The sequence below is a fragment of the Gymnodraco acuticeps genome, unplaced genomic scaffold, assembly GCF_902827175.1.
Source record: "Gymnodraco acuticeps unplaced genomic scaffold, fGymAcu1.1, whole genome shotgun sequence".
Taxonomy (NCBI): Eukaryota; Metazoa; Chordata; class Actinopteri; order Perciformes; family Bathydraconidae; genus Gymnodraco; species Gymnodraco acuticeps.
The window spans coordinates 1-129,058 of record NW_022991471.1 but is presented as its reverse complement, the minus strand read 5'-3'; the positions used below and the strand labels follow the sequence as shown (position 1 = coordinate 129,058).

The 129,058-nt window shown below is 42.8% G+C and overlaps 6 protein-coding genes across 9 annotated transcripts in view; 3 read left to right on the top strand and 3 right to left on the bottom strand.

Moving 5' to 3' along the window:
* Positions 1-19,612, bottom strand: part of g2e3 (G2/M-phase specific E3 ubiquitin protein ligase) — a 23,322-nt gene extending 3,710 nt beyond the window's left edge. Inside the window, exons 1-8 of the mRNA XM_034196675.1 lie at positions 19,477-19,612; positions 16,892-16,963; positions 15,918-16,015; positions 13,542-13,643; positions 5,249-5,373; positions 4,032-4,200; positions 295-401; positions 99-215 (exon numbers count right to left, since the gene is read on the bottom strand). Coding sequence (XP_034052566.1) covers positions 99-215; positions 295-401; positions 4,032-4,200; positions 5,249-5,373; positions 13,542-13,643; positions 15,918-16,015; positions 16,892-16,943 — 770 coding nt within the window. The 5' untranslated portion in view covers positions 16,944-16,963; positions 19,477-19,612. The remainder of the gene's footprint in view (positions 1-98; positions 216-294; positions 402-4,031; positions 4,201-5,248; positions 5,374-13,541; positions 13,644-15,917; positions 16,016-16,891; positions 16,964-19,476) is intronic.
* Positions 19,613-26,151: 6,539 nt separating this feature from the next.
* LOC117533053 (E3 ubiquitin-protein ligase TRIM39-like) lies at positions 26,152-28,617 on the top strand. Its single transcript, XM_034196671.1, has 2 exons — positions 26,152-26,291; positions 26,392-28,617. The coding sequence occupies exon 2, from the start codon at positions 26,409-26,411 to the stop codon at positions 27,789-27,791; it is 1,383 nt and encodes a 460-aa protein (XP_034052562.1). The 5' UTR covers positions 26,152-26,291; positions 26,392-26,408; the 3' UTR covers positions 27,792-28,617.
* A 4,147-nt stretch (positions 28,618-32,764) lies between these two features.
* ccdc65 (coiled-coil domain containing 65) lies at positions 32,765-46,160 on the top strand. Of its 3 annotated transcripts, none has more exons than XM_034196670.1 (10): positions 32,765-32,789; positions 33,310-33,393; positions 33,983-34,157; positions 34,952-35,119; positions 39,392-39,561; positions 40,507-40,657; positions 43,764-43,922; positions 44,827-45,045; positions 45,283-45,399; positions 45,825-46,160. In XM_034196670.1, the coding sequence occupies exons 3-10, from the start codon at positions 34,014-34,016 to the stop codon at positions 46,122-46,124; spliced, it is 1,428 nt and encodes a 475-aa protein (XP_034052561.1). In that variant the 5' UTR covers positions 32,765-32,789; positions 33,310-33,393; positions 33,983-34,013; the 3' UTR covers positions 46,125-46,160. The 3 variants fall into 3 exon arrangements, with proteins under 3 accessions (XP_034052561.1, XP_034052559.1, XP_034052560.1); XM_034196668.1 differs by having other exon boundaries at positions 32,770-32,789; positions 45,244-45,399; XM_034196669.1 differs by lacking the exon at positions 32,765-32,789 and having other exon boundaries at positions 33,332-33,393; positions 33,985-34,157; positions 45,244-45,399.
* A 12,141-nt stretch (positions 46,161-58,301) lies between these two features.
* On the bottom strand, positions 58,302-102,869 carry strn3 (striatin, calmodulin binding protein 3). Of its 2 annotated transcripts, none has more exons than XM_034196674.1 (16): positions 102,374-102,869; positions 78,544-78,647; positions 78,261-78,334; positions 78,076-78,154; positions 77,526-77,687; positions 76,070-76,208; positions 72,444-72,579; positions 71,512-71,648; positions 71,074-71,237; positions 66,448-66,495; positions 65,394-65,515; positions 64,848-65,015; positions 62,310-62,450; positions 62,018-62,125; positions 60,815-60,901; positions 58,302-60,626 (listed from the first exon to the last, which is right to left on the bottom strand). In XM_034196674.1, exons 1-16 carry the CDS (start codon positions 102,596-102,598, stop codon positions 60,457-60,459), a joined length of 2,064 nt encoding a protein of 687 aa, XP_034052565.1. In that variant the 5' UTR covers positions 102,599-102,869; the 3' UTR covers positions 58,302-60,456. The 2 variants fall into 2 exon arrangements, with proteins under 2 accessions (XP_034052565.1, XP_034052564.1); XM_034196673.1 differs by having other exon boundaries at positions 71,074-71,252; positions 102,374-102,868.
* Positions 102,870-105,652: 2,783 nt separating this feature from the next.
* On the top strand, positions 105,653-113,699 carry ap4s1 (adaptor related protein complex 4 subunit sigma 1). Its single transcript, XM_034196672.1, has 6 exons — positions 105,653-105,916; positions 107,520-107,673; positions 108,345-108,431; positions 112,200-112,268; positions 112,360-112,371; positions 113,294-113,699. Exons 2-6 carry the CDS (start codon positions 107,536-107,538, stop codon positions 113,417-113,419), a joined length of 432 nt encoding a protein of 143 aa, XP_034052563.1. The 5' UTR covers positions 105,653-105,916; positions 107,520-107,535; the 3' UTR covers positions 113,420-113,699.
* Positions 113,700-115,842: 2,143 nt separating this feature from the next.
* Positions 115,843-123,156, bottom strand: hectd1 (HECT domain containing 1). Its single transcript, XM_034196677.1, has 7 exons — positions 122,758-123,156; positions 121,875-122,033; positions 120,394-120,472; positions 118,500-118,593; positions 118,202-118,352; positions 116,986-117,130; positions 115,843-116,664 (listed from the first exon to the last, which is right to left on the bottom strand). Exons 1-7 carry the CDS (start codon positions 122,865-122,867, stop codon positions 116,527-116,529), a joined length of 876 nt encoding a protein of 291 aa, XP_034052568.1. The 5' UTR covers positions 122,868-123,156; the 3' UTR covers positions 115,843-116,526.
* Between the last annotated feature and the right edge of the window lie 5,902 nt (positions 123,157-129,058).

The window sequence follows — 129,058 nt, the reverse complement described above, 5'->3', positions numbered from 1 at the left end:
GATAGGTTTAATATTGTAAGAAATCACTAATGGTAACAGTTAAACCTTGTGTTTGTCTAAAATAACATCCTGAATGAAACACATTAGAATATAAATACCCGCTCTTATAGGAGTGCGTCCGCCCGTCGTTGCAGAGGCAGGTTGAAGCGTCACAGTGCTCGTAAACCACCAGCAGGTCTGAGTATGCGTTTGTCTCCAACTCCCATGATGCATCTCTGCAGAAGAGAATATGGTGGGTAAGAAAAGAGACTTGTGTTCTGTGGTTGTTTCTTGTTGTTGTAGGGATCGTGTTACCTCTCTGGGATGTATATTCCCATCCTCAGCATCTCCTGCTGGAAGTCCTCCTTGTTGCTACACAGAGTGCATTTGAAGAAGAATAGGCCGGCACTGTGCGCCTGACGCTGGAACACAAACACACAGTCAATAAATAAATATTGTTTGGTACACATCCTCTAAAGCAGGGGTGTCAAACTCAAGGCCCGGGGGCCAAATCTGGCCCGCGACTTCATTTAATGCGGCCCCACAAGAGCTCTGAAAGAATATAATACGTTTATTATACGGTTACATGCCGATTTACAGAAGCACGTTGCCCATAAACTACATGTCCCACAATGCATCTCAAATATGATTTCTCCAGAATTTGACTTTTTTTTTTCAGAATTTGACTTTTTTTCAGAATGTTACTTTTTTTTCTTCAGAATTTCCCTTTTTTTACATTTTCAATTTTTCCCCAGAATTTGGCTTAAAAATAATCATTTTGTGACATTCTCACTGAAGAGACTTCCAATGAGTTCCCCTAGACTTCTGCTTTCAGACGTAGTTAATTATGAAGTGATTACCCTATCCGATAATGATCCAATGCAGAGGCAATAATGTCATATAATACATTATATTAAAATATTTACATATGTATATATATATAGTCTTAAAGTTACAACCGGCCCTTTGAGCGCAACCAAAATGTTGATGTGGCCCGAGATGAAATTGAGTTTGACTCCCCTGCTCTAAAGAATAAATAATAAAGAACATTATAGAAAATGTCCCTGTGTAACCGATCCTGCTCTGCTAAAGATGTCACTCATTGTGTAAAATGCTTTTATTTATTTGTATTTGCTTTACTATTATTAATGTATTTGTTATAATTATCTTATTTATTTCCTTGTTTTAAAAGGTACAGGATGTGATTACAAAGATGACTGCATCATCGTCATACATTTGTACATTCAAATCAGGACATACATTAGGCAAGTCATTAATGTACAGAGAAAACAGTAATGGTCCAAGAATGGAACCTTGTGGAACCCCAGGGTTCACAAGGTAGGGGGATTTGGGGGGATTACCTATTTCTAATCTTTTGGGGGGATTACCTATTTCTAATCTTCCGTTCCTCTCAAAAATTATTGAGAAAGCAGTGGCAAAACAGTTGTGTGATTACTTAAAAAACAATGATTTATTTGAAGATGTTCACATCATAGCACAGAGACAGCTCTGGTTAAAGTCACAAATGACATTCTAATAGCCTCTGACAAGGGACTTGTCTCTATTCTTGTTTTGCTCGATCTCAGTGCTGCATTTGATACTATCGACCATGATATCTTATTGCAAAGACTAGAGCACTTAGTTGGCATACAGGGAACTGCTTTAGACTGGTTTAGGTCCTATCTATCTGAACGCTCTCAGTTTGTACGTGTCAATGATGAATCTTCCACGCAAACCAAAGTTAGCCATGGAGTGCCACAGGGCTCAGTGCTCGGACCTATTTTGTTCACATTATATATGCTTCCGTTAGGCAATATTATAAGGAATCATTCTGTAAACTTTCATTGTTATGCGGATGATACTCAACTATATTTATCAATCAAGCCTGATGAAATTAATCATCTAAATAAAATTCAAGACTGCCTCAAGGACTTAAAAACGTGGATGACCTTAAACTTTTTGATGTTAAACACGACCAAAACTGAAGTTATTGTACTTGGCCCGAATAATCTACGAAACAAATTATCTAAAGATATACTAACTATGGATGGCATTAATTTGGCCTCCAGTGAGACTGTAAGGAATCTTGGTGTTATATTTGATCAGGATTTATCCTTTAACGCCCACATAAAATCAATTTCAAGGACCGCCTACTTCCATCTACGTAACATTGCAAAAATCAGGCATATCTTGCCTCAAAACGATGCAGAGAAACTAGTCCATGCATTTGTTACTTCAAGGCTGGATTATTGTAACTCTTTATTATCAGGGTGTACCAAGAAGTCAGTCAAGTCGCTTCAGCTGATTCAAAATGCTGCAGGCTCGTTGTACTAACCAGAGTTAGGAAAAGGGACCACATTACTCCTGTTCTGGCTGCCTTACACTGGCTCCCTATAGAACACAGGATAGAATTTTAAATTCTTCTTCTCACCTACAAAGCCCTTAATGGGCAGGCGCCATCTTACCTTAAATAACTCATTATACCCTACTGTCCTACTAGGGCATTGCGTTCCAAGAATGCAGGGTTGTTGGTTGTTCCTAGAGTCTCTAAAAGTACAATGGGAGCCAGAGCCTTTTCTTATCAAGCTCCACATTTGTGGAATCAGCTTCCAGTTTGTGTTCGGGCGGCAGACACCCTATCCGTTTTTAAGAGTGCGCATAAGACCTTCCTTTTTGATAAAGCTTATAGTTAGGGCTGATTAGATTCAGCCCCTAGTTTTGCTGATATAGGCTTAGTTTGTCGGGGGACATCTTACTTCTTCCTTCTCTCTGTCTGTACCTGTGTACTCTCATGTTCCGATTAACCCAGCTTCCCCAAATGTCTTTCTTTTTGGTGTCTATATACGCCGGGATCCGGAGTCATGGATGATCCTGCAGTCCTGTGTCCTGCATCGCAAGCCCTGGATCTTGAGTCGTGGCTGTGGTCCTGGATCATAGGTCCTGGATGGATATCCTCGTGGATTCATCTTCCTATTATACACACATGCATTTCCAAACATTTGGACTACCTATGTTGCAAATGTATTATCTTTTCAATTTACACACGGCATCTATTGCACGTCTGTCTGTCCTGGGAGAGGGATCCCTCCTCTGTTGCTCTCCCTGAGGTTTCTCCCATGTTCCCTTTAAACTGTGGGTTTTCTTCGGAAGTTTTTCCTTGTACGATGTGAGGGTCTAAGGACAGAGGGTCTAAGGACAGAGGGTGTCGTATTGTCATACTGATATTTTTGTACAAATTGTGAAGTCCACTGAGACAAATGTAACATTTGTGATATTGGGCTATATAAATAAACATTGATTGATTTGGCATCGTTGACCAAAACACACTGTTTTCTGTTTGATAAGTAAGACCTAACCCACTGTATTGAATCTGCAGAGAAATGTAAATGAGTGAGCTTTGTAAGGAGCACTTGGTGGTCAACGGTGTCAAAAGCCTTCCTGAGATCAAGGAAGACAGCACCTACACCTGGGCTCGTGTCCAACATACATTTAACCTTTTCCACAAAGACACAGTTAGCTGTCTCAGTGGAGTGGTGAGCACGAAAACCAAACTGCATAGGGTGGAGTGGAGCGAAACCTTTATCTAAATGTTTGGTGATTAGTTTTGACACTCATTTCTCAGCTATCTTAGAGACACAGGTGAGGATGCTGATTGGTCAGTAATTGGACATTATAAGGGTCATAATTCTGTTTAACTTTGAAATGTTTGACAGGAAGTGCTTTTCATTTGAAGTGCAAGGAAGTCTCCTGCTCTGTGTTTTTCCAGGTGTCCGGTGCCTTGCTCAAGGGCACCACAGCAGGGCAGGAGGTGAACTGGGACCTCTCCAAGTAGCAGTCCATATTTAGGTCTGGTCGGGGACTTGAACCGGCGATCCTACGGCTCACAGTTCAAGCCCCTACTGACTGAGCCACACACGACATAATATTGCCAATCATATTGCATTTGCAGAAAAATACCAGTCAAAGTATTCACATTTAGTTTGTTTTTCTTCAAATCATGCAGCCCTATAATTGGGGTAAATAGATTTATGAAAGTAAAGCAGTGTCACTACCTGCACACAGTCCCGGTGGAACCAGCTGTGGTGGCAGGACGGACACTTGAGGACAGAGTATCCGAGGACCGGCTCGATGGAGTCCAGACAGACGGAGCAGGACTGAGGCAGGCTGAGGTCTGCACTCACACACGCCGTCTGAGAGGGGCTGTGGTCCGGGCAGTACGACCTGCACACACACAGGGAGAACTTCAGGAGTAAATATTAAAAGGTCACCTATTATGCAAAATCCACTCCAAAAACCTGTCTGAAAATGAGCTGATCAGATTTTGGCCACTTTATGATGTCATAACGATGTTTTTGTCTTGTGTTACTAGCAGGATTACAATGTTACAATACATTTTAAACCATTACATGATCATGAGTATACATGTCTGACGTTGTTCTCATTTCTGCTCACCATTAAACCACCGAGTGTTGATTGTGTAGGGAATAGTAAGTAAGATTAAGATAACTTACACATGTCTGAAATTTCCTGATTTTAAATTGTCTGATATTAATCTTAGTGTCTGTAATAAATTAAAAATATCTTGGACACTTTATTACAGAACAAATGACAGATGATGAAGATATTTATAGGCAATGCCGCATGATGTATGTATGCACAAGCAAACATTCTCCTACGTAGGTTTGGTGCGTGTACAGATGGAGTGAAGATGTCTCTGTTCAGAGCATATTGCACACTGCTCTAAACGGCACGTCTGTGGTCAAACTACAGAAAAGCAAGTTTACGGAAACTTCAAGTACTATAATGATGCCATGAGAATATTGCTGAAGAGACCTCGATGGTCTGGTGCAAGTGAAATGTTTTTGGCTGCAGGAGTCAATACTCTACAAGCTGTTTTAAGAAATCTTATGTATAAATGTATTTGTCGGCTTAATGACTCTGATAATGAAATCCTCTTGGCCTTATCGAACATAAGGTATAGTACTACACGCTACCAATCGCAGCTGTGGAGACATTGGTATAGTTGTCTCTTTGTAGGACACTGATTTAAATTATTCTTAAACTATGAATTCTTTTTATGCTGTGTATGTAATTTATTATATGTAATGTCTTGTCTTTTATCTGGACCCTGAGTCTGTAATAAAGTTTTAATAATAATTACCCTCACCCTTTTAAACACACTCTGAACGGGACTTCTATATGAGACACAATGACTCTCACCTTTATCCATTTCACTAATAAAATAAGAATGTTTATTGTGTTGACTCACGGGAAGTTTTTAGTGAACTGAGAGATGAAGTTGAGTTTCCTCCCGCAGGGGTAATGCGCCTTCTTCCTGCAGCTCCTGACGTTACAGCCCACACACGCTCCCTTCTTCTTACACAGGTTGCATGCCTGTAACACACACATGGTACACACGCGTTATACACACACCCTTCTTCTTACTCACGCCTGAGACAGACAGACAGACAGACAGACAGACAGACAGACAGACAGACAGACACACAGACAGACAGACAGACAGACACACAGACAGACAGACAGACAGACAGACACACAGACACACAGACAGACACCACAGACAGACAGACACACAGACAGTAAACACACACACACACACTGTAAAACACACACACAGTAAACACACTGTAAAACACACACACAGTAAACACACTGTAACACACACAGTAAACACACTGTAACACACACACACACAGTAAACACACTATAACACACACACACACACACAGTAAACACACTGTAAACACACACACACACACAGTAAACACACTATAACACACACACACACACAGTAAACACACTGTAACACACACACACACAGTAAACACACTGTAAAACACACACACAGTAAACACCCTGTAAAACACTATGGCGTTATATTTGTGCCTCTATCCTGAGCGCGCACTTGAAAAATGTTGAGCACAGAGAAATATATTTTCTCTCGTAAAACTCCTGCTCCGTGCGCAAGCAGACCGCTGTTGACGTTCTTATTACACATCTATCGTTGACATTTACAGGACATGACAGACTCGGATGAAGAGAATAGCACGCCACAGTGTCAGGTGAGTTATACCTTTCTAGTTTTCTGATATCACGTTATTGTTTGCAATGCCTGAGTTTGCTAGCCGGCAACATAGCTATAGGGGTAGTTTAAGCAAACCGCTAACAAACCGTAGCATACATGTAGCTGAACCCTTCTGAGGTATTGATTACTTGCTGTAAGCATTAGAGGTGGCAGAATGACAAAACATGTTTCTCTCTCTATCACAATGTTGGGTTGACCAGAACCTGGACCAACTTCTGTTTCCTGTTCTACAATGGGCATATGCTTGCGTTAATTTTCAACCGGACAAATGAGGCTAGGATACCGGCTAAAGTTAGCAACACACGTTAACCATGAACAGCCTATTAATCCGTTCTCCTCGTGTTATTTCTTCCAACGTTGTGGAATTAGAGAAAAGGGGCTTCTTAACGTGCTTTTATCCGGGGTGGAGGGAGTTACATATTAGTTAAATATAACATTGGGGCGTGTGATTGTAGTGGGTGGTGAAATGAGGATATCCATTTTGGAGTTCCAAGGCAAGGCAAGGCAAGTTTATTTATATAGCACTTTTCAACACAAGGCAATTCAAAGTGCTTTACAAAAAATGAAAGAGATTAAGAAAATGGCATTTAAAATCAGTCATTAAAAAGAAAAGCTAATAAAATAAACATTAAAAGAAAATACATGGATAAAAGTTACAGTGCAGTCAATTAAACATTAAAAGAAAAAAGTACATGGATAAAAGTTACAGTGCAGTCTAAGATATGAATAGTTCAATTAAAAGCAGCGACAAAAAGAAAAGTCTTCAGCCTGGATTTAAAAGTAGTCAGAGTTGCAGCGGACCTGCAGGTTTCTGGGAGTTTGTTCCAGATATTTGGAGCATAATAACTGAACGCTGCTTCTCCATGTTTAGTTCTGACTCTGGGGACAGAAAGCTGACCAGTCCCTGAAGACCTGAGAGATCTGGATGGTTCATCATTTAGCAGGAGGTCAGAAATGTATTTTGGGCCTAAACCATTCAGTGCTTTATAAACCAGCAGCAGTATTTTGAAATCTATTCTGTGACACACAGGAAGCCAGTGTAAAGACTTCAGAACAGGAGTGATGTGATCCACTTTCTTAGTGTTAGTGAGGACTCGAGCAGCGGCGTTCTGAATCAGCTGCAGCTTCCTAATAGATGTTTTAGTGAGACCTGTGAAGACACCATTGCAGTAGTCGAGTCTACTGAAGATAAAAGCATGGACAAGTTTTTCCAAATCCTGCTGTGACATTAGTCTTTTAATCCTAGATATATTCTTTAGGTGACAGTAGGCTGATTTAGTAACTGTTTTAATGTGACTGTTGAAACTCAGGCCAGAGTCCATGACTACACCTAGATTTCTGGCTTTATCTGTTGTTTTGAACATTGCACACTGAAGCTCAGCGCTAACTTTTATACGTTCTGCCTTGGCTCCAAAAACCATTCCAGCTAGAATAATATAGTTAACGTTACACAATAATAAGGAAGAGAGCTATTGGTGTGATACATCGCCATTGATATGGATTTAGAGTGGATATTTGAGACTTCCAAACAGTAAACAAAAACGTAACTTATGGGTGAGTGTTTTTAGCAGAGCCATATTATGTCCTTGTGATTCTGTTGATTATTACCTGTCTGTATTATATTGCAGCTCAGCTGATTTTGGATTGATGGCAAAGGGAGAGCGACTTAAAGAGCCTGTGACAGCCTCCCAACAACTGTTGTGCAATTAAATATTGGGCTACTAGTAATCTCGAACCGTCAGTTTAAAAAAGAAGGTGCGATACCGTTCCGTTAAATATCAATAATTTCGAACATCGCGGGGAAATTCCTTCGACTCATTTTGAAGTTTTGGGGAAGCCGGATGTGACGTCAATGCGGGAACGCTTCACTGTGCGGCGAGAGAGCCAAACACGGACAAAGTGTGTTGTCATGCGTAGAAATGGTGAATTACTGAGTTTAGGCACGTTAATAACGTTTTAATGAAGTTGACTACAGTATATTCATATTTGTCAGTGCTTTCATGTCAATTCGGCGAACATAAACATAAATGATCGTGGTGAAGATGATGATTACATTAGGATTACAAATCGGTAGTGAGAGCTGCTGAATTTCCTCCCGTCGGATGTGATATAAAAACAAATCGATTATTTTTGTAGTTGTAAACTCAAGTGGATGAAACTACATTTATTAGTGCTTTCATGTCAATTCGGCGAACATATGATACATTAAATGATCGTGAGGATGATGATTAAAAATCGTTTGTTTGTGCCGGTCTGCATTTCCTGATGAGAAAACCACCCGATGCTTTTTGTAGTTGTACACCAACATGGATTAAACGTGTGGTTTTTTCACCACAATGTTGGGGAAATTAATGGATAAAATGCACGGATTATTATTATTATTATTCCCACTCCGATCGGGACACTAGGTCCACCGTTTCCCCGCAGCGAGGCTCCGCCCGTTGACAGTTTACCTGGGCTGGGTGCAGTGGCGGACTGGCCATCGGGACGAATCCCGATGGGCCGGTACCGAAGTGGGCCGGTCGGATAAGTCACTAGCACATCCCCCATAGGCGGCGCGTGAGGCTCAGGTTTGGGAAGGCTAAATAACTTTTTTTTACCTGACGCTGCCCGCCTCCTGCATCTATAGAAAAGAGATCAACTCAGTGTGCGGAGTTTAAATCTCTCAAGTCATATTACAGGATAAAGGAAATACAGTTTAAACTGCCGTATGCAGAGAAGACGCCGACGTGTCGCACTTATCATTCATATTACATCATCAATCAGATCATCGATCATATAATGTATCATATATTTCCTTATCTGAGTCAGCTTCTCCAGCCGTATCTGGCCGTGCAACACTTACAGTGTCACATACTGTATGCAGAAGAGAAGTATTATTTTAAGCAACACATTATGTTGACGAAACACTCGAGTCAAATGTAATTAAAGTGAGATCCACTCGTGTCTTAGACGTGAACGCGCTCTCAGCTTGAGAGAGAAACCCTGGCTTGATTTACCGAGTTGATAACCAGCGTCGTAGGACCGTTTAGCGAGATCTCGTTTGTTAGTTTGTTGTTGTTAGTTTGTTTGTTACTCAAACATATCCAGGGTCTGTTGAACTGGCTTCGTAGTACAGGGCACAGGTGGCTGGCAGCGCTAATGTCAAAGACACAGACATTGCATTATATTTGTATTTTACCAAGATGCAGTGACACAAATATTTACATATTTACATTTACTATCTACAGCACCTGCCGCCCCTGACATCCCCCACTCCCCCCGTTGACAATTTACTAGCGGTACCGAAGTGGGCCGGTCGAGAGTCCCGGGATGATTTTTAGTCCCACTGGCTACATGACCGTATGATCGCCCATATTGACGCACCTAATTCCTAAACTTCTAACAGATACAACATAAACCGATCCTTCAGCCTCATATGAGCTCTCAGACACGTTCAAAATTAAACGGTCATCGCTGTCTGAGCTTGCTGCTGTGTGCGCCATCGTGCGTTTACATGCAGATGCTGGGATCCTGAACCGTGCAGCTGGAGCGCTGTGCCCGCAATGACGTCACACATCATTTGGCGGGACTTGAAGAATCCCCGAGCAGATCCAGGAAATGGTCAACATTGAAGGGCAGATTAATGGTTATCAAAGTACAAATATCCAAAATCAGTTCAGTAACGGTTTTCAAGGGGACAATATTTACTCAAATTGATGGGTTTGGATGATGGGGGAAACTCGTGTCACAGGCTCTTTAAGTGAGAGTGAAAACACAAGGTAAGTTTAAAATAGGTCAGCAATTTCCCATCCTATAGGTTGCTAGATGTATCTAACCCTTTCTCCTGTCTCCCTCTCTCAGCACAAGAACCCCAGGGGGATTCAATGGAGCCTGAAGACCTGCACTGAGACCCTGCACCTGAGTCTCAGCTCTCAGAGCTTTGCAAGCCTCTCCCTGTTCCTTATTTTGATTAAACAGACATTAAGCTTCCCAATGGTGTGGTCTTCGTTTTGTGAAAAATATGATTACCTCACATATGTTGTTGCTGTCTTTTGTGATAGTTAAATTGCTCTTGTTGACTTGAGCCAGCCATTCTTTCCTCCTCTCTGTGTCAGTGGGGAAACCTTACATTCATACTCCTTTCTCTGAGCGCTTGGAGCATCCCCAGGCAGCACAGCAAACCATGGGGGAGACTATATGCCGGACAACACGGAGGAAAAGGCACAGACAAACTGCATGATATGCTATTCAATGTTTATTGAATTCCATTTATTTACAATGGATGTTCCAAAAACAACACATTTAACATCATCATCATCATCATCATGCTGCTGCTAGTCCTTTGACTCATTGTGCTGTCAGTTGACAATCATTGATAGGCACCTGTGGGTCTCCTGTCCTTTCTGAAAGTCATAAAGATTACATTAGTACTTTAGATTACTTAGGTCCTCTATTACCAGGGGATTACTGAAACCACCATGAAATGGTAGAAATGTATCTAATCAGAATTTTTAAACCTTTCTTCCCTCCCTCTAAATATATCAATAAACATTAGGATGTGATGCTCCTGACTACCATACAGGTTTAAGAAGATAATATTTGTTTTAAAGAATTCAAAGCAATAAACAACAGGCTCTTAAACCAAGGCAACGTTAGCCTAACATGTATGTTAACAGGTAAGATAGCTGTTCACACTATGTATATTTTCTACGTTGTAATGCTATGTTATTTCTATTTAAGATGTTTACATTTTCGATTGTTTAATTCTAGTCTTTTAACTGTCTAATGTACAATGCCTCCTTGTCTTTTGCTGCTGCAGCGTAAACATTTCCCCAATTGGTATCAATAAAGTAGGCTACTTCTTATTTTATCTTAATCCTCAAATATTAGCACATTAAAAAAACAAAACACATTGATGTAACTACACACATATCGATATGTTGTATAAATATTGCAAATCAAAACCTTTATTGACCACTAATTACCAAAAATTGCATTTCTATCCTGTTATTAATGCATTCAAATCGTGATTCAAATGGCCCGCCACGAACTTTCTGAGTCTCTCTGAACCACGTGACGATCAAGCATTTTGGACTTCCGCTGTAGCAACTCTTCTCTCTACATGGCGCTGGACCAGCCAATCAGAATTGACCTTCTCGAGTTCTCCGCTTGGTTGGTTTTGTGGCACATTTGTAACGCTGTGACAACTTGAGCGAGCGCAGGCAAAGCTGAGGGCGCGCAGGCAAAGCTGAGCGAGCGCAGGCAAAGCTGAGCGAGCGCAGGCAAAGCTGAGCGAGCGCAGGCAAAGCTGAGCGAGCGCAGGCAAAGCTGATCGCGCACAGGCTGGAGAGGTCGAGCGAGCGGGGGAGAGAGAGCGCGTGCAGCGGTCTGCTTGCGCACGGAGCAGGAGTTTTATGAGAGAAAATATATTTCTCTGTGCTCAAAACTGTTCAAGTGCGCGCTCAATAGCATTTTCTATGCTCAACATGTTTCATTGCGCGCTCAGGATAGAGGCACAAATATAACGCCATAAAACACACACACAGTAAACACACAGTAAAACACACACACACAGTAAACACACACACACAGTAAAACACACAGTAAAACACACACACACAGTAAACACACAGTAAAACACACACACACAGTAAACACACACACACACAGTAAACACACAGTAAAACACACACACACAGTAAACACACTGTAAACACACTGTAAAACACACACACACACACACACACAGTAAACACACTGTAAAACACACACAGTAAACACACAGTAAAACACACACACACACACAGTAAACACACTGTAAAACACACACACAGTAAACACACAGTAACACACACAGTAAACACACACACAGTAAACACACTGTAAAACACACACACACACACACACACAGTAAACACACTGTAAAACACACACAGTAAACACAGTAAAACACACACACACACAGTAAACACACTGTAAAACACACACACAGTAAACACACAGTAACACACACAGTAAACACACACACTGTAAACACACTGTAAAACACACACACACACACACACACATACACACAGTAAACACACTGTAAAACACACACAGTAAACACACACACAGTAAACACACAGTAAAACACACACACACACAGTAAACACACAGTAACACACACAGTAAACACACACACAGTAAAACACACTGTAAAACACACACAGTAAACACACACACACAGTAAACACACTGTAAACACACACACAGTAAACACACACACAGTAAACACACAGTAAACACACATTAAACACACATTAAAACACACAGTAAACACACATTAAACACACAGTAAACACACAGTAAACACACATTAAACACACATTAAACACACAGTAAACACACATTAAACACACAGTAAACACACATTAAACACACACACAGTAACACACACACACAGTAAACACACACACAGTAAACACACTGTAAAACACACACACACAGTAAACACACACACAGTAAACACACTGTAAAACACACAAACAGTAAATACACAGTAACACACACAGTAAACACACTGTAAAACACACACAGTAAACACACAGTAAACACACACACACACACACACAGTAAAACACACTGTAAACACACACACAGCAAACACACAGTAAAACACACACAGTAAACACACAGTAAACACACACACAGTAAACACACAGTAAAACACACACACAGTAAACACACACACAGTAAACACACACACAGTAAACACACACACAGTAAACACACTGTAAACACACACACAGTAAACACACACACAGTAAACACACTGTAAAACACACACACACAGTAAACACACACACAGTAAACACACAGTAAACACACACACAGTAAACACACAGTTAAACACACACACAGTAAACACACAGAAACACACACACAGTAAACACACACACAGTAAAACACACACACAGTAAACACACACACAGTAAACACACACACAGTAAACACACACACAGTAAACACACTGTAAACACACACACACAGTAAACACACACACAGTAAACACACTGTAAAACACACACACACAGTAAACACACACACAGTAAACACACAGTAAACACACACACAGTAAACACACAGTAAAACACACACAGTAAACACACAGTAAACACACACACAGTAAACACACTGTAAACACACACACAGTAAACACACACACACAGTAAACACACTGTAAAACACACACACACAGTAAACACACACACAGTAAACACACAGTAAACACACACACAGTAAACACACACACAGTAAACACACAGTAAAACACACACACAGTAAACACACACACAGTAAACACACACACACAGTAAACACACACACAGTAAACACACAGTAAAACACACACACAGTAAACACACACACTGTAAAACACACACACACAGTAAACACACAGTAAAACAGATTGAAAGCTCTCTCAGTCGCTCACCAGTCGATTTGAGCGGCGGACTTCCTTATAGATGTCCTTCACCAGGAAACCAAAGACGCCCTCGTGCTCCTCTCCTCCCTGGTAAACTCCACAGGCCGTCAGCTGAGACACACAAAAAACGATAATCAGCGTCGGATCTAGACACATATTCATGGGGTGGCCAGAGGGTGGCAGGGGTGGCGTCCCCTGGCAGAAGTATATGCTGATTTAATCGCAGTCATATCAACAATGTTAACTTGGAAAGCCACAATATTGATATTTTAACTCAATAACATTAGGTGACATTATTGTGGCACATCAGTAAATCCTTACATATAAATATATAAGGTGGCAGACATCATTGAATGAATTTGAACTGAACAATAACTGAATGAGTTTGTCTCACTCTTAGACCAGCAGGGGAACCAAATCAATGCAGACATTAATTAACTGTCTCATCGATGTTTGTCTGAATGAATATGATAATATTAACAATCATATTATTCCTATCAGCTGTCAATCACTGTTATGATTCACATATTCAGTGTTATTATTAAATAAACTATATTTTTTGGAGGAGTTAATGATGAATGTTCCTCAAGATGCTTGCTTACCCTCCTTCAAATCTGAAAGACAAGTAATTACTATCATAAATCAAAAGAATCAAAAGAACAGTTCAGCGCCCCACGACTTCATTGCAAACAGTTACAACCTGGACTTCACATCAGAAAGAACAAACATTAAAGAAGTGACTAACTGCATCAGTTAGGGTTAAAAAACGTGTGTTCAGCTGAAACATCGCTGCAGTTATGATCCAGTGGAAAGTCCTTACCTGCTGGCCTAGTTAAATCAAAGTGGTTACTTTCTGTTGGCTGGGCAGTGTAGTTTTACACACCGTCTTATTTGACTTTCTCAGGACTTCAAACTCTTTTTTGGGGGCAGACCCCCTCAAAGAAAAAAAGATATTTACACACGTAAGGTCATCATCTTAACAGTTTATTATTCTCATCGATTCATCCGTGAGCAGAGCATCAAGTTGCCTATAACAGCTGAATGTGGCGATTACCATCTTGATCAGCAAAACGCCTCACAAACGATTTAAAGCTATGGTGCGTTTTGATTCAATGCTGAGTGCAGCCAAACTTGACCGGCTCTTCTCTGTCATCGTAGACCGCAAACAGTGGCGGAGTATTTCATTTGTGTTGGGTCATCTATGGTAGGGCTAACCCATACAGCGGTGGGGCTCAAGTCAGTATTTGCAATGTAATTACATACACGCTCCCCTTGACAGTGAAACGCCACGCGTGAGGGTTTGATTATTTCCCTGTCTCAATCCAAATTGAACTGTATGAAATAAAAAGGCACATTTGTCTTGTAGTAAATAAAAAGGGCGACCTGGAGCCAATCCTGCAACTTCCCCACAGGTGAAAGAGTTGACCTGCTGAAAACCCAACCCCTGCAGGGGGGTCTGGGAGATTTTTTGAAATACTAACATAAAATACACATTCTGGTACTCTCTTGAGAAGAAAATAAATACATCTATTACTACACGACATATTTAAAAAACATGAATGCCATTTTAGTTTTGTGTTACTTTGTTCTGAAAGCTGAACCTGCTGCTCCTCACAGAGAGAAGAGGAAGAGGCTGTGAATTACTTTACATTGTGGATAAGGGTGGATAGCCCCCATTGTTCTGTGTCAAAATGAAAGACAGCCCACACACCTATCAATCATCAAACCGTGGGGTCTTATTTCATTACGTGTTGATTTCTATCAACACGTAATATTGTATCGATGTATATAGAGATGTACTACAGCAAAAGTATTCTTCGTCGGGACTTCCTGCAACAACACCACGCCGTTATCTTGATTCTGATTGGCCAGAAGACATTATCAAAGATGTTCTATTGAGAAGACGATCACTACATGACAAAAGTTTTCACAACCGTTTCTAGTCTTCGGTATTTCCAGGCAAGTGGCTGAAATCAATCTGACTAACTGCTGTCTGTGCAGTTTACTCCGCGAGTTGGCAGAGTTTTTTTTGCTTACTTTAACATAATTTTCCATGGTGGGGCTAAGCCATTTCTACGCTCGCGCCAGGGCCGGGGGAGGGGTTACAAGGCTCGCGTCTTGTGCTGCATTCACTTGCACTCGGACATTAGAGATTTTCTCTCATAAATGTCCGATGAGCCACAACTTTTCTTTCAAAACAAAGCTGCCAAATGGGGTGGCAGCTGGGGTGGCAAGGCCTTTTTCTGAGGTGGCAGCTGCCACCCCGTGCCACCCCGTAGAACCGCCACTGACGATAATACAATATCATAACTTCAGACGTTACATCTGACAGGAAGTCCATCAAAACCTGTGAAGACACAAACACACTCTTTCAGAGAGACTTACCAAACAGAAGTAGTGAACAGAGAGCTTTGGTTCCTTCAGTGTGACTTTTTCCCCAAACAGTGCCGGGTCGTCATCGCTCTGTCTGCAGAGAACACAGCCTGCACAGACAGACAGCACAACCAGCTTCATCACACTGCCTATTGTACATCTCATATCCAATGAGAGCTCGATATGTCAGATAAAGAAAGGAACATGGATATTTCTAGGGATCATTTCTCTTCTGTGTGTGTGTGTGTGTGTGTGTGTGTGTGTGTGTGTGTGTGTGTGTGTGTGTGTGTGTGTCTGTGTGTATGTCTGTGTGTGTGTGTATGTCTGTGTGTGTGTGTATATATGTGTGTCTATGTGTGTCTATGTGTGTATGTATGTATGTGTATATATATGTGTGTGTATACATGTGTGTGTGTGTGTGTGTGTGTGTGTGTATGTATGTCTGTGTGTGTGTGTGTCTATGTGTGTCTATGTGTGTATATGTGTGTGTATATATGTGTGTGTGTATGTGTGTATGTGTATGTGTATGTGTATGTGTGTATGTATGTATGTATGTGTGTGTGTGTGTGTGTGTATGCGTGCGTGTGTGTGTGTGTTAGGGATAATCGATTATGGCAAAAATCATAATCTCGATTATTTGGGTCAATAATTGATATCACGATTATTAAAAACGATTTTCCATTTACTTTGAAAACATCAATTTATTGGAGAAAAAAAATGTAACAGTTGATTACCCTGAACTTTTAGTATAACTCAACTGAAAAAATAATAAAAAAATAATCGTTTTATTTTGATTACGTTGTTTTCGTAATCGTTGCAAGCCATAATCGTAATTGCGATTAAAATACGATTAATTGAGCAGCCCTAGTGTGTGTGTGTGTGTGTGTGTGTGTGTGTGTGTGTGTGTGTGTGTGTGTGTGTGTGTGTGTGTGTGTGTGTGTGTGTGTGTGTGTGTGTGTGTGTGTGTGTGTGTGTGCCTCACTTACACTCCTGGTCGATGCCCTCCACTTTGTGGTGCGACATCTTTGCTTTCTTCATGGCGTTGGTGGGAAGGATCTCTGCAGAGACACAGGCAGAGCACCAAGGGTCAGAGGTCAGAGGTCAAATATACTGAGCTTACCCAAACAGATTTATCATCACAAAAAAAAGAGTGAAGAAACCCAGAAGGCTCAATCTAAAAACGATTTTGTACGTCCATCTGTCTGTGTGGGGAAACAATCACAAACAGTGGGACAGTCAGAAAACATGGGGCGAAGCCTTCGATCTAGTTCAGGCAGTCAACTCGAGCACCAATCAGACATGAACACGTGACGCACCTCGTCCCTCTTACAACCTACCAAACACATTCTCCTAAACATGCCGCTCTATTTAAGCTGCCAGGTCTTCGTGCCTCTGCCTCGCTGCTGCGTTCATGTTCCTGCTGCTGTGTTTCATGTTGCTGCTGCTCCCCTGCCCCACCACCACCCCAGCTTCCACCTCAGCTTCCACCCCAGCTTCCATCCCAGCTTCCACCTCAGCTTCCACCTCAGCTTCCACCCCAGCTTCCACCCCAGCTTCCACCCCAGCTTCCACCCCAGCTTCCACCTCAGCTTCCACCCCAGCTTCCACCCCAGCTTCCATCCCAGCTTCCACCCCAGCTTCCACCCCAGCTTCCACCCCAGCTTCCACCCCAGCTTCCACCTCAGCTTCCACCCCAGCTTCCACCCCAGCTTCCACCCCAGCTTCCACCCCAGCTTCCACCTCAGCTTCCACCCCAGCTTCCACCCCAGCTTCCACCTCAGCTTCCAACCCAGCTTCCACCCCAGCTTCCACCTCAGCTTCCACCCCAGCTTCCACCTCAGCTTCCACCCCAGCTTCCACCTCAGCTTCCACCCCAGCTTCCACCCCAGCTTCCACCTCAGCTCCACCTCAGCTTCCACCCCAGCTTCCACCCCAGCTTCCACCCCAGCTTCCACCTCAGCTCCACCCCAGCTTCCACCCCAGCTTCCACCTCAGCTTCCACCCCAGCTTCCACCCCAGCTTCCACCCCAGCTTCCACCTCAGCTCCATCCCAGCTTCCATCCCAGCTTCCACCCCAGCTTCCACCCCAGCTTCCACCTCAGCTTCCACCTCAGCTCCACCCCAGCTTCCACCTCAGCTTCCACCTCACCTTCCACCCCAGCTTCCACCCCAGCTTCCACCTCAGCTTCCACCCCAGCTTCCACCCCAGCTCCCACCCCAGCTCCCACCCCAGCTTCCACCCCAGCTTCCACCCCAGCTTCCACCCCAGCTTCCACCTGTAGGCTCGGGGGATAGTTATCTAATCATCACTCAATGTTCTTTGTAAATCTGTGGAGCGATGAAGCCCGAGCCTAGACGCCAAACTCAAACTATGTGCTGCTTCTAATAAACATATTGAGAAACACGTGAGTTTTCTGACTGAACTATGTTTAAAAAGTGTGTATGTAACACATGTAATATTTGTATATGAATAACTGTTTTGGTGTTTATCAGTACTTAAATATAGCTCTTAGTTTAAGAGTCCTCCTTTCGTTATATTGTTTTGTGTGTTTGTTTAAACCAGCACCCATTTGGCCCTCTGCTTTTTGTTTATTAGACAACAGCTGTTTGTACACCTTCTAATTTGAGTCTCTCATTAAAACACTTTTCATTTTACATCAGGTTTTGTGTTGCTTCCCTTTTTCTCAACGAGCTGGGACGAAACACCTGCAGTGAATTATCGATTCATTTAATCGTTCACAAATAATCAACATTATGGAAATTAAATGTAAAATATGCTGTTGATAGAAAACATGGCACACACACACACACATTATCCCTGCAGGTCTCACACACACACACACACACACACACACACACACACACACACACACACACACACACACACACACACACACACACACACACACACACACACACACACACACACACACACACACACACACACACACACACACACACACACACACACACACACACACACACACACACACACACACACACACACACACACACACACACACACACACACACACACACACACACACACACACACACACACACACACACACACACACACACAAGAGAAAAGAATACTTGCATTAATGTCAATTCATGTTCTGTGGATTGAGTTTTTTTTTAATATATATTATTAACTAGTACTTATTACTACTATTATTTAGTCTTATACCCCGTTTATCTAGGCCCGGGGTATCTTGTTTTACTGTGGGACTGCGAGAAACGGTATTAAAGAGTTCTGTGTAACACATGGAGACATTTTGACAATAACTGACTTTGACTAAAAACAGAACTAAAAAGTTAAATATACAAATCTGTAGACTGTGTGACGAATAAACACTATGAAGGATATTATATATGCATGTACACGTAGACAATAAATATTGTTGAATATCAAAACCTGATGATATGTAATGAATAAAAGGCAATAAAGGAGAGCGTTTCGACAACAACACTAACCTTAGCTAACATACAACTGTCTGAAAGTCCTTCGTTAAATATCGGTCACCATATCACATATTCACGACAAAGTATTAAATGAATAAAAACATACTTCACATAGAATGTCAAATTGAGGCCATCTTCGTGCAGTTTAATGAGGATTTATTCCAGTTTTGTTTCTGATTATCCGTCCAATTTTTAAATTTCCCTCTTTCAAAACTAGTCACTTCCGCCTCCAGTGTTTCTTCTTCGGTGCTTTGAGTTGTTTTTGGTCAGCGCCCCCTGGTGGACGGTCGGTTAATAACAGGTGAATCATTTTGAGGTTTGGGGTTTTATGATATATTATGTGTTAATATTATGATTGTTGACACTTTAATTGAGTTTATCTTATCAGTAAGTATCAGTCCATAAATAATAACAAAGCATTTTATTGACAGACCTTTGAATGCTAGTTTGGTACGGCAGTGGCTCAGTCAGTAGGGGCTCGGACTGTGAGCCGTAGGGTCGCCGGTTCAAGTCCCCGAACAGACCTAAATATGGAGTATGGAGTGTGGACTGTTACTTGGAGAGGTCCCAGTTTACCTCCTGGGCCCTGTCGTGGTGCCCTTGAGCAAGGCACCGGACCCCCTTCTAATCAATTCAATCATTTAAATACTATATTATTTTATAATAATATAGTTGTAATATAGTCAAGACAAAACGTGCTTATGACATGCTCAAAAACTGATATTTCTTAAATCTGTATTGTATTGTATTGTACTACACACACATTTCTATCAGTATTTCTCTGTGTTGTGGTTGACATGATGATGACTGTTAGGAGTTAAGGGGAGAGGCTGAGCGTCACCATGAAATGTGCAAATTGACATAAAAATGAATAAAAGGGAAAAAATGCTCCATGTTTTTTAGGCTGTAAGCTTTAACTGTTATTTAAGCCAACTAGACAGACAGTTTATCACTCTTCCTCCTGTACATTAGCAGATAAAAGGCATCACATACTTGAATGAATGGTAAATAAAGAATGCTGGAAATAACTGCATCATTAGCCTGTATGCTCTGCAGAGACTGCCTTCTTCATGTCGTGAATTGCAGCTGATGTTTTAATATGGCAATTGGCAAAAGTTTGACATTTGACTTATACAACATTCGCAAGTTGTACATTTGACTCATACAATAACCCACCTTCGAGTGATGCTCAGTGCTTGAATTGGAATGAAAAAGGTGCCAGTACTCTAAAATCAGCAACTTTTTCAAGTAAATTTTATATATACAGCCCACAAACAAGAATTTGGCTACTATAATGCTGGTGGGTTAGTCTCTTTACTACTGTATATTTTAGAAAGGTTCACTGTACTTAACATTTGTTATGATAGGCAGCGGATATGGCTAAAGCTCAGTAAGGTCAATATTAACTGAAAATATAGCAATCAAAGTCTAGATCTTCTGCTGAAGACACATGAAGCAGAGACCTTTCAGGTGAGAGCCCCTCTGGTGGTGTTCAACATTAATGACAAGGAAACAAAGCTCTGGTCAGAAGCATTTTTTTATAAAAAGCTTTAACAAAATTAAGTATTTCTGTACATTTTGAATGCAATCTAACTTTCCAACTCAGAAAACGAAAAACGAAAAAGTGCCAAAAGTCTTCTCACATGGCTGAGCTGCTTTGCAATATACTTCACCACTGAAGAATACAAATATGTATAAAGTAAACTATGATGCAATCTAACTTTCCAACTCAGAAAAATGATAAAGAGCATGAACAAAGAACATGTAAAAAAACAAATGCAAAATTTGCACAATCTAAAATGAGAAACTGTAACTGCAAGTAACAAAGTCTGAGCCATGGTAAAGAGTTACATTGAACACCAAGCTGATCAGATAACTCCCTGGTTGGTCTGAAGTCCTTCTATCTCCAGGATCTGTACAAATCGGCACATTATGCCAAAAGTCTTCTCACTGGGTGAGCTGCTTTGCAATATACTTCACATTGTTAGAAAAGGCTCCAGAAGGCCTTGGGGACATCAGTATCAGGGGCTGGAGCTGGACAGGCTCTTTCATCAGCACTTCTCCTTCCCTTTGCCAGCCAGGACCTCACATACTGTTCCGGATTGAACTGTCCTAGTGATGGTCCATTACATTTAATGAAAACCAGGCTGGACAGTCGGCTGACAGAGAGAGCATTCCTTTTTGCAGTAAGGATATCGTTCATGCAGCTGAATGCCCGCTCACACTCACTAGTGGAGACAGCGATGGTTCGGACTGCTTTCAGTAGAGGCTCCATGGCAGCAGGTGTACGGGATGCCCTGGTTTCCTTGTATTCGCGAAAGCCCTGAACAGTCTCTCTTCTGTCCACTTTCAGCACTTCGCACAAACGTAGCACCTCTACGTCCCCATACTGTACGTCTAACTGCTCTTCAGGCCAACTTCCAGGATGGATAACTTTCATGTCCTGGATTAGCTGATTGTCCCGGGCCTCCCGGCCATGTAATGGGATTTCTCTTGTGCTGACATGAGAGGAGGTTGTGGAAGTCATTCTGTGTCTCAGATTCTCTACCATACTGCGGAAAAACTGACCTGCATGAATCTGTACAAGCCTGCCATTCTCACGCAGGGCAACACCCTTGAAGGACTTCTCAGCTAGAGCTGTATGAACTGTAGTCATGTGTGGGCCAGGCATGGTGACCATGGATTCAAAAACTCGTATTTCTCGAGTTAAGAGCCTATCTGCTGTAGGCAGTGTCATCTCTCTTTTTTGGAGTTGCCGAGAGAGGTCGCTGAGCTCTGTGAGCGCATCGTACATCAGTCCCAGATTGCTGACAAACGTTGCAGATGTGAGCACATCATCCAGGCCCTTGTACTTTGCTCTGTCTCTGGAATCCCTGCTCATGTCGTTTGCAGCATTTGTGAAGTGATCATGAAGCACTCGGTAGTTTTCCCAGACTGCTCTGACGCTCCTTTCACTTGAAGCCACCCAGCGGATGGACAAAACACGCCCTATCACCAGGAGACGCTGTCCGACTGCTTGCGCACACTGCGCTAACTGCCTCTGATTTTTGGGGGAGGCATGGAACAAGGAATAGAGTTTGTCAAAAAAGATCTGGAAATGATTGAGCCCTGAGACCTCCTTGACCACATCCCCAACTGCCAGCTCTAGACGATGATTGGAGCAGTGCCACACAAACAGGCTTGGGAATTTACTACACAACTGGGTAGCAACGCCTGTTCTCTTCCCTAGCATGACTGAAGCCCCATCACATGCAAAATAAACGAAACACTGACCTAAAAAGTCCTCGTTAAAATCTCTTCCAAGACACTCCATTAACGCCTTTGTGATGTCATCAGCCGTTGTTCCATCCAACTCGATCAGCTCCCAAAAAAACGTTTCGGGCTCAGCATCAGCTAATGCTGAGCGTAGACACACAACAAGCACCGTTTTACCACTAATAGTGGTAGATTCATCGACCAAAACACAGAGTTTTCTTTGGTTTTCTGTAATGTCTTTTGCCATTTTTTTCTTCAGCTCATGAGCTATGTGGTCGATGATTTCGCCACAGGTTTTATTGGAGTGCAAAACCCTGCCCACGTTCAGCCCATTCAGTTTCTGTACATTCAAATCAATTGGCATGTCTGTGAATGGCCGGCTATGTTTGCCAATTTTATATGCCGTTCGAAAAACTCTGATAGTGGTGTCTAATTCAGATTTATGCATAGACTGCACTTGATGTTGAATAGTTTCACGTGAAGCAGATGTAAGGATGTCAGCAGCTTTTACATGGGCTTGTGATTCTTTATGTTCTTTGATTTTTTTTTCTCAGGCTAGCTTGTTGTTTGCCCTTGTCAACACCGAAATGAGACACTGCACACTCACCCCATTCAGTTGACAGTTTCAGTCCTTGTCCAGTGTGTATTCCCAAAGATTTGACATCTCTGCATATCCGACATCCTAGCTTCTTATCTTTAAGAAGGAGCCATGCATTGGTCTTGCAAAAATATTGCACCTGGTCCGTTGTCCAGCAGTCAGGTGCATCGCTTTGCCCGGTGTTGGTGGTGGCAGTTGAGCCAGCAGCAGCTAACGTTAGAGGCTCTGGAGGAGGCGGCGGAGCTAGTGCTAATGCTAATGCACTAGAACTTGGAGCAGGAGGGTCAACCAAAGAAAGCTCCCCATCAGACACAATTTCCAACACAGGCACAGCATTCTCTGTATTTGAAGTTTCTTCCGGCGACAACCGCTGTCTTTTTGCACTTTTATTAATCCACGCTAACATTTTAGAAATGCTAATTTGTGACGTTACTTGCTTTCCTTCTTACGGGGGCGTGCCTGCTCTGTTCTATCACTCTACATAGCCACCCACTGGGTGGGAGTTGCACTGCATAAACACAACACACGTGCATCTAGGTATGTAAATTGTAAAGCATTAAAACATGGTTTTACTAACAGTTTTCAGTATGTTGTTACTTCGGCATTATTATTATTACTATTATTATTATTATTATTATTTTGAAACGTGTATTACTATTAAATCACGGTCAAATAGGTTAATTTTGACATAGTCGTTTCCACCACAGTATTTACATGGAGAAGATAAGCCCCGCCCCCTCTCCAGCACGTTCTGTTTGAATGACAGGAGTAAACAGCTGACAGCCGCTGTGAAACTCCAGCGGTTAGAGCGATGAGAATGTCCGTTCGGCACCTCATGACGCATCTACTGAGTACCGGGCGGCTGTATATATATATATGGATGTATAATAAGAACGGCGGGAGAGTGTTGAGTACTGGCACGGTGCATGAGTACCGGAGTACCGCCAGCATGCCGGTACTGAGCAAGAAGTGCCGGTACTCCATGAGTCAGAACCAGAAGTGCCGGTACTGCGTACCGGTGAGTACCGGCCCAATTCCAGCACTGGTGATGCTCTAGTTTCTTCATGTTTTGTTTTTTTCCCCTCTTGCTTGCGCCGGACTGAAAACTGTCTTTTCGCCGACATCTCTTCGCCTGCACTAGTGGCCGTATCAAAGCCGTGATTGGTCAGATATCGATTCATTGCAACGGTGTCGGGTTACAGACGTGCTCCCCTTAGCCGCGTTCACACCGGAGTACTTTCACCCGTACTTTTCCCCTTTAGTTCCGTTAGTGCCAGTGCCCGTTGCGTTCACACCAAAAGGTTCACTTGGTTCAGGGCACTTTCAGCCCCATGTTTAGTGCCTGCTAGAGAGGTGGTACTCTCCTGGGGGAAAAAAACAACGCCCCGTAAAACTCTGAAATGTTTTGTAGAGCCGCCATTTTATTATCCTCGCATTAGCATTAGCATTAGCCCAGCGCACAAACGCAGAGAGACTAACTTATGGCAGCACAAAAGAAAACATGGGAGTGGTGGAGTAACGGCCCGTCCACACAGCGGCGTGCGTTGAAGCTTGCCAGCGGACGTGTCTGAAACTCGACCAACAACCAATCACATGAATCTCCCGCCCCTGACACACAAGCAGCGGTTTGATTGGCTAGAGCTTGTACTGGCATATGATTGGATTGGCTGACGCATCTGCCGAGGCTTCAAAAGTTGAACATTGCTCAACTTTTGCAGCGAGCCACGCCAGCAAAGCTCCGCGTCGCTTCCCGCAATGCAGTTCGGCGAAAAGTGACGTCACCCCATTCAAAGTGAATGGTGAAGCGTCAACGCACGCCGCTGTGTGGACGGGCAATGAGGATGTGTCTGCGTTCTGGCGATTTACTCGGAAAGCCATTCTCCAACTCCGAGGACTTCCGGCCGGAGAAGAAGTGACGTCAGAGGCTTCATTTGCGTAATCTTCCCTCAGGGAAGTACTCCGGTGTGAACGCGATCTGTACTCAGTGCCCCATGGGCCTCAGGTTAGCTAACAGTTAAAGGCGAGTACGGCAAATAAAAGTTTTAACAAGCAGTAGTGCTGAGCAAAGTGGCTAGAAGGCAACCACACAAAAAAACACACTTTATAAAGTCAGGCACCACTAACCAGGCTTCGTGTGATTCTGTTTATTTGCACCTTACTTTGACCATCCGTTCGCTGTTATTGATCATTGTGGAGAGAGGCAGACGTGTTGTTTTGTATTAGAGCAGCTATCGGATGGAATCAATACATGGGCTGAACAGGTTGTCATGTCCAACTATCACAGAATCATAATGAAAAATACGCCGGTAAAATGTGCCTGTAGAAAACGGCTTATGCCACAATAGGATAGCAACAAGTAGTCAAGTTATAGTCAGTTTAGCTTCGGTTGCTATGCAAACATCACCCATTTCAAACCAGAGAAACCACTGAAACGGCAGCACCAGTCGGGCTCTGAGCGGTGTGAACAAAACGGGAGCTGCAAAGAAAAACCGGTTCTGAACCAGAAGAGCTCCAGCACGGAGCTAGAACGGGAAAAGCCTTGGTGTGAAAGGGGTAAGAGTGAAGAACTGAATCAACAAAGTGATCTGAATCTTAATCTTAAAGGAGTCTTGTATTTTATTGCACTGAACACATTTCTTTAAAAGAGTTAATGTTCCATAACGTCATGGTTTGATAAATGCCTGGAATATCATTCAGTTTTGGTGGGGACAGTTTCCTAGAGTTAAATGGGTTCACATTTTTAAACAGATGTGCCACATACTTATAACTCCTCCACTACAACCTTTATACCATGAATCCGCCCTTTGGACTGAGACACCCCCTGAGTTACATGAGAGGAAACAGAGTTCAGCAGAGGAAGTCAGACAGAGCTCCTCCCTCACTGAGAAGTGAAACCAGGAAACAGTTTGTTCTTCTTCCTCACTGCAAAGAGACAGACGGACTGAAAGACAGACGATCAGATTCACCTTCAGACCAAACTAACAACTTCCTCTGAGTTCAGCTACAGGAGAGAAAAGTGGAAACTACAACCCTGCTGCGTCAACCTGCGGACCCTCCACCCCCTGAAGGTGAGTCTCCAAACATCACTCAAAGTGAATTTCAGTGAAGTCAGTAGAGGAGGGGGAGGGGAGCCGTGACTGACTGAACTTCCTGTCTGCTGTGTTTCAGCTTCACTCAGAGACAACATGGCTTCCAGGTTAGAGGAAGATCTCTGCTGTCCGGTCTGTAAGGACGTCTTTAGAGATCCTGTCATCCTGTCCTGCTGCCACAGCTTCTGTAAAGCCTGTCTGCAGACCTGGTGGACGAGGAAAGAAGTAAAGGATTGTCCAGTTTGTAGGAGAACATCTTCAAGTATAAATCCCCCTCGTAATCTGTCTTTAAAGAACCTGTGTGAGGCCTTCTCACTGGAGAGAGGTCAGAGATCTCCAGAGGCTCTCTGCAGTCTGCACTCTGAGAAGCTCAGACTCTTCTGTCTGGACCATCAGCAGCCAGTGTGTCTCGTCTGCAGAGATTCAAGAACACACAAAAACCACAGATTCAGACCCATGGATGAAGCTGCTCAGGATCTCAGAGAGGAGCTCCAGAAAGCTCTGCATCCCTTAAAGAAGAAACTGAAGCTCTTTGAAGAAGTTAAAGTGAAGTTTGATCAAACAGCAGGACACATGAAGGTCCAGGCTCAACACACAGAGACGCAGATTAAGGAGCAGTTTAAGAAGCTTCACCAGTTTCTAGAAGAGGAAGAGGAGGCCAGGATGGCTGCACTGAGGAAGGAAGAGGGGCAGAAGAGGAGGATGATGGAGGAGAAGATGGTGGCTATGAGCAGAGAGATAGCAGCTATTTCACACACAGTCAGAGCCACAGAGGAGGAGCTGAGAGCTGAAGACGTCTCCTTCCTGCTCAACTGCAAGGCTGTAGTGGAGAGGCTGCAGCGCCCCCTGCTGGAGGACCCACAGCTGCCCTCAGGAGCTCTGATAGACCAGGCCAAACACCTGGGCAACCTCAGCTTCAACATCTGGAGCAAGATGAAGAACATGGTGTCCTACTCTCCTCTCATCCTGGACCCAAACACTGCTCATCCAAGACTCATCCTGTCTGAAGATCTGACCAGAGTGAGACAAGGAGGATGGAGACTTCCTAATAATCCAGAGAGGTTTGATAAATACCCCTCTGTCATGGGCTCTGAGGGCTTTAACTCAGGGACTCACAGCTGGGATGTCCAGGTTACAGGCAGTACATTCTGGTTTCTGGGTGTGTTAGCAGAGTCTGTCCAGAGGAAGGGAGTCATACTGTCTGGATTATGGAGAATATGTTTCTGTAAAGGTAAATACTCAGCATGGTCACCATCAGTTCCAGAAACTGCTCTCCGCCTGAAGAAGAAGCTCCAGAGGGTCAGAGTTAATCTGGACTGGAACAGAGGAAAGTTGTCGTTCTCTGATCCTGACACTAACACACACATACACACCTTCACACACACTTTCACTGAGAGGATGTTTCCATACATTGGCACTGTGGGTGTAGTGAACATATTACCACTGAAGGTGTGTGTGACAGTGGATCAGAGAAGGTAGAGATAAACAGGATCATTATACCTATGATGTTTATCTCTTAAAGCAGGCGTGTGTATCTTTCTGGGTCTGTATAAGGATCAGCTCCTTCTTACATCCAGGCCTCGGTTAAACCATATTCTCCATCACGTTCACTTCTCTCGACGTCAGCCAATCAGATTGCTGCTCCCTCACTGAGAGTGGGATCCAGGTACCCCCCCAAAACACACCTAGCGGTGGTGAGGTGAAATCAGGGTTAATGTTATAATTATTACATTTAATTCATACCCAGCTAGAAATGTTTGTTGTTAACATTCACTCTTCCAGGAATGTTTTCAGCGGGAAGTTTTCTTTTGGTTTCCAGAATGTTCTTCTGAAGGGTAGGATAGCGTTCTCTAACAACATTCTTAAAATATTTTGTGATGACCTTCTTCAGATGTTTTTGATAATATTGTTCGAACATTATGCCCTACTATTCTTAAAACGTTTTCAGCGTCTTGTGCTGCATTCACTTGCACTCGGACATTAGGGATTTTCTCTCATAAATGTCCGATGAGCCACAACTTTTATTGCAAAACAAAGCTACCTACTGGGATGGCAGCTGGGGTGGCAAGGCTATTTTTTAGGGTGGCAGTTGCCACCCCATGCCACCCCGGTAGATCCGCCCCTGACTCCCCCTGCTGGTTATACTACAATAATACATTTCTTTGAAGTTATGAAGAAAATGCTTTGGGTTTATAAAAAATAGCATTTATTCGTTTTTTTATGTTATTGTTATAATTAGTTTTGATGGTCTTTTCTTTTGTTAATTTTGAATAAAAAAAATTATTTAGTAATTACATTAATTTGTATCACCTTCTTGTGTTATATATATATATTTGTATGTGTTATTTCTTTTTAAAACATGTTGTATTTGTAATTATCTTTATTTTAAATTGCTATTATATATTCTTTTTCAAGTTTGTTTTTATTATGTTATTGTATTATAAAAAAATACATTAAAATGTATTAAAAAAAGTGTTTTTATTATTTTGGTTATTTAATTTTCTAGTATATTTTATAATTGTTTTAATGTACATTTAGATAGTTAATTTTGAAAATAAATATTAAATGATTAACATCTGTGTGTACGTTTTCTTTGTGTGCTTGCTTTATTGTTATGTGTGGCTGCCGTGTTTTAAAACTGATCTAAAAGAAGAAAATAATCACACAAAACCTTTGTTTAATTAATTTAAAACTTAACTGGTCTATTTCAATTTAAGTTAGAAAATACTTTACCATTATTACTCTGATTATTATTTGTAGGTCATGTAGAGCAGAGGGTCCTTTTTCTGTAGGTGAGTAAACCTGAGTGCATCAGAACAATCAGACTGTATGAACACAACACACACACACACACACACACACACACACACACACACACACACACACACACACATACTGTGTTATGATATTCTTTAATAGTTACTGGTGATATTATGCAGCATTCATACAAATCAGTACAACATATATATTGGAAAAAGAAAGTGTGGTTCAGAACAAGTATCCCAGCTAGCGGGGAACGTTCCTACAACTTTGGCTAACATTACCTACAGGTTCTAATAATGTTTTAAAGAAACGTTTTAAGGATGTTTATTATTTCAAATAAGGTTTAAGGTTAACTAAGACATAACGTTTTAACTGCAACATTCAGAGGATGTTTTCAGGATGTTATTGAGGTCTGAGATGACAGAAAGTGTTTTATAAAACGTTCCTTTCATGCAGTGTTTCTCAAACTTTTTCATACCAAGGACCACTTAACCAATAAAAAAACACTCGCGGACCACCTAACTCCACAAATATCCAAAAACACATCGTTTTTTACAAATCGCCTGAAAATGGTACAAACAAGTGGCAACATGTGTGATGAAGGTGTTTATCTGGGCTATATCATGCAATCGAAAGTGAAACTTAAGCTCGCTCCATTGCGGAGATATTCCCGCGAGAGTGCGGAAAACTTTAATTAATTAATTAATTAATTAAAAATGTGAAATTTTACCAATAAACTCACGGACCACTAGGGGGCGCTCACAGACCACCAGTGGTCCGCGGACCACACTTTGAGAAGCACTGCATAATGTGATATGTTAACAAAGGTGGAACGTTTTGCCTGCAACATTATAAGGATGTGTTTTGGACGTTGTTGGGTAACACATTAAAGATGTTCTTTATAAAACGTTCCCTCAATGTTACCTGATAACCAAAGAAGAACATTCTCCAAGAAACATTCTGAAAATGTTTTCAGGATGTTATTTTTTTTAATAAAACGTTCCTGTGATGGCAAATATTAACACGGTCATGGTCAACGTCAGATTTATTTCTAGAGCGCTTTAAAAAACAAACTTTTGTTTGAAAAGGATGTTTTAAAAAATCACACCACATTTTCCTTTTGAAAAAAATAAACACGCACGTAATTCATGATAAGCTGTAAGCAGATATTGCATGTTTGCGGTGGCATGTGTGAGTTCCCAGCTAGACATGTTTGGTTCTCAAACAATTCTGAGAATGTTACCTTTCATTGTTCTATGTTTTCAGCGGGACGTTTTATTTTGGTTCCCAGAATGTTCTTCTGAAAGGTAGGATAACGTTCTCTAAAAACATTCTTAACATGTTTGGTGATAACCTTCTTAAGATGTATGAGCGCATTGAGACAATGAATAGGACGTATACAAACGAATTTTAAGAACAGTAGGGCATAATGTTCTAACGATGTTATGAAAAACATCTTAAGGTTATCAAAAACATCTTAAGAAGGGAAACGTAAACAAGTAAGTAATTAAGTAAACAAAATAAATAATTTGATTCTAGTGGAAGCTACGTAATTCAAGTGTATCCATCCCAGGATCTAGTAACTAGCAACTAGCAACATTTAGTTATTTAGTATTTCATCGTTATCTACTCAACTCAACACTGTCTTGTTTTTTTCTCTCATCTTCATCTTTTTTCTTCTTCCTTTTTTCGCCTCCAGAAAGATAATTTATCTTCATTTTTCAGAGCCTTTCCTTGTCATCAGGATTATTTTGTAAACAATCATGCACGCGATTTACGATACTGACCGGAGTGAGCCTGGATAAGGTGGGGCCCCCATTAGGGAGGTCTCCTACTGTCTGTCATTGCAAACGTTGCGCACTGACTCACTCAAATTCAGTTCATCTACAATAATGGGGCCCCCACTATTGTAGATTAACTGAATTTGATGAAGGCTTATGGCAATGTATGATGTTTAATTGTATTTTTTGTATAATTTGTTGTTCTGAATTTTGCATTAAAAAAACAACAACAAAAAACGACACTGATGTCGTTTTAAAGATGTGTCCCCCCTCGGGGGACCCCTACTGGTCTGGGGCCCCAAGCAGTTGGCTGCCTTTCCTGTCCGCAAGCGGCAGCCCTCTGGGTGCTCATCCTAAATGTCGGCTCTGATGTAACGATATTCATAATTAAGTAAATGTAACACCCTTTTCACCCCGGTTACACGTTTCATTTGCCCTGTACGCTGTAAGTGATGAAAATGGGGAATGTTTGCTTATCTGGCGCCCGCAGCTCACAGCCAAAATGCGAGTGAGCGTGGGAGCGAGCGAGGGAGAGAGGCAGAGAGGCAGAGAGGCAGAGAGGCAGAGAGGCAGGTCCGGATCCGGTCAGAACTGCAAATCAATCCGGACCGAACCCTGTGTCCCATTATTAAAAAATAAGAATAATTATAAAAAATAATAATAATAATTTCTGATTCTGATGTAAATTAAAGTGGACCTATTATGCTATATTGGAAACATATATTGTAGGGCCATACCTATACAAAACATGTCTGTGAAGTTTTTTGCTTAAAATACCAAACAGTTCACCCATTTTGTAGCCATGCCTCATACTACTCACACCCCTCTTTTGCAGCCCTGTTAGAGAAACGCGGATTTTGGGTCCTTAGCTTGACAAAAAAGAGGAGGCGGAGCTAATGCCTGATCAGAATCCTACCGGAGATAAAGTTAAATTCTGCTGTGATAAAACGCCATCCTGTTTAAACCAGGTCAAGGATTATTTCTGAAACAGTATGGAGCTCAAATGCTTTTTCTCTTGCGGGTTTATCACAAGGTGAGTCCCTTTTTTTATTTCCTGCTTTTTAAACACATATGCTCTCCAGCACAGGTTAGCTCTGAGTGTTAGCAAGGCTTGCTAATGTAAACAAAGACGAGATTACGTCCAAAACACGTCAGGCATTTCTGATAGCAATTTTCTGTGGGTCCGCTGCCGATTTGACGTCAGATCCGCAGCAAATCTGTATCTGCTCGTTGTACCCCTATTTTTAAAAGATTTGGGTACAGAGGAAAAGAGAGAGGGTTTTATTTTCTGACGCTGCCTGAGTTCCCCGACACACCGGGGACACATATTTATGTATAAAAGACATCACAAAGTGCATTTTGATGACCTGGAAATTATTGAAGCAATATGCTCATTTTCCGATAAAGATCTGAATATAAAATATTTAGAGTATTAAAATACAATAAAAAGAGGTGTGTCCTAAGTGTAGTTATTTGACCCAGCACTGATTTTGAGTGATTAGGTCACATGACCTGGAAGGTATTGAAGCAATATGCTAATTTCCCCATACAAATATTAATATAAAAACTATTTAGAGTATTAAAATGCAATAAAAAGAGGTGTGTCCTATGCAGACAAATGTAGTTATTTGATCCAGCACTGATTTTGAGTTATGTCACATGACCAAGCAGTTATTGAAGAAATATGCAAATGTTTCCATCAAAATATTAATCAAACCTATTTAAAGTATTAAAATGCAATAAAAGAGGTGTGTTCAATAAATGTATGCTCTGAATTTGCTTCACATTCACACGATCGGGAAGCTGTCGATTTATTAAAAAGAACATTTTTCTTGTGTAATTGTAAAAGTCATTTTTTGATGGTCCCTAAGTGAAAGCCTCGTTTCCCGGAGAAGATCTCCCCGTCGAATATCCAACCTAAAACTTCACCGCGGTACTTATTATAGAATGACTGTAGTAAAGAAACTGAGTTTACACTTCCAAAACTCACAGGAAATTATCATATCTAAAATGTATAGGTAGGGTAGTGGTGGTCTAATATTGGATAGTGAGGTGGGCTGAAGATCGGAAGGTTGCGAGCTCAAATCCCGACTGGAACACCACCACTAATATGCCCTTGAGTAAGGCACTTAGCCCTCAGTTACTCCAGGGAGAATGTCCCTGTATGGTAATTGTAAATCACTTTGTATAAAGGCGTCAGCTAAATGCAATGTAATATTGTAATGTAGCCTATGCCTAAGCATCAACACAATCAAATTGATTCCAAAAATATCAAAAACTATGGTGTTGTCTATATATTTTGGATTTTCCTCCTTATTGTCTTAAACTGTTTTATATTCGCAGAATATGGGGCACTACACATTCCCTCGGGGCTAAACACATTTGTATTTTATTAATTTGATCTTAAAGTTGGTTTTAGACCAAAATGTCCACTCGTCTGTCTCTCTCTGTAGCTGTTGCCATGGAGACGGATCTCAAACACACACACACCACTGACGGTTGCAGCGTAAATAAAGTCCGACAACTTGATCCCTAAAGTAAGTTTACGTTATTAATTTAACCTATTTTATACAGGCTATGTGTTCTACACAAGGTGACGCTATTAAAGCCTGATCAACGTTTTGTCTTGGGTGTTACATTTACGTCAAAGGGAGACGATAAAGACTGTTTTTACTTTAGCTCACCTTGGCTAAATTAGCATTGTTTTTAAGGCTAGGCTAGCTAATGCTAATGGTAAGTACCAAAACAACAGTGGAGATTGTACATGTCCTACATTCAAAATATAAGTATATTACCTCCTTATGTCCCTTGACATGTTTTTATGCTCCATGTGTGAAAAAAGGTTTTAACATTTGACCTGAAGTGAATGTATTGTTCTCTGTTTTAATTTGTTCTATGTTGTTGTTGTTGTTATTATTAGGATCAAAATGTAGGCTACTTAAACTACCAAAACACCTTATGCAGAAGGCCCATTGCAGAATATCACAAGTCATGTTATTGTATTATAATTGTGTATACATTCATGTGTTCATCACTTCAAGGTTGAGTCTTATGTATTATTGTTTGAAGAATGAGTGACTCCCTCACTGCCCCTGTTTCACACATAATCCCTTACTGCTGAACCAGAGGAGGAAGAGGAGGAAGAAGAAGAGTAATCATGCCGAAGAAAGCCAAGAAAGGTGGAGCAGGAAAAGCTGTAGGAAAGACGGAGGAGGAGAGGCTGATGTTCCTGCAGCAGAGAGCTCAGGCTGAGGAGGAGATGAACCGGAAGAAGGAGGAGGTCCTCACCCTGTTCCTGAAGGTAACTCATTTATATTCCTATTTATTAATCACTCAATGTTCAGAGTTATTAGAATAATTAGAACTCACTTTAGTTCATAAACTCAAAAAGAAGGATTGGAAAATGTATGTAGTGTAACGCAAAATGTAACTTTTTTTGTTGAACATTTTATTTATTCCACAAATATATAACATACATGGAGATGTACATACAAATTCATCCACAAAAAACACACTGGACGCTGCACTAGGTCAGAAACCAGAGGAGACTGTGAAGTCCACTGCAGACGGACCACTTTTGGACAAAATGTCCTCTCCGTTAAAGGCAGCTCGTTGTGGAATAGCCTCCCAACTGAGATACGGGATCGTCCCACTCTCAATAGCTTCAAAGGTCAACTCAAAGAATGGATGAGAAACAACCAGACGTGCAATCACCGCTAAATGCACTTTAACACAGGGGTATCTCCTCTTGCACTTTATGTATCTCTTGTGTCTTCTCTGCACTTTACATGTCGTAGCTGCTATAGTGTATTACCATGTCATAAATACTTGTGTATGCTGCTCTTGCTCTTTTGCACTTTTTGCATATCATGTATTTATTTGTTGATATGTGTATAATTGTCATGTTCTTAAATGTTTTATGTGAGGGACTGCAGATGGAAATGAGCTCAAAGCTAAAATCCGGCAGTGCAGTGTGAGATGTGAATAGTTCAATTAAAAGCAGCGGCAAAAAGAAAAGTCTTCAGCCTGGATTTAAAAGTAGTCAGAGTCGCATCCTTAGATATCTAAACACCTTGTTTTCTGTCTGGTGATCAGGACAAGCTGCAGAAGGAGGAGAGGAACGCGGCGGTGAACCTCCTGAAGCTGAACGAGGGCTGGAGGTCCGTCCTGCGTCAGACTCGAGCCTCCGAGCTGCGGAAAGACCTGACGGTGCTCAGCCAAACGTTTGAGAGGCAGCTGGACGGCCTGGACAGCGTCGTCAAGGTGAGACGCCCTCCTCATGACCTCACTTCCTGTCAGAGATGGCAAAAGTACACACATCCTTTACTCAAGTAGAAGTTCAGATACTTGTGTTTAAAAATACTCTGGTAAAAGTAGAAGTACTGACTAAACTTCTTTACTCAAGTCAAAGTAAAGAGGCTTTGAAATGTACTTCAGTAAAAAGTACCCATAGCTAGCAGCTGCTTTAAAGAGTACCTGACCTCCCTTTATATTAATAGAACAATAATGTCATTGTTTGCTAATGAATGTTTCCATGCTGAACAACGGCAACATGACAACGTTTCCATTGGTCCCTCTTCTTTAGAGAAGACCAGGAAATGATGGATACACGGATCGTGTTCAAATCAATAGGCACGCAATGACTCTAAAGAATAATGATCACGCACCAAACACACATTCAGACTAAAGCAGGGGTACTCAAATACAAATCTTAAAGGTCCAAAATAAATGTTTCAATAAGACAAAGGTCCGTTTATTACGGTCATTCAAACTTTTAAACAATTGCAACAAGATTCTTAACACGAGGTTGCAAAAACAAAAATAATCTGTATGCAGCAGTTTTCATTGTTATTGTGTCTGTGCTTGACCCCTCAGAGTCGCAGTGTAAGAGCTGCACAGTTATGAATAAAGGCAGCTGCACCCTCTTTCATTCAGAATTCCCATTATTGCTTTATAAATGTATTCCCCCTTGTCTGTCCACTGAGGTTCGTCAGGCCCAACACATCTTCAACAAACTCCCCCTTTGCCTCATCATAACAACTCACAAACACCAGCAACTGAGCATTGTCAGTGGTGTCAGTGGACTCACCCACAGCTAAGGAAATGCACTGTGCATTTTTTATTCCATCACAAAGCTGATGAATCAAATCACCAGCCAGTATTTATGTTCTTCTGGTTGCTGTGGAATCTGAGGGGATTTGCTTGATTTGGCCTGTTATTTCCTCTTTTTGTTTGCCTTCAACATGGTCGCCATCACTTCAGTCATGCATTCTTTTATACTGCAGTTATTATCCAGTGGAAAGTCCTTACCTACTGGCCTAGTTCAATCAAAGTGGTTACTTTCTGTTGGCTGGGCAGTGTAGTTTTACACACCGTCTGATTTGACTTTCTCAGGACTTAAAACAGTTTTTTGGGGGCAGACCCCCTCAAAGAAAAAAATATATTTACACACGTAAGGTCATCATCTTAATAGTTGTGTATGCTCATCCGTGAGCAGAGCATCAAGTTGGCATGTATATTACAGCTGAATGCGGCGATTACCATTTTGTTCAGCAAAACGCCTCACAACGTATTAAGATCAACAGCTTTAGTGCGTTTTCATTCAATGCTGAGTACAGCCAAACTGACAGTCTCTTCTCTGTCAGTGTAGACCGCAAATACCTCATTCCTTCAGCGCTTGGGTCCGAATGCTTCTCGTTTTGCGCCGTCCAGTTCAAAATGAAATGGCCGCCAATCGTATGTCCACGCTCGCGCCAGGACCGGGGGAGGGGTTACATGACGTGCATCTTGTGCTGCATTCACTTGCACTCGGACATTAGAGACTTTCTCTCATAAATGTCCGATGAGCCACAACTTTTCTTTCAAAACAAAGCTGCCAACTGGGGTGGCAGCTGGGGTGGCAAGGCCTATTTTTAGGGTGTCAGTTGCCACCCCAGTAGGTGAAACTAGGCTACTAGCTACAGTACAGATGGAACTAGATGAGCTGTTAACTCTCGCTCTGAATTTTTTTTTTTTAATTCTCGCTCTGACTTAGACAGGTTGAAAGAGACACACACATTTTTCCCACCCGTAGTCCGCGAAGACCCGCCCTACTGTGCCTCTGATTCGCAGATTGTTTGGGGGGAAAAAACGCTGACTGGATGCTGAATGTGATTGGACCAAAGCGTTGACACACACAGGTGGAACACAGTGGAACAGTCAGACATGCAGAGCGCTGTTTGCAGTGGACATAGCGGAGAATTTTGACTCGTTGCGAATGCGTTGTGGCGATGTCTCACATATAATACAGAGAGATAATACATATGAAAAGTATAATTTGCTCAGAGTCCGGAGACAGTGGTGGTTCGGTCCGGATCCGGACCGGAGTCCGTAGTTTGAGGATGCCTGGACTAAAGGAACCAGCTGTTTGGGAAATGAGAGAAGTAGAAAGTACAGGTATTTGAGTTCAACATGTAAGAAGTAGAAAGTACAGGTATTTGAGTTCAACATGTAAGAAGTAGAAAGTACAGGTATTTGAGTTTAACATGTAAGAAGTAGAAAGTACAGGTATTTGTGTTCAACATGTAAGAAGTAGAAAGTACAGGTATTTGTGTTCAACATGTAAGAAGTAGAAAGTACAGGTATTTGAGTTCAACATGTGAGAAGTAGAAAGTACAGGTATTTGGGTTCAACATGTAAGAAGTAGAAAGTTCAGGTATTTGTGTTCAACATGTAAGAAGTAGAAAGTACAGGTATTTGAGTTCAACATGTAAGAAGTAGAAAGTACAGGTATTTGTGTTCAACATGTAAGAAGTAGAAAGTACAGGTATTTGAGTTCAACATGTAAGAAGTAGAAAGTACAGGTATTTGGGTTCAACATGTAAGAAGTAGAAAGTACAGGTATTTGAGTTCAACATGTAAGAAGTAGAAAGTACAGGTATTTGGGTTCAACATGTAAGAAGTAGAAAGTACAGGTATTTGTGTTCAACATGTAAGAAGTAGAAAGTTCAGGTATTTGTGTTCAACATGTAAGAAGTAGAAAGTACAGGTATTTGAGTTCAACATGTAAGAAGTAGAAAGTACAGGTATTTGTGTTCAACATGTAAGAAGTAGAAAGTACAGGTATTTGTGTTCAACATGTAAGAAGTAGAAAGTTCAGGTATTTGTGTTCAACATGTAAGAAGTAGAAAGTACAGGTATTTGAGTTCAACATGTAAGAAGTAGAAAGTACAGGTATTTGGGTTCAACATGTAAGAAGTAGAAAGTTCAGGTATTTGTGTTCAACATGTAAGAAGTAGAAAGTACAGGTATTTGAGTTCAACATGTAAGAAGTAGAAAGTACAGGTATTTGTGTTCAACATGTAAGAAGTAGAAAGTACAGGTATTTGAGTTCAACATGTAAGAAGTAGAAAGTACAGGTATTTGGGTTCAACATGTAAGAAGTAGAAAGTACAGGTATTTGAGTTCAACATGTAAGAAGTAGAAAGTACAGGTATTTGGGTTCAACATGTAAGAAGTAGAAAGTACAGGTATTTGTGTTCAACATGTAAGAAGTAGAAAGTACAGGTATTTGGGTTCAACATGTAAGAAGTAGAAAGTACAGGTATTTGTGTTCAACATGTGAGAAGTAGAAAGTACAGGTATTTGGGTTCAACATGTAAGAAGTAGAAAGTACAGGTATTTGAGTTCAACATGTAAGAAGTAGAAAGTACAGGTATTTGGGTTCAACATGTAAGAAGTAGAAAGTACAGGTATTTGGGTTCAACATGTAAGAAGTAGAAAGTACAGGTATTTGTGTTCAACATGTGAGAAGTAGAAAGTACAGGTATTTGTGTTCAACATGTAAGAAGTAGAAAGTACAGGTATTTGGGTTCAACATGTAAGAAGTAGAAAGTACAGGTATTTGAGTTCAACATGTAAGAAGTAGAAAGTACAGGTATTTGGGTTCAACATGTAAGAAGTAGAAAGTACAGGTATTTGGGTTCAACATGTAAGAAGTAGAAAGTACAGGTATTTGAGTTCAACATGTAAGAAGTAGAAAGTACAGGTATTTGGGTTCAACATGTAAGAAGTAGAAAGTTCAGGTATTTGGGTTCAACATGTAAGAAGTAGAAAGTACAGGTATTTGTGTTCAACATGTAAGAAGTAGAAAGTACAGGTATTTGGGTTCAACATGTAAGAAGTAGAAAGTTCAGGTATTTGGGTTCAACATGTAAGAAGTAGAAAGTACAGGTATTTGTGTTCAACATGTAAGAAGTAGAAAGTACAGGTATTTGTGTTCAACATGTAAGAAGTAGAAAGTACAGGTATTAGTGTTCAACATGTAAGAAGTAGAAAGTACAGGTATTTGAGTTCAACATGTAAGAAGTAGAAAGTACAGGTATTTGTGTATTATGTTGATGTAGAAGAGACATGAAGAAGAGGGGACACATGGTGATGTAGAAGAGACATGAAGAAGTGGATTTTGCATAATAGGTGACCTTTAAGTACAGTAACGAAGTATCTGTACTCCTCTCCTCCCCCCCCCCACTTCCTGTCTCTGTCTCTGTGCCTCAGACCCTGGAGCGCGACCTCCAGGCTGCGGAGCGTCAGTCGGCTCAGGTGCGGCGCGTCCACCTGCAGCACCTGGAGCAGCTGTGGGCGCAGCAGCACCAGCAGCTGGAGGTGGAGCAGCAGCAGTGGGAGAGCGTCCTGCAGCAGCTCACCTCCAGGTTCAGCTCCGACAGGTCAGTGTGCCCAGCCTGAGGTTAAAGGTCAACTCTGTGTCTAACGCTTACCCTCCCATTGGCCCTCAGCAGAGGCGTAAGAAGTAAAAAGTGGAGAAATTACATATCCCAAAGACGACCATCTCTTGTTTGGCTGTGCTTCTATACACCGTCTGAATGTATGTGTGTGTTTGTATGTGCATATATGTGTGTATGTATATGTATGTAGGTATGTGTGAATATGTATATATGTGTTTTTGTGTGTGTGTGTGTGTGTGTGTTTAAGTACATAGATACATAGATATTTGTCATTTCAAACAACCCCTATGTAATGGCAATTTCCTGTTCCTATGTCCTATATATTTTTGCCGTTACTTCACAGAAGGGCTGAAGAGTGATCCAGACGCAGACACAAACAGATGATTTCCGGTCCTTTGTTGAAGTTTATAATGTTGTTTATTCAGCTTTACATACCAGGGTTAATTGTACAGTTCTAGTTGTTGTGATGAGCATCTGCCGGGCTGCTGGAATCGGTATGCTCTCTCCTTCTGTGTCCCTCTCTCTCCTGTCACCTATGACCTCCTTATATACACCCGGTGCAGCTAAACCCCACCACCAAGTGTTCAAAATAATATTGCACTATACATATAACTCAAATAAACTGACACACCAACATCACCCACAAAATGGCTCCTACACCCTATGTACTTTTTCGTTTTTATTTTATTCGACTAATTTTGTTGTGTAAAGTGTTTATAAGTAGTGTGTTTCACTGCTGGTGGTAATGCTACTGCCTGAATAAGCTTAATAAAAGGCAGGTTTTCCTTTAAATAAATCAGATTACATTTTCTACAGGTAACTAGTAATCGTAAAGGATTACATTGACCCTCCCAACCCTGTGTACAGACACACATTCAGACAGACAGATTCCTTGCTTTAAAGTACGGTACTGTCTGTTTCTTCCAGGGAGCAGATGTTGTCAAACGCAAAGCAGAAGCAGGATGATCTGAAGGACACGTCGTTCGCTGTGGAGCAGAAACACAAAACAGTGATGTTGGAAATCCACAAACTGTACATCGACAGCATCGCAGCGTACCACAGCGCTCATCAAGAGAGGGTAAACACTGAAACACTCCTCTCTCACCTGCTTCAGTCAGAGAATACCTAGATTGTAATCTGCCACAAAACCTGGTCTGGGTTCAGTCAGATGTCTGAGAGGACCACTCTTAGTTTGTAGAAAGAATATAGATATGTGTGGCAGAGAAACTCAGGGATTTTAGCCTTTGCAGACCATTTACATGCACCTAAACCTAGGGACACACTACAGGAGGAGGAAAACCCAACATGCACACAGATCAAGGCTCACTTCTCTAAGGCTGGAAAACTAATTCAAAATCCAAGTTCTGACATTATGTTTCTCTGTCTTGACATGAGAAGTTTGAATAATCTAAATCTTCTTATTGTGGGGACAAAACTATTTAAAATGGAAATATTTGTCTGATTTATATTTGTTTTAAAGGTGGGGTAGGTAAGAATGCAGAAACCAGCTCGAGTGCGCTAGAATTTGAAAGTACACACCCGAAAAAAATCTGCCCCTTCCTTCAGACTTCCTTACAGAGCCCCTCCTCCAACACACACGAACGCACACATGATTACATTAGATTAGATTACATTGCATTTAGCTGACGCTTTTATCCAAAGCGACTTACAATAAGTACATTCGACCAGGAAGACACAACCTTGAAGAAAACAGAATCATATAAGTACATCAGGTTTCATAGAGCCAAACATTTCAAGTGCTACTCAACTGGCTTTAGGTAAGCCAGTCCTTTATTAGTATATAAGTGCTTTGTTAATAGTTCTAACGCTCGAAGTGGAGTCGAAAGAGATGATTTTCAGTCTGCGCCGGAAGATGTGTAAGCTATCTGCTGTCCTGATGTCAATGGGGAGCTCATTCCACCATCTTGGAGCCAGGACAGCAAACCCACGTGTTTTTACCGATGGGAACTTGGGTCCCCCTCGCAGCGAGGGCGCAGCGAGTCGTTTGGCTGATGCAGAGCGTAGTGCACGCGCTGGGGTGTACGGTTTAACCATGTCCTGGATGTATGAAGGGCCAGATCCATTCACAGCATGGTAAGCAAGTACCAGTGTCTTGAAGTGGATTCTAGCAGTTACTGGAAGCCAGTGAAGGGAGCGGAGGAGCGGAGTGGTGTGGGAGAATTTAGGAAGGTTGAAGACCAGATGATGACCAATGAGGGCACGAGATGAGTTTGTGCACAGATGGAAGGCTGACAGGCAGGTAGGCCATCCAGTTACTTTAGCCGGCTCAGATGATTGGTCGTGCTTTTTACAGCGCCACGGCTTCCACAGATGACATATTTGTATTTATTGTCAAAGCATTTAATATATTCATTGCTATCGGGATGTTAAGAGCATTCCATGGAATATAACAAAAAGTGTTTCTGAAGTGAATTACCTACCCCACCTTTAATTGTCCTGATCTTACCTCTGTTAATATAGTCATTATCAAAGACAGCTGCATTTCTGTAACACACTGCAGGTTGTCATTTATTCAGTGTATTAAGTGTTTTAGTTTTTGTTTGTATTGTCTTTTGTATATTTTTATTGTACTGTTTTTCATCAATATATCACAGGTCTCAGATATAAACAGAGCCTGTCTCTGATTGGCTGAACCACCAAACCGATCATTGCAGCATTACCCATAATCCCCTCTGTTTCAGCCCTGTTTCCAAAGTGCTGATTCTCTGTCTGTTACTTTAGATGAAAATAAGGAGCCCCTCCCCACGCCCCTCTGAGAGACATTTGGTTACAAAGAACTCAAAGGTGCTCTAGGAGGAGATTCAGGTGATAAGGGGGGGGGGGGGGGTTACCTTGGTTGCTGATTGGCTAATGGTTACACAAGACAACACATCGCTATGACATCATCAAGTGGCCAAAATCTGATCAGCTCATTTTCAGACAGGTTTTTATAGAAATGGATCAAAAAGAGAGAGAATCTTTGTTCCTGAAACTTTCAGAGTCTCTTTCCACAGAGGGGACACATGTTGATGTAGAAGAGACATGAAGAAGAGGGGACACATGTTGATGTAGAAGAGACATGAAGAAGAGGGGACACATGTTGATGTAGAAGAGACATGAAGAAGAGGGGACACATGTTGATGTAGAAGACACATGAAGAAGAGGGGACACATGTTGATGTAGAAGAGACATGAAGAAGAGGCGACACATGTTGATGTAGAAGAGACATGAAGAAGAGGGGACACATGTTGATGTAGAAGAGACATAAAGAAGAGGGGACACATGTTGATGTAGAAGAGACATGAAGAAGAGGGGACACATGTTGATGTAGAAGAGACATGAAGAAGAGGGGACACATGTTGATGTAGAAGAGACATGAAGAAGGGGGGACACATGTTGATGTAGAAGAGACATGGAGAAGAGGGGACACGTGTTGATGTAGAAGAGACATGAAGAAGAGGGGACACATGTTGATGTAGAAGAGACGTGAAGAAGAGGGGACACATGTTGATGTAGAAGAGACATGAAGAAGAGGGGACACATGTTGATGTAGAAGAGACATGAAGAAGAGGGGACACATGTTGATGTAGAAGAGACATGAAGAAGGGGGGACACATGTTGATGTAGAAGAGACATGGAGAAGAGGGGACACATGTTGATGTAGAAGAGACATGAAGAAGAGGGGACACATGTTGATGTAGAAGAGACATGAAGAAGAGAGGACACATGTTGATGTAGAAGAGACATGAAGAAGAGGGGACACATGTTGATGTAGAAGAGACATGAAGAAGAGGGGACACATGTTGATATAGAAGAGACATGAAGAAGAGGGGACACATGTTGATATAGAAGAGACATGAAGAAGAGGGGACACATGTTGATATAGAAGAGACATGAAGAAGAGGGGACACATGTTGATGTAGAAGAGACATGAAGAAGAGGGGACACATGTTGATGTAGAAGAGACATGAAGAAGAGGGTTTTGCACAACATTTGGTGAAAATAATTGTCTCTAATCTTTTTTAATGCTAAATATATTTTCAAATATATTAGTTACATTTTTCTTCTTCTCTTACGAGTTACTCTCTAATGTTGTTTATGTTTGCACGATCGTACACTAAAGCAACTTCCCCGCGTGTGTGAGCGCACCTGTCTCTGACTGTGACCCTCCTGTCTGTGCTCAGCTGCAGTCTCTGGGCCTGGAGGACGCGGAGCGGCTGGACCAGATGAAGAGGAAGAACCAGAAGGCGGTGGAGGTGGGCTCTGAGGAGGACAGCCTGCCCTTCCTGCACTGCATGAAGCAGGGCCTGAAGGACGACGTGAGGAACGTGAAGAGGCTGCAGGTGGAGGAACACACAGATATGATGTGGGGGGGGGGGTTACTCTGAGAGGGATTTCTGATTTCTACTTTAACCCTTGGGGTGGAGGAGAGGAGGAGAAGAGGGGTGGAGGAGAGGAGGGGTGGAGGAGAAGAGGGGTGGAGGGGTGGAGGGGAGGGGGGAGGGGGGAGGGGTGGAGGAGGTGAGGAGGGGTGGAGGGGAGGAGGAGAGGAGGGGTGGAGGGTGGAGGAGAGGAGGGGTGGAGGAGAGGAGAGGAGGTTGAGGAGGGGTGGAGAGGAGGGGTGGAGGAGAGGAGGAGAGGAGGGGTGGAGGAGAGGAGGAGAGGAGGTGAGGAGGGGTGGAGGGGTGGAGGAGAGGAGGAGAGGAGGGGTGGAGGGGTGGAGGAGAGGAGGAGGGGTGGAGAGGAGGAGAGGAGGTGAGGAGGGGAGGAGGGGTGGAGGGGTGGAGGAGAGGAGGGGTGGAGGAGAGGAGGAGAGGAGGGGTGGGAGAGGAGGGGTGGAGGGGTGGAGGAGAGGAGGAGGGGTGGAGAGGAGGAGAGGAGGTGAGGAGGGGAGGAGGAGAGGAGGGGTGGAGGAGAGGAGGAGAGGAGGGGTGGAGAGGAGGGGTGGAGGAGAGGAGGGGTGGAGGGGTGGAGGAGAGGAGGTGTGGAGGAGAGGAGGGGAGGTGCTGCCGTACTGACATTTGTTTATTATTGACATTTTAGTTTTAGCTGACTGGTTTTCTATTTATTTATTTGTTTACTTGTTGTCTGTTTGTCTTCTGTCTGTGAGGGATTTGCCCTGCTGCTAAGCAGTATTTCATTGTTACTATACCTATTTTTTTATAAAGTGAAGATTTGTTTAGCTACTTTTGAAGCTCTGATAGAATAACTGTATGCTGTAACACCTGTGGTCTCCTCCTCTCTCAGGAACTGGTCATCAACCTCCGGGTGCAGTTGACCTCGAGCCGGACGGAGAACGTCTCGGTGGAGAGAGAGCTGACGGAGGCCAGGGATCAGATGAGGAGCCAGACTCAGGTGCTGCGGGACTATCTGACAGCCAATCAGACGGTGGCGAGGAAACAGCTGACCGATGTCACCATGCAGAGCGACCAAGCCGTCAAGAAACTGCAGGCGGTCATCGCCAGGGTAACAGTCTCACTTCCTGTCGGTCCACAGCTGTCTATTCTTATCCCATAACTTGAAATATATGTTGTGCGATCAAGCTTCTCGTGTGCAAGACACTTTCAAAACATGTTTTTTTTTTATCTGCACTTTCTCCTTTGCATACATTTCCCCCTGTGAGACGATACGGTTTCCCGATTACTGATTTCTGTGCTGATCCAGGGTCAGAAGGTCTTACGAGTGGCTGAAATGTGTCGTAAGATGGAGAGCGAGCAGAGGACCATCTCTTCACTGATCCCTGCTGAGGAACAGAGGCAGGAGGAGACTGCAGCTGAGGCAGAGGAACCAGGGAAGGAACCAGGGAAGGAACCAGGAAAGGTAGGATGTGATTCAGAGCTAAGGATATCTTAACCTTTCCAACATTTCCCTTTATCCACTCAGTCATTAAATCGACATTACTGATGATTGTAGGTATCAATAGTAAAGCCTACCGTATTATCACAACACAATAAAGGTAATTAAGGTTATCTGGTCAACGGGAAATATTGGGATATCTGACTTTCTCCATATTGCCCAGCTCTACTTTGAATAATAATTAGGGTTCTGACTTTGTTATTGGTTCTCTGGATGTTTCTCTGGATGTTTCTCCATTAAACAAAAGTCTATAATCCATAAATACATTTCAAAAGTTCAACGACTGGAATAATCAAGAAAAAACACATTGAGTGGATTTACTTCCTCTGAAAAACAAAGTGATTAATCAAAAGGTGAAATGTTGCCTTCACTGTCCTCTGTGTCTGCAGGAGATGTCAGCGCTGTGTCACGTGACGCTGAGCATGAACACCTCGCTGCTGCAGAGAGAAGCTCTGAGGAGGAACAGAGACGCTCTGATGGGAGAGAACCAGCAGCTGAGGATCCTGCTGAGGCAGCACCTGGACGCCATGACACTCACTGACCACGACCTGGAGGAGGCCCACCCTCTGCTCAGCGTGTACCGCGCCCCCACCACCTCCACACACCCCGAGAACCAGAGGAAACACCCCGACAACGAGCGGAAACACACCGTCGTCGAGGCCGTCCACGCCGCCAAACACGCGCTGTGACAGAGACTGAGATTATATAAAAACTGTTTATCAAAACTGTGTTTTCTGAATATCATCACGTTCTAATAACTGTGTTCTCTTTCTTGAGATATTACGAATAGTTTCCCTGAATTTATTGTGGAAGTGATTTCTTAGAGCTGCGTTCAACCACATTTCTATTTCTATTAGGGCTTCTCAATTAATCGTATTTTAATCGCAATTACGATTTTGGCTTGCAACGATTACGAAAACAACGTAATTTAAATTATTTTTTTCAGTTGAATCAAGTTCAGGGTCAACTGTTAAAAACATACTGTTCAAATTTGTTTCAATAAATGGATGTTTTCAAAGTAAATGGATAATCGTTTTTAATAATCGTGATATCAATTATTGACCCAAATAATCGACCCTAATTTCTATCCAATTAATCTTACCGCGCCCCCACCACCTCGTCATCGAGGAAACACACCGTCACCTAGAGGAAACACACCGTCACCTAGAGGAAACACACCGTCATCTAGAGGAAACACACCGTCACCTAGAGGAAACACACGTCACCTAGAGGAAACACACCGTCACCTAGAGGAAACACACCGTCACCTAGAGGAAACACACCGTCACCTAGAGGAAACACACCGTCATCTAGAGGAAACACACCGTCACCTAGAGGAAACACACGTCATCTAGAGGAAACACACCGTCACCTAGAGGAAACACACCGTCATCTAGAGGAAACACACCGTCATCTAGAGGAAACACCGTCATCTAGAGGAAACACACCGTCACCTAGAGGAAACACACCGTCACCTAGAGGAAACACACGTCATCTAGAGGAAACACACCGTCACCTAGAGGAAACACACGTCATCTAGAGGGAACACACCGTCACCTAGAGGAAACACCGTCATCTAGAGGAAAACACCGTCACCTGGGAAACACACCGTCATCTAGAGGGAAACACCGTCACTCTAGAGGAAAACCCACCGTCACTAGAGGAAACACACCGTCACCTAGAAGAAACACACGTCATCTAGAGGAAAACACACGTCCCTAGAGGAAACACACCGTCACCTAGAGGAAACACACCGTCACCTAGAGGAAACACACCGTCACCTAGAGGAAACACACCGTCATCTAGAGGAAACACACCGTCACCTAGAGGAAACACACGTCATCTAGAGGAAACACCGTCATCTAGAGGGAAAAACACCGTCACCTAGAGGAAACACACCGTCATCTAGAGGAAACACCGTCATCTAGAGGAAACACACCGTCACCTAGAGGTAACACATCGTCACCTAGAGGAAACACACCGTCACCTAGAGGAAACACACCGTCACCTAGAGGAAACACACCGTCACCTAGAGGAAACACACCGTCACCTAGAGGAAACACACCGTCACCTAGAGGAAACACACGTCATCTAGAGGAAACACACCGTCACCTAGAGGAAACACACCGTCACCTAGAGGAAACACACCGTCACCTAGAGGAAACACACCGTCACCTAGAGGAAACACACCGTCACCTAGAGGAAAACACACGTCATCTAGAGGAAACACACCGTCACCTAGAGGAAACACACCGTCACCTAGAGGAAAACACACCGTCATCTGCGAGTAAAACTCTAACACAGAAAATACCTCCCCAAAACGCCTCGTTGGAGATACGTCATTGTCCATTTGATTCTTCCGGGTACGCATGATGTCAACCGTACCCGGAACGAAATGGACCAATCCGTGGAGCCGTTACGTTCGCGGAGCCGTTACGTTAAGCCCCCGCTGATTGGTCCAAATTGACCAATCCACGGACTTCCTCACACACTCAGTGCAGGCAGCTCTGCTGATTTCTCCTCCCTGGCTGCAGGCTAATAACAGACAGTTGGGATCGCGGTGACATTCTCTCCGCTGACCCATTCTCTCTGCAGACCCATTCTCTCTGCAGACCATCTCTCTGCAGACCCATTTCTCTCTTGCAGACCCGTTGTCTCTCTTTTTGCAGACCAGTTCTCTCTGCAGACCAGTTCTCTCTACAGACCCATTTCTCTCTGCAGACCCATTCTCTCTCAGACCCATTCTCTCTGCAGACCCGTTCTCTCTGCAGACCCATTCTCTCTGCAGACCCGTTCTCTCTGCAGACCCGTTCTCTCTGCAGACCCCGTTCTCTCTGCAGACCAGTTCTCTCTCCAGACCCGTTCTCTCTGCAGACCCATTCTCTCTGCAGTACCCATTCTCTCTGCAGACCCGTTCTCTCTGCAGACCCGTTCTCTATGCAGACCCGTCTCTCTGCAGACCCGTTCTCTCTGCAAGACCCGTTCTCTACGCAGACCCGTTCTCTCTGCAGACCCATTCTCTCCGCAGACCCGTTCTCTCCGCAGACCCGTTCTCTCCGCAGGACCCGTTCTTCTCGCAGACCCGTTCTCTCTCAGACCCCGTTCTCTCTTGCAGACCCGTTCTCTCTGCAGACCCGTTCTCTCTGCAGACCCGTTTCTCTGCAGACCCATTCTCTCTGCCAGACCCATTCTCCTCTCCAGACCCCATTCTCTCTGCAGACCCATTCTCTCTGCAGACCCATTCTCTCTACAGACCCATTCTCTCTACAGACCCATTCTCTCTGCAGGACCCATTCTCTCTGCAGACCCATTCTCTCTGCAGACCCCATTCTCTCTACAGACCCGTTCTCTCTGCAGACCCATTCTCTCTGCAGACCCATTCTCTCTGCAGACCCATTCTCTCTGCAGACCCATTCTCTCCGCAGACCCATTCTCTCTGCTGACCCATTCTCTCTGCAGACCCATTCTCTCCGCTGACCCATTCTCTCTGCTGACCCATTCTCTCTGCAGACCCATTCTCTCTGCAGACCCATTCTCTCTGCAGACCCATTCTCTCTGCATTTGCATCTCTCTGCAGACCATTCTCACAGCGTTTATCAACCTTTTTCTTTACTCAATATCAAGCCACACTTATTGTTTTTACTTCGGCTGTGACTTTGTGTGTGCTCAGGATGAGTTTGGCTGTGTATCGCTAAACAAGGAAACCACACCTCCACGGAGCTCAGCGCGATTCACAACGTCCCGACCAATCAGAGTGTGCTCACAGGGAGGGTGGGGGCTGGAGCTATTGGAGCTCCAACGAGCCGTTAAAGGCAGAGAGTGAAATTCAGTGAATACACGTAGTTTACAGAGATGCTGTTTGAGAAACCAATGTGAGTTTGGAAAATTGCACAATATAAATCTATTCTAGTCGACCTCAACAATGGAGTTATGATCAGTGGAAATGGCCGTGACATGGGACCTTTAAGGCATAATTGAAGTATTCCTATACTCCTAGCGTGTGAAAATGTTTGTGAAAAACATGTTAAAAAAACATGAAAATGGAGCACCAATGACTGTACGCCATTGGCTGTACGGCAACTCAAGAGGACCATCATACACGGTCAAATTCCGAACATTTAAACATAGCCTACACTTCATTCTTTACTTTGTCCGTTATTATATGTAGAAGATATTACTTTTTTCTCCGTGATGTTGTTTCCATAGAATCCTTTTCCGTTTCACAAAACACAAATTGGGTTATATACATAATTAACACATCTAACAGGTTCGTTTTCCACAGACCTTATTTCGAGCTATTTTCCAAAACCCTATGGAGAAATCCCATTGCTTTCTGTCGAGGGAATCCGAGCGCAGCTTACTTCCGGGTTTTAGGACGCGTCACTGCACCACTTGCATAGACCTCACAGCGGGCGGAACTTGTCATAAAGTCCGCGAAAATAAAGCCCGCCCATTTAGAGGGAAGATATGATTGGTCAATTGTACTGTCATTTGACATTACTCGTTGAGTTACTATAGCTGGCCCTCTGTGAATGTAGAGAGGGACCAACAAGCTCTCCCGTCTTCACATAACTCGCAGAGACGCATTTAACCCTTCACATTCCAACAGAAACTGAACAGGCAGATTCGAAGCATTTATTTCTTTGGAAATATTATTTTAAATACAATTAAATCAAGTTATTTTGGTAAAACTAATGAAAAATGTAACAACAACATATAAAAAATATATATTTGAAAAAAATGTTGTTTTTTTAATGTTTTCAAATATTATTTTTTAGAATATCTTAGGCCCTCACAGAGGACCTAGAGGGCCCTGACGGCTCGCCACTGACTCCCATACTCCTAGCGTGTGGCTGCGATGCTAGCTTTGCGGCTAGCGGTTAGCACTTTAAATGGAAATATACATCGAAACATCATGTTTCAGTAAAAAGAAGGCCCCACTGATCATCTACTCTCTAAGACGATTCCAGGGATGCCTGACTTGAGTTTCTAGCACCAGGGAAAGTGGACAAAAGTGCCCCAGATCAGCCTCTTAATTTACCCAGGGCCTAGTGCTTAGCTTTGGGCATGAAAAAAAGCGTTTTATTAACCCTTTCATGCCTGAATTATGAAAGCCTCAGTCAGGATTTTTTTACCAAGTGTTATTATTGCTCTTGGGGCATGAAAAACAAGATTTGAACTTTATTTTTATATGTCCACTCAGGTGGACACTATGCGTTCAGGGTTTGAACTGAAGAGATGTACATTTTGAAAAAATGATAAATAAAGATGTGCAAACTTAAAATTACATTATAATAACATAAGTATATTGATTTAAGGCCCAAAAAGATATTGCAGATTAAGTATTTTCAAGAATAACCAGGGCCAGGGGCCAATTTGAGGCCCCACGCACAGTTATTTGATGAGTGCTAGTGGAGCCTCGCAGCAGCGAAACCGTGCCGCGCCACCCTAATTGCGCCACATAAGCGCATAGGTGCGCCTCAGATGAGGCCCCCCTCCGCAAGGGGTCCTTTACTTCTAAACTTCTCTTTCTGTCCCTTGATGTATGCAAGATCTTTTAAAGGAATCCTTTTCCCTCCGCTGCAGGAAAAGTTAATGTGGGCTTGGATCACACAGCCATCACAGCCTCCCCCCTCACAACTGGTAATCCGACACTTGCAAGTGAAAATATCAAATAATTTGTCTAACTTGACACTGAACCTCTCCTTGGCATCAAGTTTGCCCTTCCCAAGGGAACACTTCACTGCCTGATTCCAGACCTCCTTCAGCTTGGACATGATGGTCACCTTTTCATTAATAATAGGTGGCTTGAAAAGAGCATTCGCTTTGACCAATCAGACCAGGGAAGATGTCACCCACCAGCTGGTCCAATGGGTAGTTCCTCCTGCCATCTTTAGTTCCCTCAAGTAGCTGCCATACCTCAGGATATCCCTCACAGTTGGCAGTTCAGACACCAACAGCTCTCGCCCAGGGTCAGGATTACCATGAGCTCAACATAATTATGTACAGTACAAGTCCACAGCCAAGAAAATGTTATTTGCATGTCATTTTATTTCTGAGTATGGAATTATGGAATTATAACACTGGAGCTTGTTATTATTTAACTTGATCATTCTGCTTCAGTTTGTGGGCTACAGCCAGTTTATGGTAGCAGCACGTTAACAGCTTCATCCTCTGAACGTGCGTCTGTTCAACTGCAGGAACCCAGAACACAGACAAAAAACATAACCCCCTTCACATCTCAACTATTGTAACAAAATCATGTACTTTCTGTTCTATGCATTTCAGTTCATTAACATTCTTTAATTAACACTTCACTTTCCTGACACAGTTCCACTAACATACATTCACTGTCAGTTACCCTTTTCTGTGATAAACACATATTTCACTTGAATTTCACATTCAGTAGACATTTATTGTACCTTAAATACATTTTAAGAATGAATTATCCAGTCTCCTTCATGAGAGAAACAAGGCCTGGACAAAGGCTAGGCAATCAGGCTCAGAGGTGGAATGGCTGCGTTTTAGGCAGCTAAGGAATAGCTTCACTTCACATGTCAAAAGTGCAAAATCTAAGTATTATCAGTCAGTTACCACAAACAACCTGAACAACCCTAGAACATTCTGGAAAGCCATTACATCGATATCCACCGGTGATACCTGTAATTCAGGGACGTGCACAGACATTTGGAGGGGCTATCGCTCTAAACTGCGCAGTGGCGCATTTCCATTACAGTTTAGGACCTGGGGTAGCAACGCAGTGTAGGCGGGGCGATCGGCTTTGTTGTTCCGTCGAGCTCCCGCTGGATTTTATCATCCCCAATGAGATTTAGGAACGTCGTCACCTCCTCGGTCGACCACGGTGTGCTTTTCTTTGACGTTGCCATTTTTGTAGCTCCTCCGTTTACAAAAATGCTGTGTATAAAAATGCTGCAAGCTTGCTTCTAGATATATATGCAACGCTAGGGATGATCTCACGCGCGATCTTCTCTCTCGATTCTCTCCGACCAATCAGCAGTCGAGAGTGTTGACGTCACTAGTTCAGCCCTGGCCCTGGTCTGATAGAACCACGATTTTATGGGGCCGGAAAAAGTACCCGCTAGCTGGTGCTACGCTATATGGAAAGGCCACCAAAAACTGGCCTGGCCGCTTGAGGACGATTAAGGAAGCTTAAACGGGGCTACCCGCTACAGTGGAAATGCGCCAAAAGTGTGTTTCCCGCAGCGAGACGCTACAATACTAATTGTGGGCTCACCATGTTGATTCGGCCACAACAGAAAAAAGAAAAACAAACTCGCTCTCTCCAGAGGGGCAGGTCAGCCAAGAAGGCCAAACGGGCCGTTGCCCGGGCAACAATAGCCCGTACCTGTGCACGTCCCTGCCTGTAATGAGCTACCTCCGTGCATTACCACAGCATCTGGCTCTATATCGGACAGGGCCACCATACTAAATTGTTTTAATGAGCATTTTGTGTCCTGTGGCTCTCTGTTTCATTCTGTTTCTAACTCTGCTTCTGTGAACACCACAGTCTGTGACTTTGAACAATGTGGTCTGGAAAACTCTTTCAGTTTTACTCCTTTTACTGTTGATGTTGTTCGTGAAGTCTTAACCAAGCTAGATCCTAAGAAACCGGCTGGTCCGGACAACGTAGAACCTTTCTTTTTAAAGATAGCTGCAGATGTTATTGCTCTTCCTCTCACTACTCTTTTTAACCTCTCCCTCAGCACGAACAAAATCCCAAAAGTATGGAAGTCAGTTTATGTCCTGTCACTACTAAAAGGAGCTTATTAAACAATAATAGACCCTTCTCTAAATTGTCAGTTCTGGCCAAGGTTCTTGAACGCCTAGTGAGTGAACAGGTAAAGGTGTTTTTATGTACAAATGACATCCTGTCTAAACATCAGTCAGGCTTCAGAAAGCAACACAGCACCATCACTGCCACAATGAAAGTGGTGAATGATGTGGCGAGTATAATAGATAATAAGTAGAGTTGTGCAGCTCTATTTGTTGACCTATCCAAAGCGTTTGATCCCGTCGATCATCGCATCTTAAAGCAGAGGCTACTCAGGCTGCAGCCACACAAGGACAAAAACGGCCGTTTGCGTTACTGTTTAGTGTCATATAGACCATTCGGCCACACGAGGACGACCGCATACGGCACTAAACGACTGAGGAAACGATAACGGGTCCCAAGGTGGATAGAACGGCATACGCAACGCTCTGGGGGGCCAAACAACTCCGTGTGTGCGCCCTATACGATCATTTTCTGATAATGATTGCGCAATAGCCCCGCCTCTCCCCACCTCTGCTGCTCACCTCCGCGTACCCCGCGCCATTGCTGATGTGTTTTGCCACCAACAACAACAACAACAATGGCGGATCGCAGAGTTGCTATCGTGCTCCGGACGCTACTGACCATGCTACAGTTCTTTGTGCAACATCTACAACAGACTTACACATCCGGGGGGGATCTTACTCGCTGCTTTTGTGGATATGTACTGCAGCTTCAGCGATCATTTTCTGATAATGATTGCGCAATAGCCCCGCCTCTCCCCACCTCTGCTGCTCACCCCCGCGTCAAAGTGAACTGCACACTGAATTCAGATTATTTATCTTTCTCTCGATATGGACATAAACGCGAGTGAAGTCTAATCTGACAGGACGGAGACACCTCTCAAACTACCTAGTTATACATATTGTAACGTTCCCAAGATGAGTCGGAGACAGGCTTGTAGTTATTAGGCTTTAATAACTAGTATTTGAAGACAGATGATAACAGGTCAAGTACACTTCGTGGGTTCTACCGCACACTAATTTATTTCCTAAACCAACCACAAAATATAGCACTGCCTACGTCACAACTCCCCGCCCTCCCCCGTCCGCTCCACCAACCACAGGCCCGCACCTCAGCCACCATCACGGTGCAGCTCTATGATTGGCAGAGAGACGGGGGATGCCTAAGTGACACCCTGAGTAGCCTATCAGGATCGCTACAATATGTTTATTTTTGCTGTCGGCCGGGTCACTCATTACTGGATCAGCTCTGCATGAGACAGACACTGACGCTGTCAGAAGAGAGGGAGGAAAAAGAGAGGCTCCGTGTATTTTTATTATTATATTATATAGAGTCATTATTCATTTGTTTTAAAGCTCAATAAATAACAAAGAAGACCTTTGACCGGCACTTTTATAATTTTGTCGGAAGATTTAAACTTTAATCCACGTTGACTGGCGAAAAACTCTGCCCGGTTCCCTCGGCCCCCACCGCGGAGAATAAACAGAAGGGCAACCATGACAACCATGCTTCTTCGCTGCTTTTGTGGAGGATGTTACAGCGCCACGTACAGGCTCCTGCATATGTACTGCAGCTTCTCCAGCGGTTGGAGCTAAACGGAGCGGTCTCGTGTGGGCAGACACTATCCAGATAACTATTGCGTGTGGACGGAAGCTTGTTTGCGATTGCGTTTGCGTTAATCCTATGCGTTTAGCCGTTTTCGTCAGTATTGGCTTATCCTGCCATGCAGTGGGTGGTTTGTGAACTACCTCTCTGAAAGGTCCCAATGTGTTCACTTTGATGGGCTGTCTTCTGAGTGGTTAAACATCACTAATGATTGTCTGACTTCTGAGGATATATAATTACACCATAATAAGGTTTTACCATCACAGTGCACTGAGATTTTTGACAAATTGTAAAGCACTTACGCATCACTGTGTAAACCAAGGCGGTTTTGCCATCACTAACTGTACGGAGGCTCAGTCACTGGTACATTTTCATTTACAAAGCCATGTTGGATAAAGTACCATCTTATATCTGCTCCATGATCTCTCGGCGAATTGAAAGTACTTATTGCCTGAGATCGCATGCTGTGGTTTTATTAAATGTGCCAAGTGCTAGGACTGTCTTAGGGTAGAAAGCTTTTAGATGTGCAGCTCCACTAACAAGGAACAGTCTGCAAAAATAATGGAAAATTACCAAGCTAGTACCACTACATGTTTTTAAAGCTCGGTTGGATGCTCCAAAATCAGATGCTGTTGGTACCTGTACTTGTGGTTAGATATGCAAATTGTAATCCCTGTACATTTTGCTGTATGATGTCCTTTTGTTGTTCTGTTGTTTATGTTTTTATGTCTTCTTGTGGAACCTACTGCTGCAGGTCTCCCTTGAAAAAGAGATCATTGATCTCAATGGGATTTTACCTGGATAAATAAAGGTTTTGAATTGAATGTCGAGCATTAACTGCAAATCACTCAAATGCATAAACTGGAGAATAATTATGTTACAAGTATTACAGAAAACATATCCAAGTGTAACACACATCCAGTATTAACCTTACCGTTTTTTACTAACAGTAACCAACTAATAATTTTCATAAAGTGCTTATTTATTCCAAACTCACAATATATATATATGTAATAAAACATAATGCACAATGGTACACATTACATTGCATTTAGCTGACGCTTTTATCCAAAGCGACTTACAATAAGTGCGTTCGACCAAGAAGACACAACCTTGAAGAAAACAGAATCATAAAGTACATCAGGTTTCATAGAGCCAAACATTTCAAGTGCTACTCAACTGGCTTTAGATAAGCCAGTCCTTTGTTAGTATATAAGTGCTCTGTTAGTATATAAGTGCTCTGTTAGTATATAAGTGCTATGTTAGTAATTCTATCGCTCGAAGTGGAGTCGAAAGAGATGAGTTTTCAGTCTGCGCCGGAAGATGTACAAGCTTTCTGCTGTCCTGATGTCAATGGGGAGCTCATTCCACCATCTTGGAACCAGGATAGCAAACCCACGTGTTTTTGCTGATGGGAACTTGGGTCCCCCTCGCAGCGAGGGTGCAGCGAGCCGTTTGGCTGATGCAGAGCAGAGTGCACGTGTTGGGGTGTACGGTTTAACCATGTCCTGGATGTAGGAAGGGCCAGATCCATTCACAGCATGGTACGCAAGTACCAGTGTCTTGAAGTGGATTCTAGCAGTTACTGGAAGCCAGTGAAGGGAGCGGAGGAGCGGAGTGGTGTGGGAACATTTAGGAAGGTTGAAGACCAGACGAGCCGCTGCATTCTGGATGAGCTGCAGAGGTCGGATGGCACATACAGGTAGACCAGCCAGGAGGGAGTTGCAGTAGTCTAGGCGTGAGATGACGAGAGCCTGGACACAGTATCCAAACTCTTTAGGCACTGGTCAGAGGCATTCATGTAAAGCAGTCAATTACGTAATGACCCCGAACACATCGTGTAATAATAATAATAATAATGCATTACATTTTTTATTAGAGCGCTTTTACAGGTGCTCAAAGCGCTTTACAAGTACACACTACACAAAGTAGACATGTAAGAGTCATTACTGCGGACATTACCCACAGGAGCAAATGCGGGTAGAGTGTCTTGCCCAAGGACACAACGGCCTGACGCAGTGGCGGCCGAGGCGGGATTCGAACTGGAGTTCACCAACGCCCCTTGATCTTGACCCCTTGTGTACCCCGAACACATCGTGTACCGACACCGGGAAGCCCAGAAGGAAGTGCCACAAACTGCAGTTCCTCTAGTGGCCGACAGGGGGTGGATGCAGAAAGGAACCATTTCCATAGACCCCCAACTTTACAGCAGAAATAAACATGTTTCTACCCCTGGATGCAATACAACGTATTCTGGATATAGTTAGATTCCACCTTCGTGTTAATGGAATAGGAAGTGCATGTTTTTACCGTGAGTACATTAGTAAGTAAAGTAAGTTTTGCCGTGAGTGAATGAAAGTATTATTTCTTCTTGAGGTCTGCAGTGAAGCGTGTACACATTTGCTGAATATGAAAACACTGTGTGCCCACTGTGCGACTGTCAAGGATAAACAACCTGTGGCCGCCGAGCCAGTCATGTGGAAGTCAGTTTTACACACATTCTGAGGCCGCCGTGCCTGTTTCTCTTTTCACTGCTAGTTTATACTTATGTTTAATTAGTGCATTAAAAAATAAAATCATTAATGAAGTTTCAGCTCAGACCCCACGCGTAAAGGTCCCATGTCATGCTTTTCCGGTTACTACCCGTCCCCTTGTGTTATGTAGCTTTTTCTGCACGTGAACGGTCTGCAGAGTCACAAACCCTCAAAGTGCACCCTGTAGGGAGTAAAACTCTAACACAGAGAAGACCTGTCTGTGCTGCCCCAGAACGCCTCGTTGGACATTTCTCTTTTTCCGTTGTTTACTTCTTGGGTATAGTGACGCAATGTAACGGCTCCGCGGATTAGTCCAAATGTACCAATCCGCGGAGCTGTTACGTTTGGATAAATCCGCGGAATTCCACACACACACACACACACACACACACACACACGGCGGGACGTTGCTCGCTGCTGCGAGGAGAGGGACAGTGTGAGCTGTCTCACTGGCGTGGGGTCGGTGAGACACCGCGGAACTCAGCCTGCAGCAACACACCCGCAGCCTGGCTGGGAGTTTGTGTGTGTGCTCAGGCTGAGTTCCACGGTGTCTCGCAGACGGTCACTGGGCTCAAAGGGAGGGGGGGGGGGGCAGGGGCTCCAACAAGCCGTTTAGGACAGAGAGCGAATACACATACTATACAGAGATGCTGGATGAGAAACCAATGTGAGTTTGGAACATTGAACAATGTAAATCTATTTTAGTAGACCTCAACAATGATCAGTAGAAATGGCCATGACACGGGACCTTTAATAAGTCTCCCCCTAGACCACCTACATTCCTCCAGGCCCACCCACACAATAGTTCCTGGCTAGGCCACCCTCCCAAGGACGTCAGAAAGGTCATTAAAAGATCAACGGAATATCTAACTGAAGTCTTGAGCTTTTATTTCGGCGCATATTGGACACAGAATGAAGAGCGGAGCAGCAGCCTCTGTACAGGTACACCATTTAATAGTTATTATAGACATTTTATATACATTTCAACAGTTGTATTCTGCTATGTGGTACAATCTTTCAAATCTGCTGTTTCATAGTTTGTAAATCAAAAAGAAAAATTACAAAACTCATCAAAACTCGCAAACCGATCTTTTTTTTTCCATTTTTCTGGAAGACTAGAAAAAATACTTTTATTGTATTAATCATGCATTACACAAACAAAACAAAAGTCTTTTAGTTACACAGTAAGTTGTAGCGTGGGTGAAAAGAAAAATAAAGATTTGTGATGGAGACGCTCGTGTTACAAATCCCTTCAGTTTAAAAAAAGTTAAATTAAAACCACAACGATGAAATAAAACTGGTCGGGATGTTTTCGGCCAATCAGGTGGCAGCTTTTTTGTTTGAAAACCGGCCCCAGGAGGCATCTGATTGGACCGTTACTCCTGGAGCTTAAACTGGTTCTTAATACCTCATGAGGACGAGACAAAAAAAAAAGATATAAATAACTTTCTTGTTGAAGCTGTGATGAAGAAAAGTCAACTAATCGACTTGAAGAGAGAACTCACACGTGATGTGAGGAAGAGGAGGAGGAGATGAGGAAGGTAAAGCCACAACATGAAGCTTCTCCTAACGTCAAGAAGAGTTACTGAGACCACCGAGATGTGGTGCGTTCAGGGACCAATTTGTACAAATGTGAGTGGTGCAGGAATAAAACGGCGGTAGCTAATAATAGTTTAGCGTTGAGCTGTTGACGTGACGTAGTTCCTGTAAGCACTTCACTTCTGGAGATTGCATTGACGCTTTAAAAAAAATCTTGAAGTGGTTTTAAAAGGTGGAGATTATCCTGCTGAACTAAGTGTGTGAGTATCTCAAATGTGTGTTTTCACCACAGATCTTATTTTCTGAAAAATCCTTTTTGTCGATGGAGCCCTTGTGATGCTTACTTCAGGGTCGGCCTACAAAAACACGTCATCCCTGCACCGCTCACTCCGCGTTAATAACCCGGTGTTTACAGGTTAGAAATTATGACGGAAATGTTTGGATGAATCTCCTTTCATAAATAAATTATAATCTTTGTGCGTGTGAACGAGACAAACACACAGAGCTCCTCTTCCTCCTCCTCACTTTCTAACACGACCTCCACGGAGAGGTGAGTGATGGCAGGACTGGACGGGAGAGAGGACCCAGAATCCTCCTTGGTGCCGTTAACGAGACGTTTATAAAAACGATTATAAAAACTAGATTTATTTTACACAAACAGAGAACGTAACTACAGTAACGCCAACTTTTGAATCCTGAAGTCATAGCTCCTTATGTGTCGGTGGTTCTTAACCGCAGGGCTCTGATTGGCTGAGGTGGAGGGGGCGTTTTAACCAATCCTGTGCTCCCATTGGAGACAGACGTCCAATCAGAGACGAACAGAAAATCTGATGATTTTAACCCGACATGGTCGTTATTTAGAAACAAACCTAACACATAATGTTTAGTTTCTTTATTTTGATATGTTTTAACTTCTTAAAAACACGGTAAAAAAGTCACAATCTGAAGCTCCAGATTTTAAGAATAAAAAACTTAAATACATCAAAACCATGACGGGTTAAAACATCAGATTTTCGGCTGCAGCTGGAGATGCTTTTAGGACACTTTCTGTGGTTTAGGTTCATTTTCCGTTTCCTTTTAGGCTCTGTTACTGGTGTCTAATTTGTCCCCAAGGTGGTTTCTGGATATTAACTTTGTAATTTGTTTACTGTGGTTTAATCCATGTAGTGTCATGGTGACTCTGCAGAGGGGGCGGGGCTTCAGAGGACAGGTGAGTGTCGACCTGCAGAGTTTAAACAACGTTTCCACAACGTTTCTGTGCTGAACGTCTCAGTCCCTTTAGGCAATCAGAGGGAGACCTAACAGCTGCACCTCTTAACTTAAAGTGTGTGTGTGATAATGCTTGTGTGTGTGTATGTGTGTGTGTGTTAATGCTTATGTGTGTGTGCTTAGTCAGTCGCCTCCAGTCTTTAATATATAATCTGTGCTCAGAGACCTGAACAGACCTGAATACTGTGTGTTTGTGAACAGACTAGCTTCTCTCTCTGTCTCCCACTGTCCTCTGCTTCTGCTTCTTCTCCTCTTCCTCCTCCTCCTCTTCCTCCTCGCCTAGACGTAGACCCTGGCGAGGGCGTCTGCTCCGGCGGAGGCGATGTAGGCTTTGGACGGGTGGAAGGCCACGTCGTAGATGGCCTCCTCGCTCTTCTTACGGTGAGCCGTGATCTCCTGAACGCACGTTTTACTGTCCAGGTTCCACAGACGCAGAGAGCAGTCGTGACCTGAGGAGAGGAGGAAGAGGAGGAGAACATACGTTATAAAGAAGGGGAAGAAGAGGAGAAGAAGGAGAAGTAGAAAAGAGGATGAAGAGAGAGGAAGTGGAGAGAAGTGAAAAGAGAGTTGACGAAGAGGAGGAGACATTTAGAGTTTGAACTATTGATGAATAAAAGCATAATTGTGTGTTTCTTACTTCCTGACATCAGGTAGATCCCGTTTGGATCCACAGCCAGACTGGTGACTGCGTCCAGGTGAGCCACCATGGCGTGGATCACCTTACCTGCACACAGAGAGAGAGAGAGAGAGAGAAGGGTTATTATCCAATATAGAAACACATGTTAAAGGTCCCATGTCATGCTTTTCCGGTTATCACCCGTCCCCCTTATGTTATGAAGGTTGTTCTGCATGTAAACGGTCTGCAGAGTCTCAAACCCTCAAAGTACACCCTGTAGCGAGTAAAACTAACACAGAGAAGACCTGTCTGTGCTGCCCCAGAACGCCTCGTTGGAGATTTCTCATTTTCCATTGTTTACTTCCTGGGTATCGCTACGTAGGGATACCCAGTAGCCACGCCCAGAGCTATGGTCGCACCCTCTGTCAGCCTTTCACGAAACAAAGCTTCCCAAACCTTTCAGGACTCATGCCGGATATGCTCCGCGTAGGGCACTGAAGAACGATGCTGTTCCTCCTTTGTTTGGACCAGCGGGAGATTCGGGTACACAACCTGTAAGTGTTCATTGTTGTTTGTGTATTTATGATGTTTAAAACAAACAAGGTATCCACCACGACTGTTTCAATGGGTAAACGTTTTTCGGGCTGCTAAGTTGGGATGGCGGAGAAATGCTCTCCGCAGACCCATTCTCACAGCGCTATAAACCTTTTTCTTTCTCAATATCAAGCCACACTTATTGTTTTTACTTCGGCTGTGAGTGTTTGTGTGCTCAGGATGAGTTTCGCTTGTTCTCGCTGTATCGCCGAGACGCCGACACGGAAAGCCTGTCTGCTCCTGCAGAAGCTCACACAGCTGTGAGGAGCTGCAGGCAGCAACGAGCCTCTCAGCCAATCAGAGCACAGTGGGCTCACAGGGAGGGGGGGCAGGGGCTCCAACAAGCCGTGTAGGACAGAGAGTGAATACACAGACTATACAGAGATGCTGTGAGAAACCAATGTGAGTTTGGAACATTGCACGGTATACACATCTATTCTAGTCGACCTCAACAATGGAATTATGATCAGTAGAAATGGCCATGACATGGGACCTTTAACTGCAGGGGGAGATTATCATCAGGACCTGAGATCCAGGTTCTTCCGAGCACGTGAATCATGTGAATCGTACGAGACTAAAGGGCCTCCTCCTGTCTGAAAACACAGAACGGACAAAGAGAGACGGACTGACCTGACTTGTTATCGTAGAATTTGATTTGCCGGTCTTCATGAGCGGTGATGGTGACCGGCAGCGTGGGATGACTCACCACCTTGTTGATATGATTCGACCCCGGGAGTGCTGAGGGGAGAGAGGGCAACAAATAACAATTAAAACACCCCTACAGATAACACACATACGATAATACTTTAATGGTCAGATCAAGTCACAACACATGAAAAACAAACAACAAACATTTAACCTAACAGCTCAATCAGTGAGAGAAGACATGCATTCGACCTGTTTGAATGTGTGTGTCACTTACTGCCGTCTCCCTGCCCCTTCAGCACCAGTGCACTCTGGGAGGTCTCCAGGTCGTACACCACTACGTCCCCGGTGTTAAACGACGCCACCATGTGGGCGGGGTCACAGCCGTTAAAGTCCACCGACGTGGGGACCCCGTGCTCTGGAAACACACAGATTTAAACATATTAATATCAAGTTGTTGTTTCTATGATCTCCGTACTTGTTCTTCCATCTTTGTTCCTGTTAGGAAAATGTCAACCTCAGGATCCATGTATTTGTGATCCAGACTTTTTCTCAAAATTCTGACTTTTTCCTCAAAAATCTGACTCTCAAAATCTAAAAATGCTGACCTTTCCTCAAAATTCGAAATTTTTCCCTAAAAAATCTGAATTTTGCTCAAAAATATCAAAGTTCTGACTTTTTCTCAAAATCCAGAATTTCTCTCAAAATGACTTTTTCCTCAAAATATCAAAAATAATGACTTTTTCTAAATACTTAAAAATGTTAATCACTGGTCCCCGGCTTGAGCTTCAATCTCAGGATCCATGTATTTGTGATCCTCTCCAGAGTAATCAGCAGTGAACCGCTTCAACACGTGTATTTCGGTGTATTCACGCCCGGCATTCATTTTGTTATTCAACAGTATTGTTGTTTTATAGTTATTTGTTAATGTAACCCAATTTGTGTTCTTTGAAATTGAAAAGGATATCGCATTGTGTTTGTTACTTTCGTTGCAGTTGTATGTCTTAAGTGTAATTTGGCTTGGCTTCCTATTTATGGACATGCTTTTATTTTGAAGGAGAGGTAGCGCTGTTGACAGGAAGTTGTTGTTGCTATGGAAACAACGTGACGGAGATTAACGGAGAAAAGTAATATCTACATATAAAGACGGAGAAAGTAAACGATAACGTTTATGGTTAAGTGTTAGCACCCCCCCGAAGAGGCACAAGCTCTTACGTTGATATTGGAGATTTCAATAAATTCAATTTGAAAAAAAAAAACGGGGAAAAAACAAACGAATAACGAAATTGAAACCCGAAGAGTACTCCAACGAACGAATATTCGGGTACAGCCCTAATCTCCATAGAGGCTGAATCATCATGTTAATCACATAGCTAGTAGGGATGTAACGATACCAAAAACTCACGGTACGATAATATCGTGATAAAAAGTCCATGGTACGATATTTATCGCGATATTGAAAAATAAAGAAAAGTGAATTTTTTATTTACTTGAATTAGTTTTCCTTTATTAAATAATAAATCTGATTTGTGCAGCATTTTAGTAGGATAGTAGTATTGTAAAGTGTCAACAATATAATAATCAGACCCTGCAATAGAATAAATCAAGTTTCACTTTAGTTTTTCAAGTAACTCAACTCTAACTCACTCACTCACTCACTCACTCAGCGTCATTCAAGGTTATCTTATAGGAATATGAGCATGTCCACATTTCCAGGTAGAAGCTGGGATGTTTGAGCGTTTACAAAATCCCCTGCTGTGGAAACAACTCTCTTGCTTGGTACTGATGTTGCTGGGCCAGAGAGATATGCTTTGGCCATGGGTGACAGCAGTGGGTAAAACTGTGCATTGTCTCTCCACCACTTCAAAAACAATACAGTTGTTGCCAAGAAGGTGAGGCTTATTGACAGATATAAACATACTGTTGGTACTTGTCTATGTCTCTACGTGTGTACATGTAGCTCTGTAAATACCATGTCCTTTTGTGTTATCTGTTGTTTTATGTTCATGTTGTAACCTACTTGCTGCCATGTTGGACAGGTCTCCCTTGAAAAAGAGATCGATTATCTCAATGGGACCATCTGGTTAAATAAAGGTTTTTTAAAAAAAAAAAAAAGGTTTTGTCAGTCTCACGACGGTATTGAGACTTTTATTTACCGCGATATTCGATATATCGTTGCATCCCTATCTTCTAGAGCAGTGCTTCTCAAACTATTTTCAGTAATGTACCTCCTTTGAAACATTTTCTCAGCCAAGTACCCCCTGACCGACCCCGAACATTTTTGATCGAAAAGGCCTATACAAATAATTACAATATAGTGATGTTCCCTCAGTGTGTGATGTATTAACTCCTTCATGCATGCATTACAACAAACTAAGGATATTTTCATTTTATGCATGGAAAAAAATAACATTTTTTTCAAACTGATTTTTCCAAGGAGTTTTTCAACTGAAGTAATATCTGTTTAACAAACCAATGAACACAATGATATATTATGCAAAACTATAAAATACAATACAGAAATTTGACATATATTTTATATAAAATTGTGTTTTCTATTTAACTTATTGTACTAAGATTATTTTTGTAATCATGCATGGTATTTTTTTAATTAACTTTTTTTCGTTTTTTTAATTCTCACGTACCCCCTGCAGTACCCGAACGTACCCCTAGGGATCCGCGTACCCCCATTTGAGAATCACTGTTCTAGGTAATCATACATCCTGTCATGTACACAGCTGCAGTTGGGATACCTTTGTTATCATGTCACTCATGTTGGAGGAGGACATTCAGGATTCTCCCAGCAGTTCCTCACCTTTGTTTGTGTTGAAAGTGCTGATGCAGGGGTTTTTCTCCGTGGGGTTCCACAGTTTCACCGTGCCGTCGGCCGAGCAGGACAGGAGGCGGTTCTTGATGCCGCTGTAAGCCAATCCCCACACAGCGTCCGTGTGATCCAACCACGACCCCGCCAAGACGCTGGGTTCTGATTGGACGAGGGGAAAAAAGAGTAGAGGACTCTATTAGTGTAGACTCTGGTAGGTACTGCTTATGTGTCAACTGTCGATTAAAGTCCTCCTGAATATAACCCATCTTTTATTTTATTTTTCTTATACCCGTGTTATTTACGTTCTCAGTGTTATTATTGATTTCTATACGTTTTGTTTTTTATATTTTCACGTTGAATTTCTTGGATTTGTGACCTTCTACATGTTGTGGCCCCTTGTTAAAGAAACTGTTCATCTAAATTGGAGTACTAATGGATGTAAAGGGGAATGTGGGAAAATAACTCAAAGAATAAGTGAAAAATAAAAACCCTCCAGACTAGGATTTTTTGTGTCTGTGTGTGTGTGTGTGTGTGTACCATAGGTATCGTAGGGGTCCACGTTAGAGCTGGGGATGTTCCACCACTGGATGGTGGAGTCGATGCCTCCACTGAAACACTGCTCACCACTGGAGGTCATCGCCAACGACAACACTGGACCACTGAAGAGAGACGGAGAGAAATATTATAACAACCCTGAAGTTTTACTAATCTACTTAATATTACTTTAGATTCCCTGCAGGAATGAGTCCTAAAACCTACAAATTAGTCAGCATTTCGCCCCTTCATCGCCTCAAAGTGAGACGTTTTTTTTAATAGTGTTTGAGACATCAAATACGTCAGGAAATACCCCACTGGTGAATTAATGAACATTGATTGCGAACTAGTGTCTAAATGAGACGACTAAACATCATCACGACCAACATTAGCCACCTTTAGCTTAGCGGTGGTGACGTGAAGTCATGTGACCGTGATGTAGTTCCTTTATAGCCCAACATTAGCCTCCTTTAGCTTAGCGGTGGTGACGTGAAGTCATGTGACCGTGCTGTAGTTCCTTTATAACCCGACATTAGCCACCTTTAGCTTAGCGGTGGTGACGTGAAGTCATGTGACCGTGCTGTAGTTCCTTTATAGCCCAACATTAGCCACCTTTAGCTTAGCGGTGGAGACGTGAAGTCATGTGACCGTGCTGTAGTTCCTTTATAGCCCAACATTAGCCGCCTTTAGCTTAGCGGTGGTGACGTGAAGTCATGTGACCGTGCTGTAGTTCCTTTATAGCCCAACATTAGCCACCTTTAGCTTAGCGGTGGTCACGTGAAGTCATGTGACCGTGCTGTAGTTCCTTTATAGCCCAACATTAGCCTCCTTTAGCTTAGCGGTGGTGACGTGAAGTCATGTGACCGTGCTGTAGTTCCTTTATAGCCCAACATTAGCCTCCTTTAGCTTAGCGGTGGTGACGTGAAGTCATGTGACCGTGCTGTAGTTCCTTTATAGTCTATCGTTATCCTTTTACTCCAAAAATCATAAAGTGGTGTTAATATGTGGAGATTATCGTGCGGAACAACGTGTGTGTGTTTGTGTGTGTGATACTTACACATGGGCTCTGAATGTATAGACGGGCTCAACGTCAAAAGAGGCACTTCTGTAAAGCAAAAAGACCTGAATTATTGAACACATCATCATCACACGGCCTCCCTCTTCATCACCTCTGTTACTAATGTTTAAAAGCTGTTTCTCCTGAGCTCTGTCACGATGTCCTGCGCTGCATTAATCCTGAGGCGAGGTGTTTGCAGGGATTATGAGCGTGACAGTGATGCGTCTGTGTTTGAAGTTTGGCTCTGGCTAATATCAGAGGCGCTGCAGTGAGCGGGAAATGAGATGCAAATACTGAAGGATCCGTCAGGTCTGAGGAAGAGGAGAGAATCCACGGAGAAATATACACGTATTCTTCTCTCTGTATGCACCACATATACCAAAGCAAATTCCTCGTATGTTTCAACCTACTTGGTAATAAAACCAATTCTGACAGGCACGGGGGGGGGGAGAGAAGAAGTCTCTAAATAAAGTTTGTTATTATTATTATTTTTAGTAGACTTACCTATATACACTTCTGTACTCTAGTTATATTCCTAAAACACTTAATGTAAAAATATTGTAGTGTTTTTATCGACCCAGCTATTCACTTTTGTTATTTGTTCTTCTGTGTGATATGTTCTCTTGCATGTACCAAAATAAAATAAATAATATTGAATTTAATTCCCATGGAACTAAAACTAAAATGAGGTAACAAGAACAGCTTCATTATACAATACAGCTTTATTTATAGAGCACTTTAAACCTCCAGACCAAAGTGCTGTACAGTCAAATAAACAAAACAGCTCAGCTCACACACCATAAAACAAGTACAAGTAAAAACTATAGACAATTTAAAAGCAATAAAAGCAACGCTCTAAAAGATGTTAATACACTAAGGAGAAGAGGTGGGTTTTAAGAAGCGATTTAAAAACAGGCAGTGTGGGAGGAGCCTGTCTGATGTGCAGGGGCAGATCGTTCCACAGTGTGGGAGGAGCCTGTCTGATGTGCAGGGGCAGATCGTTCCACAGTGTGGGAGGAGCCTGTCTGATGTGCAGGGGCAGATCGTTCCACAGTGTGGGAGGAGCCTGTCTGATGTGCAGGGGCAGATCGTTCCACAGTGTGGGAGGAGCCTGTCTGATGTGCAGTGGCAGATCGATCCACAGTGTGGGAGGAGCCTGTCTGATGTGCAGGGGCAGATCGTTCCACAGTGTGGGAGGAGCCTGTCTGATGTGCAGGGGCAGATCGTTCCACAGTGTGGGAGGAGCCTGTCTGATGTGCAGGGGCAGATCGTTCCACAGTGTGGGAGGAGCCTGTCTGATGTGCAGGGGCAGATCGATCCACAGTGTGGGAGGAGCCTGTCTGATGTGCAGGGGCAGATCGTTCCACAGTGTGGGAGGAGCCTGTCTGATGTGCAGGGGCAGATCGTTCCACAGTGTGGGAGGAGCCTGTCTGATGTGCAGGGGCAGATCGTTCCACAGTGTGGGAGGAGCCTGTCTGATGTGCAGGGGCAGATCGTTCCACAGTGTGGGAGGAGCCTGTCTGATGTGCAGGGGCAGATCGTTCCACAGTGTGGGAGGAGCCTGTCTGATGTGCAGGGGCAGATCGTTCCACACTGTGGGTGCCGTTACAGAGAAGCAACGGCACCCTCTGGTTCTGGGCACATTCAGGAGGATCAGCTGACCTGGGCGTTGGGCGTGTAGGGGTGGAGCAGCTCAGAAAGATATGGTGGGGTCATGCCATTTAGGGATTTAAAAGTCAATTTTGAAATAAATCCTAAAATGTATTGGCAGCCAGTGGAGCGAAGCCAAAATGGGGGAAATGTGGTCATATTTCCGTGTGCCAGTTAAAAGCCTTGCTGCGGCATTTTGTACCCGCTGCAGACGAGCGAGGGAGGACCCACTGACCCCCATGTAGAGAGAGTTACAGTAATCCAGCCGAGTGGGGACAAAGGCGTGGATTACTGTCTCAAACTGCTGTCTGGAGAGAAAAGGTTTTATTTTGGCAAGCGGCCTCAGGAACATGAACAAAAGTGCTTGTATTGGCAGATGATCCTGTGCCACTGTGAAATATTGAGGCCTAATTTAAACAATTACAAGTACTGCTAATCGATCTGGTTCTTTAACAGTGTTTTTAAGGGCGAAAACTAAACAAATGAGAAACAGAATTCACATTGATTCATTGTATGTATAGTGTGGATTATGGGCTGCTAGCACACATGACGTACCTGCAGTGGTGGTAGTAAGTAGATTTACTCAAGTACTGTACTTATACTGAGGTACTTAAGTATTTCCACTTTTGCTACTGTGTACTTCTACTCCACTACAGTTCAGAGGTACATGGTGTACTTGTACTCCACTACATGTATTTAATACCTTTAGTTGCTTCACAGATGTGGATGAATGATGTGAAATATAATCAAGTGTTGAATCAGACTTTAGTTCCACCTGGAGTAAATCCTCCAGCTACCCTGCAGAATACAAAGTACTTCAAACTAGCTGCACCTTTACCAGCTTTGAGAACACTTTCATGATCAATCATTATAAAACATATCATATATATTATTCTGAAATGGACCAATCTGCACAACGACTACTTTCACTGTCGCTACTTTCACTATATTTTGATGATAATACTTTCCTACTTTCACTTGAAGAACATTTTGAATGCAGGACTTTTACTGTAACAGAGTATTCCTACACTCTGGTACTTCTACTTTTACTCAAGTACATGATCTGAGTACTTCTACTTTTACTCAAGTACCAGATCTGAGTACTTCTACTTTTACTCAAGCACAAGATCTGAGTACTTCTACTTTTACTCAAGTACAAGATCTGAGTACTTCTACTTTTACTCAAGTACAAGATCTGAGTACTTCTACTTTTACTAAGTACAAGATCTGAGTACTTCTACTTTTACTTAAGTACTTGATACTTCTCCCACCTTACACGTAATTGGAGCAACAGAACTCCGAGTTAAGGAAGTTGAATACGATGCCTTTTGGCCAGCTGATGGAGAGATTGCTCGTGTTTCCGTGAAAATGCTTATGGCAAACGAGCATTGACCACATCGAGCTCTGTAGATTGTCACTTTTGAACGCTCTGTTTTCCACCTGCGGATCTCTGTGTGCACGGTGCTGCAGCGAGTCTGTGAGCGAGATGCCCCGCCCCCCACAGAGACGAGAGAGAGAGAGAAAGGGAGATCTCCGCAACGAACACGTGAGATGTCAAGGGAAATGTATGCCTCATTGTACTTTGTTGATTTGGGCATTACAGCTGAAAGGCTCGTCCACTTTTCTTTTAACTGCCGGTTGTGTTAAAAATGTGTCAATGTTATTTATTTTACGAGCAAACAATGTTTGTTTACAACTTCTTCCCAGGCTTCACTCGCCCCCCCTGCAATAATGTGAGACAGCTACGGATAAATCCCTTACTCACGGATCGAATATAATTAAATCAAAGAGGAAGTGGCAGAATGAGAGAAGCTTTAAGGCGTCACTTTACGAATTATTTGCATGACAAACAATAACATTCAGTGTGGTGTGAAGTTTACTCTTTGGTGCAAGATAATCAATAACTTAACCAAGGATCTAAGTAACTTCCTTTAAGAGGAAGAGGCACAATGAGAGAAGCTTTAAGGCCTCTGAAGTGGCCGATTATGCAAAACAGAGTGTTCAAAGGCCACTTAGTCTACGAGGCGAATTCGAGTATTGACTTGCGTGCATTTAAGAAATCCATTTCATTACCATATTCAAGTGCTTTATTAGAAAGTGCAATGGATCAGCTGGCGGCCCACTACCGACTTGCAACATTTGCACTGCATTTCAATTAAATAAACAAACAAATCCAACGTACGGATGTGTGCGGTCAAAAACTTTTTCCGACTTCCTCTCTAGACTTCCTGCTGTGTCACGCAGGCAGCGTCATTTATACCTGAGAACAGTGTTTCCGCCAGACCAGGGCTGAGAGGGCGGTCCACCCCGAGAGCGCATATCGATGCTTGAATAGAGCCGTCCCTTATACATACTATCGCTTCACGTTAGTGGGCCGGAGCATTTGGCCCAAACGGGCTCTTCATGGCTCCGGCGCTCGCAGTTCACGTGCGTGCTCCACTAGCACCCCCCCCTGCTCATCGCGTACGTTCCGTGTTGTCCCGTAGCAGGCACCGCCGATGTCTGGGAAACGATCTTCAATACTCCGAAAAGAATCCCACCAGACTCCTTTGCCCCTCCAACAGAGGGATGTCCTTGTTCTTTTTCCTTTTTCCTTTTCAAGCGCTAAAAACTCTCGATCTTCTCTCAAATTATTTATTTTTTTGGACGCCCTCGGCTCGAGTTCAGGGCGTTCAAATGACGGCAGGACGCCCCCCTGGCGGAAACGCTGCCTGCGCACGTGCACTACATTCTGCTTTCTATAAATAATAACAAAACATACATCTAGAGCAGCCCATCAGCTAAACAAAACACTACAAAAACAGTGTAATAATAATTCATAGTTATTCAGTTCATTTGAGTTAACTTAAAAGAATATTCAATTGGCTCACCAAAAGAGAATTCATTACTATAAAAGAATGTGCCTACACGGCTCTTACAGCCGTACTTTATGAATGATTTGCAAGACAAACAAAAACATTTCAGTGTGAAGTTTACTTTTTGGCAGGGACGGTCTTGGTGAGGTTCCACAGTTTGAGGGTGTGGTCCTCGGACACGGTGACCAGGCAGGGCTCCACGGGGTGGAAGGCCAGCGCCCGCACGCCGTCAAAGTGGCTCCGCAGCGTGTACTTCGGGTTCCACGTCTTCCTGAACGAGGACTCCTTATTGGACGGCAGCTAAAGGTCAATAACATGCATTAGATCAATTGATTATATTGATCAGTAGGCGTTTCCTGAACTTCAGAGTGTGTCTTACACTTTGGTGAAAACTCAAAAACACATTTGTACAGCTTTGCCTTTTAGGAAGCAAACTCCTGCTCTGCTTTTACTGGTATCTGTGTGATAGCAATGTTCTGTGAAATGTCTATGTGAAGCACTTTGGACTGCACTTATTGTATGAAAGGTGCTAAACAAATAAAGATTATTATTATATTACATCGTAGCTGTAGTCCGTCTCGTCGTTGGTGACGGTGAGGTCGGCGAGGTCGCCCAGCCCCAGCACGCTCTCCATCACGTCGTCGCCGCCCAACAGGAAGGACTTCCCCCCGCCGGGAGGGAACGGGAGAGGCTCCGCTGCACACAGAGAGAGAGAAACACTACATGAGAACACATTATAACAACATTTGATTTGTATAGCACACTTTAAAAACAACGTCATCTCAAGGTGCTTCACAATTCGATGAGAAGAAAAAAAAGTAGTTATCTAAGAAACATTCAATTGTTCTAAACAATAGAATCCTTTAACCCTGAGCCTGTTTTTCAGGTCTCAGGCTCGAAAATGACAAGCCCAAAACAAATGACTATAACTTCACTTCTAAAAGGGGTAAATTAATAATCTATTTTCTCAAAGCAAGGATAAACCTGTGAGCTGGATGTAGGAAAGTCAGAATCAATATAGAATGTTTTTATTTTAAAGTAAATTCAGACTGAACATAGTAAAAAAAATAATTCGGAATTATAGTGTCCGTCCAAAAAACTACAACATTACTTATAATGAAGAGCACAATCATTTAAATGCTTCTTGTGAGACTTGTGCTTTGTTTCGGTAAAAATGTTTCATATCTTCAGTTAGCTTAGTTTCTAACCGTTAAGTGAGTATGACACATTAATAGGTTTTTAAATATTAAGAAGCCCTGAGACACAGTTTCGTGAAGAAACACGCCGCAGGCCCCGGATTAGGGTCCTCTCAGGCTTAACAGGTTAATGACATACATAGTCATAGTGGGAAAGAATATTGTATATATTATACAAATAAATAAATAAACGTAAAGGGTGCAAATGAGCCCAGACTTCACTGATCATTTTAACTGATTCATTGTTCTTTTTACTGCATTTAAAGAGAGTGTTAAAATATCCCGTGTCTCTCACCCCACTCCGTCCCGTCTCCGGAGCTCCGAGCCTCTCCGGCTCCCTCTCCGTCCTCCGCCGTCACCAGGAAGTCAAACTCCTTCAGAGCCTCCTCCGTGTCGGCGTCGTCCTCCGAGGCCAAGCCCTCGTTCCCCACCTGCAGGAGGAGGAGGAGAGATACAGATATTAAAGAGGACAAAACAGGGAGAACAGGTGGAAGGCACCGATGGAGGATATATTCATCTTTGTTTTGTTTAAAGTAAATTTTGATTATCCAAAAAAGTGTTATACAAGTTAAAAGCATCATTATATATTTTTTTTATGTAATATTTATTGCACTTTTTCTAATTTCAACTTCTTGTGGTTTTTAATATGTACATATATATTTTTTTTAGGGCTGTCAACGCAATTTGTTTTTAATGCCACTAATTATTTTAACGCCACTAATTATTTTATGTCACATGTGTATTTGTCCTCGGCCCGCACGTAGTTTCAGAGCCCAAAGGCTTGACGTTGTTGTTGGTTGGATTCTAGCAAGAGATATGGATACAAAAAAAAGGTGTTTAAAACAGCAAGCCAAGCACACAGCTGATGCCGACAGCCCTGCTGCTGCCGCTCGCACGCCTGGACAACAACAGCGAAGCTAAATGGGGGGCTACAGCTTAACACTGTGGAGGGGGGCTACAGCTTAACAATGTGGAGGACGAGGGGCTGCGCTAGATAATTCGGATCGCATCCAACGTGTCGACTGCACATCACAGCGCAGTATTTTGACCCACAGTGGGAACTTCAGTCTCATGCTTTGACTGTTATGAAGACAGAGGAGCAGCTGGCTCAGTGCAAAGAAGGAGAGAGAGAGAGAGAGAGAGAGAGACAGAGAGAGAGAGAGAGAGAGAGAGAGCCCATGAGATGAGAAGAGAGAGAGAGATGAGAGATGAGAGAGAAGGATCGAGAGAGAGACGAGAGATGAGAGAGAGATGAGGAAGAGAGGAGAGAAGGAGAGAGAGAGAGAGGTTGTTGTGTTGAGAATATTCAGGAGAATATTTGTCATTGTTCAAATGATAATAAACAAACATTTGCATAAAGCATATTTGTCCACTCATGTTGATAAGAGTATTAAAGACTTGAATAATATTTCTTTAAGGTACATTTAGAACAGATACAAAATGTGCGATTAACTATTTGAATCGACTGACAGCCCTAATTTTTTTATCTTTATTTCACTAAACTCAGAGCGATAAAAATGGCATGAAACCCAATTTCACCCGGCATAAATAAAGTGATCTGATATAATGTGTTGTGTGTGTGAGTCTGTGTGCGCGCGTGTGTGTGTGTGTGAGTGAGTGTGTGTGTGTGTGTGAGTGTGTGTTAGGGCTGAACGATATACCGTGTCATGGCGATAACCGCGATATTCACACCGCAGGGACGTGCGGTTTTATTCATTTTTTTTTTTTTTAAATGCTAACGCACTTTAGCACAGAATTCAAAATAAAGATACCCTTATTACTTATCGAAACTGCACATACAATATATCCGATTAAAGCTGAGACTCCACAGAGACCATTTGGTACGGCCCTCGAGGTAATTTATAAACACACGCAAATAAGAAAAAAATTAAAGAAATCTAGACCGCAAAATAATTAAACAAGCGAGTGCCTGTTTTTCCTGGCAACGGTCATGGTCCTTGAACACAACACGACCCTAACGTGTCATCACGTGGTATATGTCTCGTCTGACAGGGGTGACGTTGAGCAGCAGAACGCCGCTCCGGGACTTCAAAAAATTGGAGTACCCATAAATCCGTACACATGCTGCAGTTTTTGCGTGGCTGTGTCTTTAGTTGAAAGCCCAGTGGCGATCTGTCATACTGATCATACAGTCAATAACTTTGTTGTTATTAGCATCTGGTTAGCTAGCTATGCTAACGAATATAAGAAGCTTTTTCTACAACCAGTGAGGTAAAGGCACATCTTTATATGATCATTATAGTTATCAAAAAACAAGAGAATTAAGTAAACGGGTATAAAATACTATATGACAGTAAAAAAAAGTTGTTATTAATAAACAAGAATACAGTTTGAAAGGAGAGTGATTTGTAAAATATCTATAAAAAAAAAAGTAAATCTGCTTACAGTTCTGTTTCAAATGGGTGTTGAGAGATGTTTCCAGATCTCTTCATTTTGCTCTCAAAGTGCACCAGATTGATGCTTTCAACTTCAATATTTAAAAATAAATCTTCCCGGGGGAGCATGCCCCCCTGGACCGCCCTAGAGGAGGTGAGGTTAGGTCCCCCCCCACTTAAATCATGTCCACATGGATAGGAAACTAAATACATTTGCACACATCTTGTGTCCATATCTTTCTGTTTGGTGGTCATGCCACAACCGTGCACGTGCATGCATGCACGAGTCATGGCAAGATATCTGGATTAAGAGGTTGCTTTTTCTTTGCAAAGCATGAAAGAAAGGCCAAATGAATGGGCTGTGATTTTTAAGCAGAGGTCAATCATTTGTGTGGCCCTCGGAGGATGTTGAAAAAATTGAAATGGCCCTTGAGTGGAAAAAGGTTCCCCACCCCTGATCTAAGCTATCCGATCTCGCAACAGGGGAAGCAAACACAGACATCACAACACGTACCTTTACGGAGCTTTTAGGGGAGATCGTCTCACCGTAGCTGTCAATCTGATCAAAAGACGTGTTCAATGGCATTAAAACGAGAAAAAACGCGGCTGAATCGGTTGATCCATAGGTTGATAATGTATCTGTGGCTTTGAAGCAATTGTTTATAATCCATAATTCCATTTTTATGTAAAAATCGGAGCACAAAAGTTAGCTGCTAATGGTAGCCACCAGAGTGTATGCAGCTTCCGGTTTTGGCTACGCGTCACTCTCACTCCTTATTTGGTAATGTGTGTGTTAGACTGCACTGAACTGCCACATAGCCAAGACCGGAAGCAGCAGCCACTCTGGTGGCTACCATTAGCAGCTAACTTTTGCTCTGCGATTTTTACATAAAAATGGAATTATGGATTATAAATGAAATAATTTTTTTATACAGAGAAGTTAAAAACCTATGGATTAACCGATTCAGCCGCGTTTTTTCTCGTTTTAGTGCCATTGAACACGTCTTTTGATCAGATTGACAGCTACGATGAGACGATCTCCCGTAAAAGCTACGTAAAGGTACGTGTTGTGATGTCTGTGTTTGCTTCCCCTGTCGCGAGTTCGGATCACTCAGTGATGATAGCTTTAATCGGATATCTTGTAAGTGCAGCTACGATAAGTAGTAATTTTATCTTGAGTTCTGTGCCAAAGTGCGTTAGCATTTTTCGCTCAGGGGTCATTTAGATGCTTCTTATGAGACTTGTGTTTTGTTTTGGTAAAAATGGTTTGTATCGTCAGTTAGCTGAGATTATTTCCGTTAATCTGGTATAACACATGAATAGGTTCTTAAATATTAAGATCTCCTGAGACACAGTGTCGTGAAAAAAAAAGTAAAGTACCCGCCGGGACCTTGGGGCTTAACAGGTTAAAAAAACCGCAATATATATCGCAGGGGAACAAAAAACCGCAATGTCCGTTTTTTTCAATATCGTGCAGCCCTAGTGTGTGTGTGTGAGTGAATGTGTGTGTGTGGTATATGTATACCTTGGTCTTGTGTTTCTTGGCTCTGTGATGTTTGTCTGTGCTGATATCGTCCATCAGGTCTCCCTCTTCGTCCTCGTCTTCGTCGCTGTCCTCTGCGTTCTCCAGGAAATTGAACGTCTCCAGAACGTCGCCTGGACTCCTGATCACAAAATACATAAAGGTGTAACCCCTGTGTGACCTATTAACTCCCAAATCTGTGTGTGTATGGCGTGTGTTTGTATGTGTGTCTGTCTGTGTATGTTTGAGGTGTGTGTGTGTATGTTTGAGGTGTGTGTGTGTGTGTGTGTGTATGGTGTATGTGTGTGTATGGTGTATGTGTGTGTATTTGTGTGTGTGGGTATGTGTGTGTATGTGTGTCTGTGTGTGTTTGAGGTGTGTATGTTTAAGGTGTGTGTGTGTATGGTGTGTATGTTTGAGGTGTGTGTGTCTGTCTGTGTATGTTTGAGGTGTGTGTATATGTGTTTGAGGTGTGTGTGTTTGAGGTGTGTGTGTTGAGGTGTGTAGGTGTGTGTGTGTGTGTGTGTGTGAGGTGTGTGTGTGTGTATGTCTGTCTATGTTTGAGGTATGTGTGTTTGTTTGAGGTGTGTGTGTGTGTGTGTTTGTTTGAGGTGTGTGTGTGTGTGTGTTTTTTTGAGGTGTGTGTGTTTGAGGTGTGTGTGTGTGTGTATGTCTGTCTGTGTTTGAGGTGTGTGTGTTTGTTTGAGGTGTCTGTCTGTGTGTGTTTGAGGTGTCTGTTTTGCGGCTTTCACACCAGCGCTTTTCCCTTTCTAGCTCCGAGCGGGAGATTTTCTGGTTCAGCTCCGGTTTCCCTTTTCTGCTCCCGCTCTGTTCACACCGCCCAGAGCTGCCGCTGCTGCGTCATGACGTCACCGTTTACGTGCCTGCTTCATAAAATCCAAACCGCGCAGAAATCCCTCACATCGACCACAACAACAACGACCGATTGTATTGAAGCGCTGTTCGCTTTGGTTATCCTCTTACGAAACGAAATGGAAGGCATCGGACGACTTTACTTGGAACTTTACAAACATCACATGCGAAATGCAAGACTTCTTTGTGGTCTTCAGCATCCACTTCAACGACGAATCTGCCCCTGCTCCCGCCTCGACGTAAGAGAGACGTAAGCGACGCCGCCTCTTAGCTCCGAAGCTCTTGCCTCTAGACCGACAATTTTTTGGAGCTGGAAGTGAACCGGATTCCGGAGCTAAGAGGCGGCGCCTCTGCGGTGTGAACAGGAAAAACCGGTACTTTTCAGGCTCCAGCTCCGAGCCGGAGCTGGAAACGCGTTGGTGTGAAAGGGGCATCTGTGTATGTTTGAGGTGTGTGTGTGTGTTTGAGGTGTGTATGTGTATGTTTGAGGTGTGTGTGTCTGTATGTGTATGTTTGAGGTGGGTATGTGTGTTTGAGGTGTGTGTATGTGTGTTTGTTTGAGGTGTGTATGTGTGTGTGTGTGTACCTCTTGCTGTCCTTGCGGCGCTCGGTTCCGTTGATGAGGTGCTGAAGGTTCTTGTTCTCCACGGATCCGTTCTGCTCGGAGCCCGACAGGCCGAGCAGAGAGCGGACCCTCTGCGTACGAACGTCCAGGATGGTGTCTGTGTATCCCACCTCCTGCAGGTACCTGGACGGACACACACACACACACACACACACACGTTCAAATGAAATAAACAACATGCATAGCAATACAATAAGCAGTATTTTATTCCGTTTTACCGTATTTAAATTGACTTTTTTGTATGCTATTTATATGCACACGTTTGATTCCTTTAACCTGCACCATTGTGTCACATTCCCCATTATCTTTCCCTATTTAATGACTTTCTTTATGTCTTACATTTATTGTATGATGCACTTTAGTAAGAGCCTTGGACTTAAAGATTTGATTGGCAACAACACTGTAGCTTTTGTGCACATGACAATAAAGCCTTTAATTTAGACTCATCATGCAAACACACACTCATCATGTGAGCTCTTCAGGAGAGTGAACACTGGGTCAACACACTCACTGTCTGAGTAGCTGCCTCCCTTGTTTCCAGGTGAGCTGACTGTTGGCAGGAACAGCAGAGACCTCGGACTCTTTGGTGTCTAAAAAAACAAACAAACACACAAACCATTAATCATTGGCTCCACTAAGCTGCAAACCATGCAGGAATACATCTTAGTTTCGTATGAAATGGTTCCTGTAACTTACCTGATTCAAAGCTTGGCATCTTCATCTCTCCTTGGTTTAACTCTGTGCCGTATTTTAACTTGTGGTACTTTGCTCTGAGGAGGAAACAAGCATTTCATCGTCAACCAATTCAAGATTTAAACAGTCTATAGTTCATTACATCTCAAAATGTTGCATACATGGATCTGCATTTTCTTCCAACTGGCAAAATATGACTGAAATTCAATCATGTAATAATGAATGTTAAGATACAATAAATGTGTGTGTGTGTGTGTGTGTGTGTGTGTGTGTGTGTGTGGCTTACCTTTCCTGTTTTAAAGCATATTCTAACATTTTTATTCTTCTAACCAGGTCGTTCTTCAGGTTCTCCTGACCTTTCCTCTCGCCTTGAAGGAACGCTATCCTCGCCTGCAGACACACACACACACACACACACAGAGAGAGAGAGACACACACACAGAGAGAGAGAGACACACAGAGAGACACACACACAGAGAGAGACACGGTTAATTAATGAGAGTCATCACACACTGATATGAGGGGCCGTACAGGCCGAAATTCATACTGGTCCTCTCACGCACATACATTCTCCTTTTACATACATATATTTTATAATATATGTATGTCTGAAGAGAATATATGTATGTGAGAGAAGAATGTATGTATGTGAGAGAGAAAGTATAGTGGAAACGGAAGGAGTATGGTTGAAACGGAAGGCAGGTCATTCTTGCGCTGTGATTGGCTCAGAAGGTCGAGCGGGGCGGGCTCATGTTCAGAACTTCTGATTCAAATCAACATGATGGAGGGAGAGGGTTAGGGTTAGATGACTCCGTGTATCTACGGACCACTTGTTTTTCTTTATTAAACAAGTACACGGAAGAGTGTCTGCGAGGCGTTTTTGCTTTTTACCTTACTAAATGGATACAAGCGGCCGAGATGGGTTTTCTCCGCAGGGTGGCTGGTGTCTCCCTTAGGGATAAGGTGAGAAGTTCGGTCATCAGGGAGGGACTCGGAGTTGAGCCGCTCCTCCTTCGCGTCGAAAGGAGCCAGTTGAGGTGGTTCGGGCACCTAGTTAGGATGCCACCTGGGCGCCTCCCTAGGGAGGTGTTCCAGGCACGTCCAGCTGGGAAGAGACCAAGGGGTAGAGGACCAGGTGGAGGGATTATATCTCTTCGCTGGCCTGGGAGCGCCTTGGGATCCCCCAGTCAGAGCTGGTTGATGTCGCCAGGGAAAAGAAAGTTTGGGGCTCTCTGCTGGAACTGCTACCCCCGCGACCCGACCACGGATAAGCGGGAGAAGATGGATGGATGGATGGACCTTACTAAATGGTCTAATGGTCATTGTAGCGAGGGGGGGGGGGGGGGGGGGGGGGCGCGATACTCGCGGAAGTGATTTCAAAACAAAAGCACTCGTTTGCTTGGAACGTTGAACATAATTATAAACAAGGGGAAACAAGGTGAATTTAGCGATCACAACGAAAACGGCCAAAACACACATTGAGCCCAGAAAATGAATGTTATTAAGGCTGTAAATATAATAAGCATGTGTCTAAAATGGACAACATTGTTAGGAGATTTAAACTATACAGCGATTCTGCACTGCGGTCACTCAGCCGTCTCTCGCGTTTGTCTTTTCAAATCAGCTGCTCTTCATATTTTACAAATATTTTTTACTGAAAGTTCTTAATAAAACTGACAGTTGGACTCGAGGGGAGAAGAATAAATGGACAACATTGTTAGGAGATTTAAACTATACAGAGAGCCGTTTTTTCAAATCAGTAGCTCTTCATTTTCTTTTTACAAATATATTTTACCACAAGTTCTTCATAAAACTGACACTGTTGGACTCGGTACTAGTTTGACTGCTACTAACAATACATTGAAGTACTTTTACTGTGTACTTTGTGAGAAATACTCTGTCAAAGTCCCCTCCATATAGCACATAATCTAATGCATCAGTCCGTCCCAGGCGGGAGTTTATAAACCAAAGAGTAACCGCCCTTACGGCACGCTCTGATAAGTAAAGCGAACGCACCCGCAAGGACACCTGGCGAGGGATGTGACAGTTTCAGGGGTTGACAAAATGTTCCTTAAACCCCTAATGCTTGCTGCAATCTACGCGATTCATCTCCCTCCATCATGTTATGTTGATTTGAAATCAGAAGTTCTGAACATGAGCCCGCCCCGCTCGACCTTCTGAGCCAATCACAGCGCAAGAATGACCTGCCTTCCGTTTCAACCATACTCCTTCCGTTTCCACTATACTTTCTCTCTCACATACATACATTCTTCTCTCACATACATATATTGTCTTCACACATACATACATTCTTCTCTTGCATACATATATTCTCTTCAGACATGCATATTATAAAATATATGCATGTAAAAGGAGAATGTATGTATGTAAGAGTGAAAATATATGTATGTAAAAGGAGAATGTATGTGCGTGAGAGGACCAGTATGAATTATGGCCTGTACGGCCCCTCATACACTGACGTCAAGTTCAGAGGGCAAACGTTAAATCATGATTGGAGGTGAAATGTCAAATAGTGACATTAAATCTTTCTATGTAGCGGGGATACAAGTCCAACGGTTGGGAACTGAAGTTAGCGATGTGTGTGAAATACCAAGTGATATTGGTGAGGCTGTTGAGTCTTTATCAGCGTGTTTAGACCGTTCGTCAGTATTGAAGGTGATCCAGGCAATAGATGCTGCTAATGTAGTAATTAATGCTATGGACTGACTCAGCATGTGACGGAGCCCACGCACAATAAGGGGCACACTCTGGACTTAATTATCTCAAAGGGTCTGAATATCTCTAAGGTTGTGGTGACTGATGTTGCACTCTCTGACCATTCCTGTGTTTTCTTTGAAAGCTCTATTTCTGTTCAAAAAGAGGTAACCACAAAGCGATATTTAACTGAAAATACTAGGGAAATGTTTACTCAGAATTTCTCTTCCACACTTGCCCCTGCCAACATCTCAGTAAATGAGCTAGTAGATCATTTTAATTCAAAAATTAAAAATGTTATAGATGCCATTGCTCCAACTAAGGTAAAGGAAGTGTCTGGCAAGAAAATATCTCCATGGAGAAAGGCCATGAGCGTGAAAACAGAAAAAAGAGAATGTCGAAAAGCTGAACGCAGGTGGCGAAAAACAAATCTCCAGGTTCACTTTGAAATCTATAAAGAGAGACTTGGCCTTTATAATTTGGAATCGAAAAACGCACGACAATCGTTCTTCTCTGACATCATTACCAAAAACAAAAACAACGCACGTGCCTTGTTCACTACCGTCGACAGACTAACTAACCCCCCAGTGTCAGTAGCCTCTGAATTTTTATCCACCAGGGCGTGCAATGATTTTGCCTTTTTCACTGACAAAATTCAGAAAATCAGACAAGCAGTCAGTGCCTCTGCATCAGGAACAGCAAATGTGTTGTCCCTGTCTCCACTTAACATCAATTCAGACATCATGACACAATTCCATCAGATTAATGATAAAAACCTAGAGGACATTATTCAACTTCTGAAATCCTCCTCCTGCTGCCTTGATATTCTTCCAACAAGATATTTCAAAGATGTTTTGCCTTGCATGGCCTCAGATCTACTTCATATAGTAAACAAATCTCTTCACTCACGTATTTTTCCACAGGCCCTGAAAACTGCAGTCATTAAACCGCTCTTAAAAAAGCATAATCTAGATGCTTCAGTAATGAACAATTACAGGCCCATATCAAACCTCCCATTTCTAGGTAAAATCATTGAAAAAGTTGTTTTTCAACAGTTGAGTAATTTCTTGCATTTAAATAACTGTTTGGATGTGTTCCAGTCAGGCTTTCGTCCAAACCACAGCACTGAGACTGCTCTTGTAAAGGTCTTTAACCAGTTAAGCCCTGAGCCTGTTTTTCAGGTTTCAGGCTCGAAAATGCCACTAACACAACAAATGATATATCTTCACTTCTAAAAGGGGTAAATTAATAATTATTTTTCTCAAAGCAAGGTTACATCTGTGAGTTGGATGTAGAAGTGTCAGAATCAATATAGATGTTTTTATTTTAAAGTAAATTCAGATGGAACATAGTAAAAACATGTAAATTCTAATGTCCACCTAAAAAAAAACCTTTACTTATAGTGAAAACCACCCTTGCATGATGGGTTAGCAGACTAAAAGCTTTAGGAATCCAAACTATAACATATAATAAGTACCCTGTATCAAGATTGATGCAAAACAAGTGAAATTTGACCTTTTTAGAGAGATTTAGAAAAATAAAGTCTAAGCGGACTCACCTCTGGGTAATTTGGGAACCATCGGTTCCATTTGAACTTTTTCACTGTAAAAATCATTTTATTACTTTGAATTATCGCTATAGGTATTCATTCCATCCAAATACAACTGTTGTGAAAAATAAATAAAAAATAAAATAAAATAAAACATAGGCCTACTCTTACAGTGAGCCTCTGAATTACCCCCGAGCGAAACATGCTAACCTATTACAGCACCGAAAATCACTCCTCGCTCCCTTATTACTTATCCTAGCTGCACATCCAACACATTGTTTATGATCGCAAGGAGACACAGAATCTAACGGTGCCCACCTGAACAGCCCAACACTGAAAGATACAAACTCGCGACGTTATCAACAAAAACGTACATCAAAACAAATGGCGCTAGCGCTAATGCGCTAGGCTAACAATGACTTGCCTTCCTCGTTGTCTGGTCTAAACCAGTGCTTGAATTGGAATGAAAAAGGTGCCAGTACTCTAAAATCAGCAACTTTTTCAAGTCAATTTTATATATACAGCCCACAAACAAGAATTTGGCTACTATAATGCTGGTGGGTTTGTCTCTTTACTACTGTATATTTTAGAAAGGTTCACTGTACTTAACATTTTTTATGATAGGCAGCGGATATGGCTAAAGCTCAGTAAGGTCAATATTAACTGAAAATATAGCAATCAAAGTCTAGATCTTCTGCTGAAGATACATGAAGCAGAGACCTTTCAGGTGAGAGCCCCTCTGGTGGTGTTCAACATTAATGACAAGGAAACAAAGCTCTGGTCAGAAGCATTTTTTATAAAAAGCTTTAACAAAATTAAGTATTTCTGTACATTTTGAATGCAATCTAACTTTCCAACTCAGAAAACGAAAAACGAAAAAGTGCCAAAAGTCTTCTCACATGGCTGAGCTGCTTTGCAATATACTTCACCACTGAAGAATATAAATATGTATAAAGTAAACTATGATGCAATCTAACTTTCCAACTCAGAAAAATGATAAAGAGCATGAACAAAGAACATGTAAAAACAAATGCAAAATTTGCACAATCTAAAATGAGAAACTGTAACTGCAAGTAACAAAGTCTGAGCCATGGTAAAGAGTTACATTGAACACCAAGCTGATCAGATAACTCCCTGGTTGGTCTGAAGTCCTTCTATCTCCAGGATCTGTACAAATCGGCACATTATGCCAAAAGTCTTCTCACTGGGTGAGCTGCTTTGCAATATACTTCACATTGTTAGAAAAGGCTCCAGAAGGCCTTGGGGACATCAGTATCAGGGGCTGGAGCTGGACAGGCTCTTTCATCAGCACTTCTCCTTCCCTTTGCCAGCCAGGACCTCACATACTGTTCCGGATTGAACTGTCCTAGTGATGGTCCATTACATTTAATGAAAACCAGGCTGGACAGTCGGCTGACAGAGAGAGCATTCCTTTTTGCAGTAAGGATATCGTTCATGCAGCTGAATGCCCGCTCACACTCACTAGTGGAGACAGCGATGGTTCGGACTGCTTTCAGTAGAGGCTCCATGGCAGCAGGTGTACGGGATGCCCTGGTTTCCTTGTATTCGCGAAAGCCCTGAACAGTCTCTCTTCTGTCCACTTTCAGCACTTCGCACAAACGTAGCACCTCTACGTCCCCATACTGTACGTCTAACTCCTCTTCAGGCCAACTTCCAGGATGGGTAACTTTCATGTCCTGGATTAGCTGATTGTCCCGGGCCTCCCGGCCATGTAATGGGATTTCTCTTGTGCTGACATGAGAGGAGGTTGTGGAAGTCATTCTGTGTCTCAGATTCTCTACCATACTGCGGAAAAACTGACCTGCATGAATCTGTACAAGCCTGCCATTCTCACGCAGGGCAACACCCTTGAAGGACTTCTCAGCTAGAGCTGTATGAACTGTAGTCATGTGTGGGCCAGGCATGGTGACCATGGATTCAAAAACTCGTATTTCTCGAGTTAAGAGCCTATCTGCTGTAGGCAGTGTCATCTCTCTTTTTTGGAGTTGCCGAGAGAGGTCGCTGAGCTCTGTGAGCGCATCGTACATCAGTCCCAGATTGCTGACAAACGTTGCAGATGTGAGCACATCATCCAGGCCCTTGTACTTTGCTCTGTCTCTGGAATCCCTGCTCGTGTCGTTTGCAGCATTTGTGAAGTGATCATGAAGCACTCGGTAGTTTTCCCAGACTGCTCTGACGCTCCTTTCACTTGAAGCCACCCAGCGGATGGACAAAACACGCCCTATCACCAGGAGACGCTGTCCGACTGCTTGCGCACACTGCGCTAACTGCCTCTGATTTTTGGGGGAGGCATGGAACAAGGAATAGAGTTTGTCAAAAAAGATCTGGAAATGATTGAGCCCTGAGACCTCCTTGACCACATCCCCAACTGCCAGCTCTAGACGATGATTGGAGCAGTGCCACACAAACAGGCTTGGGAATTTACTACACAACTAGGTAGCAACGCCTGTTCTCTTCCCTAGCATGACTGAAGCCCCATCACATGCAAAAGAAACGAAACACTGACCTAAAAAGTCCTCGTTAAAATCTCTTCCAAGACACTCCATTAACGCCTTTGTGATGTCATCAGCCGTTGTTCCATCCAACTCGATCAGCTCCCAAAAAAACGTTTCGGGCTCAGCATCAGCTAATGCTGAGCGTAGACACACAACAAGCACCGTTTTACCACTAATAGTGGTAGATTCATCGACCAAAACACAGAGTTTTCTTTGGTTTTCTGTAATGTCTTTTGCCATTTTTTTCTTCAGCTCATGAGCTATGTGGTCGATGATTTCGCCACAGGTTTTATTGGAGTGCAAAACCCTGCCCACGTTCAGCCCATTCAGTTTCTGTACATTCAAATCAATTGGCATGTCTGTGAATGGCCGGCTATGTTTGCCAATTTTATATGCCGTTCGAAAAACTCTGATAGTGGTGTCTAATTCAGATTTATGCATAGACTGCACTTGATGTTGAATAGTTTCACGTGAAGCAGATGTAAGGATGTCAGCAGCTTTTACATGGGCTTGTGATTCTTTATGTTCTTTGATTTTTTTTCTCAGGCTAGCTTGTTGTTTGCCCTTGTCAACACCAAAATGAGACACTGCACACTCACCCCATTCAGTTGACAGTTTCAGTCCTTGTCCAGTGTGTATTCCCAAAGATTTGAGATCTCTGCATATCCGACATCCTAGCTTCTTATCTTTAAGAAGGAGCCATGCATTGGTCTTGCAAAAATATTGCACCTGGTCCGTTGTCCAGCAGTCAGGTGCATCGCTTTGCCCGGTGTTGGTGGTGGCAGTTGCGCCAGCAGCAGCTAACTTTAGAGGCTCTGGAGGAGGCGGCGGAGCTAGTGCTAATGCTAATGCACTAGAACTTGGAGCAGGAGGATCAACCAAAGAAAGCTCCCCATCAGACACAATTTCCAACACAGGCACAGCATTCTCTGTATTTGAAGTTTCTTCCGGCGACAACCGCTGTCTTTTTGCACTTTTATTAATCCACGCTAACATTTTAGAAATGCTAATTTGTGACGTGACTTGCTTTCCTTCTCTCGGGGGCGTGCCTGCTCTGTTCTATCACTCTACATAGCCACCCACTGGGTGGGAGTTGCACTGCATAAACACAACACACGTGCATTTAGGTATGTAAATTGTAAAGCATTAAAACATGGTTTTACTAACAGTTTTCAGTATGTTGTTACTTCGGCATTATTATTATTATTATTATTATTTTGAAACGTGTATTACTATTAAATCACGGTCAAATAGGTTAATTTTGACATAGTCGTTTCCACCACAGTATTTACATGGAGAAGATAAGCCCCGCCCCCTCTCCAGCACGTTCTGTTTGAATGACAGGAGTAAACAGCTGACAGCCGCTGTGAAACTCCAGCGGTTAGAGCGATGAGAATGTCCGTTCAGCACCTCATGACGCATCTACTGAGTACCGGGCGGCTGTATATATATATGGATGTATAATAAGAACGGCGGGAGAGTGTTGAGTACTGGCACGGTGCATGAGTACCGGAGTACCGCCAGCATGCCGGTACTGAGCAAGAAGTGCCGGTACTCCATGGGTCAGAACCAGAAGTGCCGGTACTGCGTACCGGTGAGTACCGGCCCAATTCCAGCACTGGTCTAAACTGGTCTTCAATGGCATTAAAACGATAAAAACGATGATGTAGTTAATCCATAGATTAATATCCAATGGGGCTGTGTCCCCTTTGAAATGTTCTGATAATCTATAAGCAATAAAACTGCAATTCCGTTATCTGCTGTCCGCTCTGTGCTCCGTGCGCTCTGGGTCCTGCTGCAATACCTGCTTCTTTACGCTGTAAACAATAAATGAAGTGGGCTGCGTAATGTTGGCACGCTGGCTGGCATTCTTTATAGTTTACGCAGGACCATATCTCTGGAACCCATTGGTCGATTCGTGTGATTTACACCTTTTTCTTAACCATTACATCCAATAGAATCGATGGGCAGTTCCCAAATCTACGTAAACATTACCATAGCGGACGTAATAGAGAAGCAAACGAAGCATATCTGAAAGTGCAAGCCTGGATGGCAATACTTTATACCGAGTATATTGCCATAAATATGATGATTGATTATCAGTAAAAAATTATACGTGACACAAAGACATTGGATTAATCTTGAGATGCGTTTTTATTCCGTTGAACACAACTTTTGATCACAAATCAAAAAAGGTAAGACGTAATTATTGTAATATTTTTGGAACCGGATGTTGTTTACTTTCTCTTTTCTGGCTGATAGCTCCAGGAATTCGAGGTCGGACAGTGATGACATTACATCTGTGGAGTCTCAGCTTTAAATCGTATATCTTGTTTGTGCAGTTAAGATAGTAATAAGGGCATTTCTACCGTGTGTTGTGTGTAAAAAAGCGTTAGCATTAGTTAGCATTTTTTCGCTCAATGCTAATTCAAAGGCTTGGTATTACTCTTGTGTTTTTTTTAGCTAACAATTGTTCTTATTGTCAGTTAGCGGAGTTTCGGGCTTAACTGGTTAAAGGTCGTTTTCTCAAAATGAGTTTTTTCTCCTACTCTGAGTTCGAAATATCAACTTCAGTAGCACGTACATACACCAAACCTTCCAGTTATATTCCTATCAATATTATGAAGGCTTTTACAGAAGGGTTTGTTCATATATCATTCATAGCCTGAATTATACAACATTGTATACCTAAAAACATGGCGAAAATTGATATTTTAGGGCTGTTGACAGTATTTTCTGATTTATGGAGTGATAAAAAGAGATATCCAAAATCACTTCTGTAAAAGCCTTAGATACTAATATGACTACAAAATGAAACGAGAATTTGAATCTGGCTATATCCAAAGTTCAGATTTCGATTCCTGAAATGTGTTAAAATATGTGCATATTTAATGAGATAATGGGTAATTTGCATATTTAAACATGCTATTTCAGAAAACTTGTAATACAAAAAACAATTGCCTTATTGTAAGTAATTAACTGGAGAAATTTCTAGCTGATACCTTTAAGTTAAAAAAATTACCCTATTCACCTGGGGTGATAATTGAATTATAGTCAAACTAAATAAGAACTTGGTTTTGTACAGGTGGTTGAATAAACATCATGTTGGGCTGTGGGAATATTATACAAAGCATTTATTTTTCACAGTTATGCACTAAGCGTTTCCTCTTTGAAGGTATTTCCATGATGTTTAATAACCCAGACGTGTGGATAAACTTCCATTCATCTGTACATCAGGATTTTAAATCCCCGATTCCCTCCTGTGTGAGATTTACTAACATGTCCATGCTTTTTAAACCACATTTCTTAAGCTCTGAGATTCGGTTCCAGGTAGAGAAACGTTTCAATAAGAACAACTGGTGCAAAAACAGAACAGATATGATACAAGACTCTGTTCTGTCAACATCACGGAGTAAACACTGAGATTTCCTCACATCTAAACGTCCAGCTCGCCTCCCTCTGTCTAACTGACCACACCTGTCTCACTGCTCATCCACCTGTCTGTCTGAGAGAGTGTGTGTGTGTGTGTGTCTTTGAGCAGCTGCTTCTGAAACCAAACACTGATGAAGGCTGAGAGCTATTTATACTCAAACACAGAAACACACACACATATGGGACGCTCTCTGCCAGGGTGCCCATGGCAACTGGGGGGGGGGGGGGGGGGGGGAGGGTTCAGAGGCAAACTGGGGGTCGCGACTCCCTCTAGTGAAGGTCGCCATGACAACAGGAAAACTAGAGGCGAAACCCACCCTCCACCCGGTCAAACGAGAGAGAGAGACGGACAGACTGAGAGGAAGGGAGTGAACTGGGAGGAGGATGACATAACAAACACTAATGCAGGGCGAGCTCTGATTGGACAACGCTGTGGTTGACAGCAACAGATCTAAGCCACAGCCGTGTGAGTGTGAGAGTGAGAGTGTGAGTGTGTCTGACCAAACGTCTGAAGCACTTCCAGTAATTTAGTGTCAGTCAAGGGCGGCTAGAAATGAAGACGGACGTTAATTTAAAGGGAAAATCTCCCCAATAAAAATCTATTCCCAAAACGGTGTGATGTCACTGAGTCATTAAGTGTTACAGGAAATTGACCATGACAAACATATTATGCTTTTTACTGACCATTGTACATATTAAGCGGCACAGTGAGTAAGCCGACCCTGAAGTAAGCATCACACGGTTTCCTTGACAAAAATCCAATGTGATTTTTCCAGTGGATTTTGAGATGAAACACGTTTATGTTAATGTGATGTTTAATTTCGCAGGCTCACGTTCTCATATTAACACCACTTTGATGTGTTTGAAGTGTAACTGCAATCGGCAGAAGTGAAAAGCTAATGTTTCGGCTATAAAGGAACCCCAGCATGGTCACATTAGTTTAAGCTAAAGGTGGCTAATGTCCGAGGTGGTGGATCTGTAACGGAACGTCCACACGGCTCCGTCGCGTTGAAGCTTGCCGGTGGGCGTGTCTGTCGTGGACCAACAACCAATCACATTAATCTCCCGCCCCGGACACACAAGCACACGGTTTGATTGGCTAGCGCTTGTACTGGCATATGATTTGATTGGCTGGCGCTTCCGTCGACGCTTGAAAAGTTGAACTTCTCAGCTTTCTATAGACTATATCACCCCTTGCTGCTAAATACCAATCAACTATGTGCAATATATATGTCGTTAATAACTGTAATTTATAACTGGCTGCTAATCCTTAGAACCGTTACAAGGTGTGTTTTTTTGCATTTTGTAAATTGTGTAACTTGCTGCAGTTAAATATCATACTATGTGCAATATATACATATGCCATTAATAACTAATATATACCTGGCTGCTAAATCCTAAAACTGTGACAGGATTTGTATTTTGGAAAGTATTTCTCTTTTACTTTAATTTTTTATATTATATCATAAACGTAGTACTTTTTTCTTAACATAGTTACCTTAAGCTGTCTGTGGCTCTTTCCTGCTGTAACGATGCAATGTCCCCTCTGTGGGACTAATAAAGGTATTCTGATTCTGAACTTTCGAAGCGAGCTACGGAGGCAAAGCGACGCGACGGAACCACAATGCAGTTCGGCAAAGCGTGAAGTCACCCCATTCAAAGTGAAGGGGAAGCGTCTCCGTTGAAGCACGCGACGGAACCGTGCGGACGTACCGTTAGAGGTAAAATGACTGACTGACTAACTTCAAGGTTTTAAGACTAATTTCTGCACCACTCTTTTGTAGGGCTGTGCGATTATGGCAAAAATCATAATCACGATTACTTGGGTCAATAATTGATATCACGATTATTTTGACGATTATTTATTGACCATTTATTGAACTTTAAAACAAATAATATTTTACCAATAAACAAGAACAAATATGTTGGAGCGCACTTCCAAAACCATACTAAACATATATTAATATGGTAAATAAAAATAAATTAGACTAAAATAAATGAAATCAAATATGTTGCAGTGCACTGTCACAACCTACTGAACACTCCTTAACATATAGCCAACATTTTGGTAAAACATATTCAACTCAGTTAAACATTAAAGGCTGGTCCAGAAGTAACAGGAAATAAATGTTGAACTACAACTTAAGACCAAATATAAATGTTTTGGCCACCATGGCAAATGCTGGTAGGACTGCTCATGTCATCTCTTAAAGATTGTTTGCAAGAAACACCAGCCTGTTGACATGGTCTGGTTTCAGAGATGAGCGCAGGCAGGGGACGATATTGCCACCTGTACTGAAGACCCTCTCTGAAGAGGAACTTGTGGCAGTGCTGCTACATATGACACAGGACAAAAAGACTCTGAACCCTTTCTTTGCCATTATATAAAAACAGTGTTGCTACTAAAGTATAAATGAGGCTTACTAATAAGACAACTCAGATCTGAAGCTACTCAGGAATCTGCTGCCAACGTGCAATAAAAAAGACAACATTAATAGAATCAAACCCTTTTTTGTTGCATTTTAGTAGAATATAAAAATAAATGCCTTTAAAATAGGATGCACGCAACACTAGTTTCTTAACCTGAATTGATAATAGACTATAATCAATGTGAACAGATCTTAATGTTTTCATTCTTATACCATTTTGTACAATAATTATAATGAATAGGTTCAAACAAAGTGGACGTTGAGGTGAGCATGTGAGCTGTGTTGAGGGTCTGCTGACACACGGTTGTTAGGACTCTCTGTTTACTGTCGTCAGTCGGTCTGATGTTGAGTTAATGTTTGATATGTCGCTGCACTTTGAGCCAACGATCATCTCTCACAATATCATATTTCTATACAAAGTTACCCATCTATGAAAACATGCCATACAACTTATCGTCTTACACTTCTAATGTTTCAGGATGGATTTTGCTGTCGACACCAAAAACTCACATCTGGTATGAAAACAAATTGTTCTATTTTTAAAATACACACCACTGTAATGCTGCCATGCGAGATCAGTCTCACACTATAACCTGACAAATCGTTCTTATAACAAGTGACTTCTTAGTTTTTCCGACATACAAACGTTATAACGAGATGAAAACTTGATGCAAGCCGTGGCTGAAATTCAATTTTACGTGAAAACGCCATAAAACTAACTTCATAGAGTCATCAAAAGTGATGGCACTGCAACTGACGATTGTTTCCACCATCGATTAATCTGCCAATTATTTTCCATCACAGTTTTGAGACAAGGTGGACGTCTTTAAATGTCTAGCCTAAAACCTAAAGAAATTGGGTTTAATGTGATGTCAAACAGATATCAAACAGTAAATCTTCATATTTGAGATATCTAACTAATCATTCATCACAAAAACGTATTTTTCATTATATTCGGTATATTGACTCTTATTAATCTCTGCAGCATTACAAGCTCTTTATCTCCTTTCTGACTTATCCTCAGATCTTCTGAAAGCGTCACGATGACGGGTGAGTTATAAATAAGTATTTGGACTAATCTGAAAGTGATCCTGTAGTATAAAGAAGTCTGAACTGTGTGTATTTGTCAGTGAGGAGCAGCTGTCCGTGCGTCTCTTCTCAAATCATTGGGATTTGTTTTCTAGTGTTCTCAGCTTAAGACCCCCCCCCCCCCCCCTCCCCTCTGCACCTGGTGCACATGAATCAAGTTCCTTAGGGAGTTCAGTGAGGTCAGAGAGCTGGGTGAGGATGATGATGATGATGATGATGATGAAGGGGGCTGTGAAGTGAGCTCACCGGCCCAGATTGACCAGGATGACAGATCAGGATAAACAGAGAGGGGCATTCCTCTGAACAACTGCGTCATAAACACACACACACACACACACACACACACACACACACACTTCATAAAGTCAAGAGACAAATGCAGTGAAAAGTACTTCACTCCGAAAATAAAAAACGCCACCATGAACGACAAAAAAAAATTAAAAAGCTAGAAAAATAGATCACATTTCTTTATAATGTCTTCATTCTGTGACTGCCAGCTGAACTTTGGCCTGTGTGTGTGTGTGTGTGTGTGTGTGTGTGTGTGTGTGTGTGATGTGTGTGTGTGTGTGTGTGTGTGTGTGTGTGTGTGAATGAGTGTGTGTGTGTTTGTACGTGCGTGTGTGTGTGTGTGTGTGAATGAGCATGTGTGTTTGTACGTGTGTGTGTTTGTGTGTGTGTGAATGAGTGTGTGTGTGTGTGTGTGTGTTTGTACGTGCGTGTGTGTGTACATAATGTGTGTGTGTGTGTGTGTGTTGGAGTTAATTTGAGGTCGTTCTACTTTTAGCGTCCAGCTGGGATCGGTGAGTCAGAGCAGGGCTCAGTAGGCCAGCTCGACTCACTCCAGCCTGCCGACACACAGCAGGTAAAAACACCGTGACCTTTGACCTCCTGGATGCAGGCTTGGCTGTGTGACATGTGTCTTCTCTCTCTCTGTGTAATTCTTTATTTTTACTTTAATGTGACGCCCTGCTGTTCTGGTGGGAACCCTCAGTTCAACTTCTGTCATTTTTCATTTAATTTGCAGTAAAAGAAAAGGTAAGAAGTCAGAAATGTCGACTATTTAAAAGGCCACCTGTCATACAAACTCTAGGGCAGGGGTAGCCAACACGGTGCCCGCGGGCACTTAGTCGCCCGGGGGTCAACGTGAGTCGCCCGCGGGGCATGTTCTAAAAATAGCAAATCCAAAATGTATAAAATACACAAAACAAAAAAGGAAATGTCCATCCATCTTCTCCCGCTTATCCGTGGTCGGGTCGCGGGGGTAGCAGTTCCAGCAGAGAGCCCCAAACTTTCTTTTCCCTGGCGACATCAACCAGCTCTGACTGGGGGATCCCAAGGCGCTCCCAGGCCAGCGAAGAGATATAATCCCTCCACCTGGTCCTAGGTCTACCCCTTGGTCTCTTCCCAGCTGGACGTGCGTGGAACACCTCCCTAGGGAGGCGCCCAGGTGGCATCCTAACTAGGTGCCCGAACCACCTCAACTGGCTCCTTTCGACGCGAAGGAGGAGCGGCTCAACTCCGAGTCCCTCCCTGATGACTGAACTTCTCACCTTATCTCTAAGGGAGACACCAGCCACCCTGCGGAGAAAACCCATCTCGGCCGCTTGTATCCGCGATCTCGTTCTTTCGGTCATGACCCATCCTTCATGACCATAGGTGAGGGTAGGAACGAAAATGGCCCGGTAGACAGAGAGCTTTGCCTTCTGGCTCAGCTCCCTTTTCATCACAACGGTGCGGTAAAGCGACTGCAGTACCGCTCCCGCTGCTCCGATTCTCCGGCCCATCTCACGCTCCATTGTTCCCTCACTCGAGAACAAGACCCCGAGATACTTGAACTCCTTCACTTGGGGTAAGGACTCATTCCCTACTTGGAGTGGACAGTCCATCGGCTTTCCTGCTGAGAACCATGGCCTCAGATTTATATTTAATGGACCAGCACCAGAGGTGTTCCCATACACACAGGCGTTGGAGCTGTTCTTCATGAAATCCCAGAAGGATGAAGTGCTCTGACAAACAGTGCCATCTTTGCGCAAAATGATTATACAGGAATGAAAAGTCAATAAATAAACATGTTGTTAAAACTTTTTTATTTTTTCTCCGCTAATTAGGTAAGATAAGATCAGAATAAACAAGTTTGAATGATTTGTTGTTGGTTGTGATCATATTCTAAAGATGATTGGATCATTGAAAAGTATGCAGCTCCCTTTCATCTGAGTGTTGAGAGCTGTATCCACACATTCATGTTGTGCTCAAAGTGCACCAGATTGATGCATTTCACTTCAACATTTAAAAAAACATCTTCCCGGGGGAGCAGGCCCCCGGACCCCCTAGAGGAGGTGAGGTCCACCCCCCCGGACCCCCCTAGAGGAGGTGAGGTCCACCCCCCCGGACCCCCCCTAGAGGATGTGATGTCCACCCCACTGACCCCCCTAGAGGAGGTGATGTCCACCCCCCTGACCCCCCTAGAGGAGGTGAGGTCCACCCCCCCTGACCCCCCTAGAGGATGTGATGTCCACCCCACTGACCCCCCTAGAGGAGGTGATGTCCACCCCCCTGACCCCCCTAGAGGAGGTGAGGTCCACCCCCCGGACCCCCCTAGAGGATGTGATGTCCACCCCACTGACCCCCCTAGAGGAGGTGATGTCCACCCCACTGACCCCCCTAGAGGAGGTGAGGTCCACCCCCCCGGACCCCCCTAGAGGATGTGATGTCCACCCCACTGACCCCCCTAGAGGAGGTGATGTCCACCCCCCTGACCCCCCTAGAGGAGGTGAGGTCCACCCCCCCTGACCCCCCTAGAGGATGTGATGTCCACCCCCCCTGACCCCCCTAGAGGATGTGATGTCCACCCCCCCTGACCCCCCTAGAGGATGTGATGTCCACCCCCCTGACCCCCCTAGAGGAGGTGATGTCCACCCCCTTGACCCCCCTAGAGGATGTGAGGTCCACTTTTTTGAAAGTAGCCCTCACCCTAAAAACGGTTGGTGACCCCTGCTCTAGGGAGTCTAGGTTACTTTAAGTATAGGTTATTATTAGTGGTGCACGATAATTATCAGCCCGATATTAGGAATTATGTTGTCATCCCGATAAACCCGATAACAGTATTAATAGCCCCGATAATATACAATATATTTTTTGGGTAAAAAAAAGAAAGAATACTGCGGTGTGGGTGGATTGGGATGAGGGGCGCTTGTTTTTCACTCGGCTCCTCCCGTTTTGCCAGTACTGTGGTATTAGTGGTTTAGGAAGAGGGGAGTTCTTCACAAATCCAGCGCTCCCTAACTCATGCCTGGCTGTGACGTAAATGGTGTGCGGCCGTGAAGCCAGGACAGTAAACAAACATGTCGCCGGTAGTATGGGACTATTTCAAAGTTTCAGAGTTAGATAGTTCGCTTGCTATTTGTATTAACAAATGTAGAAGTTCCACGAGGAGGGAAAAAGGCAACGAGCTATAATACTTCCAACCTGATTAGTCACCTGAAACATCGCCATTGCTACGATGGTGTGTTAAAAGCGTACGAAGACGCCTGCGCTGCTAAACTAGCGGCGAATCCAAAGCCAGCTGCAAAGGCACCGGGGCTTTTACCGATCGACGAGGCTTTTGGAAAAGACAAGAAGTTTATTTGGGAAAATAAATATGGTCACTTTGAAGAGTCAAAACTGTTCTTGGCTTTGTTTTGTTCATAGTAGTAATGCTCATGTCATTTGCTCACTACTAGTCTTTGTTTTACCACCAGGTGTGCAAAAACTACAGGTACATTTAATATATATATTATATTATTATGGGTATCGGTCTTGAGAAGCAGGAAGTTATCGGTATCGGTTTCAAAAAACCAATATCGTGCATCCCTAGTTATTAATGTTACTATCATCACCGTTTAACCTGCTCAGTTAATCCAATGTGAAAAGTCTAAGAATACTGACATTTTGATATATGATTAAAACAAGCAGTGAATCCACCTGATGCACTTCACTCCTATATCGATTCTTCAAAAGCCTGTTGTGAATGTCAAACAGAACGACCACTGCCAATACAAACATCGAGTGTCGTTCCCAACATGTGTTCTTTTACACATCAGTACATTATGGACAACACCTGGATTCAAAATAAGAATAAAATCGATTCAGCAGACTGAGACATATCGTCTGCCTGGCGCCTAGATTACCCAAAATGCACCTTGAAGAACAACAGTTTATCTTGTGATCGAAGTTACTGCCAGTTTGTCCCTGCTGAGATCAAGGCACTGCATTGTGAAAACAATAATCAGCTCCCTGATGTTTATTTACAGATGTTTACAGACTCAGGCCTAAACATGGCATTTCTGTTTAGTTGCATATTAAAAAAGATGGACTTAATTTCATAGAATCCTTTTTGTAGAATTAGAGCAGAATCCTACGAGCCAAGAAAGTGTATCAGATGTTTTCACTCTTCCTAATTTCCCAATGTCTTCCGGTTTGGATGTGTATGGAAAGGTAACCGCTGGTCAGAGGTTAACTACATAACCTGGCCCCCCCCTATCTGGCTGACCTTCTTCAGGAGTACACCCCCTCTCGCTCCCTCCGCTCCTCCTCTGCTGGTCTGCTGACCGCCCCCACCCCACGCCTCGTCACCATGGGTGCTCTGGCTTTTAGCTGCACTGCTCCGACTCTGGAACTCCCTCCCCCCGCACACCCGACAGTCAGACACAATCACCATATTCAAATCCCAATTAAAAACCCACCTGTTCAAATCTGCCTACTCGCTGTAGTGCTCGCCATTATATGTTTCATTTGTGTCCACTTGTCTCCTCCATGATTTCCTGTTTGTGTTTTTATCATGTTCTGTTGCCTATTAGCGCTTTTCATGAAAGGCGCCTAAAAATAAAAAGTATTATTATTAACTCAGCATCCTCACTGAAGCCTCCTGACGTCCTCCAGCTCTCTGACGGCTACACAAACTGACCGAGCATCAATATTTCACAGCTCAGGTGCTTTTAACAAGCCTGGTCCGTAACAGCTTCTTCCTGCGGAGCTCACATCATCACTGCTGGGAGTCTACTGTTAAATCACCCGGTTTCAAATCAGAGCTGACCCCAGTCCTGCCGGTGCAAAGTGAGAAGGAGATAGATGTGAAGGACCGTGTGCAAAATCTGTCAACACTGCTCCGTTTACACAGCAAACAGGAACACACTGTGCCGGAGTTAAGAGAGATAACATGTCAGCAAAACGTGACTGCCTGTCAACACATAACAGGCGTCACAAACTATGTGGGAGAAACGCATGAAGTTAGCAATTATTACCAACACAATGAACACAAACCATGTAACCTTTGCACGTCTACTGAACATGTCAATAAGACGCTGCCTTTGTGTTTATCTTTGGCAGTTTGAAGACGTCTTATTCCAAATATTCCCTCAGTGTTCGTGTGTTTCCTCCACATGTGAAGACGCAGGAAGAATAGGCAAATCATGGATTCAAAAGTGTCCGTGGGTTTTTAAGACGGATCTCCGAACAACAGCAAAGTCATCGTGGTGTTTGTGAGATTTACTTTGAAGTGATGTTGGAAAAGGAAGATATTACAAATGCGTGTGGCGCAGTGGTTTGGTATTCAGGTTCAAACCCCGCTGCAGTCAGCATGTCGTTGTGTCCCTGAGACACTTCACCCCAAATTGCCCACAGTATTGAGTATGTAAGCCGCTTTGGATAAAAGCGTCTAACATGTAATGTAATGTAAAATGAACAACAAGACACGACAGTCAGCCGTGCGACTGCTGGTTTCCACGCTGAAGAATCTCTAGAAACAATATACAAATGACTAATATGTGAGATATAACAAAAGAAAGTACTTTTCCGTGTGCGTTAACTCGTCTTGCATTTCAAAAAGCTCACGAAACACAAATAAAGTCCTGTGCAAAATGCCAGGTTATCATGTTTCTGTAGTTCTTTACAACTTCCCTTTCCTTCCTCCATGTCGGCCCAAATCATGAACTTTGGGAAGCAGCTGGATTTGTGGCACTGAACCCGAGCGCTATCACGCAAGAATAGCTTTTAGTCGATTCTGTACTGCCATAACTCAAGTGAGGAAAAAATGATGATGAAGTGTATTTCAGTGTAGATCAATAGTGTCTGGCTGATTATTCTGCTACGGTTCACATTCACTCAAGTATTAGTGAATGCTTTAAATCAAAGTGGAAGAAGCTATTAAACTCCCACCCTTCCACAACTCATCACCACTCCTTCCCTGTGTATTCATAAAGGCATTTCCACAGAACCGTTTAGTGGCTTCACTTTATTGGCTCTCCTCCTACAGTAAATGTTAACATTGAGGAATGTGGACACCTTGGTCTGTGTGTGTGTGTGTGTGTGTGTGTGTGTGTGTGTGTGTGTGTGTGTGTGTGTGTGTGTGTGTGTGTGTGTGTGTGTGTGTGTGTTCTCTTATCAGGAACACTGACGAGTCATGCAGAAGGCATCCAGTGTCACAACGCAACAAGTCCGAGCAGAGCAAACACAGGGTGTGCAACTAAGACCCTGTCATTAAACACACACACACACAGCTGGCAACCTCCACTTCAGTCCGCTTACTGCAGGGTGTGTTATGACAAAGACATGAGCTGCACCACATTTCAGCACTTTAACACACACACACACACACACACACACACACACACACACACACACATTCAAGAACACCAACCTTTTTTGCCGGCATCATAAAATATTCATTCCTGTTCCAAACATGTCTGCATGGATACCATATTCACACATGTTATAAGGAATAATCGTTTTCTGTATACAATGACTGACGGTGTCTAATTTTAGATGCAAGTTAGACGGCTTCTTGTTTTCGTCTTGTTATATTGTTGTTTGATGCTGAAAATGAGATGACGAATGCTTTATTTTACCCGTAGTGATACGAGTACACACACACACACACACACACACACAGAAAATGAGATGTTTAAATGGGCTTTTTTTCAACTATATCAACTCAATGTATACGTAATTGTTCAACGTATTGGAATATGATTTAAAAACAGGCTTTATTAATACTATTTGACAGCCAGGTGGATTCCCTTCTTTACCGACTACATACCCTTTCTACGTTGGCTCAGGTTTGAACTCATGGGCCGACACAGGAAAGTGATGACGGCAACAGTGAATGCTAAAGTGCTACGTTACCATTCTGCAGAGGTGGGGACGTATTTAGAGCCAGTTAAAGTACTAATACCATGCTGCAATAAAAACTAATTACTTCAGAGAAAGTGTCCACGTATAATAAGAAACATGTACTTTAAGTAGAAACGGTGAATGTCATACTAATATATATTATAGCATTACATTATTATTAGGGATGTAACGATACCAAAAACTCACGATACGATAATATCGCGATAACAAGTCCACGGTACTCACCGCGATATTGAATAATAAAGGGGGAAAAAATGTACTTATTTTTTTCAATAAAAACATTTTTTACTCTGAAAATGTTTCCTTATTAAATAATAAATGTGATGTGTACAGCATGTTAGTCGGATAGCAGTATTTTAAAGTGTCAAAAACAAAGTGACAGTAACAGACTGGAACAAGAAAACCAGTGTTTTTGTACCTATAGTACTACCAAACAAAGTAGGCATTTTCTTTGTGCCACTGCATCTCACAAATAAACATTTCATAATCAGACCCTGCAATCAAATAAATCAAGTTTCACTTTAGTTTTTCAACTAACTCAAACTCACGAGTCGCTCACTCGGCATCATCAGACAGGTTTTTAGGAATATGAGAATGTCCACATTTCCAGGTATTTATAAGCTGGGATGTTTGGGCGTTTACAAAATCCCCTGCTCTGGAAACAACTCTCTCTCTTGGTACTGGTGTTGCCGGGACAGCAGAGGTCGCGTTAACCGAATATTTTATTTAACAATGACGGAAAATTCTGAAAGCAGTCATTTTGACAGATTAGAACAAACTCGGAACAGCGGCAACGTTTCCCCGCAGCGAGGCTCTGGTGTTTGCCGTGTTATGCATGCCCTCCAAAAGGAAGTGATATAGTTTCCAAACCGTACTGTGCCGTACAGATCAACACATGTCTGGGAGCTTTTGCTTTACGCTGTGCGCGCTCCCGCGAGGTGCATGCACGCACGGCATAACACCGCAAATCGCGGTATTGGGATGTTTATTTACCGCGATATTCGGTATATCGTTACATCCCTAATTATTATACGTCAGGACTTCTGGGGTGTGAACATTTTGAACTATTAAGGAATATTTACTTTGATTCATCTGCTGATTGTTTTCCCAACTAATAGATTGATTGTTGTTCCTACACTTAATCAGGGTATCTGCAGGAACCCTGAATTCAGATGGAAAACCTTTGAAGACCTTTTAAGACCCTTTCCGTACATTTTAAGACCTCATCGCCACTTGGAGTTCTAACCGGTTACCTTGGCGACACACTTTACCTCACATTGACTATATACAGTACTGATTGTCCTTCCTCCTTATCTTCCAACCATTTGGACGCAGACTTGCATTTCCCCATAACGATGTTGTTTAACAACCGGCGTAAACGGAGCTTCGCGCTATCAAGCAGTGAGCGTGCGATGTCCTGTTCAGATGACGTCAAACCCAACGGGATGCCATCAATAAACTACAGAATCACACTACACACCTACGCCATGATTACATTCAGGCAGACTGTAGAACACAACCTCTTTGGACCATTTATATACTTATTGAAAACAAGCTACAGAATGTTAAACCTTGGAAAATGCCGTTTAATAGCTTTAATTTTCACTAAATTCATTTATCAACCTTTAATTAAGCAATCATACACGAGAGGCCGTTCTTGAACGTCATTATTGGTACGACAGTACTGCGGCAGGACCGAGGCGCTTGCGGCTGTGTGTCGCTAAACGTCGCTATGGAAACCACACGATGTAGGCTCATGGAAGTAGTTTCGGTAGGCTAGTGGCGTGTGTAGGCCACTGGATACTTTGTGATTAGGCACGTTCCATTTGATCGTTGTTTGATCGTGGAATCAAACACGCCTATTGACCAATCAGAGAGCTTGCTCAAACCTATGTGTTATAGAATACTTTTTAAGACCCCGCGGACACCCTGTTAATGACAAATGTCCCAATTACCCAGAGCCCAAATTGACACCTTCAGACTCTGGTGTTGCCCAACAAACCGTCCCAATACCACCATCATTACTTATAAATCACAAGTATTCATGCTCTACATGAAAGATGACTAACTATTATCAAATGAACCTTCTGTCAATTAACTTATTTCAGATTAACTTGTTATAACTGTTGGATATTGTTAATTCAATGTTCATTTATAGCAAGGGATCCGTTTTCATATGGCAGAAATCTTAATGTGTAAAGTGAGAAAAGCTGTGAGATGAATAGGGTGGATTAGAGGTGTTTACTAGCACAACAATAAACCTTTAAGTGAACTTAAGTAGAGTATGTCGGGTAGTTTGCTCCAGCTGATCCAGCTCTGATGTCACAGCAGGACAGATACAGGAAGTCATTCCTGTCAACTGCATTAACACTGAACAACTATTCACCTCTGACTGGCAGAACAATCACTGCTCCATAGTTTGACCATAACTCTCCACAATTTGTACAACTGTATTTTAAATACTATCCCATGTCTATAAGTTTATGCTCCTTAAGTTAATGTCTATATTTCTGGTGCTGTGGTATATTGGGCTTTTACAGAATATTATGCAGGATATTTTATAATGTGTATTCTTTGTGGTATATGTCTTATGTAAATATATGTTATCATGTTTATACCACCTTTACAATATTTGAATGCCTGTAACAAAATAATCAACCAATTTGGGATGAATAAAGTATATATCTACTTATCTATTAAACTTATAAGTGGACTTAGTTCTGTCTTGTTTTCAATGTTGATGTGTTAACTTTCTATTTTATGTGTGTTTATTTTCTACTCTTTTGATGTTCACATTATGTGCAATGCCTTGTTTTAAAATGCAGCTGAAACGAAAACAATCCCAGTTGGGGATTAAGTGAATCTTATCCTATCTTTTACCACCAGCCACTCTGACAGCGATGTGAAGCTAACTAGCTCCAGCTAAGGGCTAACTAGCTCAAGCTAACTGTAACCGCAGCACATTCCGCTATTCCTGTCTGCCCTATGGCTCTACCCTGTTAGCTTAGCTACTTAGCATGCTAGGGTACAAACATTTCATTCGCCGCAAACGTTAGCGACCATTTCACGTGCAGTAAATATAAACTAATACAAATGTCAATATGAATTGATAAGATGGCTGATTACAGCTAAAATGCTTAAGTTAAACAACGTCTCCGCTTGCTGTTGTTGTTGTTGTTCTTAGCTTAGCATAAATCAGTGCTAAGCTAACATGCTAACCTGGAGCTCGGCCCTCTCCACTTCCCAGTGCGCTCTCTCCATCTCGAAGCGGGCCCACTCGTGCTGGATGTAGTGCAGGATGCCGGGGATGGTGTACTGCTGCCGGGGCATCTCGTCCGGCTGGTGCGGCACCATGACTCCTCCACCACCTCCATTATTGCTCCCTGACTGTGGAGGTTGTCTCTGGGATCCGACCCCTCCTCCTCCGCCGGGGTGCTCATCCATGTTGTTTTTTTTTTAGAAAAGTAGAAGGAAAGTCCCAGGCAGCAAACGGTCCAACTGAAATGATTCCCGCCCGGTCCGGTTCCCCCCCCCTCTCTCCGTTAGAGTCGGTGTATCCGCTCCGTGTGTGTCGCTCCGCCGCGGTGTGTGAGGCTAGCTGCCCCCCGGAGCGCGGTGCGGTGAGAGCGGCTGTTTGCGGACGGTGTTTGTGTATGGCTCTAACCGGCCGCCATTACTGCTCTCTCTCTCTCTCTCTCCCTGGATCATTACGGGAGGGAAAACCCAGCCGCGGTGCATGACGGGAAGATCAATCCAGCTTCTTTTTTCTCGGTCATCCACTATGGAACGTTCAAGGAATACAAGCAAGCGTGGGAAATCTTACCTGAATTCAGAGTCTATTATTATTATGAGATAAGAACAGATAGATACTTTATTGATCCCCGTAGGAAAATACAGGTGTTATAGCAGCAACAGAATAAGAGAGAAACACACATAGTACACATGAGCATATATACACAGGGATGATAAGAATAAGTAAAATAAGAATAAACACGTATGAATAGACATTGAAAAAAGAACATAAGTAAAACTCTGATAGGGTGAATGTACATATACAGAAGAACATTAACACAAGACCAATGGTTGGATCATGTTACAAAGAAACACAGCAGAGAAGTGTCATTTTGGATGGCCCTACAGTAGTCCACCCCTGCCCTCAGACAGCCCACCAGGCTGAGGACCCCCTCATGTATTGTTAGTATTTCTTACTTTTCTATAATCTTGATAATGTGATACAAGTAAAACATGTATTAGAGGCATACAAAGCACATGTTACAAATATTTTCAACACAGAATCAAAACAATGTAGTGTACGTCTTAAACAACACTATCAAGGAAAATAAAGAGAAAAGGGCTTCATACACACACACATTCCCAAACAGACACACACACTGACAAACACACACACACACACACACACACACACACACACACACACACACACACACACACACACACACACACACACACACACACACAGTGACAATAACCTCCTAATACGCTGTCTGTAATTCAGAATGAGGTTATTTAGGAGCCATTCACTGAGTTTAATATATACGTTTTAATTGTTTAACATGACACACAGACACACACACACACACACACACACACACACACACACACACACACACACACACACACACACACACACACACACACACACACACATTTTATCATTGTCAGATTATTGATTGATTGATTGAAAAGTGTATTAACAGCTTGTATATTGGGTACAGTACAGTACAGCTCAAAACATACAATTGTTAAGGGGATGCAGACCAGAGAAAGACTTTCGTCTTGTTTACATCAGGGTCCCCCATTTCCAATTCATCATATCATTTAAGACATTTAAGACATATTTGACATACAGATGGCTTATTTACAATTTACATACAGGTGGTTTTTTACATACAGATTGCTTATTTACAATTTTCATTTTAGATTTCGTTCTAATACATCCTAACCGGACATTTAAGACATACCAAGTCTACAGATATACAGTTAGTAACAGAGTCTAAAATGCGAGTATATACATAGATGGGGGGGGGGGGAAGCTGTCCATTGAACGACAGGTTGAGATTTGTACCATTACCGGGGCCAGTTTTGCAATGCTCTCCCCCGAAGGTGCTCTTTAAGAGAGGTTTTGAAGGTAAGTATAGTTTTACTTTCCTTCACAGTTGTGGGAAGAGCGTTCCACCTTGATGTGGCATCATTGCGAAACGTGTATTCCCCCTTTTTTGTGCCAAATCTGAGTTTCACATGATTTGTGGAGCTCCCTCTGGTGTTATGATCATGGTATTCCTTGACCTTTGGGAACATTTTTGACATGTACATGGGTACCATAGAGGTGTAGTGGATCTTGTAGACCAGGCCCATTGCAAGTAGCTGTACTCTGTCGTCTACTCTAAGCCATCCTAGGTTGTCAAAGTGGGCAGAGGTGAGGTGGGTTCTAGATGAAAGGTCAAGCAGTAGTCTGACCAGTTTATTTTGCGATGTTTTATTTGTAGCGCCTTGGAGGTGCTATGGTACCATGACGTGCAAGCATAGTCATAGTACCCTTGAATGAGTGCTCCTGCCAGAGTCTTCAGGGTGTTTTTGTTTACCAGAGAGGAGATCCGGTATAGGAATCTAGTTCTTTGATTGACTTTTTTTATTACATTGGATGCCATTTTGTCACAGGAGAGGTTTGCCTCAAGAATAGATCCTAGGTATGTAATTTCCTTCTTACTTGTGACAATAATGTCGCCCACTGCAACTGAGAAGTCGTCGGATTTGCTGAGATTATGTTTCGAACCGAAGAGAATGGACTCTGTTTTACCCAGGTGTAATGATCATTTATTATCAGCGAGCCAGGTGCAGATTCTGCCGAGCTCGGAGCTGAGGGTTTTTTCAACCTGCAACCTGTTCCTGTCAGAGACCAGCAGGGCTGAGTCGTCCGCGAACAGGAACAAGTTGCAGTCACATGCTGATGACATGTCATTTACATAAATTAGGAACAGTAACGGACCTAATATGCTTCCTTGTGGAACACCACAGCTCACTGGGGGGGGGGGGGGGACAGAGTACCGTTTACCTCCACCATCTGTTCTCTCCTAAATGTGATGTCAAGTGTTTCACCTAAATTCGATTTGTTAATGTAGATGTGATCTATGAATTATTGTAGGTTTCAAAATATTAGTGTCATTGGTTGACCTATGAATCATTTTGTTTAAAATAACAATATTTTATATCATGATCATTAATAATTATGAATCTGAAAACTTTTCACAGACCCTATTTTTTTCGGAAACGGTGAAGTGTGATTTATTCAGACACTTCAGTAGTTCAAATACCACACTTTAATACTACTAAAGTTACAATTTAAAAAAATATACTATCCTCAGTTTACAGAATCTGTAATATGGTATTTAGTTAAACAACAATAAATGAACAACTTAGGCTGAGTCGGCTGAGTCTTAGAGGTCCCATTTACCATTCGTTTCTTGAACGCACCATATGCGGGCTCTACTGAGCATGCGTCAGAAACAACTCCAGCTAGCATCATAGCTTCTTGTAACTGAAGCCTCCTGTTTATTTCAAAGTAACCATATCATAATTTGAATCGTTAAACTATAATATACATGTTTATTTAACTTAGAGTGTCTGAACTGCAGACTGAATACAAACAACATTTAAAAGAAGCTAACAGCAGCTAGCTTTGGAGTTGTTGTTATTCTGTGATGATGATTTAGCTACAATTTAGCTACAAGCTAACAGCTGTTGGTAAGTCAACATTCATGATTTTAACCAATAACTGACACCGTTGCGTTATTAACGGTTAATAACGGTTAATATGTGAAACGACGGGATGCCTTCAAGTGATGCTCGGACATTTCTGTCATTGTAATCTGCTGTTTAATAGTATTTTTGGCACATTTACTGAACTAAATACTTGTACTTTACTTGAGTATTTCCGTTTCTGCTACATACAGAGAGGAAAGAAGTACTCAGATATTGTACTGAGTAAAAGTAGAAGTACTCTGATCTTGTAATTGAGTAAAAGTAGAAGTACTCAGATCCTGTACTTGAGTAAAAGTAGAAGTACTCAGATCTTGTACTTGAGTAAAAGTAGAAGTACTCTGATCTTGTGCTTGAGTAAAAGTAGAAGTACTCAGATTGTGTAGTTGAGTAAAAGTAGAAGTACTCAGATCTGGTACTTGAGTAAAAGTAGAAGTACTCAGGTCTTGTTCTTGAGTAAAAGTACTCAGCTGTTGTACTTGAGTAAAAGTAGAAGTACTCAGATCTTGTTCTTGAGTAAAAGTAGAAGTACTCAGATCTTGTTCTTGAGTAAAAGTAGAAGTACTCAGGTATTGTACTTGAGTAAAAGTACTCAGCTGTTGTACTTGAGTAAAAGTAGAAGTACTCAGATCTTGTACTTGAGTTAAAGTAGAAGTACCAGAGTGTAGGAATACTCTGTTACAGTAAAAGACCTGCATTCAAAATGTTCCTCAAGTAAAAGTAGAAAAGTACTCTCATCTAAATATAGTGAAAGTAGCGACAGTGAAAGTAGTCGTTGTGCAGATTGGTCCATTTCAGAATAATATATATGATATGTTTTATAATGATTGATCATGAAAGTGTTCTCAAAGCTGGTGAAGGTGCAGCTAGTTTGAAGTACTTTGTATACTGCAGGGTAGCTGGTGGATTTACTCCAGGTGGAGCTAAAGTCTGATTCAACACTTGATTAGATTTCACATCATTCATCCACATCTGTGAAGTAACTAAAGGGATTAAATACATGTAGTGGAGTCAAAGTACACCATTTACCTCTGAACTGTAGAGGAGTAGAAGTACACAGTAGCATGCCATTGAAATACTCAAGTAAAGTACCTCAAAATTGTACTTCAGTCCAGTACTAAGTTACTTTACATCACTGATTTTAAGTAACTAAACTTTGGCTCCACCTGCTGCAGCATTAAAGTGATGAACACATGAATGCATCAACAACTATAATCCAATAAAACTGTATTTACAAAGCTGAAAGCTCCCAGTTCCACAGTGCTTTTATTTTTTGGTACCTAAATGAGTTTTATTGACTTCTTATTATGTATTTATTTCAACTAGGACCATGCATAGAAATACATGAGTCTCAGAATTATCTTATGCTAGATTTAAGCTAATAGCTCATTTCCATCTGCAGTCCTTAGGCAGGTACATAACAATCAACAAACATTGCATAATCTCCATCCCACTAACAATTATAAAACACGATTTAAGTACAGGTCAATGAAATAATATATAGTACAGTTCAAATATAATATTACAATACAGTTAACATGTAAAAGCTCAGATGACAGTGTAATGAAGCCGTGACTCTGTGTTTCAGGCGGCTGGCCCTCAGGATGATAAAGTTTGTTCTGATGGTGAACCGGCAGGGTCAGACCCGGCTGTCCCGGTACTTCCAGCCGGTGGAGCTGAGCAGGAGAGCAGCGCTGGAGGCAGACGTGGTGCGATGCTGCCTGAGCCGCAAGAAGGACCAGGTACCTGTCTGTCTGACAGTCTGTCTGTGTGTCTGTCTGTGTGTCTGTCCGTCTGTCCGTCTGTCCGTCCGTCCGTCCGTCTGTCCGTCTGTCTGTCTGTCTGTCTGTGTGTGTGTGTGTGTGTCTGTCTGTCTGTCTGTGTGTGTGTCTGTCTCTGTCTCTCTCTCTCTCTCTCTCTGTCTCTCTCTCTCTGTCTGTCTGTCTGTGTGTGTGTGTGTGTGTGTGTGTGTGTGTGTGTGTGTGTGTGTGTGTGTGTGTGTGTGTGTGTGTGTGTGTGTGTGTGTGTGTGTCTTTCTGTGTTGTGTCTTTCTGTGTTGTGTCTTTATGAAGTTGTTTTCTGTGCTTGTGTCATAGTTCTTTGTCACTTTATGGTCATTTGTTGACTCTTGTTGGAGTCATTTTGTGTATCTTTGCAGCTGTTTACATCTTCTATTAGTGACTGTTCGCTTCTTTGTAATCAATTGATTTCCTTGTTTCAAGTTCCTTTGTGTTCATTTTGTGTGTCTTTGCAGCCTTTTTAGCATGTCTTTGTAGTTCCCTTGTGTCTCTTTGTAGTTCCCTTGTGTCTCTTTGTATTTCCTAATTATTGCCCGTTGGTTAAACCATCCTGTGTTTCTCGCTGCCACATGTAGGGTTCAGTAACTGATCATTAACCCTCTGGTTGTTCCCAGTGTTCCTTCGTGGAGTACAAAGACTTTAAGCTGGTGTACCGTCAGTACGCTGCTCTGTACATCGTGGTGGGAGTCACAGACAGCGAGGTGAGGAATACGGTTCACACCTGCACTGTTCACAGGATTCAGAGACGTTGTTAGAAGACGTTACCAGAGTATTACATTACATGTCACTTGTTAGACTTACATACTCAGTACTGTGGACAATCCCCACAGGAGCACTTTGGGGTGAAGTGTCTCAGGGACACAACGACATGCTGACTGCAGTGGGGTTTGAACCTGTGACCTCCTGATCCGAACACCAACGCACAGCCCACTGCACCACACGCCTCCCATTAAACTGCTGCTAAAAAATAATTCCCAATAGACGCACTATTTCCTGTTGTTTGATTAAAAACTACAGCTGTTTCAGGAAGTTACTGAGCCTTTTAAACATGAAACTGTTTACTTGTGTCCCTGGTAAGTTAACTGGCACAATACTCAGTGTATTAACTGCACCTGAGGTCACTATGGCGCGTTTCCACTGCAGGCCTCGCTCGGCCTCGCTCAGTTTGGTTAGGCCTTATTAGGCCCGGCTCACTTTAATGCTGCGCTTCCATTACGGCCCGTACACACAGCAGCTTTTGGCGATTTGTCCACCGCTTCCAGCGCGTCTCCGCCCATTGACTTTGAATGGGGATGACGTCACTTTCCCTCGCTTGTCGCCGAATTGCATTGTGGGGGGGCGAGGCGAAGATTTCCAGGATTTCCAGGATGTTCAGGATTCCAAAGTTGAACAATGTTCAACTTTTGAGGCTGAGCTGGAAGCGACAGCCAATCAGATCCGTTTATGCAAATCTGACAGTTCAAGCGCTAGCCCAGGGGTGGCCAACCAGTCAGAGGTTAAGAGCCACATTTTTTCTATGTTACTTCAAAGAGCCACATCAAACACACAGTCACTGATACCGCTTGTTTCAGTTTTTTGTTTTCTGGAGACAAGATTTCAACCACGTCACTGATGCATTTTTGTGGCATTGGGATATATTTTTTTTAAATCCTCTGGAGCAGAGAGAGGAGCTGTGGATTATTGTTATTGATTATTGCATCAGTGTTTCTTAGGGTCAAAAACACTAAACTCACAACTTAAAATGAAAGCGTTTAGTTTATTTAATAAAAGAGCACATGTTCAATGTGAAAAGTGACAGTAGTTATAGATTATTTGCAATTTGGTGTTATATATATACCATTTTTTTTTAAAATTATATATATATATTTTTTTTAAACACCTTGAATTTCAGGGGGGGCGCGGGGCTCCGTTGGCGGGGCGCAGCGCCCCTCCAAGACAATGGTAGGGGAAACACTGGATAATGTTTAATCAACGATAGGTTTCCCCCCCCCCCCCTCAAAGGTGATTGGTTCACTGCATCGCAGGTATTATTGTGATTGGCTCTTGGGCCACATCAAAATTATACGCGCTGTCATCCTCTCATACTGACACACAACATACATAACACGGGACGAAAGTAACGGAGCGATTTTATCCGAGCCCAAACAACTTTGACCGGCCAAATTACGTCAGAATTATCAGCATTCAATACTTAACAGACCTACTAAATATCAGGTTTAACTGTCAGGAGTAGCTAGTGTTGTCACGATACCAACATTTTGGTTTTGATACCAAGTCAAGAATTGCGATTCCGATTCTTTTTCGATATTTTCTTAAAAAAAGGGAAACGGTCTTAAATGTAATTATTGTGCTTTATTTCACACCAGAACCAGAACCATAACACAAACTTTTAAACAATGAGAACAATAAATAAAATAAATGACAAGAATTCGTATTAAATACAATTAATAAATGTCTTACAGACAGGCCTCGTGGTGTCCGTAGGCTTGCCCTCACTGTCAGAGATATAGCTAAATACTTCCAAATTTCGCTTCTGGCGTCTTTTGTCAACAAGCCGAGGCGCAGCGGCAGCTGCACTCCCACTTGCAGCCATGCTTCTCGTTTTCTCACATGCTCTGGCAGCTAGCGAGTGCACGAGAGAGGGGAGGCACTTAGAGCGTGCTTGAGAGGGAGGGACTGCAGGCACGGCTGCAGTGCAGGGAGTGGAAGCAGAGCGCTGAACACACACGGTTCTTATTAAAACGGCGCTTTCTCACCGGAGTACTTTTCCCCGTCATTCTTAAAGTACCGATACTAATGAAACGGAGGAATCGTAACGTTTTTAACGGCAGGGGGTATCGCGGGTAACCTTTCAAGTATCGGTACACCGTGCAACACTAGTCAGGAGTCAGTGTCTCTCCCCCAAACTCACACATAAAATTCGATATGAACTGAAGAGCCGCATGAAACTAGGCAAAGAGCCGCATGCGGCTCGAGAGCCGCGGGTTGGCCACCCCTGCGCTAGCCAATCAAACCGCGTGCAAGCTGGGAGAACCAGACCCGCAGTTCATTTCTATATTCCACAAAAATGGAGGAGAACTTAGTTATTGCGGTAGCAAATCACCCGGTTCTTTATGACCAGTCCCTATTTACTTACCGGGATACAAACCGGAGGAACCAGGCATGGAGGGAGGTGGCAGAGGCAGTGGGTGAAACTGGTAGGTTTTCGCTTGTTTGGGGATTTTATATCCAGTTTACTTCGTTGCTAGTTTACTTTGTTGCTAGCAAAAGAAATAGTGGAGAAGAACCGGGGTTTTTTGATTTGTATGTCGGGGGCGGGAGATTCATGTGATTGGTTGTTGGTCGCGAAATCCCCAAGCTTTCAGACACGCCCAGCTCCAAGATTTTCAAGATTTTTGAAAAGCTGCTGTGTGGACGTACAGTACAGTTTAGGAACTGGGGCAGTTACTATAGTAACGCAGTGTAGGCGGAGCCGTGACGTCATCTTCAATGAGCGCCCCAAAAAACAACACAGCCGTTAGCTGTTAGCACTCAGAGCTCACAGCTCCTCATATCTGTTCAGAAACTAGACAAAAGTTAAACAAGTACAAACCACAGACTGTCTGTGTCATGGCGAATACAGTCGCTGCTTTATTTATGTCTGTATAGGCCGTTGTTGTGAGTGTGGACGGTCGGAGCATATATAACGTTAGCTTAGCCAATCTCCATTTAGAAAACACGCATTTTAAAAGGGTTTTTCGCCTGCCGTCTGTCTGCAGACTTGTCAAAGCATTAATTCATGGTTTTTACTAACCGGTATCAGTATGTTGTTACTTCGGCATCATCTTGAAACGTGTATTACAATTAAATCACGGTCAAATATGTTCATCTCTCTAGTTTAGCATACTCAGCCCGACTCAGCCTGGTTGTTCCTGGCCCGAGAACCACGATTTAGTCGGGCCAGAAAAAAGGTGAAAAAGTAGCCCCGGGCCAAAACTAGGCCAAGTGGAAGCGCAACCAAAAACGGGCCCCGCACAGCTCGGCACGCTTAAAGCGAGCTATCCGCTGCAGTGGAAACGCGCCATAACACAAGCTGCATACGGTATTTACATTAGGCAGTTTTGAACAAGCAATGTTCATGAAACTAAAGTCAGTGGTGGAGGAAGTATCCAGAACTTTTAAGAAAAAGTGCTAATACCACCGGTGAAGATCTGTATTCAAACCCTTACTTTAGTTAACGTTTTTGTAAGCAAAAATGTACCTTAAATACTTAAAATAAAAGTATTGATTGTGCTGTAAAATGTTTTATTGCTGACTTCAGTTATTGACTGTAGGTCGGACAAATGATTTGATTTAGTGATTCATCATTCAGATTCTCTTTTAGTTTTGAAAGGCCGCTGCGTACTACATGTATGTCATTATTCTCAGTGTTTGTTCTGTTGTCTTAAACCTTAAAGGAAAGTTAAATATTTGTTTGTTTGTCTCCACAGAACGAGCTGTCCGTCTACGAGCTGGTTCATAACTTTGTGGAGGTTTTGGATAAATACTTCAGCCGAGTGGTGAGACTTTACCTGCATCACTACGACTGAACACACAGAGAACTGACCGTCTGTTGTTACATTTTTAAATCTTTTTTTTGTCTCCCAACAGAGTGAACTGGACGTATCCTTTAAGGTCCCCCATTATACTGTTTCTCATCAATATATCACAAGTCTCAGATATATACAGAGCCTGTCTCTGATTGGCTGAAACACCAAACAGATCATTGCAGCATTACCCATAATCCCCTCTGTTTCAGCCCTGTTTCCAAAGTGCTGATTCTCTGTCTGTTACTTTAGATGAAAATAAGGAGCCCCTCCCCACGCCCCTCTGAGAGAGACTTGGTCACAAAGAACTCAATGGTGCTCTAGACGAGATTCAGGTGATAAGGGGGGTACCTTGGTTGCTGATTGGCTAATGGTTACACAAGACCAAACATCGTTATGACATCATAAAGTGGCCAAAATCTGATCAGCTCATTTTCAGACAGGTTTTTATAGAAATGGATCAAAAAGAGAGAGAATCTTTGTTCCTGAAACTTTCAGAGTCTCTTTCCACAGAGGGGACACATGTTGATGTAGAAGAGACATGAAGAAGAGGGGACACATGTTGATGTAGAAGAGACATGAAGAAGAGGGGACACATGTTGATGTAGAAGAGACATGAAGAAGAGGGGACACATGTTGATGTAGAGGAGACATGAAGAAGAGGGGACACATGTTGATGTAGAAGAGACATGAAGAAGAGGGGACACATGTTGATGTAGAAGAGACATGAAGAAGAGGGGACACATGTTGATGTAGAAGAGACATGAAGAAGAGGGGACACATGTTGATGTAGAGGAGACATGGAGAAGAGGGGACACATGTTGATGTAGAAGAGTCATGAAGAAGAAGGGACACATGTTGATGTAGAAGAGGGATGGAGAAGAAGTGGATTTTGTATTATAGGTGACCTTTAAAAACCGACCAATCACAGCTTCTCATTGTGTGCATGACTTCCTGTTTGTTACATGTTTGTTTCTTTGACTCCACATCGTCTCCAGATCATGTTTAACTTGGACCGAGTCCACATCATCCTGGACGAGATGATCCAGAACGGACACGTGGTCGAGACCAACAAGAGCCGCGTCCTCGCGCCGCTCACTGCTCTCGACAAGATGGGCGAATGAGGCGCGACAGGAAGTGATGTCACTGGGTGGATTTTATAATGTCATCAAGTGGATTTTCATAAAAGACTTGAAAGGAATCGAACCTGCAACCTTGTGACTATTAAAGCTGTGGATGTTTGTTTCAATGCAAATGAATAAGGAGCAATAAGTTGTGAATGGATGTGCTGCTTTCTGACCCAAAAGCATGGATGGATTAAACTTGGGTCACTCAGACTTTCCCCACATGTGTTTCTAGGATTTATTTACTTATATTTGAATAAATACGTTTATAAAAAAAAAAGTCAAAGTTATGCATTTTTTATTTAACCCTCTGATGGCCCAAGTGACCCAAACGAGTGTTTTTAATTTTAATTTCATACATCCTCGGTGTTTCTAAATGTCGAGGAAGGCTGCTCCAGAGCCACTATTTCAAGGATGCTACTTCGAGTCTTGCAGAAGGACTGTTTCAATGTCCAGGATGCTTGGAATTCTACCGAGGCCGGCGTCCTTCGTTGCGGGAAATTTCGAGGCTGCACATGTGTATCCTCCGCGGTCTTAAAATCCCCACAATGCTTTGCGCACGGATCAATTTCCCAAAACTTTGGCGGAAAATTTAAGGCGGGGCCTCTCATATGACGCACACGGCACACCTGCTAGCCCGTTCCATTCTTCGTTCTCCGAATGCTAGGAAGGATTCTTGCTTCGCTTCTAAAGGACCACGGGTGTTTCTCAATGTCGAGGACGCTTTCTTGGTAGGACATGTCTTCCGAGTCACTTCCTTCAGAAGCTAGGCAAGAATCCTTCCTAGCATTCGGAAAACGAAGAGTGGAACAGGCTAGCAAGTGCGCAGGTGTGCTTCGGCGGGACTCGATGACATAGCAACCTTGAAATAGTGGCTCTGGAGCATCCTTCCTTGACAAGGAAGGATGCAAGGAAGCGTCCTCGACATTGAGAAACACCCTCCGAGTCAATATTTCTTGTTTTCTTGAACCAATGTGTGTTTCACAAACCCCTAGTTATGTGTTTTATGTTATTATATCTTTGCATTAAAACATGTTAGTGTCACGATACCGGTTTCCTCAATTTAGAAAAATACATACATTTAAAATGAATTATTTTCTGTTTATTCAGAATTGTTGAACAAAAACAAATTACATTTGATGTAAATATTATATATATTTTCTAAATTATTCAGTTGTCTTTCATTCTCTCTACACATTTTTATTGTCAATTCTTTCTGCATTATAAGATTTCTAATATGTTGTGAATCAGATGCTAAATTCACATTAAGATCTAATTCTCATGTAACAAACCAGAGTATAAAATAAAGTTAGACATCAATAATAACTTAAAAAATCAAATATTATTCTCAAATGTGACGGTGAGTAATTGCAGAACATAAGCACCTTCATAACTCCAGTCAGTACTCTAAAGACCACAGGACTCTTCGCATTTCCACTGCAGGGCTTAGTACGGTATAGTTAGGTCTTGGTAGGCCAGGCTCACTTTATGCTGCGTTTCCATTAGTTTAGTAGCTGGGGCGGTAACTATAGTAACACAGTGTAGGCGGAGCCGTGACGTCATATTCAATGCGAAACACAAAACCAACATCAGCCGTTAGCTGTTAGCACTCGAGCTCACAGCTCCTCATATCTGTTCAGAAACTAGACAGAAGTGAAACAAGTATAAACCACAGACTGCCTGTGTCATGGCGAGTATAGTCGCTGCTTTATTTATGTCTGTAGGTCGTTGTTGTGAGTATGGACGGTCGGAGCATATTGTAGCGACCCTATAGGGTGCTGGGTGTGTCACTCAAGCATCCCCCGTCTCTCTGCCAATCACAGATCTGCACAGTAATGCTGGTCGGTGTGCGGGCCTGTGGTTGGTGGAGCAGAGGGGGGAGGGCTGGGGAGTGGAGTACTGAGTGATGTTGAACCTGCGTAACCTATATCTGTATGCGATCAAAGGAGTTATTAAACCTAATAACTTGAAGCCTGTTTCCGACTCCTATTGTCGAACGCTACAATATACAACGTTAGCTTAGCCGATTTCCATTCAGAAATCACACATTTTAAAAGGTGTTTCGCCTGCCGTCTGTCTGCAGACTTGTCACAGCATTAATTCATGGTTTTTACTAACCGGTATCAGTATGTTGTTACTTCGGCATCATTTTGAAACGTGTATTACAATTAAATCACGGTCAAATATGTTCATTGTGTTGTAGTTGTAGCCCCCTTGCCTTCACTAGTTTAGCATACTCAGCCCGGTTGTTGGCCCGGAAAGAACCTGGATTTTGGAGAGCCAGAAAAACTGTGAAAAAGTACCCGCTAGCCGGAACTACGCCAAGTGGAAACGCAACAAAAAACGGCTTAAACCGCGCTGTAGTGGAAATGCGCCATGTGTGTTAACTCCAGTCAGTACTCTAAAGACCACAGGACTCTTTGTTAACTTCAGACTTTGCAAACATTTTAATGATTATTTTTTTTGGAGCATACACATTTGAAAATATCTGTTTACCTCAAACTGCAACTTGAGTTAAATAAATGTTTATAATAATATACAAAGAAAATACAAGAGGGAGAGCAGAGCTTTTTCTCTTTAGATGTGCCGCGCACACAACCAGTGTTTTTGTCTCTATAGCTTCATTAAAGTAAAAGAAACACCAAATGCACTCTGACCTTTGACCTCTACAGCCGGTCAGGAACAACCCAAAAAACTGTTGCACACACACGGGAACAAAAAAGCAATAAAATAAAAAGAGAGGAAGAAGAAGCATGATTGATTGAAGGAGGAGGAGGAACAGAAGCTACCAGTCAAACCAGGCACTAAACTGAGGAGGAGGCGCGCGCACACACACACACACACACACACACGCACACAGACGGGTGAGGAGGAGGATGAAGAAAACGAGGAGACAAGGGAAGGAGGTGAGGTGAGGGGGAAAGGATGTGAACTTTTCTTTCTTTTTATTCTGCAACATAAATCCTCCTCCTCCTCCAGCTGTCAGTCAGTCAGTCGGCCGGTTTCCGATTGGCCGGCTGAGCTGTCAATCACGCGGCGGCTGAGGAGGAGGGCGGGGCGGCGAGACGGACTTGAGGAGCATGCTCAGTGAGGCGAGGGGTCAGAGGTCAGTTGAGGTGGAAGCCTTTCTCCATGGTGGCGGCTAACAGGCGCTCCCGCATGATGTCCTCGGAGGAATATTCCGGAAGCTTTAGGTAGTGAACGCACGTGTTGACGGATGGGTAGCTCGAGTCCGTGGCGTCCACCTGTCAATCACAGAGAACACGAGTTAATGAGAAATATTTTCTATTTAGAACGTGTAACAATAATACAAAAAAATATATAATAATGAAATGAAACTATGAATTATGATACTGTACAAGCTTAAGCAGTATCAAATTGATAAACAAAAATATTATTGACTTACAATTGATATATAAACAAATGATTTACCTAATTACACATCCGAAAAGGGGTGGGAAGAAGTACACGTATTTAATCCCACCCCTTCTCCCAAAAACTAAATTATTAACATATATTAATGTTCCTGACTATTAATTATATTTTACATTCAGAGAGCAGCCTACCTTTCTGACGATGGTGAGGCGGGGGTGCAGGTTGGCCAGGCCTCCGGGGGGCAGCGTGGAGCAGCCGGTGGTGAACTGGAGGAACGCTTTCCTCTCGTCAGACGACATCCCGCACAAAACTCTGACGAACCGCACAAAACCGGGACTGAAGAGGAAAACAGTTTACATTAGACAGAGAAAAACTGAAACTCTAATACATGAAGGTCTGTCCGTGGTTAACAAAAGCTGAGTTCATGTATTTTCTTTTTTCTACGACATAGAAATGCGTCAGTAAATACCCAACTGGTGAATGTCTGAAGATTCTATGTGTCTTAAAATGGAGGTTGCCATCACTAAACGTCATCAAGCCCAACATTAGCTACCTTTAGCTTAGCGGTGTGGACGTGAAGTCAGGTGACCGTGCTGTAGTTCCTTTTAGCCTAACATTAGCCACCTTTAGCTTAGCGGTGGTGACGTGAAGTCATGTGACCGTGCTGTAGTTCCTTTTAGCCTAACATTAGCCACCTTTAGCTTAGCGGTGGTGACGTGAAGTCAGGTGACCGTGCTGTAGTTCTTTTTAGCCTAACATTAGCCACCTTTAGCTTAGCGGTGGTGACGTGAAGTCATGTGACCGTGCTGTAGTTCCTTTTATAGCCCAACATTAGCCTCCTTTAGCTTAGCGGTGGTGATGTGAAGTCATGTGACCGTGCTGTAGTTCCTTTTATAGCCCAACATTAGCCGCCTTTAGCTTAGCGGTGGTGACGTGAAGTCATGTGACCGTGCTGTAGTTCCTTTATAGCCCAACATTAGCCGCCTTTAGCTTAGCGGTGGTGACGTGAAGTCATGTGACCGTGCTGTAGTTTCTTTATAGCCTAACATTAGCCAACTTTAGCTTAGCGGTGGTGACGTGGAGTCATGTGACCGTGCTTGTAGTTCCTTTATAGCCCAACATTAGCCGCCTTTAGCTTAGCGGTGGTGACGTGAAGTCATGTGACCGTGCTGTAGTTCCTTTATAGCCCAACATTAGCCGCCTTAGCTTAGCGGTGGTGACGTGAAGTCATGTGACTGTGCTGTAGTTCCTTTATAGCCCAACATTAGCCTCCTTTAGCTTAGCGGTGGTGACGTGAAGTCATGTGACCATGCTGTAGTTCCTTTATAGCCTAACATTAGCTTTTTACATCTTAATATACAGTTTTTACAGCTGTATTGGGTTTTTCATTCTACCAACGGGACGCACCTGTCTCTGGTGTAACCCAGCTTTGGTTCTGTGTAGTTGACGATGTCTTCAGAAGTCCAGGACGGTGATTGGTTGCCGCAGAGGATCATCTGAACCTCCTTATGGCTGAAAGAGCTCAACTTCTCCATCGGGAACACTCGGTTAAATCCGTCTGAGGAGGAGAAGAAAAAGAGAGAAGGGGGATTTCTCATTAAAACATTTACAAGGTATATTCTCCAGCTACATTTAGAAAGAGCTTATGAACAAATACGATGAAAAATGAAGCCATCAGTTTGTAATGACAGTCTTGTGTGTTTACCTCTGAAGGCCTCCATCTGTTTCTGGATGCCGGTGTGCATACAGAAGTCAAACATCAACTCCACGTACTCCTCTGCGTTCTCCATCGTCACCATCTACACAAAAATACACACATTGAGTATCAACTTAACGGACTCAAATCAGTCAATAAACGTCCTCAAAAAGCAGGGCAACTTTCATTGTTTCACAGATTCACAGCCACAGAGGTAACGTCACAGCTCTGAGGTTAAGGCTGGACGATTAATCGATTTAAAAATGTTTCAGTCATCCACACCAATCAGAAGTGCTGTGCTCCACATGTACCAGCCATTGTTAACCAATCAGAAGTGGCCCATGATAGAAGGTGATAGACAGATTGATCCAATCACCTGCCAAGTACTTTTGAAAGTGCCTGCCCTTTCCAAATGGCTTCCAATGGAGCTTTCCTAGATGGTTTGGTGAAACCATCTGAGTCAGGTTAGCAATGCTCCATCACATGTTTCTATTTAGGGGTGTTGAAAATAATCGTTTCTACGATGCATTGCGATGCGGACGTGGACGATTCGGTATCGATGCAGTGACGGAAGATAATCGGTTATAGCGTAGTAACGTTGCTTCCTGATTTTCCGGCCGCGGCTTTACTATAAAGTTTTTTTTCTCCTGTCACTTTAATATCAAATCGGTCGGTGACGCAGGGAACAGACGTGACAGCGGCACAGCAACACCAAACACGGAGCAGTCTGCTTTATCCACCAACACAAGAACACCAGTCCAGAACCAACAGCAGAAGGGCCCGCTCTGAACCACTCCGTGTCGCTGCGGCTCAGAGACACAGGGATTTATGTTTTTCAAAAATAATCGCGTTACAATCATGTCAGGTTTTTGGTGGATTTAATTAAGTCTTGGATTGCAGAGTATGAATGTCCCTCTAGCAATTTTCAGACGATATATACGTGTGTAAAGTTTGTGAAGGCAGGAGGAAAAAAGCTTCCGCGATCACCGTCTCCTCTCTGCTGCTACAAGCCCCGCCCCCTCCCTGAAATTAATGAGTGACAGGCTGACAGTGACCCGATAGAAACTTTATTATTCACTTAATCACTGAGATATAATGAAGCTAATTTAATCTCATACATTCATGGGATTTATGAAACAGTAAGACAGAGAATGTAAGTGTGCACCCACATGCAGTATTTTTGTTTGTATATGCTATTGTAAATACTCCTGTTGTCTGCTGTGTTCAGACTCAGGTCCTGTGTGTGATGCCACATTCAGGACATTCAGTGTCCTTTTTTAACAGAAGGCCGTTGCTAGAAGACTGCAGAAGCATTATTTTTTGAGGATGGAACAACTTCACACACAGATATAGGGAGGCTAGACCTATACAATTCATTTATTTTGGTTTATAAATTAATGTCAAGACATTTATGTTATTGATTTCTGAAGCACTTTCTAAATGATAAAAAGAGAGTTGATATGTATTTACTGCATGTATTCATTGATGAAAAATAAGCCATGTGCAGTAATATAGAAAATTGAGGATGCAACGCATTGATATGAATCGTGATGCATCGGGATATCGAATTGAATCGAAGACAGGATAATCGTAATTGAATCGTAAGACCAGTGAAGATGCACAGCCCTATTTCTATTACAGGGAGCATCTTAAACTGAAGCTTGACTTTAAAGCAACCCAACGGAAGTTTCATGTAAGTTTAGTGCTTTCACTCGTAGCTCGGGCTGCCGGGGCGCTAGAGAGGGGAGTACGTTGATGCGACCTTCCTAGCCGGAGATATGGCCGCATTTTACAATAAACGTCCGTTGGGTCGCTTGAAAACAAATATCGCAAATCGAATCGCAATATCTGTCAGAAAAATCGCACTTAGATTATTTCCCCAAATCGTGCAGGTTGTTTTTACCTCATCGTCTCCGTTTGGTTTGAGATCCACAGCTGAGAAACCGTGAACCTTCGAGGACGGACAGAACTGGAAATTCAACCTGAAGAGAAAAACAAAACAAGAGGAGGGTCAGATCTGAGGAGCTCTAAAATGTCAGAAACTTGAAGATTCAACATGTTGAGCTCCTGAGCCTGTTTTCCAGGTCTCAGGCTCGAAAATGACATTCCCAGAACAAATGACTATAACTTCACTTCTAAAAGGGGTAAATTAATAATCTTTTTTCTCAAAGCAAGGATAAACCTGTGAGCTGGATGTAGAAGAGTCAGAATCAATATAGATGTTTTTTTATTTTAAAGTAAATTCAGATTGAACACAGTAAAAAACTGTAAATTATAGTGTCCGTCCAAAAAAAACATTACTTATAGTGAAAACTACCCTTGAGTGATGGGATGGTAGACTAAAAGCTTTAGGAATCCAAACTATAACATCTAATAAGTACCCTGTATCAAGATTGATGCAAAACAAGTGAAATTGGACCTTTTTTAGAGAGATTTAGCAAAAAAAACACTTCTGGGGTCATTTAGGTGGATTTTCCATATCTATGGCCCCCATTGGTCGATTTTGGTGATTGACAGCTCTTTTGAACCGTTAGAACCAATAGAATTGAGGGGAAGTTCCTAAAATCCATCTAAACATTACCCATTGGTGAATGAGTGATGCGCAGCCAGAATGCCCAAAACCGGAAGCTGTCATACTCTCGTAGCTATCATAGCAGCTATATATGAAATCTCCGTTTTTGACATAAAACTTGAATGATGGATTATCAGTAATCATTTCAAAGTGACAGACACATTGGATTAACCTTCAGCAGCGTTTTTATCGTTTTAATGCCATTGAACACAACTTTTGATCAGAAAACAACAAAGGTAAGACATATTGCCGTGTTGGCTGCCTAACGCTACGTGGTGTGATGTCTTTGTTAGCTTCTCATGTCGCAAGTTCGGATCGGTCAATGATACTAATACCTATATAATCTGTGGAATCTCAGCTTTAATCGGATATCTTGTATGTGTAGTTACGATAAGTAATAAGGGTATTTTTACCTTGAGTTCTGTGCTAAGTGCGTCGCTCAGGGCTCATTTAGACGCTTCTTATGAGACTTGTGTTTTGTTTCGGTAAAAATGGTTCGTATCGTCAGTTAGCTGAGTTTCTTCCCGTTAAATGGGTATGACACATTAATAGGTTTTTAAATTTAAAAATGTACCGGGGGCTCTCGGGCTGAACAGGTTAAAGGAGGTATAACAATATGAGATAATGCAGTTTACAAGCCTTTCCGTAACTGGCTCACGACTACCATCTGTAGATCAGTGAAAGGACCCTGATGCTTTCGGTGATAACTAATCTTCCTGTAAAATGTAATAAACTCTCCATTCTGATTCATATTCAGGGCTTTTATAAATGTTTCATATCCCATTAGGACTTGTTAAGTGTGTGAGTTTTACCCGAGGTCCTCAATGCAGAGGGGGGGTCCGGAGCCCAGCGGGTTCCTCAGCATCAGGTCCTGCAGTCTGGTGTTCTTCTCATCTTCAGACAAACTCTTACTGGACAGAATCTGCCTCCTCTTCACCGCCAGCTCCTTCACCTCCTTCAGGAACTTTGCCCTGTGGGAGGAGGAGGAGGAGGAGGAGGAGGAGGAGGAGGAGGAGGAGGAGGAGGAGGAGGAGGAGGAGGAGGAGGAGGAGGAGGAGGAGGAGGAGGAGGAGGAGGAGGAGAAGGAGGAAGTAGAGAAGTAGAGAAAAGGGAAGATGGAGGGAGGAGAGGAAATAAATTAGACATTATAATGTGTTACATCTTTATAAACTGGTTTTTAATGACTCATTATATTAAAATGCGTGTTTTCTAAATGTAGCTTGGCTAAGCTAACGTTATATATGCTCCGACCGTCCACACTCACAACAACGGCCTACAGACATAAATAAAGCAGCGACTGTATTCTCCATGACACAGACAGTCTGTGGTTTGTACTTGTTTAACTTCTGTCTAGTTTCTGAACAGATATGAGGAGCTGTGAGCTCTGAGTGCTAACAGCTAACGGCTGATGTTGTTTTTTTGTGGTTCAGCATTGAAGATGACGTCACGGCTCCGCCTACACTGCGTTACTATAGTTACTGCCCCAGTTCCTAAACTGTAATGGAAACGCAGCATAAAGTGAGCCTGGCCTACCAAGGCCTAGCCATACCGTACTAAGCCGTGCGAGGCCCTGCAGTGGAAAAGCGCCATTAGAGTGACATCCTGTAGAGTTAGAGAGCAGATACACCTCCATGGCTCATCAAAAAAAATCCATAAATCTAAGAAAACTGAATAAATAAATCAAACCGTTCTCACCTGTGCGGGTTGACCAGCTGGAAGTCGTCCCAGGTGAGGATGCCGTGGTACCAGGCGGGGGGTTTGGGTTTGGGGGGGGTCCATGATGAACTCTGACTTGGAGTCTTCATCAAAGCTTCCCACAGAGTACGTCTCCTGGCTCTCCTCGGTTGAAGCCTCTGACTGCATCTCAGACAGCAGCAGGAAGGGATGCGTGTGGGGGGGGTCCGTTAGGGTCGTGGCCCCTGCTCTGATACAGCAGCTTACTCATGTTGGACTTGATGTCCCCCATGCAGAGCAGCTTGAAGAAGGGCTGAGAGACGGGAAGGTCCACCAGACGGTTGTCCTGGATGCACTTGGCCAGGAACACGCCCAGGAAGTGGAAGAGCTTTGTGATTCGCTCCAGTTCCTCACTGTCCTGAGGGAAGGGCGCCGCGAACAGACCGCAGGATCGCTGCACGTAGTAACCGGGGGGCTTCAGACCGCCGCCCAGATCCACCTGAGACACAGACAGAGGATCAGTTCATGTGAAACAACACTTCTTATGTGCAATATATACTATTCAATGTTTATTTATATAGCCCAATATCACAAAACACGTTTGTCTAAGTGTTCTTTACAGATTAACAAACTAAAAGATTAATCAAATGACAGGAAAATAATGAAAAGACAAGAGTGTAAAATACAAATAAGAAAACAATAATAACTAGCCCCTGACAGAGGAACACGTGACCCACCTGTCGGGACTCGTCGTCGGGGAAGTCGTCGTCACAGAGCCACATCCCCAGAGAGGTTCTCTGAAACTCTGCGGCCACCAGAGCGTAAAACTCCAGAGTGGGACCCAGACCCGTCCCCTCCTCACCCAGAAACTCCACCTGCACACACACACACAATTACACCCAAATGATTAATACACACTGCTTCATTTTGAGTGTCAGTGTCGCTTTAAAGTATTTTAAATGTTTCCTTAAGGTTAAGTTAAGTGAGTGTTATGTTCATGGATGTATAATAAGAACTGGATACAGTGTTGGAGGCGGGGTCTCGTTCTTTCCTATGAGAGCTGCTCATTGGCTCATGAGGACAAACTGGCCTGAGAGCAAAACGTCACAAACTTGCTGTCAGAACAGAAGTACCCGTATGTAGCTCATAGAGCAGAGTTGAGTTTCCCCTTAAGCTCCGCCTCCTGTCATTACACCCCGCCCCCAATCTCCTGCTTTCGGCTCAGTAGAATGAATGAGAGAGAAAATAAATCTGGATTCAGCTTTTAGTGCATTTTACAACTTTAAGGACCGAATGATTCTAATAAGGGCTATAACATAGTTCATACTGGGTAGTTTATTTAGTTATAAAAAATTATCCGCTGATTTACAGACGTCTCTTTCCCAATGTTAGTCAATGGGGAAAAGTCTTTCTGGGCCGGGTGACGTCACGGACTATTTTCCTCAGAGTCTGGAGCACTTCCTGGGGGCTTGGTTCAACCGATCTGAAGCACCTTTAAGGTTAAGTTCTGTGTGTGTGATGTGTCTCCGTCTCACCTCCAGCACGGACTTCCTGTCTGCGTGCAGCTGCATGACGGACTCCGCCCACTCCATCATGGCTTCTCCTCGGGGCACTTTGACTCGCTCGTGTTTGAGCCGACCGACCCTGAACTCCCCGGGGTCGTCGCGCCGCACCGTGGTGGACGGCCGCGAGCGCTCCATGGTCGCCTCGCGCCGGTTCTGCAGCCACACGATCGCCCTGCAGACATATGATGGGGTCAGAGGTCAGCTAGTGAAACACTGAATCACTTTCTAGTGCTGTAATTAAGTTATGCACTGTCAAAATAAAAGCTTGGTTTGTTTTAGTATCCCATCACTTTATATTTCCTTATTTAAAGGTCACCTATCATGCTATTTCTAGGCAATAGCATAGGTCTCAGATATATACAAATATATAAAAAAAATTCTATGAAGTGTTTTGCTCAAAATACCAAACAGATCATTCTAGCCATGCCTCATATCCCTCTGTTTCACTTCCTGTTTCTAAAGTGCTGATTTGGGTATACAGCTTTTAAAGAGGAGGGGTCTGAGCTCATGCGGGACCCGGCAGCTACTGTCTAAACTAAATGCTGCCGTGATGAAACGCCATATCATGGATTATCAAGGATTCTCTCTGAAACAGTACGGAGCTCAAAGGCTTTCTCTCTTGCCGGTTATACCACAAGGTGAGTTCCTTTTTACTTCCTGCTTCTTCACACACATGCTCTCCAGTACAGGTTAGCTCTGAGTGTTAGCGATGCTAATGTAAACACAGACCATATTACGTCCAAAACAGTCGGGCATTGTTTCTGATAGCAACGTTTCTGATTGGGCCGTGGGTCCACATTTCAGATATTACGTCATATCGGACGCAAATCTGGATCAGCTCCGTTGTTCCCCGTTTTTAGAGATTTGGGTACGGAGGAAAAGAGAGAGGGTTTTATTTTCTGACGCTGCGTGAGTTCCCCGACACACGGGGACACATGTTTATGTAGAAAGACATCAAAAGTGACTTTTGCACGATAGGTCCCCTTTAACTTCATGGTCACCACACATTTAAATTCTGCTTGGTTTTTATCATCATTTCATTCTTTTTGTATATATGTAATTTGCATTTAAATCTCCTCTAAGAGTTTGTTAATTTATCAGAAATGTATATTCTTCACATGGGATCACTACATGTCTAAGCAACTTAATTGCACTTTGCAGATCACCAATTATGGTTTGTATTTCTCCAATGTTTTTCCTTTTTGGCGAGATTTAGAGTTTTTACCAAAAGGATATCTACTTAATTTTTCTTGCATTTATAGATTTCTCGGTCCAATGTATCCACTGATTTGTTTCGAAATCTTATTGTGAGTTTGGTGAGGAGGTGTTCTGGATGTTTCCTGCTTCAGACTCACCTGGACGCTCCGAACGCTGTGCAGGTGAAGTAGAGCTGTCGGGTCTCGAAGGGAATAAGGAAAGGACACTTGGAGGTGAGCTGCTCGCACCACTCGGGCAGAGCGCTGCTGGCCAGAGCAAGAGGCTCCTGGGGAACAAAGAAAACACATTCAGCACAAAACCCTGCAACCTCACTGACACAAGTCACCACGGATTAAAACGTCTATATATATATAAGAAGTGTTTTGAGAACAGACCTCGATTTGTTGCAGGATCTTGGTTGTGATCTTCTTGCTGGTGAATTCCTCTGGAGACGCGTTGAACTGCACCTCTTCGAACTCTGAACAACGATAAGAAATGAAATTGAGTTCTCACACTGATTCAAGTACAGACATTTTGGAAAGTATTTAGACATGTGTATGCAAGGACTGCCCACAGTATTGAGTCGCTTTGGGTAAAAGCGTCTAAGAAGTGACAGGGAATTATACATTTGGTTGGTTTTGTAGTGTTTCCACGTCAATATTTAGACTATTTTTTTTATTGTTATATAAAATAGTGGAAAGTTTCCATCAGATGGGATCAGACTAGTTTCCAAAACCACTGTGCAGTACTACGTATTTTAATGTTTTTCAGACCATAGAATCGGAGGGATGAAACCGTCTTTAATGGTCACACAGTGAAATGTGTTCTCTGCATTTAACCCATCCTAGTACCAGGAGTCTAGCACCAGGAGTCTAGGAGCAGGGGGCAGCTATTGCAATGGGAGTGGGGGGGAAGTGGGTTGTCTGGTGCCTTGCTCAAGGGCACCACAGCAGGGCAGGAGGTGAACTGGGACCTCTCCAAGTAGAAGTCCACACTCCATATTTTAGGTCTGTTCGGGGACTTGAACCGGCGACCCTACGGCTCCCAGTCCAAGCCCCTACTGACTGAGCCACTGCCGGACCATGTGATTCAATGAAGAGTTTAGTTTACATTTATTGATCATGTTGGTTGTGTTATTACATATTTGATTATCATTTCTGGCAAGTTGGATAGTTATTTTTCAGTTTAGCCAAAATAGAGACAGTCAAAGCCTTTATTTGTTTCCCCTTTGTGTTCAATACATGATCTTTTTTTCATTTTCATCAAAATATACGTTGATTCTAAAATGTGTGTGTGATAGCGGTGGGGGAAATAATCGATACAGCATAGTATCACGATACTTTGCGTGGCGATATTGTATCGATACACGGATGCCAAGTATTGATATTTTATTATATAAACTATTCATATTGCAAATCCAAATTAGCTTGGCAAAGCTACCATCAAATTCTGAGCGAGCGAAGAAAATAACTCAATCAATCACCTACTCTATGTGCAAAGACCTGCGTCCAATCAGCACTGTGGAAACGAAGGCTTTTGTCACATGTTAAAGACACTGGAACCCAATATATCATGCAATCATATATATCGATATATATGGGCAATATATCGCAGTATATCATATCGTAATACTTAGCATATCGTAGAATCGCAATACTATCGTATCGTGGTTTAAGTATCGCAATACTATCGTATCATGGGGAGCCTGGTGATTCCCACCCCTAGTGTGTGTGTGTGTGTGTGTGTGTGTGTGAGTCCGTACCCTCCTGCAGAGTGCGTGCGTTGGAGGCTCCGTCGCCCCCGATGATATATAGGATGCGCAGCAGCTGCAGGACGTCCTCCAGACCGCAGGCAGTCTGACTGCAGCCCGCCTTCGCCTGCGCCATCTCCCTGGCAACGGACAGGATCTCGCTACTGCTCTGATTGGTCGACAGCGAGCTCGGGCTCAGATTGCCGGAACGACTGCCGGATAAACTGATGCCGTGTTCACATACGTCCTGGAGGAGGGGGGAAATCAAAAAGGTCAGAGGTACATTTTATAATACGTTTCTTAACGTCTTTCATTTTTGTAAAGCACGTTGAAAGGTGCTGTATCAATTATCTTGCCTGGCCTTCAGGCATTTGATTTTTCTCAAATGTTTTTATGATATTAAATGTGTTAACTTTTTAACAAAAATACCATTTATATTAATACATTTTTAGATGTATTCATATCCTGCTTCATTTGATTCCCTTACTTATTCAGGGCAATATTAAACTTATATTTTTGAGAAATAAAAGCTCAGTTTCAAGTTAAAGTCTAATTTAAATAAATGTCCTTTTTCAATAAATGTTTTTCCGTCGACAAACATACATTTCTACGTCTAAGTCTTTGGAGCTTTCAATAATTTCATATTGTCCCTTTTTTGGCAAATGAGAGGTGAGCGTTTTTCACTGCTACCCTTTTGTTATACTTTTTAAATGTTGGTCTTTGGAGGGAAGCAACGGTAATGTTAGGCGACTAAATATTTTATGTCTACACTGGTGAAAATGAAACATGAATAAAGAAAAGCAGGACCCAGAATGACGTCATTATTGGCAATAATCGTATGTTTTAGTTTGCCAACTATTTCCACCTCAGTTGATATTTATGATATGTGGGTCAGGGTTCCTGCAGGTTTTCATCAACTCAAAGACTTTTTAAGACCACTTTGAACAGAATTTAAGACCTATTTCACGGCAAGAAAGTATGAAGGAAAATACGTCCCATAATGACTTACAAAGTAAATGTATTCATGTTCAACATAAGAACGATGACTGAACATAACAGCACACAAAACTGTGTTAGCGACACGTGTTAGACATTACATTACATTTAGCTGACGCTTTTATCCAAAGCGACTTACAATAAGTGCGTTCGACCAAGAAAATACAACCTTGAAGAAAACAGAATCATATAAGTACATCAGGTTTCATAGAGCCAAAACATTTCAAGTGCTACTCAACTGGCTTTAGATAAGCCAGCCCTTTATTAGTATATAAGTGCTCTGTTAGTAATTCTATTGCTCGAAGTGGAGTCGAAAGAGATGAGTTTTCAGTCTGGAAGGTGTGTAAGCTATCTGCTGTCCTGATGTCAATGGGGAGCTCATTCCACCATCCTGGAGCCAGGACAGCAAACCCACGTGTTTTTGCTGATGGGAACTTGGGTCCCCCTCGCAGCGAGGGTGCAGCGAGCCATTTGGTTGATGCAGAGCGGAGTGCACGTAGACAAAAAGTGTGTGTGTGTCTCTGTATGTGTGTGTTTGATCAATTCTGATTATCAAATGTAAGACTTTTTAAGACCCCGCGGGATGCCATGAAGGAATGAATGAATGATTAAATGGATGGATGAATGTTCTATATTATTTGAATGACTGATTGAACTCCAGCAGTATTATTTTAGGTATGTTATATGTTTAACTGCTATGCCTGTCATCTCTGCTCTGTGTCATTGTGTTGTCTCCTGGGTTCTACTACTACGACTACTACTACTAACACTACCACTACTACTACTACTACTAACACTACTACTACTACTACTA

Excerpts from the sequence above, each read along its gene's own strand:
- LOC117533053 (XM_034196671.1), top strand. The coding sequence starts at position 26,409 with ATGGCTTCCAGGTTAGAGGAAGATCTCTGCTGTCCGGTCTGTAAGGAC.
- ccdc65 (XM_034196668.1), top strand. The coding sequence starts at position 34,014 with ATGCCGAAGAAAGCCAAGAAAGGTGGAGCAGGAAAAGCTGTAGGAAAG. Across the intron at positions 40,658-43,763 it reads ACAGCGCTCATCAAGAGAGG|CTGCAGTCTCTGGGCCTGGA; the intron begins GTAAACACTGAA and ends GTCTGTGCTCAG. Across the intron at positions 45,400-45,824 it reads CAGGGAAGGAACCAGGAAAG|GAGATGTCAGCGCTGTGTCA; the intron begins GTAGGATGTGAT and ends CTGTGTCTGCAG.
- strn3 (XM_034196673.1), bottom strand. The coding sequence starts at position 102,598 with ATGGATGAGCACCCCGGCGGAGGAGGAGGGGTCGGATCCCAGAGACAA. Across the intron at positions 72,580-76,069 it reads CCAAGAAACACAAGACCAAG|GTGGGGAACGAGGGCTTGGC; the intron begins GTATACATATAC and ends CTCCTCCTGCAG. Across the intron at positions 66,496-71,073 it reads AAGACCGTCCCTGCCAAAAA|AAGTGCCTCTTTTGACGTTG; the intron begins GTAAACTTCACA and ends TTTGCTTTACAG.
- ap4s1 (XM_034196672.1), top strand. The coding sequence starts at position 107,536 with ATGATAAAGTTTGTTCTGATGGTGAACCGGCAGGGTCAGACCCGGCTG. Across the intron at positions 107,674-108,344 it reads TGAGCCGCAAGAAGGACCAG|TGTTCCTTCGTGGAGTACAA; the intron begins GTACCTGTCTGT and ends GGTTGTTCCCAG. Across the intron at positions 108,432-112,199 it reads TGGGAGTCACAGACAGCGAG|AACGAGCTGTCCGTCTACGA; the intron begins GTGAGGAATACG and ends TTGTCTCCACAG.
- hectd1 (XM_034196677.1), bottom strand. The coding sequence starts at position 122,867 with ATGAAGACTCCAAGTCAGAGTTCATCATGGACCCCCCCCAAACCCAAA. Across the intron at positions 122,034-122,757 it reads CAGCTGGTCAACCCGCACAG|GGCAAAGTTCCTGAAGGAGG; the intron begins GTGAGAACGGTT and ends CTCCTCCCACAG. Across the intron at positions 118,594-120,393 it reads AACCAAACGGAGACGATGAG|ATGGTGACGATGGAGAACGC; the intron begins GTAAAAACAACC and ends ATTTTTGTGTAG.